At 43.4% G+C, this 104,213-nt stretch overlaps 1 long non-coding RNA gene and 1 other non-coding gene across 2 annotated transcripts; one reads left to right on the forward strand and one right to left on the reverse strand.

Moving 5' to 3' along the window:
• The first annotated feature begins 34,263 nt into the window (after positions 1–34,263).
• On the forward strand, positions 34,264–34,370 carry LOC148803130 (small nucleolar RNA R71). Its single transcript, XR_016081630.1, has one exon. It is a non-coding gene; the product is annotated as a small nucleolar RNA R71 (small nucleolar RNA).
• Positions 34,371–36,715: 2,345 nt separating this feature from the next.
• LOC148803131 (uncharacterized) lies at positions 36,716–101,612 on the reverse strand. The gene is made up of 2 exons (XR_016081417.1): positions 101,105–101,612; positions 36,716–37,219 (listed from the first exon to the last, which is right to left on the reverse strand). It is a non-coding gene; the product is annotated as an uncharacterized LOC148803131 (long non-coding RNA).
• Between the last annotated feature and the right edge of the window lie 2,601 nt (positions 101,613–104,213).

The raw sequence follows: 104,213 nt of genomic DNA on the forward strand, positions 1-104,213 counted from the left end.
TTCAGTTGACCATTTATACTCTGTAGACTTCTTGGTCAACTTTAGTAGGGGCATTCTTGCATGTGCAGGCCAGGGATAAACCTTCTAAGGTAGGAGACTTTCCCAAGGAAGGTTTTTAGTTGTGACTCAGTGTTTAGGGGAGATAGATCCAGGACTACTTTCACCTTTACCTCATCTGGGTGGATCCCAGTTTGGTCAACTTTGTATCCCATAAATTTTCTGGGCTGTACTCTGAATGCACACTTCAGTGGGTTAAGCCTTAGGTTAAAGGCTCTGCATCTGGTGAACACCCTTTTAAGTACATCAGAATGGTCTTCTCTTTTCCTTGCTTTCACCACTATGTCAAATACGTAGCACTCACTCTCCTTATGCATCATGTCATGAAACATACTCATCATTGCTCTCTGGTATGTGGCACTGGCATTCTTCAGTCCAAAGGGCATCATTTTGTAATTGAAATTCTCGATTGGCATTCTCATTGCGGTGTGTGGTGCATTTACAGGGTCCATATATATATAATTATACCTGTTGGAGGCGTCTAGGAAGGAGAACAACTGGTTCCCAGCTATTGAGTCGATGAGGATATCCATATTTGGAAACGGGAACTTGTCTTTGGGGCAAGCCCTGTCTAGGTCCTGAAGTTGATACAACACCTAGGGTAGGGGTGGGAAAAGTCAGTATATTGATTTCGTTCTAATGGTTGTGAACTAATGTACTAGGATCTAGATACTAACCTTAGTTGTCCATTCATCTTTTTGATTGGAACCACATTAGCTAACCACTGCGGGTGAGCGATGGGCTTGATGAAGCCTACTTTCAAAAGTCATTCGACCTCCTCTTTGATTTTTAGTGTTATTTCTGGCTTGAAGATCCTCTGTGGCTGTTTCACAGGTCTGAACTTAGGATCGATGCATAGTGAGTATTTGACAAGTGCCAAGTCCAATCCGTGTTAGACAGTTTTGTATGCCCTTATCTTCAATCAGAATGATGTATATTATGAGTTTATTGTAAATGAATAAAAGTACATATTTGATTCATGTTCCCTTGGTATGTTTCTGTGTAATACCCTTAAACTGGACACTTAATGAGACTCGTGTTAGTTTAGAATGTTCACAGCCAGTGGGTCGGTCAGGGCAGACCTATCAAGGCTGACACTGTTGTGCCACCAAGTCGGTTGGGATGGCCTGTCTCAGCTGTCAGGGTGAGACCCTAGGCGCATACAGTGTAGGATTAATTGAATCTTTGAACTGGACCAGATTTCCAGTATTGCCCTGGACCTTGGAGATTGATGGGCAAAACTGGAAAGTTACACCCGACCCCTAGAATCGATTATGATACTGCACTAGGTGTCGGATTGGGCTGTCTTTGATGTACAAATCAGTGAGATCCTTAGCGGGGGTCAAAACCTGGGTATGTTGGGACAGTTTGAGAATTCATCTGAGTGGGTGATCAGAGTGACAGGATCAGCCCCTTTGTCGGACAAAGGTAATGATCGGGGATGCACTCTCACTGATGGAAACCAAGACTGCCGGCAACCAATTTCAATCCTTGAGATTTGTTTTGCAAAGTATATTTTATATGAGATATAAATGCATATATATTAAGGTTTCTAAAAGGTTTGCAAAAGGGTTTTAATTCCCAGGATCCATATAAGTACAGAGTGCAACACTGTTCCTTGCCGAGGGAAAGGTCCTCTCTTGTCGGGCAGTGAATGATCATTATGGGCTGAGAGGTTAAGTGTAAGACCATTGAGGATGATACCTGATGGGCTAATCTTGCATCTGCCCATAGTCCCTGGGTGTTACAAGGTGGCTTGGCCCAGGGACCACTTAGGGTAAGTGTTGGGCCCATGGAGCGCATTTGATGGGTTTCAGGGGGTGCACTGTCCATAACAGTGTATTCGGCCAGGCCTTATAACAAAGGCTAGGCTGAACCCATGTGGCTGATGTGTAGATCAATGCTTGGGTCCCACGCCATACAAGGAAGCCCAACTGGGCAGCAGCTAGGAAGGTTAAGTGAGCACCTAAGCTTAATGGGCCTGAAGCCCATTTTGAACTGCGCTATTTAATTAGTTAAATATGGGGCGAATTCAGAGATGGATTAGCAGATAGGATAGGGTCTTAACCCTATCCACTTAGAGAGTCCAGATCTAAATGTGATTCAGATCTAGAAACCTCCTAATGAGATTAGGAGAAAGCTAATTTAATCTGCAGATAAGATAGGGGTTAATCCTTATCACCTAAAGAGATGTTTTGATCCAAATAAGATTTGGATCAGCAACTCCTAATTGGATTAGGAGCTGATCCTTTGGGGTTACAATTAAGGAGGGGGCGGCAGCCTTTAGTAGAGATAATTCACATCCTCTTTAGTGCTAAAAAACACAGAAACAAGATTTCTGCAATCCCTGCGAAAATATTTTCTTGCCGCCTCCTTCCTGTAGCCGCCAGACATCCAGTTTGATCTCCAACTCTGTGGGAGAAGTCAAGATTCGATCTTGACATCGGTTCTTTGTGAAAGAATTGTTTGGAAGTTGTGCTCACATGCCATCCTGTTGTTTCTTGCAAAGGACAAAATTCTTGGAGAAGAATACTGCTGATTCTGCTCCATCCTACACTGCGCCATCTTCAGTGGGAGCAGTCTTTGGATCATTCCTTGGGCGTGAACACCTTCGTTGGGACATATTACTTCTCTGTATCAGGTATAATCTTCTCGTATTACTTTTGGTTCAGATCTAGTTCAGTTCATGGTTCAAGATTGATCCTTGAAAATATGATTTTCTAAATAGGGAATGCGATTCCTAGTTGATAGGGAGAGAAAAATTTTTGAAATTCACCCCTTTATTCCGCAAGATTTGGGCATCCATACGATGGATCTCTCATCCCTTCAGTGGTATCAGAGCCATGGTTCAAATCTTGGACCAATTTGTTTCAGATCTGAACCTACGCAAATGGGCAGAAGGCGTTCTACCCAATTTGCGAGATATGGGTTTTGGGAAATTTGTTCCCAAAATTATGGGCAAATAATCTGAAATTATATTTTATATAAATCTGATTATTATTTAGAATTGTTCTTTATAATTTTCTTGATTTATGGGTTGTTCGTACAAGAGGAGATCGAATTCTTGATTTGCACAGGGAACCTGCGATTTTGTAGTTTTGGATTACTTTATTACATTTGGTCTATAAAATATATATATATTTTTTTTATTTTTAGACTGATTGTATAGGTTTTCAATCTGATGCAATTATTAATAGAAATTAGGATTTCTTTTTATTTTATTATTGGATCGAAGATGGTGGCGCAAAAAGGAGAACTCGTAGAGGAGGAGATTTCACAGATGGGAGAATCGCTATCTGCGATTTGCAGTTTGTGAAACTGCAACCTGTGATCTAACCTCTGTTTTGCAGGAAGGATTGTGCGAACAGCCCTGGTAGACTGATTCTTGCATGTTCTTTTATAAGAATTTAATTTCAGATTATTTTCTTGAATTAAAGATTTAATTGAAGATCAAACCCTAGACCCATTCGAACCAAGATTGGTTCAAATTGTTTGGACCGAATCTAGGGTTTAATCAAGGCAGAAAGTCATCCCTAATTTTCCCACTAATGGGCCTGAGGATTGATGTTTAATTAAATGGTTAATTCGGCCCAACCTATAAAGGCCCGGTTTTAAATAGTTAAAACTGCTAAAAGCCCACTTAACTCTTAAAGCTATATGGGCCGAACCATTCAACCCTAATTCGGCCCATATACCTAGATAATTTTAATGGTTAATATTGTGAATTTAAAATGGTCTTCAAATGGGCTTTACAGATAATTAATTGATTGGATCAATTTATTCCTGCATGAGATGTTTGGATGTGTGATGTGCTACGTACATGGGCCATAAGTGTTTGGCCCATGCTCGATCGACAGTGGCTCTTGCGCACACCATGGCTGAATGCACATCATTGCCATGGTGTCCCTTTTGGTCATTGGATGACCTCCGTCAGTGGTGGGCCCCACACCTCATGGAGAGGTTACGTGCGGGACCCTAGCCGATTTGGGCCCACCAAAATCTGACTTTATGAAAGTCAGTGGGAGCCACTTGGGTTTGACCTAGATCAAACTAGGGGGTAATTAATTGTTCCCTCCAGCTAATATGAGTGCATGTGATAGGGAGATTCATATGATGAACTCTCTAAAGGCCTTCCATCATTAGCATGAGGATGGGTCCTTCAGTAATGAGGAAACGCACCAGAAAATGGGCTATCCATTTGCTGTTGGGCTTGTCTAAGTGTTTCATAAGATGATAGGGGCGTCATAGACCGATGTGGGAAGGGCTTCACCAGAAAATGGGAACTCTCTCATGGTACCTTGGCGTTCACGAATATGATGGGTAAGCACTCACTGGACAGAAAGGTTTACCTGAAAACGGCTATGAACCTTGTCTGACAGAGGCCAAAGGGAAAACTCATATGATGAGTGGATATGATCCTTCACAGAAAGGTGATGGGGTTATGCAGCTGAAACAGTTGGCTCCATGCACCCTATGTGATTTCCCACATTTCCAGAGACAACTCGCAGTCTCCATCACTGAGAAAGGAGGAAAATCTCAGAGATGAATAAATGGAAATGGAATGTAGATTAAAATCCATATCTATGTAATGAACATGAATCAAATTATGTTGTGGACTGATGTTTGCTCTTTTATTAGAAAATGGCAAACGGACAATTTGCAAAGTTGCTTGACGACAACAAGCTGAAGGGCCCAAACTATGCCGACTGGTACAGGAACCTTATGCTGGTCCTAACTTCTGAAAAGTTAGACAAAGTGGCAAAGAATCCTATCCCGGAGCGTTCGGGTGATAGGGCTTCTGAGGCCCGAAGGAGAGACTATCAGGAATGAGAGGAGAAAAACTCGCTTGCCCGGTGTTACATCATTGCCTCCTTAGACAACCCGATACAGAGGCAGTTCGATCAGATCGAATTTGCCAAGGATATATGGACAGTCTCAGGACAATGTATGAAGAGCAGAATTGTTCTACTCGACAGAAGGTCTTGAAACAGTTCATGACCGCATAAATGTCCAAGGGCCAACAAGTTCACGACCACTGTCTTCGGATGATGGGATACATCAACAAACTAGAGGCTCTTGGATCCGGGCTGGACGTTGTGACCCAGATAGATGCTATCCTTAATTCTTTGCCTCCTTCCTTTAATCCATTCATCAAGAACTATAACATGAACAAGCTGAATGTCAGCTTACAAGAGCTCAACAATATGTTGCAAAGAGCTGAAGAACTGATTAAAAAGGATGAGCCTGTAGCTATGCTTGTTGAAACTAGCAAGACAGGCAAGAGAAAGAGGAAGGCAAAGAAGCCTCAGTAGAAAGCCACTAAGGGCAAGAAGCAGAAGAAAGACAAAGCATCGGATGCTTGTCACTTCTGCAAGAAGACTGACCATTGGAAAAGGAACTGTCCTGCCTACCTGAAATCCAAGAAAGGTAATTTCAAAACTTGTGTTATAGAAACCAATCTATTGGTAGCTTCTGCGTCCTGGTGTATTGACTCCGGGGCTTCAACTCATGCATGTAACTCACTGTAGGGGTTCAAGGTAAGCAGAAGGCTGAGTGAAGGAGAAGTCACGCTCTACTTGGGGACTACTGCAACTATTGCATTCTTTATGTACAAAATTTAAGGAGAAATTTGATTTCTGTCTCAAAACTGTGTGCAGATGATTATTCTGTCTTCTTTAGTAATACGATTACTATTAAAAGAAATAACAGATTCATCGCATACGGGGAACTGGAGAATGGTCTCTATGTTCTACACCCTTCTCTAGAAACTAACACAACCGAAACTACGTCGGCTGAAATCCCCAAGAAGAGAGCCCGTGATATAGTTAATCCCACATGTCTATGACATTACCGACTTGAACACATCGGTGTTGACCGAATAACAAGGCTAGTAAAGGATGGTCCTTTAGATTTTCTAACTGTAGAAGATGTTCCCACTTGTGAGCCTTGCCTGCAAGGCAAGATGACGAAACGACCATTTAACGGTAAGCCTGAAAGATGTACAGGCACAGTTGACCTTATACATACTGATGTATGTGGTCCCCTGAGTGTTAGGACATGGAATCAACACGTGTACTTCATCACCTTCACCGATGATTTTTCACGATGTGGTTACTTGTACCTAATGAAACACAAGTCTGAATCCTTTGAAAAGTTCAAAGGGTTTAGACAAGAGGTCGAGAAACAGTTAAGGAGAGAAATTAAAGCCCTTCGATCAGATCGAGGTGGCGAGTATCTCTCTGACGAATTCAGGGACTACTTGAAGGACAATGGGATATTATCACAGTTAGCTCCTCTTGCTACACCACAACTTAACGGTGTTTTAGAGAGGAGGAATAAGACCTTATTGGATATGGTCCGGTCACTTCTCATACAGTCAGAGTTACCCACATCCTTTTGGGGTTACGCATCAGAGATTGCGAGTTACGTGCTGAATCGGGTTCCAAACAAATCGGTTCCGAACACTCCATATGAACTTTGGACCGGAAAGAAACCAAGTGCCAGAAACTTGAAGATTTGGGGTTGTCCAGCACATGTTAAAAGAACAAGTGTAGACAAGTTGGAATCCAAAACCAGTCATTGCCTATTTGTAGGCTACCCAAGTCAGTAGAAGGTGTTCTGCAGCCGAAATGCACAATTCTTGGAAACCGATTATATCCTAGACACCCATCGTCAGGAAATAGTTCTTGATGAGGAGGAATTAGGAGCAGTGGGAGATGTCCCACAAGTTCTAGGTAGTGACCAACCTAGAAGATCCACTCGAGCATCCAAGCCACCAGTCCGTTATGGTTATGACCAGGATAGTTATCTGGTGGAAACCTTGACTAGTGAGGAGGATCCCGTGACTTACACGGAAGCTATGTTGGACATAGATTCCTAGAAGTGGGTGGAGGCCATGAGAGCAGAGATGGACTCAATGGAGACCAATGGAGTCTGGACTCTGGTAGATCCGCCCTCCGGGGTAAAAGCAATCGGTTGCAAATGGATTTACAAGAGGAAGAAGGGCCCCGATGGTAGGGTTGAGACCTTCAAAACTTGTCTAGTGGCGAAAGGGTACACTCAGAAAAAGAGCATCGACTATGAGGAAACCTTTTCGCCTGTGGCCATGCTTAAATCCATTAAGATCCTGCTAGCTGTAGCAGCATACTATGATTATGAGATTTGGTAGATGGATGTCAAAACTGCATTCCTGAATGGAGATCTTACTGAAGATATCTATATGCAGCAGCCGCAAGGCTTCATTGCTGCAGGTCAGGAAAACATGGTATGTAAACTTAACAGATCCATTTATGGACTTAAGCAAGCTTCTAGAAGTTGGAACATCCGTTTTGACTCTGTAGTCAAATCTTTTGACTTCGAGCAGAATGCAGATGAACCCTGTGTCTACAGGAAGTACAGTGGAGATAAGGTTACCTTCTTGGTTCTGTATGTAGATGACATTCTACTCATTGGGAATGACGTAGGAATGTTAACTATGGTGAAAGTATGGCTTTCACTGCAATTCTCCATGAAAGATCTTGGAGAAGCCTCCTATATACTGGGTCTTCAAAGCAGATAATAGGATTATCCCAATCTGCTTACATTGACAAAATAGTCAAAAGATACAGCATGGAAAACTCCAAGAAAGGAAATGTTCCTTTCAGGCACGGAGTCACTCTCTCCAAGAAGATGTCTCCCAAGACTTCTGAGGAGATTGATGGCATGAAAGATGTTCCCTATGCCTCTGCCGTAGAGTGCATCATGTGTGCCATGCTGTGCACTCGTCTTGACATTGCTCAGGCAGTGAGTGTAGTAAGCAAATTTCAGGCCAGCCTAGGGTAGGAGCACTGGACTGCTGTGAAAAACATACTTAAGTACCTTCGAAGGACAAAAGAGTTTTGTCTAGTATTCGACGGTAGCTCACTACAGATCCAAGGGTATACAGATGCCGATTTCCAGTCAGATCCAGATGATAGAAAGTCTACATCTGGATATGTTTTCACGATAGGATCGTGTGCTGTTTGCTGGAAAAGTAGAAAACAGGGGTCCACTGCAGACTCCACGACCGAGGCCGAGTACATTGCCGCAAGTGACATTACCAAAGAAGCCGTGTGGATGAAGAAGTTCATTCACGAGTTGGGAGTAGTTCCATCCAGCATATCACCCTTCCCGTTGTTGTGTGACAACAATGGAGCCATTGCTCAGGCTAAGGAGCCACGAGCCCACTCGAAGTTGAAGCACATTGAGAGGAAGTACCACGTACTGCGGGAGATTGTTGGTAGAGAGGACGTCCTGATTCAGAAGGTAGCGTCAGTGGAAAATGTAGCAGACCCATTGACGAAACCACTATCACAGAAAGTGTTTGAGAAACACGTGTAAAGCATGAGACTCCGGCTTGTACCTGATTGGACCTAAGTGCAAGTGGGAGCTGTTAGACAATTTTGTATGCCCTTAGCTTCAATCAGAATGATGTATATTATGAGTTTATTGTAAATGAATAAAAGTACATATTTGATTCATGTTCCCTTGGTATGTTTCTATGTAATACCCTTAAACTGGACACTTAATGAGACTCGTGTTAGTTTAGAATGTTCACAGCCAGTGGGTCGGTCTGGGGAGACCTATCTTGATAAGGCTGACACTGTTGTGCCACCAAGTCGGTTGGGGTGGCCCGTCTCAGCTGCCAGGGTGAGACCCTAGGCGCATACAGTGTAGGATTAATTGAATCTTTGAACTGGATCAGATTTCCAGTACTGCCTTGGACCTTGGAGTTTGATGGGCAAAACTAGAAAGTTACACCCGACCCCTAAACTCGATTATGATACTGCACTATGTGTCGGATTGGGCTGTCTTTGATGTACCAGTCAGTAAGATCCTTAGCGGGGGTCAAAGACTGGGTATGTTGGGACAGTCTAAGAATTCATCTGAATGGGTGATCATAGTGACAGGATCAGTCCCTTTGTCAGACATAGGTAATGATCGGGGATGCACTCTCACTGATGGAAACCAAGACTGCCGGCAGTCGATTTCAATCGTTGAAATTTGTTTTGCAAAGTATATTTTATATGCGATATAAATGTATATATATTAAGGTTTCTAAAAGGTTTGCAAAAGGGTTTTAATTCCCGGGATCCATATAAGTAGAGAGGCAACACTGTTTCTTGCAGCCGAGGGAATGGTCCTCTCTTGTCGAGCAGTTAATGATCATTATGGGCTGAGAGGTTAAGTGTAAGACCATTGAGGATAATACCTAATGGGCTAATCTTGCATCTGCCCACAGTCCCTTGGTGTTACAAGGTGGCTTGGCCTAGGGACCACTTAGGGTAAGTGTTGGGTGCATAGAGCCCATTTGATGGGTTTCAGAGGGTGCACTGTCCATAACAGTGTATTCGGCCAGGCCTTATAACAAAGGCTAGGCCGAACCCATGTGGCTGATGTGTAGATCAATGCTTGGGTCCCACGCCATACAAGGAAGCCCAACTGGGCAGCAGTTAGGAAGGTTAAGTGAGCACATAAGCTTAATGGGCCTGAAGCCCATTTCGAACTGGGCTATTTAATTAGTTAAATATGGGGCGAATTCAGAGATGAATTAGCAGATACCCTATCCACTCAGAGAGTCAAGATCTGAATGTGATTCAGATCTAGAAACCTCCTACTGAGATTAGGAGAAGGCTAATCTAATCTGCAGATAAGATAGGGGTTAATCCTTATCACCTAAAGAGATGTTTTGATCCAAATAAGATTTGGATCAGCAACTCCTAATTGGATTAGGAGCTGATCCTTTGGGGTTACAATTAAGGAGGGGGTGGTAGCCTTTAGGAGAGATAATTCACATCCTCTTTAGTGCTGAAAAACACAGAAGAATGATTTCTGCAATCCCTGCGAAAATATTTCTTGCCACCTCCTTCCTGTAGCCGCCAGACATCCAGTTTGATCTCCAACTCTGTGGGAGAAGTCAAGATTCGATCTTGACATCGGTTCTTTGTGAAAGAATTGATTAGAAGCTGTGCTCACGTGCCATCCTGTTGTTTCTTGCGAAGGACAGAATTCTTGGAGAAGAATACTGTTGATTCTACTCCATTCTACACTGCGCCATCTTCAGTGGGAGCAGTCTTTGGATCCTTCCATGGGCGTGAACACCTTCATTGGGAGATATTACTTCTCTGTATCAAGTATAATCTTCTCCTATTACTTTTGGTTCAGATCTGGTTCAGTTCATGGTTCAAGATTGATCATTGAAAATATGATTTTCTAAATAGGGAATGCAATTCCCAATTGAAAGAGAGAGAAAAATTTTTGAAATTCACCCCTTTATTTTTGAAATTCATCCCTTTATTTTTGAAATTCACCCCTTTATTTTTGAAATTCATCCCTTCAGTGGTATCAGAGCCATGGTTCAAATCTTGAACCAATTTGTTTCAGATCTGAACTTGCGCAAATGGGCAGAAGGCGTTCTACCCAATTTGTGCAGATATGGGTTTTGGGAAATTTGTTCCCAAAATTATGGGCGAATAATCTGAAATTAATTTTTATATAAATCTGATTATTATTTAGAATTGTTCTTTATAATTTTCTTGATTTATGGGTTGTTCCTACAAGAGGAGATCGAATTCTTGATTTGCGCAGGGAATTGGCGATTTTGCAGTTTTTGATTACTTTATTACATTTGGTCTGTAAAATAATTTTTTTTTTTATTTTTAGACTGAATGTATTGGTATTCGATCTGATGTAATTATTAATAGAAATTAGGATTTCTATTTATTTTATTATTGGATCAAAGATGGCGGTGCAGAAAAGGAGAACTCGTAGAGGAGGAGATTTCGCAGATGGGAGAATCACTACCTGTGATTTGCAGTTTGTGAAACTGCAACCTGTGACCTAACCTCTGTTTTGTAGGAAGGATTGTGCGAACAGCTATGGTAGACTGATTCTTGAATGTTCTTTTATCAGAATTTAATTTCAGATTATTTTCTTGAATTAAAGATTTAATTGAAGATCAAACCCTAGACCCATTCGAACCAAGATTGGATCAAATTGTTTCGACCGAATCTAGGGTTTAATCATGGCTAAAAGTCTGCCCTAATTTTCCCACTAATGGGCCTGAGGATTGATGTTTAATTAATTGGTTAATTCGGCCCAACCTGTAAAGGCCTAGTTTTAAATGGGACGCGGGTTATTGGGATCCTAACTACATGGCCTCTATATTTGGCCTTGATGCACTGATGATGTGTTGATGGGACCAAGGCCAAACCATGTATCAATGGGCACCCCAACAAAGCGTGATATGTTGTCTGTCCTGAGATCACCTGGACACCTGGTTGATGCTGAATGGCCCAATGGAGACTGATTGTTCGATGGATCCCTATGTAATAGATGCACTGCCGTTGAAGTCTATAACCTTCATAGGGAATCCTTTAACTGTCTCCTTTTGAATGTTCATCAATTTCAGAGTGTGGATAGAGATAAGGTTCACAAAACTTCCCTGATCGATCATGGATCGCCACATCTCATAGCCCCCTATTTTGGCTATGATGTATAGGGGTCGGTTGTGTTGGGGGTCACTAGCCAACATGTCATCCAGAGTGAACTCAACATGAGACTTGTCTAACCGATGGGGATCCAGTGGCCTTCTGAATGTTTCTTCCAATGCCCTGATGGCAATTCACCTCGTCGAGGCACTAGCTCCCTGCTTGCTAAAAAACTGTTGTAACTCCATGCTTTGCTCAATTTCAGAGTGTTGATAGAGATTAGGTTCACAAAACTTCCCTAATCGATCATGGATCGCCGCATCTCATAGCCCCCTATTTTGGCCGTGATGTATAGGGGCCAGTTATGGTGGGGGTCACTAGCCAACGTGTCATCCGGGGTGAACTCTACATGAGACTTGTTTAACCAATGAGGCTCCAATGGTCTTCTGAATGTTTCTGCCAATGTCCTGATGGAAAGTCGCCTCGTCGAGGCACTAGCTCCCTACTTGCTGAAAAGTTGTTGTAACTCTGCGCTTTGCTTAAATCGTTGAATCAGCATATCAGGGTGGTCCTGGCTCGGAGCTCCTACAACGTTGATGCTGCCTCCCTAGGTGTGTGTAGGCGGGGGTTAGTCTCCACTTAAGTAAGATTCCACTTAACGAAGCCATCCAGCTTCACCTTCTACACGAATAGTCGCCAGAGTCAGAAACAATCCATTATGTTATGATTTGGTGACTGGTGGAAGTTGTACCACCTCCCACCAAGAGTCATCCCAGAGAAGAGAGGGGGTGGTGGTAGCAGGTTGTTCCATCGGTTCTGCTTGCTACCGCGGTAATAGGGTCCCTGGCTAGGCCCCCTATTGTTCTAAGGTCTCCTATCAATGACATACGCTTTGTTCTTCCCATATTGTGATGATGCTGAGGCAGACTGGGGTGTGGTACTCTTGATAGTGTGCATCGTCCTCTCTGTGAACTTCCACAGTTCTACAAAACTCTTCTCGATGTTCTCAATGCCTATCTTGTAGGCTGGTTGCATACCTTCCAGGCACTGTTCTACAAAACTCTTCTCGGTGGCGTTCTCATTAAAAACCACATGAGTCAATTTCTGGAACCTCATGACATAAGCCAAGAGGTCCTTGCCTACGCGTTGCTCTATGTTGCGCAAGTCTACCATTGTCAATCTCTGCTCCAAAGTGAACCATTTGGATAAGAATCTCTTCACCAGTTCTGCCCATGAGTCTATGCTACCTGCGGTCAGATTGATGAGCCAAGTGTATGCAGGTCCGATCAATGATTTGGAAAACTCTCTGACCTTCAGGTCTCCATTCAAAGCAAACAACCCCAAGGCATCCTTGAACTTATTCACGTGCTCCTACGGGCTCCCTTTCTGCCCATCATACTACGGCCATTGCTCAGGTGGGATGTAACCAGTGGGGTAAGGTTTGTATAGGATCCGGTCAAGCCTTGGGCTCTGTTTTATCTCTCAACCATCAAGCCTTGGAAATACTCCTTCAGTTCATCTCGGCTGATGGGTGCTTCCATCACTGGGTTGGTTTGTGGGGTGACACGAGGTTGTTCAACAGTGGAAAAGCGGGTTCTTTGTGACGTATCTTGTGTAGGCACAGGGTTGGCTATGGTTGGGTGTTCTTTCATGCTGGGATTCATGTTAGTGGATTGGTGACTGGAAGGAATGGAGGCAGAAGGGTCGACGGTTGTGGTTGGTGATTGTTCAGTCGCGAACGACTTCTGGAGGAGTAGCTGTAGGGTGCTTCTCATCTCGTTCTGCATCTATTCCATGTAGTCAAAATGAGACTCGAACTCATACACCTTGCTATAAAGGATCTCAATGTCAACTTGATCGACTGACTCCTGTCCAGCCTAGTCTCTGGTTTCCAGGTTGATGTTTTCCTACTCATTGATCTACTCTTCAAGGATGGTAGAAAGGTTGATTCTACGGGCGGCTGTCCTTCGTGATCAAGGAAGAACCAAAGATTCTAATGTGAGTGTGGTGGTAAGGTTACGTATGAGGGTCTCCTTTAAGGACAAAGGAAAGCTGAGGGCAAAGGGTAGGCTGAAGGCTATAGAGAACAGAATGTCCTCCCTCATTATGACTTGGTCCTCCTTTTATAGTGAAGATCTCAAGGTCTCAAAAGAAAGGAGCTAAAAGTGTTTGATTCCCACTAGGGAAGGGAATCTTTGATTCGATGTCAGTTGTCAAGGAACACCACTAGGGTTTCATCACGTGTCTTATGAGATATCTCAAGGATGAGGTTTCCTTTTGTTTGAGGATTCTCACAATACACGTGTGCTACTTCCTTTTGCGAGTCTCTTAGACTGATGTGGCACGAATGACCATCAATACTTGTCTCACATGTCTTTTCTAATCTTACTAGCGTTTTGTCACGCACATTATTAGTGAAGCACGTGTTTCCCTACTCATTTCTGACTTGCAATGGACTTGAGCTCATCGCAGGTCTGTGAAGGCTCTGAGCTCATTGCAGATTTGCAGCGGCCTATGCTCATCGTGTGTATGCGATGAATCTAAGCTCATCGCCTCATGATGGCTTTATGTTCATTGTAGGTTCATTTTAGGTTCTGAGTTTATCACAAGCTTGTGCAGACTTAGAGCACATCGCGAGTTTATGTTGAGTCCTGGACTCATCATGGGTGCCTTTGTCGCATTGGTTAAGAACCTTCTGTGCTACTACAGTCATGGTGATCAACATGTACCTATGGATACCATCACATAGTAGCACAAATATGTTACAATATTTTGGGCCTTGTTCCTACATGCAATTTCTAAAGTAAGCAACTCCAAAACTATAGATGTTTAACTCCTAATTGGACTTTCCTGAAGGGATGAGAGATCCATCATATGGATGGTCGAACCCTGTAGGAAGGTTGGAAAAAAGTTCAAAAATTTCTCTCTCCCATCTGGGAACCGCATTCCCTATTTTAGAAAACTGCATTTTCAAGGACCGCTCTTAAATCCAAAACCGGACTAGATCTGAAACCAAAGGAGAGGAGAGGGATATACCTGATACGAAGTAGTAGTAACTCTCAATGAAGGTGTTCACGCCCAAGGAGAATACCAAAACCCGCTTTCACTGAAATGACACAGTGTGTAATGAAGCAGGATCAGTAGGATGGCTCTTCAACAAGAACCAGGATCCTTCAGCAAGAATTGAACAGGGGCTAGTGAGCATGAATTCAGATTGTTTCTTCAGCCAATAAATAGTATCAAGAACCTTTCTTGATCAATTCCTCAAGAGGAGATTGAACGAGGTAGGGATGGCAAGAATAGGAGAGAATTCTACAGGTTGCTGTGTTGTGTAACTGAGGAATTTGCCCCCTTTATTTATAGCCCTCTCAGGATCAGCCTCCTAATCTAATTAGGAGAGAGTTCCTTATTCCAAATCTGATATTTGGATCTGGATTCTTGAATGGATAAGACTTACCTTATCCTTTAGCTAATCCTAATCAAATTATAAATCCTAACTTACCTCCTTTTAATTAACTAAATTAAGCCCAGTTCGAATTGGGATTTAGGCCCATTAAGCTTATGTGCTCACTTACCCCTTAACCTGCTACCCAGTTGGATCTCTTTGTTTGACGTGGAACCCAAACATTGATCTACACATCAGCCACATGGGTTCAGCCCAGCCTTTGTAACAAGGCCTGGCCGAATTCACTGTAGGAGACAGTGAACCCCTGGGTCCATCACCATGGGCTCTTAATGGGCCCAACATTTACACTAAATGGTCCTTGGGTCCAGTCACCTTATAAAAACCCAAGGACTATGGGCAGATGCAAGATTAGCTCATCAGGTATTACCCTCAATGGTCTTACACTTAACCTCTCACCCCATAATGATCAAACACTGCCAGACAAGAGAAAACCTCTCCCTCGGCTACAAGGAACAGTGTTGCACTCTCTACTCACATGGATCCCACGAATTAAAACCATTTGCAAACATTTTGAAACCACAATATATATAAGTATATCTCTATATAAATATATTTTGCAAAAACAAATTTCAACGGTTGAAATCAACTGCCGGTAGTTTAGGTTTCCATCAGAGAGAGTGCATTCCCCGATTATTCACTTTGCCTGACAAAGGGGCTGATCCTGTCACTATGATCACCCACTCAGGTGAATTCTCAAACTGTCCCAACATACCCAGGTTTTGACCCCTCTAAGGATCTCACTAATTGGCATATCAAAGACAACCCAATCCGACACCTAGTGCAGTATCATAATCGAGTCTAGGGCTCAGGTGTAACATTCCAGTTTTGCCCATCTATATCCCGGGATCCATGTGAGAAGAGAGTGCAACACTGTACCTTGCAGCCGAGGGAGAGGTCCTCTCTTGTCGGGCAGTGTTTAATCATTATGGGCTGAGAGGTTAAGTGTAAGACCATTGAGGGTAATACCTGATGGGCTAATATTGCAGCTGCCCGTAGTCCTTGGGTTTTTATAAGATGGCTTGACCCAAGGACCATTTAGTGTAAATGTTGGGCCCATTAAGAGCCCATGGTGATGGACTCGGGGGTTCACTGCATCGTATAGTGAATTTGGCCAGGCCTTGTAACAAAGGCTGGACTGAACCCATGTGGCTGATGTGTAGATCAATGTTTGGGTCCCACGCCATACGAGGATAACCAACTGGGCAACAAATTGAGGGGCTAGTGAGCAGATAGACTTAATGAGCCTAAAGCTCAATTCGAACAGGCTTAATGAGATTGTTTAAAAGATGGCGGTTCTGGGATTTAGATCAATAGATAGGATAAGGGATTATCACTATCCACTCAAAGAGTCCAAATCCAAATAAAGATTTGGATCAGGAAACTCCTAATTAGATTAGGAAGGCTGATCTTTATCTATAGATAAGATAAGGGATTATCCTTATCTCTTAAAGAGAGTCCAGATCCAAATAAAAGATTTGGATTAGGAAACTCCTAATAGGATTACGAGAACCTCTCTTTAAGGCTATAAATAGAAGAGCAGGGCGAACCTCCAGATCATCTTATAGACTGCTGAATTCCAGAGAGAGACAACATAGTTTGACTACACTGTCTTCTTCTCTCTTGCTCTTGCCACTATACCAGTTCAATCTCTACCTGTGAGAGTGATCAAGAATGGTTCTTGATATTACCTTTTGGTAGAAAAGGTAATCTAAAGTCGTTCTCACCAGCTCTCCATCACATTCTTGCTGAGGAATTAAGTTCTTGCTAAAGAGTCATCATGTTGATTCTGCTTCATCCTACACCGTGTCATCTTCGGTGGAAGCAATCTTTGGATTTTTTCCTTGGGTGTGAACACCTTCATTGGGGTTATTTTTACTTCGTATCAAGTATATCCCTCCACTCCCTTTTGGTTTCAGATCTGGTCCGGTTTGGTTTCAAGATTGATCATTGAAAATGCAGTTTTCTAACACAGGGAATGTGATTCCCACATGGGAGAGAGAGAGAAATTTTTGAAATTTCGCTTAACCTTCCTACAGGGTTCAGCCATCCATATGATGGATCTCTCATCCCTTCTACTCTTTGGTCTTGCTACCCTTCTTCTAAGCCTTCCTTTTAGTCTTCCGCTTTTTCTTGCCCGATTTTCCACCTTGAAAAAGCATGGCTATCGGCTTATCCTTCTTGATCAGTTCTTCAGCCCTCTACAACATATTGCTGAATTTCTGAAGGCTAATGTTTAGCTTATTCATGTTGTAATTCATGATAAACTGATTGAAGGATGGAGGCAAGGAATTGAGGGTAGCATCAATTTTGATGTCATGATCTAGCCCTGACCTGAGAGCCTCTAGTTCATTGATATATCCCATCATCTTTAGACAATGGTCATGAACCTATTGGTTCTCGGTCATCTTTGCGGTCATAAACAGTTTTAAGACCTTTTGTCAAGTAGGATGGTTCTACTCTTCATACATAGTCTTCAGACTATCCAATATATCCTTGGACACTTCGATCTTATCAAATTGTCATTGTATCGGATTGTCTAAAGAGGCTATAATATAACACCGAACAAGAGAATTTTTCTCCTCCCATTCTTGACACTCTCTTCTTCGGGCCTCAGAAGCCCTATCATCCGGACAATCCGGAGCAGGGTTCTTAGCAATTTTGTCTAATTTCTTGAACGTCAAAACCGGCATAAGGTTGAAAGGAGGGAGAGATCCATCGTATGGATGCCAAGAATGCAGCGGAATGGGGTAGGCGAATTTCAAAAAATTTCTCTCCTACCTTCAATTTGGGAATCATATTCCCTGATTTAAGAATACAATATTCAAGGATCTAATCGAACCAAAATCAAACCAGATATGAACCAAACATAAAGGGAAGGGTTATACCTGATACGGAGAATTAGTATCTCCCAACGTCGGTGTTCACACCCAAAGAATACTCCCAAGATCTGCTTCCACTGAAGATGATGCAGTGATGCTGGAGCAGAACTAACAGTGTTCCTCCCACAAACCAAATTCTTCATAAGAATTCGATGGAAGCAAAGAGCATCGTACACAATCAGCCTTTCAGCAAAGACTGATATCAAGAACACCTTCTTGATCTTTTGATCTTTCCCTCTCAGAGAGATCGAACTAGGCAGTGAATGGCGGCGGTGGCTGAAGAAGAACTCTAGAGCTGAAGTTTGAATCTCTAGGGTTTCTGAGATTCAAACTCAAATTGCAAGAGGAGGTTCTCTTCTGAAACCTTGGTTCGAATTCTAGTAATTTGAGATTAGGGTTTCTCCTCTTTCTTAGTGATTAAGAAACCTCATAATCCTATTAGGAGTTATCTCAATCCAAATCTGTATTTGGATAGGGAATTATTTTAATCCTATCTATACATAAGGCCAGGCCACTCCTGATCTTATCAGGAAATTACTAGATTCAAATCTTTATTTGAATCTGAAATTCGCCCCTTTAAGTGGTTAATTAAATCAGCCAGTTCAAAATGGGCTTTAGGCCCAATAAGTATTAATTGCTCAACAGGCTTCCAAACTGCTGCCCAGTTGGGCTTCTTTGTATGGCGTGGGACCCAAGCATTGATCTACACATCAGCCACATGGGTTCGGCCCAGCCTTTGTTACAAGGCCTAGCCGAATTCACTAGAGAGCCCAGTGAACCCCTTGAGCCCATCACATGGACTCTATGGGCCCAACACTTACACTAAGTGGTCCCTGGGGCCAAGCCATCTTATAAAAACCCAGAGACTGTGGGCATATGCAAGATTAGCCCATCAGGTATAACCCTAAATGGACTTACACTTAACCTCTCAGCCCATAATGATCAAACACTACCCAACAAGAGAGGACCTCTCCCTCGGCTGCAAGGAACAGTGTTGCACTCTCTGCTCATCTGGATTCCAGGAATAACCATTTGCAAACATTTTGAAACCGTACATATCTATATATCTTATGTATAAATTTTGCAAAACAAAATTCCAAACGATTAAAATCAACTACCGGCAGTTTGGTTTCCATCAGAGAGAGTGCACCCTCGATCATTACCCTTGTCCGACAAAGGGGTTGATCCTATCACTATGATCACCCACTCAGATGAATTCTCAGACTGTCCCAACATACCCAGGTTTTGACCCCCACTAAGGATCTCACTGATTGGCATATCAAAGATAGCCCAATCTGACACCTAGTGCAGTATCATAATCGAGTCTAGGGGTCAGGTGTAACTTTCCAGTTTTGCCCATCAGTCTCCACGGTCCAGGGCAATACTGGAAATCTGGTCCGGTTCAAAGATTCAAGTAATCCTACACTGCATGTGCCTTGGGTCTCACCCTGGCGGCTGAGACAGGCCACCCTAACTCTTGGCAGCACACCAGTGTCAGCCTTGGCAGCACCCCAACACTTGCGATTGCTTAAGTCCATATATGGATCTATTTAATCTACTAGAGTCTAGACTCCATTGGCCTCCATTGAGTCCATCTCAACTCTCATAGCATCTACCCACTTCAAGGAATCTATGTCCAACATAGCTTCCGTATAAGTAACGGGATCCTCCACACTAGTCGTGGCTTCCACCAAGTAGCTATCCTGGTCATAGCCAAAACGGACTAGAGGCCTGGAAACCCAGGTAGATCTTCTAGGTTGGTCATTACCTAGAACTCGTGGGACACCTCTCACTACCCCTGAGCTCTCCTCATCAAGAACAACTTCCAGACGATGATTTTTCAGGATGTAATCATCTTCCAAGAAATGGGCATTTTGATTACAGAACACCTTCTGTTCTCCTGGGTCATAGAATAGGTAACCCACGGAGCCTTTGGGGTAGCCTAAGAATAGGCAACGGCTGGTCTTGGATTCTAATTTGTCCGCACTCGTTCTTTTAACATGTGTTGGACAATCCCAAATCTTCAAGTGTCTCACACTTGGTTTCTTTCCGGTCCAAAGCTCATAGGGAGTCTTCGGAACTGATTTGGTTGGAACCCGGTTCAACACGTATATCACAGTCTCTGATGTGTAACCCCAAAAGGATGTGGGCAACTCTGAGTGTACGAGTAGTGATCGGACCATATCCATGAAAGTTCGGTTCCTCCTCTCTGACACACCATTTAGTTGTGGTGTAGCAGGAGGAGCTAGCTGTGATACTATGCCATTGACCTTTAGGTAGTCCCTAAATTCGTCAAAGAGATACTCGCCACCTCAATCCGATCAAAGGGTCTTAATTTCTCTCCCTAACAGCTTCTCGACCTCTTGTCTGAACTCTTTGAACTTTTCAAAGGATTCAGACTTGTGTCTCATTAGGTACACGTAACCATATCGAGAGTAATCATCGGTGAATGGTATAAAATAAACATGTTGGTTACGTGTTTTAACACTCATGGAACCACATACATCAGTATGTGAAAGGTCAAGCGTGCCTGTACATCTTTCAGGCTTACCGTTAAATGGCCATTTCGTCATCTCCCCTAAAGGCAAGGTTCATAGGTTGAAAGATCTTCTACAGTTAGAAAATTCAAAAGACCATCCTTTACCAACCTTGTGATACGACCTATGTTAATATGGCCAAGTCAGTAATGCCATAGGCATGTGGAATTAACTGTATCACAAGTTCTTTTCTTGGGGATGTCATCCGATGTAGTTTCGGTTATGTTAGTTTCCAGAGAAGGATGGAGAACATAGAGACCATTCTCAAGTTCTCCGTATGCGAGGAATTTGTTATTTCTTTTGATAGTAATCGTATTACTAAAAAGAACAGAATATCCATCCACACACAGTTTTGAAACAAAAATCAAATTTCTTCTCAAATTCTGTACATAAAGACAATCTTTTAGTACAATAGTTCCATTTCTGAAAAATTAACTCTATAGTTCCTATAGTTGTACCTGCAACACTTGTAGAAGTCCCCAATTAAAGAGTTACTTCTCCGTCACTCAGTTTTCTGCTTATCCTGGACCCCTGAAGTGAGTTACACGCATGGGTCAAAGACTCGGAGTCAATACACCAGGAAGTAGAAGTTACTAACAAATTGGTTTCTATGACACAGGATTCGAAATTACCTTGTCTCTTGGATTCCAGGTATTGAGGACAGTTCCTTTTCTAGAGGCCAGCCTGCTTGCAGAAGTGACAAGCATCTGATGCTCTGTCTTTCTTCTGCCTTTTGGGCTTAGCAGCTTTTTTTTTAGGCTTTCTCTTTGCCTTCCTCTTCTTCTTACCTGATTTGCTGACTTCAATAAGCATAGCAATGGGCCCATCCTTCTTTATCAGTTCTTCAGCCCTCTACAACATATTGTTGAGTTCTTGAATGCTAACATTTAGCTTATTCATGTTATAGTTCATGATGAACTGATTGAAGGAAGGAGGCAAAGAATTTAGGATGGCATCTACCTTGGTCACATGGTCCAGCCCGGATCCAAGAGCCTCAAGTTCATTAATATAACCCATCATCTTTAGACAATGGTCATGAACCTGCTGGTTCTTGGACATCTGTGCGGTTATGAACTGTTTCAAGACCTTCTGTCGAGTAGAATGATTCTTCTCTTCATTCATCGTCCTCAGACTATCCAAGATATCCTTGGACAATTCGATCTGATCGAACTGTCATTGTATCGGATTGTCTAAGGATGATATGATGTAGCAGCGGGCTAGGGAATTTTTCTCTTCCCATTCCTGGTAGTCCCTCCTACGGGCTCAGAAGCCCTATCACCCAGATGCTCCAGGGTAGGATTCTTAGCTACTTTGTCCAAATTCTCTGAAGTGAGGACCAACATAAGGTTACGGTACTAGTCAGCATAGTTTGGGCCCCTAAGTTTGTTGTCGTCCATCAGTTTAGCGAATTGTCCGTTTGCCATTTCTGATAAAAAGCAAACATTAGTCTACAACCTAATTTGATTCATGTTATCTACATAGATATGGCTTTTAATCTATGTTCCATTCCCATTTGTTCATCTCTGAGATTTCCCTCCTATCTCAGTGACGGAGACTATGAATTGTCTCTTGAAATGTGGGAAATCACATAGGGTGCATGGAGCCAATTGTTTCAGCTACATAACCCCACCACCTTTCTGTGAAGGATCATATCCACTCATCATATGAGCTTTCCCTTTGGCCTCTGCCAGACAAGGTTCATTGCCGTTTTAGGTTAAACCTTTCTGTCCAGTGAGTGCTCACCCGTCATATTCATGAATGCCAAGGTACCGTGAGAGAGTCTTCCATTTTAGGATAGGCCCCTCCCACATCAGTCCATGATGCCCCTATTATCTTATGAAACATTCCAACAGCAAATGGATAACCCAATTTTATGGTGTGTTTCCTCATTACTGAAGGACCCATCTTCATGCTAATAATGGAAGGCCTTTAGAGAGTTCATCATATGAATCTCCCTATCACATGCACTTATATTTCAGGAGGGAACAAAAGTTATACCCTAGTTTAATTTAGGTCAAACCAAAGTGGCTCCCACTGACTTTCAAAAAGTCAGATTTCGGTGGGCCCTAAACGGCTAGGGTTCTACACGGTTCATCTTGAGGAAGTGTGGGGCCCACCATGAAAGGAGGATCATCCAATGATCTTTAGGGACACCATGGAAATGATGTGCATTCACCCATGGTGTGCGTAAGAGACACTATCGTATCAGCATGGGCCAAGTACTTATGGCCCATGAACGTTGCACATCACACATCCATACATCACGTGCAGGTATAAAATTGATCCAATCAATTAATATCTGTAAAACCCATTATTAAAGCCCATAATAATTCATAATATTACTGATTAATATTATCTAGGTATATGGGTTGAATAGCAAAGAACAGTTCGACCCATATAGCTTTTATGCAGTTTAATGGGCTTAAGCAGTTTTAACACATTAAAATTGGGCTTTACAGGTGTGGGCTGAATTAGATCTTGCAATTAACTATCAATCCCTTGACCCAAGAGTGAAAAATTAGGGCTGAGAACAGCCCCCATCGAACCACAGATTCGACCCAACCAGTTTGGTCCAATTTGGTTTGAATGGGTCTAGGGTTTGATTTTTAATTCAAGAATTGATCTGAAATTAAATTACTGATAAAAGACAATCAAGAATCAGTACTAGGGCTGTTCGCAGACCTGCTACCCTGCAAAATAGAGGTTAGTTCGCAGCTTGCAGTTTCTCAAACTACAAATTGCAGATGGGCGAACCCTAACCTGTGAAAATCCTTCCTTCTACACAATCAACTTTGATCTTGATTGAAATAAAATATAAAAACCTTAATTTCCTATTAATATTACATCAAATCGAATTCCTATACATTCAGTCTAGAAAATAAAAAAAAATTAATTACAGACCAGAATGTAAAAGAACTACAAAGCGTAGATTTATTGCGCCAATCAAGATTACGATCTCCACCATACGAACAACCCATAAATCAAGAAAAATATAAAGAACAGCCTAAAGATTTAATTTCAGATCAATAGCCCTTAATCTGGGAACCGATTCCCAGAAAATCTTTTATCTGCACAAATTGGGTAGAACGCCTTCTGCCCAGTTGTGCAGTTTCAGATCTGATCAATTTTGGTTCAAGATTTGAACCTGAATTTGATACCACTGAAGGGATGAGAGATCCATCATATGGATAGCCGAACCCTGTAGGTAGGTTGGGCAAATTTTCAAAAATTTCTCTCTCTCCCATGTGGGAATCACATTCCCTATTTTAGAAAACTGCATTTTCAATGATCAATCTTGAACCCTAAACCAGACCAGATCAGAAACCAAAAGGTTGGAGAGGTAAATACCTAATACAGAGTAGTAGTAATTCCCAATGAAGGTGTTCACACCCAAGGAGATTACCAAAGACTGCTCCCACTGAAGATGACACAACGTATGGTGGAGCAGAATTAGCAGGGTGGTTCTTCAGCAAGAACCTGATTCTTCACCAAGAATCCAATGGAGGGCGATTGAGCATGACTTCAAATCAGTTTTTCTCCAAAAATTGATATCAAGAACCTTTCTTGATCGCTCCTACAGGTGGAGATCCAACAGACTATGGCGGCAGCAACATGAGAAGGCAAGAGAAGAAGATAGCATCAGTCCAACTGCAGTTGTCTTCTCTCTTGTATCAGTAATCTGATTGGTGAATTGGGGTTCGCCCTCCTCCACTATTTATAGCCTTAAAGAGAGGTTCTTCTAATTCCATTAGGATTTTCCTAATCTAAATCTTGTATTTGGATCTGGACCCTCTTTAAGAGATAATGATAATCCCTTATCTTATCTGTAGATAAAGATCATCCCTCCTAATCTAATTAGGAGTTTCCTAATCCGAATCTTTATTTGGATCTGGACTCTCTGAGTGGATATAGATAACTCCCTATCCTATCTGCTAATCTAAATCCCAGAACCACCCCCTCTTTAATTAATCATATTAAACTAGTTCGAATTGGGTTTTAGGCCCCTTAAGTCCATGTGCTCACTTATCCTCCAAATTGCTGCCCAGTTGGGTATCCTTGCATGGCATGGGACCCAAACATTGATCTACACATCAGCCACATGGGTTCAGCCCAGCTTCTATTATAAGGCCTAGCCGAATTCACTGTAGCAGACAGTGAACCCCTGAGTCCATCACCAAGGGCTCTTAATGGGCCCAACATTTACACTAAATAGTCCCTGGGTCAAGCCACCTTATAAAAACCCAAGGACTGTGGGCAGATGCAAGATTACTCCATCAGGTATTACCCTCAATGGTCTTACATTTAACCTCTCAACCCATAATGATCAAACATTGCCCGACAAGAGAGGACCTCTCCCTCGGCTTCAAGGAAGAGTGCTGCACTCTCTACTCACAAGGATCTCAGGAATTAAAACCTTTTGCAAACATTTTGAAACCATAATAAATATATGTACATCTATATATAAATATATTTTGCAAAACAAATTTCAATGATTGAAATCGGCTGTCGGCACCTTTGGTTTCCATCAGAAAGAGTGCATCCCTGATCATTCACTTTGTCCGACAAAGGGGCTGATCCTGTCACTATGATCACCCACTCAGATGAATTCTCGGACTGTCCCAACATACCCACGTTTTGACCCCTCTAAGGATCTCACTGATTGGCATATCAAGGACAGCCCAATCTGACACCTAGTGCAGTATCATAATCGAGTCTAGGGGTCAGGTGTAACATTCCAGTTTTGCCCATCTATCTCCAAGGTCCAGGGCAATACTGGAATTCTGGTCCATTTTAGGGTTTCAAGAAAACCCACACTGCATGTTATTCAGATCTGAATGTGATTCAGATCTGGTTTGGTTTACATCAAGAAAAAAACCCAATCTGCCTATGTCATAACCATTTGCAAACATTTTGAAACCGTACAAATATATATATGTATATTAATTTTCAAAACAAAATTCCAACGATTGAAATCAACTGCCGGCAGTTTGGTTTACATCAGAGAGAGTGCATTCCCGATCATTACCTTTGTCCGACAAAGGGGCTGATCCTGTCACTATGATCACCCACTCAGATGAATTCTCAGACTGTCCCAACATACACAGGTTTTGATCCCCGCTAAGGATCTCGCTGATTGGCATATCAAAGACAGCCTGATTCGACACCTAGTGAAGTGTCATAATTGAGTCTAGGGGTCAGGTGTAACTTTCCAGTTTTGCCCATCTATCTCCAAGGTCCAGGGCAATACTGGAAATCTGGTTCAGTTCAAGGATTCGAGTAATCCCATACTGCATGTGCCTTGGGTCTCACCCTGGTGGCCGAGACAGGCCATCCCAACACTTGGTGGCGCACCAGTATCAGCCTTGGCAGGATAAATCTCCCCAGACTTATCCAATGGCTGTGAACATTTAAAACTAACACGAGTCTCTATAAGTGTCCAGTTTTAGGGTCTTACACTGAATCATACCAAACAACATGAATCAAACATGTACTTTATTTATTTACACTAAAAAACAAAAGTACATCAAATTGGATTGAATCTAAGGGCATACAAAACTGTCTAATAGCTCCCACTTGCACTTAGGTCCAATCTGGTACAAGCCGGAGTCCCATACTTTCCACGTGTTTCTCAAACACCTTCTATGTCAGTGGCTTAGTCAATGGGTCTGCCACATTATCCGCTGATGAAATACACGTGTTGATTTTGTGTCCTAACACTCAGGGGACCACATACATCAGTATGTATTAGGTCAAGTGTGCCTACAGATCTTTCAGGCTTACCATCAAATGGCCGCTTAGTCATCTTACCTTGAAGGCCAGGCTCACAAGTGGGAAGATTTTCTACAGTTAGAATATCTAAAGGACCATCCTTTACCAGCCTTGTGATTCGGTCAACACCGATATGGCCAAGTCGGTAATGCCAGAGGCACGTGGGATTTACTGTATCACGATTCCTTTTCTTGGGATTTTTGACCGACGTAGTTTTGGTTAAATTAATTTCCAAAGAAGGATGTAGAACATAGAGACCGTTCTCTAGTTCCCCGCATGCGATGAAATTGTTATTCCGTTTAACAGTAATCATATTACTAAAATAAATAGTATATCCATCTGCACACAGTTTAGAAACAGAAATTAAATTTCTTCTCAAGTTCTGTACATAAAGACAATCTTTAAGTACAAGCACTCCTCTAAAAACTACGGTTCCTATTGCCAAAGCTGCAACACTTGCAGTCGTTCCCAAGAATAGTGTCACTTCACCTTCACTCAATCTTCTGCCAACTTTGAACCCCTGCAGTGAGTTACACGCATGAGTTGAAGCCCCGGAGTGAACACACCAGGACATAGAAGTAACTAACATATTAGTTTCTATGACACAAGTTTCGATGTTACCTTTCTTAGATTCCAGGTAGGCAGGACAGTTCCTCTTCCAGTGGCCGGTCTGATTGCAGAAGTGACAGACATCAGATGCCTTGTTCTTCTTCTGCTTCTTGGATTTGGCAACTTTCTTCTGGGGCTTCTTTGCCTTTCTCTTTTTCTTGCCCAATTTGTTAGCTTCAGCAAGCATAACCACAGGCTCATCCTTCTTGAGTAGATCCTCGGCCCTCTACAACATATTGCTGAGTTCCTGGACGCTGACATTCAGCTTATTCATGTTGTAGTTCATTGTGAACGCATTGAAGGAAGAGGGCAAAGAATTCAGGATGGCATCCACTTGCATGCCAAAATCTAGCCTAGATCCAAGGGCTTCGAGTTCGTTAATGTAGCCCATCATCCGAAGACAATGGTCATGAACTTTCTGCCCTTTGGACATCTGCGCGGTCATGAACAGTTTCAAGACCTTCTATCGAGTAGAACGGTTATGCTCTTCATACATTGTCTTTAGACTGTCCAATATGTCCTTGAATAGTTCGATCTGATTGAACTGCCTCTGTATTGAGTTGTCCACTGAGGCAATGACAAAGCAGCAGGCTAGGGAGTTCTTATCCTCCCAATCTTGGTAGTCCCTCCTACGGGCCTCAGAAGCCCTATCACTCGGATGCCCCGGAGTAGGATTTTTCACCACCTTATCTAACTTTTCGGAAGTTAGGACCAGCATAAGATTTCTATATCAGTCAACATAGTTTGGGCCCTTAAGCTTGTTATCATCTAGAAGCTTTGCGAATTGACCATTTGCCATTTTCTGATAAAACAGCAAAGACGTTAGTCCACAACCTTAGTTTGATTCATGTTACCTACATAGATATGGTTTTTAATCTATGTTCCATTCCCATTTGTTCATCTTTGAGATTTTCCTCCTTTCTCAGTGACGGAGACGATGAAATGTCTCTGGAAATGTGGGAAATCACATGGGGTGCGTGAAGCCAACTGTTTCAGCTGCATAACCCCACCACCTTTCTGTGACGGATCATATCCACTCATCGAATGAGTTTCCCTTTTGGCCTCTGTCAGACAAGGTTCAGACCCGTTTTCAGGTAAACCTTTCTATCCAGAGAGTGCTCACCCATCATATTCAGGTTACGCCAAGGTACCATGAGAGAGTTCCCATTTTCTGGTGAAGCCCCTCCCACATCGGTCTATGACACCCCTATCATCTTATGAAACACTCTAACAGATCCAACAGCAAATGGATAGCCCAATTTTATGGTGTGTTTCCTCATTACTGAAGGTCCCATCATTGTGCTAATGACAGAAGGCCTTTAGAGAGTCCATCACATGGTTCTCCCTATCACATGCACTCATATTTGCTAGAGGGAACAAAATTACGCCCTAGTTCTAATTTTAGGTCAAACCAAAGTGGCTCCCACTGACTTTCATAAAGTCAGATTTCTGGTGGGCCTTAATCGGCTAGGGGTTCCGTACACATCCCTTTTCAGGGTTGTGGGGCCCACCAAGTAAGGAGGGGTCATCCAATGACCTTAAGGGACACTATGGCAATGATGTGCATTCAGCCAGGGTGTGCCCAAGAGCCACTAACGAGTCATCATGGGCCAAGTGCTTATGGCCCATGGTCGCAGCACATCAAACATCCAAACATCACATGTAAAGGAAGAATTGATCCAATCAATTAACTGCTATAAAGTCCATTGAACAGCCCATTTAAAATCCATAACATTAACAATTAATGTCGACTAGGTATATGGGCTGAATCACAGTAAGCAGTTCGGCCCATACAACTTTTCTCACTATAGTGGGCTTTTGCAGTTTTAACCATTTAAAACTGGGCTTTACAGGTGGGCCGAATTAAATCTTGTAATTGAACATCAGATTTGGAACAACAAGTGTAAGAAAAATGGACTGAAAAACAGTCCCTTTCGAACCCTAGATTCGGTCCAAACAGTTTTGGTCCAATCTAGTCCGAAATGGTCTGAAACTAATTTTCAATTCAATAATTAATTCATGAAAGATCTGAAATTAATAATTTTGATTTTCAACAATCATAAATCAAATATAGATTGTTCACACCTCCTGCAAAATAGAGGTTAATCACCAAGGTTGCAGTTTCACAAACTGCATATCACAGAAAGCGATTTCTCCATCTGCAAATCTCCAGCGCCGCCTTCTTCTTCCTTCTTCTTTAATCAAGAAAATAAAAGAAACAAAAATCCTATTTCTATTAATTAATTACATTCTTGATCAAATCCTATACATTCAGTCTAGAAAAAAAATTATTTATAGACCAAATTAAATAAAATAAAGAAAAAGGGTGCGCAGACCATCTGCACCAAATCTGCACTGCGATCTCCAGATTTGAACAGTCCATTAAATCAAAATAAATAAAGAATAGTTCTAAATAAATTTTGGATTTAACAAAAATTAATTTTAGATCAATCGCCCTTAACAAGAAACAAATTCTTGAAAAAAAAAGAAAACAATCTGCGCAAATCTTGGCAGAACATCTTCTGTCCATCTGTGCAAGTTCAGATCTGATTTTCTTTTGGTTCAAGATTCGAACCTGTGGCTCTGATACCACTGAAAGAATGGTAGGATCCATCTTATGGAGGCCAAAAAGATTGTGGAATGGGTGGGCGAATTTCAAAAATTTTCCTACCTTCTCCCAACTGGGAATCGTATTCCCTAAATTTAGAATACAATATTCAAGGATCCTACTTAAACCATAATCGAACCAGATCTGAACCAAAAAGAAAAAGGAGGATTATACCTGATCCGGAGAAGCAGTATCTCCCAAAGTTGGTGTTCACGCCCAAAGAGGACACCAAGATCCGCTCCTGCTGAAGATGACACAGCTGTAGGTGGAATGGAACCAGCAGAGTACGTCCTACACACTGGATTCTTCTCAAGAACCCTCTGGAAACTCTGAGCACCAAATCTTTTACAGTCTTTTCTGCAAGACTGATGTCAAGAATTGATTTCTTGATTTCTTTCTTCTGCAAAGATCAAATCTTGCAAGAAGGAATGGCGGCGGCTGGAGGAGAACTCCTGGGACGAAGATGGCTGAATTGCTTCTCTTCTCTCTAGAGTGTGTATGAGATCTAATCTCAGTTCGCAGGATGCTTTCTTGCTTGAACCCTTGGTTCAAAAATCTCTTTTTTCTCTTAGGGTTTCTCCTCTTTTCTTCTTGATTAAGAAACCTCCTAAATTGGGAGTTATCCCAATCCAAATCAGTATTTGGATAGGGGATTATCTTAATCCTATCTCCAGATTAAGTTAGCTTACTCCTGATCTTATCAGGAGGTTACCAGATTCAAATCTGATTTGAATTTGGTCTCCCATAGTGGATAAGGTTAAAGGCCCAATCCTTTTGCTAACATTAATCTCAGATCTGTCCCAACATACCCAGGTTTTGATCCCCGCTAAGGATCTCACTTATTGGCATATCAAAGACAGCCTGATCCGACACCTAGTGAAGTGTCATAATCGAGTCTAGGGGTCAAGTGTAACTTTCCAGTTTTGCCCATCTGTCTCCAAGGTCCAGAGCAATACTAGAAATCTGGTCCAGTTCAAGGATTCGAGTAATCCCATACTGCATGTGCCTTGGGTCTTACCCTGGTGGCCGAGATAGGCCATCCCAGCACTTGGTGGCACACCAGTATCAGCCTTGGCAGGATAAATCTCCCTAGACTTATCCAATAGCTGTGAACATTTAAAACTAACACGAGTCTCTATAAGTGTCCAGTTTTAGGGTCTTACACAGAATTATACCAAACAACATGAATCAAACATGCACTTTATTTATTTACACTAAATAACAAAAGTACATCAAATCGGATTGAAGCTAAGGTTATACAAAATTGTCTAACAAAGTGTCCTCCTTTTTTATCATAATTATGTAATTTTCTTTGAACTATTGAGTCATCGAGCTAGGTGACCGAGGTAGGGGTTTCTTAGCTGTTACCCCGAACTGCCACCCCTTACTTAGGAGTATTTTTCCGAAGTGAGAGACATTGTAGGGTATACGACTGACCTGTCTGCACACAGGCTACATTGTAGGGTCCCATGTAGCAGGTAGCTCGCGAGTGGATCAACCCTGCTCGGCTCTGCTTGTACGACAGGAGCGACCTCCTCTGCCCCCCCCCCCCCCCCCCCGAGAATGCTAGGCTGAGGCAGGTTCTCTATGTACACGGTTCTCATGGTGTTATTGCTTGTGCTGGCTAATCGGAACAAGGCATCGGCCTCAGCGTTCTTGGATCTTGGGATCTACTTGATGAAGTAGGCTTGGAAGTTGAGCAGAGCCTCTCGGACTTTGGCTAAGTAGGCGACCATGGCTGGCTCACGAGCTTCATATTCGCCGGTGACCTGGTTGACCACGAGTTGGGAGTCGCTGCAGATAACGATGTGCTTAGCTTTTACTTCACTCACGAGGGCCAGCCTGGCTATCAACGCCACGTACTCCGCTTCATTGTTGGACGCAACATACTTGAAACGTAGCGCATACTCCAATTTCACGATGCTTGGCTCGTAAAGAACGATTCTAGCCATGCTACCCTGCTGATTTGATGATCCATCCACATGGAGGATCCATGGCTCTTCATCCCAGGTCGGGTTCGGTCTGACTAGGAGAGAGGTCGTGCTGGTTAAAGCTTCCTTGTTGTGCTCGGTCTCGTCCGACTTGGGGACTTCAGTGCTGAAAGTGCATTCCGCGACAAAGTCGGCTAAGGCTTGGGCCTTGATAGCAGTTCGCGGCTTGCACTGGATGCCGTACACACTGAGTTCGATGGCCCACTTCTTCAACCTATCGGAGACCTCGGGCTTGAGCAAGACTTGCCTCAGAGGCTTATTGGTGAGGACGACGATCGTATGAGCTTGGAAGTACGGTCAAAGTCTCCGAACTGCAACAACTAGCGCGTACGCCAACTTTTCGATCTCTGGATACCTCGTCTATGCTTCCTGCAACACTTTGCTAACATAATAGATGGGTTGTTGGACCCGATCTACTTCTTTTATCAGTACCGAGCTGACTACCTCGTCACTCGTGGAGAGGTACAGCTCCAAAATATCTCCCTCCTCAGGTCGGGTTAACACCGGGATGCTAGTGAGGTACCTTTTGAGCTCGTCAAAAGCGAGTTGGCACTCTTCGGTCCATTCGAAGCCCTTCTTTTAATTGCCTTGAAGAAAGGCATGCAGTGATCTGCCAATTTAGACATGAAGCGGCTCAGAGCGGATATGTGGCCATTCAACCTCTGAACCTCCTTCAATTTCCGGGGTGGTCTCATATCTAAGATGGCCTTAATTTTATCAAGGTTGGCGTCAATGCCACGTTGGTTGATGATGTAACCTAAGAATTTACCCAAGGTGACACTGATCTGCCAATTTAGACATGAAGCGGCTCAGAGCGGATATGTGGCCATTCAACCTCTGAACCTCCTTCAATTTCCGGGGTGGTCTCATATCTAAGATGGCCTTAATTTTATCAAGGTTGGTGTCAATGCCACGTTGGTTGACGATGTAACCTAAGAATTTACCCAAGGTGACACCGAAAATGCACTTGCTCGGGTTTAATTTCATTTTAAACTTGTGCAAAATTTCAAATCTTCCAAGCTAAAGCTGTCTTGTATTCCTGTAGCACCTGTAACAGTTTTTCCTTCTGCAAAGGGGTCAAGGCTGATGATATGATCACTGGTAGGGCTGATGGTGCTTCTAAGAAGGCATACTCCAGATGCGGTGGAAGTTGTTTCAGCTCAAGGGTGGACAGCTCTTTGATTGAAGACTTGCTTTCTGGCATCGAGGGTCTATCCAAGCTCTCCAACTTGATGAACCCCTTTCCTTGAAACCGAGGATTGGCATTCAGGTATGCCAACATGCCTTGAATTTCTTTGTTTTCTCCCATTGTGGCTTCTCCTTCTTGTATGCATAGCTCAAGAGGATCGGCCGACCTGTTAACATGAAAACACCCACCAACCGCATAATCAATGACATCTATCATATAACATGAATCATCACTAGAAGGTGCATGTTTCATAGCATCAGACATTTTAAAAATTACTTCCTCATCTTGAATCCTAAGGCTGAGTTGCCCTTGTTGGACATCAATCATTGCCTTTCCTGTAGCTAGGAAGGGTCGCCCTAGGATAAGTGGGACGTCAACGTCCTCTTCCATGTCTAACACTATGAAATCCACTGGAAAAATTAATTTGTCAACCTTAACAAGTACATCTTCTATGATTCCCCTAGGATGCTTGATGGACCTATCAGCTAATTGCAATGCAACTCTAGTGGGTTGGGATTCACCCAACCCTAATTTCTTAAAAACCGAATAGGGCATCAAATTTATACTAGCTCCTAAATCACACAATGCCTTATTAATCTTTAAATTGCCTATAGTGCAAGGAATAGTAAAACTCCCTGGATCCTTCAGTTTTTGAGGCAGTTTGTTGAGGAGGATTGCTGAGCATTCTTCATTCAATGCAACTATGGCCATGTCTCCCAATTTTCTTTTGTTCGGAACTTTGCATAATGCGGCATTTGGGCTAAGGCATCTGCAAAAGGAATGTTAATATGTAAACTCTTGAAAATTTCAAGGAACTTACCGAATTCCTTTTCCATCTTGTGTCGCTTAAGCCTATTGGGAAATGGCACTTGTGGCTTTTGGCTTGTCTCTTTCCTTGAATCAGACTACTCTTCCTCCTTCTTTTCGGTTTCTAGGGTTGTGCCCATCTTACCTTCTTCCTTTGCTTTCTTCTCCCCCTCTTGCAGCTCCTTACCACTCTTCAAGTAATGGCTTGCACTTGTTCTCTTGGATTCGCTTCTGTGTTGATGGGTAAGGTACCTTGAACTCTAGAGGATAGCATTTGTTCCAACTGGCCCACTTGAGTCTCTAAATTCTTGAACTATGCCTCTTGATTCTGAAATCTCATTTCCGCACTTGATATGAACTTAGTCATCAGCTCCTCTAGATTAGATTTCTTTTCTGGCTGAGCGAAGTTTTGAGGGAGGGGTTTCAATGCATTTTGATTTGACCAAGACAGATTGGGGTGATTCCTCTATCCGGGGTTGAATGCACGAGGATAGTGATTGCCTTTCTGCCTTTGAAGATTTCCTATGAAATCTACTTGCTCAAGTGACTGCATGAACTGATTTCCAACTTGGCATTCGGTGCTGATATGACCTCCCCCACACCATTCACAGGCTATGGCTTGAATGTGCATAGCTGTGAACTGCATTTCATCGGTCTTCTTGCTGAGGGCGCCGATTTGTGCAGATAGTGTTGTATAGGTGTCTACATTGTGAAGGTTGGGCTATTTCCTAACTTGGGCTCTCTCGGAATGCCACTGATTATTATTTGCAGCCATTTCCTCAATAAGTGCATGGGCAACTTTAGGGGTCTTGTTGTTAATGGATCCCCTAGCTGCAGTGTCCATAATGGTCTTGTTTGCTTCAGTCAATCTGTTGTAGAATATCTAAACTTGTAGCCAGACGGGAAGTCTATGATGAGGGACCTTCCTCACTAATTCCTTGTAGCGCTCCCATGATTCATATAATGATTCCCTATCTTGCTGAGAGAAAGTGGTGATATCATTCTGCATCTTTGCAGTCTTAGACGGAGGGAAATACTTGGATAGGAAGCGGTTGGCCATTTCATCCCAAGTAGGGATCGATCCAGCTGGTAGAGAGTTCAGCCAAGTCTTAGCCTTGTCCTTCAACAAGAGCGGAAATAATCTGAGCCTCACAGCATCATCACTAACTCCGTTGTGCTTGAATGTGTCACATATCTCCAAGAAGTTGGCGACGTGAGTGTTCGGATCTTCATTAGCCAAGTCATAGAACTGAACTATTTTCTGGATCATCTGAATGAATGCCGGTTTGATTTCAAAGTTGTTAGCAGCTACTGCTGATCTCGCGATGCTCGAGGCTGCCCCGGTGAGGGTTGGCTTAGCATAGTCCATCATAGTTCTTTGATCAGCCATCTTCGTTATTTCAGGTTTCCCTTGCTTCGAAGCTCTAAGGCGGCGGTGGAGAGTTCGTTCAATCTCTGGGTCATAGATGATGCTCTCCTTTTCACTACTGCGTGTCATATATTGAACAAGTCAAAGTCGTAAAGATACTAATACACACATATCATGAACATATTATACAAAGTCAGATTAACAACAGTAGATGGTTCCTAATATTGTTATGATAATCCCCAGCAACAGCGCCAAAAACTTGATGCGTTTGGATTACACTAGCAAGTGCACTAGCTGATCAAGTAATATACTGATGAGTAGAGTATCGTTCCCATGGGGATTAATCCAACAACTACTAGTACTAAACCTGCCTTATGTTATCTGACAATCCAAAAATTTAAAAACTTATCTCCTAATTAGCAAACTATCCTAGATATTCTCGAATCAAACCGTCTTAAGTAATTAGAGAAAGTGCTTCACGAAAATACTAGAAGAACCGATTCAGCAATTATACCATTAAGCTATCCAACCGAAGTTGATTTCAGTCATGGGTTGGCTAGTTCCTAATTTTATGAGCAGCCTCTTTCGAGCACATACCAATCTATCTATGAGCAACAACTCTTATATTTCTATCAAGAATTTAATCGCTATAGATGCATTAAAGATAAGGAATTCAAAAGAAATCAAATCTTGCTGAATGAATGCTAAACGAATCATGCACATTATCTCTAAGATACATTCAATCCGTTTTCTTGATCAGTTGATCTGATTACCTAAACTCTTTCTCAAGCAATTTAGGTAATCCAAGAAACAAGAGCAATTCGGCCAAAATTACTCTTGTAGTCAAAAACCCTAATCAAGAAATCCCAATACTGAATCACTATCAATCAAATCAGCTTAAAAGATTAATTACAAATTTGAATTAACATCCATCATGGTTCACATAGTAGAAAGAAGGAAAATTTCAAACAAAGAAAAACCCTAATTGAATCTAGGTTACCGAATTCGCAGAATCAAAGAAGAAGACAACTTAAAATTTATGCATCAATCTTCGATCTCTTCTTCAATTCTCCTTCAACAGCCGTGTGATCCTTCTCCTAGCACTTTCCTCTTCGTTCTTGTGTCAAGGGGTCGAACCCTAATTTCTTCTTTTCCTTTTTCTTTTATACTCTTTCTTGCAGCTTTTGGTTGAGAGTCCTACTCCCCTTCGAACTCTACTAAAGCTAGCCGTCTTTTGGAGCTTCCCGTAAGGCTGCGGCTGGGCCTCTTTTCTTGAAGGGCCGAAGTGCTCCCCTTGCCGCCATATCAACATGTCTTTATGCTCTCTTAACCTTAAACTGTCCCAAATTCCTAGTTTCCTGAAATTCTACTCAATTAGGGTAAAAACCATTAAGAATCATCATCAAAACCATGTATACAGCAATAAAAACAATGTGTAGCATGCACACACATCAACCATCTGAGTCGATGGTTTGTTGACTTGATCAATGGTTTTTCATTAAAAGACGAGTTTTAGTGAAACCAGAATCGGAAATGTGGTCGGGTGATGGTTCAGACGGTTTGAGTGTCTGGGTCAATGGTGGGTTAAAAACATTGCTAATAACAGATAGGGAATCATCCCCACAAGGTCCATTGGATTTGCTGAATCTTTCACTTTGCATTTTATTTAGGTCAAATTTCTTAAAGTACCCCTAACGTTTATCTAATTGGCTAACTCTACCCTACTCTTTGACTATTGTCTTAAAGTACCCCTACTATTTCTTACAATTGACTAGCTCTACTCCTGTCGTTAACATTCGTTAATGTTCCATCAAAATCTGTACACATGTGACGTATAAATATTTTTAAAACCCAATACTACCATTTTTCTCACTCTTCCCACCTTTACCAAATCCCGGCTCAGTTTCTTTGAAGTCATAACCAAATATTCTCGCTCCTTAACAGCTTCATCTTCAAACACAAACAGAAAACAATCAACCAACGCATCTTCACAAAAAGTTCAATTCCAAAAAAAAGTATTTATTTATTACATTTTCTTCGAGAGAAACCCTCAACCATGCATCCGTTTCTGAAGTGCCTGCTCAAGCTGTTATGCCTTCTCCAACTCAAATATTAGCCGGTCCTTTTCCGGTATCTTCTGCCACAACCGCCCCGTCTCGGGTTCAAGCTTCAACACCCAAGACGCAATTGCCATGGACATGATCTTTCGCGCCAAGTCAAGCTGCTCATATGGATCCGTTGGAATAACAGACAATATCTCATCGGGCAAATGGAAATCCGTCCCATCCCCATTGTTGTAATTACCACTACCCTATGTCATCTCCCTTGTTTTCAAACCCTAAATCCCCACATCCCACAAATAGAAACCGAAAGAATTACACATAGAACTCACGACTTTAAACAAAACTATAACAGGCACTCTCTCCTCTCTCCTTCTGGGTTATGCTCTTTGAAAGTTGTTGCTGCCTCTACGAATCAGCTCTAATTCCCCCTGCAAACACAAATGAATGAGAGATGTATGAAAATATATTATACTTAACAATCACCAAGTGTCGAACAAAAGGATATGTATTGATTGATGTATAAAAAAGTTAAATAGACATTACAACAAAAATAAATAAAATAAGAGAAATAAAGACACATTGCAATCTTGCACGATAAAAATGCATTACCTAATTGTAAAAATAAAATGAAATGCTAGCAACCGATCTACAGAATCTGTCATGCTGATACAGAGAGTAGTTAATGAGACCACACAGTTAGCAAATCGTCAGATTAAGCAACACGATGATGAGATAGAAGTTATTTTGAGCATCAAAACTGTTAATCCCCAACCCACAGCAAATAATTGGCTAAAAACCGACCATCTATATTATTCGATCAAACTAAGGGCTGAAACTGACTACCATAGTGAACTGCTATGGTTTTTGGAACTTCAAAACAAATTAGGAAGTTCTGATTCAAGTTTGTCCCAGCACAACAAACCTGTCTTGAAGGAAACAGGAAGTCTCGGTGGTGATTCCGTTTAAAGGTTCCATGATCACCGGTGGTCGGAGGACTGATATGTCCAAAGGTATATGGCCGGTTCTTGTAAATTCAAGTTTTTTTCTCACAATTTCTTGCTAAAATCTTTGAACAAATTTTCATGCCATCAGAAATACTGGCATTGAAGAAGTTGGGTTTTATTTTGAAAATTTGAGAAACAATGGAGGGCAAATTGGACATTTTATTTTTTTTACAATTTATCGATGGCAATAATTGTCAGAAACAGTAGGGATACTTTAAGACAATGCTAAAACAGTATGGGTATAGTTAGTCAATTTCCTAAACCATAGGGGTAGTTTAAGATTTTTGCCCTTTTATTTATTAAGATCTTTATTTAGTTAATCTAGTCAATGTATTTTTAGTGGATTTGATGGATGGAACTATAGATTCTTGTTTTTAGGATTTCCCATGTGAGGCTACTCGATCCAGAGGGACAAGACATTATGGATGGAGTTGCCACCTAAATTTTTTAGAAATGGAAATTTAGGAAAAGAAAGTGGTAAATATAACACTAAATTAATCAAGAAAAAGAAAGTTAACTACTATCAATTAATAATAGAATAATGGTTAAAACACTAAGTAATAACTTATGATTTAACTAGAAAAGAAATAACTAGAATCCCCAAAATGAATGAACTAGAGGTTGGAGGATAAATGGGACTCCCTAGTGAAATTAATTCAACAAAAAAAGCCACGAATAGCGAAAAAAAAAGGAAAAAAAAAAAGATGAATAATATGTGCAGAGGTAGACCAAATATGACCGCTATAAATGCACACATAATCCAAACTTAGGACTAAAAAAAATAATTGACAAAGAGAAAAATTGATATTTTCTTTCAAAAAAAAAAGATGCTTAGTGAGGTAGAAATAAAAAAGGCTCACTACTAAAAAAAACAGAAAAAAAGGTGGAACCTTGATATGGATGATGTTTTTCTCCAACCTTCTTGGATATGAACTAACTACCACTTTCTTTTAAGAGTAATCACTGTTGTAACCTTCTTGGATCACTGCAGTTTCAGTAAACCGAAGTCCAATCTTCTTGGATCGATGCAACTGTGTGAGAACCTTGATTTGGATGATGTTTTTCTCCAAAAAAAACACAGCTAAGGACTAAAGAGAATCAGCCCCTACAATGGCTAGTTCAAACTAGGGTTTATAAGGTGCAAGGGAAGAGAAAAAGAGTACGAGAGAGTGGGAAGAATTGGAATGTTTGCCCCTCTCCCTCTCATCCCTTACATAGAGCACTCCCCTAATCGTATTAGGAGCTGATCCAAATCATATTTGAATTAGGATTTATCTTTAATTAGATAATCATTATCTTCTTAAGATAATGGATGCTCCACAATGAGATCCATACCCATTTTTATCCAAATTCTTAACCAATCATATTAGTTTCATGTTGCAAGGAATTTCATGGACACTTGAGGCTTGAATATTGTATGGTGTGAGACCCACAAAAGTCTCACATAAGTCCACAAGGGTTTGGCCCCACTCCTGGAATGGGGTAAGCTGAATTCACTGCCTAAGGGCAGTAAACAACTGACTCAATTGACTTGGGCTTAGTTTTGATTAAACCACCCTATGAAGACCCAAGGATAATGGACTTATGCAAGATAAAGCCAACCAGATAATCAGCCTTGTAATAATCTCTTACTCTTAACCTCTCGGCCCATAATCATTAAAACACTACTCAGGGGAAGACTTCTCCCCTATTTGCAAAATGTAGTGTTTACATTCTCTACTTAGATGAATCCTAAGATTAAAACATTTTGCAAATATTTTTCGTAAAATAATAATGTAACATATAAATACATTTTGCAAACCATATTTTAAATGTACTTGTAATCCACTATTGATAGTTTAGGTTTCCATCAAAGAGAGTAAACCCTGGTATTCACCTTGTTTGACAAAGGGGTAGATCCTATCACTATGACTACCCACTTAGTAAATTTCTCTACTCCAACATGCCTAGTTATTTGACCCTCAATGGATCTCATTGGTTGGAATATAAAAAATAGTTCAATCAAAGACCTATTACAGTATCATAATCAAATATAGGGTTAAGTGCAACTTTCCAGTTTTTCCCATCTATATCCAAGGCCTAGGGCATAACTAGAAATTGATCTAGGTTTAATGTTTCTTCCAAACACCCACTGACTATGTTTAGGGTCTAACCCTAGCAACTGAGATAGACCGCTCCACCAATTTGGCAACACATCAATGTTAGCCTTGTCAAGATAAACTCCCCAAGTCTATCCAATGGCTGAGAAAATTTTAAACTAATACAAGTTTCATAAGTGCCTAGTTTAAGGAGAGTAATTCACAAAAACATACCTATTGAATATAAAACAAAAATGTACTTTTATTGATCATGCTAAAATGTCTATGTACATCAATCTAATTAGAACTAAAGGTATACATTGTCTAACACAATTGATTTTAATATTTTAGTTCAGGATTAGTTGAAATACCTTTCAAGTCCTAGAAATGATCTTCTTTATGACCTAGATATCGGAGATAAATTTGTTGTTCTTTTATTGCACTTAGGGAAAAATTTTTAACAATAGAATTGTGCCTCCTCTCATCACTCTAGAGAGAGCACTAAACACCATTTTGGAAATAAAATCCTACTTCAATACTAGATTTTGCAAAGAGAAGAGTTGGATTGTAGTCAAATGGATAAACCCAGGTTTAGATGCCATTAAAATCAATTTTGATGCTTCTTGTGTTAATGGCAAGTGTTTGATTACTTGTGTAGCTAGAAATCACTTAGGTCAGATTGTTGATTTAAAGGCTTCTAATATTGTTCTACTACGATCAGTTTATTGGAAGCCTAGGCTACTTGGAAAGCCCACAATATTGCTATCAACTTCAATAACAAGTGGATTAATATTGAAGATGATTCCAAGCTTGTTATTAACTGCCTCAAAAATTGAGTGGAGCCCCTATAGAGATTGAAACTGATCAGTGAAGATTGCGGGCAATTACTTGCAAAGATAGATGGCAAGGTGGAATATCATTACGTCTTTAGAGAAGCATAGTTGCGAATTGGATAGATAATTGTGCTCATTCATCCTCTATAAATGTAGAAAACCTTTAGAGAGATTTAGTTATTATTAATTGTTTAGATTTTTGGGGACGTGCTACCCCCCCGTTCTATGTAGCCCCTCTTCTTGAGTTGTCAAGAAAAAAAAAGTCTTAAGATCCTTCCCTTGATTAAATGAAGGATCTCAGGGGTTCTAAATCTCCAAATAGTTAAGTTGTGGAGCCCAATGACAAAAGAAACACTGTTGGATGCCTTCTATTGTTCAGCCATGTCCTCTAGGCCTTAGGATTGGTTTCCGGGTAGCAGTTGGATTTTCTTAGCTTGTGAATGAAGTGGAAAGGCTGTTGTGGTCATGAAAAACAATTACTAGACACATAGGACATGTGGGAAGTATTATGAATACCTATAAATGCTCATGGGTTTGCTAAAAATTACAACAGTGTTGTGCATGGCTTAAGAGAAGACTTTGGACATGATGAAGGTTATCTCTTAAGCTAGGGCAGAAAGGAAAGTGGGGAGACGTAGTCTTGGACATGGGTAAAGGAAGGCTAAAGTTGTGTTGAATGGAAAAGGGGCATTCTATAGGCTAGAATCTCTCTCTAGGTCCCCCATGTGTGTCTAGGTGAATGGTGGTGGGGGTATGTTATGTATAGACTTTTGGAGAGAATTCTAGAAGTGAATCAATGATTGAGATTTACTGGTTGGAAAATAAAGGAATAGGGTTTAATATGATTCTTGAGGAAGTTTAATTGTGGGAGAGAGCTAACAATCCACCCATGTGAGAGATTGGTTCAATCATTCAAGAGAATATATGGAATGTCTTCATGATAAAGGCACGAATTTGCCTAAAATGAATATTCCAAGTTTAGGTGATTGGTTTGATTGATTGGAGACTAATTAGTTGGTTAATTTTGAATTTGAAGATTGTTATAGATATTGGGAAAAATATCTGATTGTGTGGGTTCCTTGGTTCAAAGTCTCAATGAAGAAGATTCCAAAGGGAAAGGATCATAGTTCAGAAGTTGTGGAACAAGACTACCATATCTCATAAAAAAACTGCCTCCATAACATGTTAAAGGGGACCATGGATAGAGGCTTAGTGGAAGGAGGCTTTGTGGAGAAAGTAAAATGGCAGAGAGCTTTGAGGGTAGAGGCCAAAGAGCTTATCTTTGAAGAAATTTGGATCAAAGGAAGAATGGGACTGAAAATAAGAGAACAAAAGAGGGCTACGGTTCTTGTGGAAGGCTCAGACATGATTATCTGGGTGAAGGAATATGACTCTGATGCAGCAACTAAAGGGAAACAGATAAAGTGGAAAGAAAAGTCCTCAAAATCAGGTAGGAGATATGTGATGGAGAACAAGGGGAATGCAAAGGGTGCATTCATATCCCTCACTGAATTTTTTTCTAAAGGAAGGAAGCAGATGGTTTGCTTCCCTCAAGGGAAGAATGGTGAAGGATGGATAAAGATAGCTAGGATACTTGCAAAATTCCTAAATAGAAAGGAACAAAAAGAACTATCGGAAATTGATGAAAGGGAACAAAGACCAGAAACTAGAAGACAGATCAGGTATAAGGAAGAGGTACCAGAAAATAAATTTTTAACCATGGCAAACAGTAGGAGGTATCCTTGCTGGATAGCAGATGGAACAGCAGGAAAATGGGAAAGAACACTAGTGGTTGGAGCTGGAGGATTGGTGACAGATTGGTGGAAAGTTGCAGAACTACTGAAGCTCAAACTATTGCTAAGAAGCACCTTCATTTTAACTCCATTTGATTCTGTTAAAGCAGTATTGGACCCTCTTGAAAACCAGGTAAATGTTAGAGAATGTTGTATCCAAGATGTTTTGGGGACCTTTTTAGTCTATAAATGGCCTGTCTCTTCAAATTCGGAAGTGTTCTCAGTGGAAGACAATGTTACTGTATGAGTGATTGGGTTGCCTTTCCATCTTTGGAATCAAGAAACTGCAAACTCAATCATTTTGCTGTGTGGAGCTCGCCTTGATGGTGTCTTCTGGGGAGATCTATGAAGTGCAGCCATTCTACTAGGTGGAGTTAAACCAGAAGATATACCAAGGAAGATGACTCTAATGGTGAATGAACTGTTTGTACCAGTTTGGTTAGTATTCTCCATTGAAGCTAACCTTTGGAGGGAGGCAAGGAAGGAGGAAGATGAGAAGGTGGAGGAAATGGAGCTACGTGGCGGCTTGAAGTTGGTTGGAAGAAAGAGACAAGGAAGTTTCACTGAAATTGGAAACTCTACCTTTAGGCAGTCCAAAAGATTTAGGCCAGGAGACTCTTAGGAGGCGTGTGACACAAGGCAAAGGTTTGACAACCAATAGAACCTATGCTCAGGTAGCCGCTTGTGGCGCCAACCAAAATATTTTGAGTGTTTCAAATGAAGGAAAGGATCTGGATACAGTACAGCTAGAGGGAGGTAAACCATCAGATCAGGTGGGGGTTTCGCCAGAAAGTGGCATGGTGGTTCACCCAACAAGCTCAAATCCTAATTTTAATCTTCTACCTGGGCCCAATAGGCCCAAAAAGTTAAGTGGGCCAAAAATAACTGGCCAAGGAATCAAGTTTGTGCGGGATGACAAAGGGGCACGTGATAGGGGGGAGGGACCTCGGGTAGACAATAAACAAGGTCTACCATCATCTTCCTTGAGCTCGCATAGGTCAGTGAACAGTTCAGTGAGAATTCCCAGTTCGTTACAGTGGATCCCTTCAAGAAAGAAGACAAGTACCTCCGCACAGGACCGCCGCGATCCGAGGTGTGTGAAGCGAAGTGAGTCACTTGACTCAGATTCAGACTGACTGACAGAAGATGAAGAGCTCTCTGATTCGGACTCAAAATATGGAGGAACGATGAGTCTGGGAAGTATCGACCTTCAAAAACCAAAAGATATTTTGGACGAAGGAAGTTTAAACACGGAAATCCTATTTACAGAAGAGGAAATGGACATGCAAGACACTGGCAACATTAGACGACAAAGAGTCCTAAATCTCAGTTGCGGCGAACAGATGTCTATCAGTCCAGGTATTCCGAACAAAAAACAGAGTTGGGAACTCTCGAAGAGGTCTGGCAGTTGACATTACCGCCAATAAATGACTCTACTCCGCTTGCTCAGCATAGTCAGGACATCGGACCAGAGAAACAAGAATCAGTTATGGCGCCTTATCAAAGGATTGCCTGAACCTAGTTCACTTCCACGGCTGAGTCAGGAAAAGGGGATGGGTCTGGCTCAGACTCCAAGAACTGATACCCAACAGCTGGTCCATTTGCAATCATCTATGCCACCTTCAGGTAAGCCTGTCCATTTGTTTTTAGATACTAATAAGGGTTCTCAGCTTGTGACAGATATCCTGGAATCTCAACCAGACCAACGAAGCGGCAGCAGGGGAATGGTGATTGATAAGGTGGGATTACGAACTGAGGAGGGAGTTAGGTTGGTAGTAAGGAAACAGGAGGAACTAGAATGGATATGGGAGCAGATCTGTACCTTGCTGGAGGAATACAAACAGAAAGAGGAAATATTAGAGGAGAGTCCAAAAAAATCTGAAGCAGATACTAACCCAAACAGTTTGGGGCAGGAAACAGGAAGTAAAGGGCAATCTAGGAAGTCAGTGGGTAATAAGGGCAGGAAAAAGAAGAAGTCTGAAGTAGAGAGATTAATTTTGGACACTGAAGGGGATATCGAATTCTATGGAAGAGGGGAAAGGAAAAAAGCAACCAAATGAAGGAAATATTGTTCTAGGGCTTATCATGAAGGTTAATGAAGATAATCAATTGGAATGTGAGGGGTTTGGGCAGTGCTAGAAAAAGGAGATTGATTAAGGAATTACTTAGGAAAGTATTAGCGTAGGGATAATTCTGTCTTTATACTTAGATTAAGGTTGCCGATCTGTAATATTGTGTTAGAACCAGTGCCCCTTACTTAAATAAGGGCACATATGTCTTTTCCATTAATTTTAATAACAAAAGCACATGTCTGGCCGAATGGGAGTTATGTTCTTTGACTTCCAGTTCGAACCAGATTTTCTTCTTTTCTCTCTCTCTCTTTCTTCCACCTTTCTATCTCTCTCTACATGACTGATCTCAGACAAATAAAACTCCAAGGCAGGCCGAATCATAACATGGTATCAGAGCCACTCGAATCTGCCTAGATTTCTATTCTCTGCACACCCTATCTAGGGTTTCTCTTGATTTTCTAGCATTCAATTGGAGATAAGGGAAAGGGTTGAAAAGGAGTGATCACCCTCTCCCCTTGGAGGTTTCTATGCCTACAGTCGTGTCTTGTGTGGTCAGTTGTTGTGGTTTCTAAGATTGCCCTCCCCTAAACGATGAAGAGAAGAGGGCCAATCTGTGTGGTACAGTGGTTGTCTTGTGTGGACTAATTTTCTGCTTGTGTGGTTGTTCCTTCAGTGATAAGGTAAGAGATTTTTGTGCATGATTTCTGTTGTGGATCAAATAGGAATATGTTTCAAATCATATGTTGGGGTTTCAGACAGTAGCATGCTAGGGTTTATGCTGTTTTTGTGTATTTCGAAGGAAGAGTTGTGATCATATAGTGGTGAGATTTCAGGTAGCCGTAGGAGTGGGGTTTGTGGTGTAAAGAGTACACTCTTCAGCAACAACAAGTGCTGAAATCAGTGTGAGGAGTGTGATCTAGTCGTGTGCAGTGTGCAGAATTTAGTGGTAATAGAATTCAGCAAGTGTGCAGAACCGGTGATAACAGAATAGGAGAAAACAGTGATTGTAAACCTAATGTGATGGTGCCTACAGACTGACGAGTGTGATCTAGTCGTGTGCAGTGTGCAGAATTCAGTGGTAATAGAATTCAGCAAGTGTGCAGAACCGGTGATAACAGAATGGGAGATAACAGTGATTGTAAACTTAATGTGATGGTGCCTACAGACTACCTGAATGTTCAGATGACCTCCATTAAACTAAATGGAGAGAATTATGTGCCTTGACCTAAATCCATCGAAGTGTTTCTGAAGGCATAGAAGAAGGTAATATAAGAGAGGATAAACCCTCCACTAACTCTCATGAGTATGAAGACTGGGAGCAAGAGGATGTTCAGATCATCACATGGTTATGGAATAGTATGGAACCCAGGATTAGTGTAAACTTCATGCTTCTTGACACTTCCAAAGATGTGTGGGACCATGCGAAGAAATTGTATTTGGGCCAGGACAATACAACCAGAGTGTATCAGCTGTATTAGGAGTACTTTAATCTGCAACAGGGCAATCAAAGTCTTGAGGAGTACTATGCCAATATGAGAAACATACGTAAAGATGTCAAGATTCAGCAACAATAGAGAGAACAACTTGATGTGACTAGATTTTTGGTGGGATTGAAATCTAAATATGAACCAGTACGAGGTCAGATACTAGGAGGATCAGCTCTCCCCTCTTTAGAAGAGGTATTTGCTCGACTCCAAAGGATTTCTATCGAATCTACTGAGAACTCTAATATCTCAAATAGATCTGCCTTTGCTGTGTCGAGAGGCCGTGGTGCTAGAGGTGGAGCTCAGGGAGCATAGTCTGGCCGTGGTGGTAGTAGTGGTCCGGTGTATGGTCGAAGTGGCAATGGTGGGCCTACTTATAATCGTGGTGGTGGTCGTATTGGGGGCAGAGATTCAGGGGGAGTCTGTGGTAGAAGACATGGCTCAGGCCCAAGGAGGTGCACTCATTGTGGTATGGATGGACATACCATTAACTATTGTTATGATCTACATGGTCAACCCTCAACCTGGGCCAATCATGCCATGACTAGTGACACCAGTTCCAACTTTAGACAGGAGAATCGTTCATTTGATCAGATAACTCCTAAATCCACAGATGGTCCCGTGAAGGAAATGGTGAGTGTTCCCCGTGATGAACTCCAGGTGTGTTTTCTTTCCCATCTCATTGCTCAATATCACAATCTGTCACCCTTGATAATGGTTCCACATCCTCAATTTGTGGTGCTGGTAATGTTGACCTAGACCCTGTATCCCTCTCCTCAGTTTTGTATGTTCCTAAATTGCCTTTTAATCTTATGTCTATTAGTAAGCTTACCAAATCACTTAACTGCTCCATTACCTTTTATCCCTCTATGTGTGTTTTTCAAGATCTCAAGATGGGGATGAAGATTGGTGGAGGGCATGAAGTTGGTGGACTGTATTATCTTGACGGTGGTGGAAGAACTTCAATAGCTCTCCAGTCATCTCTTTCTCCTCTCCAGTGGCACTGCAAATTTGGTCATCCGTCGCTAAAAGTCTTGAAGTCTTTAGTTCCATCTTTGAGTCAACTTTCTGTTTTGGATTGTGAGTTGTGTCAGTTTGGGAAACACCATCGTGTTCCCTTTAGTTCTAGGGTTGATAACCGTGTGTTGAGTCCTTTTTCTTTGATTCACTCTGATGTTTGGGGTCCTTATAAAGTGATGTCATATAATGGATTGTCATTTTTGTAGATGACTTTTCAAGGATGACGTGGCTCTACCTAATGAAAGAAAGAAGAGAATTGTTTACCGTTTTTGAGAAATTTTATGCTGAGATTCGTAATCAATTTGGTATTCACATTAAAGTTTTCCATTCTGATAAAGGCTGTGAATATTTATCCTCATCATTTCAAGAATACCTGGACTAACACGGCATTATACATCAGACCTCATGTACCTACACCCCACAACAAAACGGGGTGGCTGAGAGAAAGAATCGCCATCTCTTGGAAACAGCACGATCCCTCATGCATCACATGAATGTTCCCAAACCCTTTTGGAGTGATGCGGTGCTTACCTCTTGCTTTTTGATTAATCAGATGCCCACGTTCATCCTTGATGGTCATTCTTTGTTTACAATCTTGTTTCCCGCCTTGTCTCCGTTCCCTCTTACACCTAGGGTATTTGGGTGTGTCTGCCACGTCCATAATCTGGGTCTCGGGAACGACAAGTTTGATGTCTGTTCTCCCAAGTGCATCTTCCTTGGCTATTCTCGGACCCAGAAAGAGTATAAGTGTTACCATCCTAGTTCTCGACAGTCCTTTATGTGTTCTGATGTCACCTTCTTTGAGTCTACTCCGTTCTTTTTGGGGTCCGGTGATGCTTCTTCCTCCTCATCACCTCCTCCTCTTCCACTTTCCGTTGCCAACCCTCTTCCCCCTGTTCTAGTCGTGACCAAATCCTTGCCTCTGGTGCCACCACCTGTTGAACGCCCACCTATCCTTCATGTGTATACACATCGCCCACGCGTACCAGCTACTACTCCTCTGGCTACATCTCCATCGATAGATCCGGCTCCAGACCCGAACCCAGCATCTGAGCTTGATCTCCCCATTGCCTTGTGAAAAGGTAAATGCACTTGCACCCTTCATCCTATTTCTAATTATGTTTCACTTACTCACCTTTCCGCCACCCATCACCAATTTGTCACCTTGTTATCATCAGTTGTTGTCCCCAAGGATGTCCAGGAAGCCCTTGCCTCTCTAGGGTGGTGTCGTGCGATGGAAGAACATTCAGCCCTTCATCATAATCATACTTGGGACCTCACCGTTCTTCCTCCTGGGAAGCAAGCTGTTGGTTGTAAATGGGTTTATATAGTTAAGTATCTGCCTGATGGTAGTGTTGAACGCCTGAAAGCGCGATTGGTTGCAAAAGGGTACTCCCAAACCTATGGTATTGACTACATAGAAACCTTCTCACCAGTTGCTAAGATAGGGTCAGTTCATGTTGTGATCTCTCTTGTAGCTATGTATGATTAGCCACTATATCAGCTTGATATCAAGAATGCCTTTTTGCATGGTGACTTACTCGAGGAGGTCTACATGGAGCAACCTCCAGGGTTTGTTGCTCAGGGGGAGGATGGTAAGGTGTGCAGACTAAGGAAGGCTATATATGGGCTCAAACAGTCTCCTCGAGCATGGTTTGGTAGGTTCAGTGAGGTAGTAAAGAAGTTTGGTATGAAACAGTGCCAAGTTGATCATTCTGTATTCACTCATGACTCTTCGGGAGGAAAAATACTATTGGTGGTGTATGTAGATGATATTGTTATTACCGAGAATGATAACATGGGTATTGATAGGCTGAAGACTTATCTACATGATCATTTTCAGACAAAGGATCTTGGTAAACTGAAATATTTCTTGGGGATAGAGGTAGCAAGATCTAAGTATGGTATTAATCTGTGCTAGAGGAAATATGTGCTTGATTTGTTGGAAGAAATAGGCTTGTTGGGTGCTAAACCAACTGAAACACCTATGGACACAAATACTAGGCTAAGCAGTGATATGGGTGAAGTGTTTGAAGACCCTAGTAGATACCGATGACTTGTAAGTAAACTGAACTACCTAACCATTACTAGGCCAGACATCTCATTTGCAGTTAGTGTGGTGAGTCAGTTCATGCAGAAACCTCTGATTCCTCATTGGAATGCAGTTCTGAGAATTGTGAGGTATTTAAAAGGGGCTCCAGATCGCGGTTATACAAAAGTGGCGGAAAACTTGAAATAGAAGGGTATTCTGATGCTGACTAGGCCGGTTCTATGTCTGATAAGCGGTCTACCACAGGCTATTGCACTTTCTTGGGAGGTAACCTGGTGACATGGAAAAGAAAGAAGCAGATAGTCGTGGCAAGAAGTAGTGCAGAAGCAAAATATAGGGCTATGGCGCATATTACTTATGAACTACTGTGGCTAAGGAACCTTCTACAGGAAGTACGGTACAACATCAATACTCCAATGAAGCTCTATTGTGACAATCAGGCTGTAGTTCATATTTCTTCTAATCCGGTGTTTCATGAAAGAACCAAGCACATTGAGGTTGACTGTCACTTTGTGAGGGAGAAGGTGATAAATGGAGAGCTAGACACTGCATATGTTAATACAGGAAACCAGTGGGCAGACTTATTTACAAAAGGCTTGAGTCGGGGAAGAGTGGACTACATATGTAACAAGCTGGGAGTATATGATATATAATCACCAACTTGAGGGGGAGTGTTAGCGTAGGGGTATTTCTATCTTTATACTTAGATTAAGGTTGTTGATCTATAATATTGTGTTAGAACCAGTGCCCATTACTTAAATAAGGGCACATATGTCTTTTCCATTAATTTTAATAATAAAAGCACATGTCTGGCTGAATGGGAGTTATGTTCTTTGACTTCCAGTTCGAACCAGATTTTCTTCTTTTCTCTCTCTTTCTTCCACCTTTCTACCTCTCTCTACGTGACTGATCTCAGACAAACAGAACTCCAAGGCAGGATGAATCATAACGGAAAGAAAGACCTAATATTGTGATGCTACAGAAGACCAAAATAGTTGAACTGGATAGGAGGTGGGTTAGAGAGATTTGGAAAGTAAGAGGGGTTAGATGGTGTTCAACTCCTTCTGTTAGACAGTTTTGTATGCCCTTAGCTTCAATCAAGAATGATGTACTTTATGAATTTATTGTAAATGAATAAAAGTGCATATTTGATTCATGTTCCCTTGGTATGTTTCTGTGTAATACCCTTAAACTAGACACTTAATGAGACTCGTGTTAGTTTAGAATGTTCACAGCCAGTGGATCGGTCTGGGGAGACCTATCCTGACAAGGCTGACACTGTAGTGCCACCAAGTCGGTTGGGGTGGCCTGTCTCATCTACCAGGGTGAGACCCTAGGCCCATACAGTGTAGGATTAATAGAACTTTTGAACCGGACCAGATTTCCAGTATTGCCCTGGACCTTGGAGATAGATGGGCAAAACTGGAAAGTTACACCTAACCCCTAGACTCGATTATGATACTACACTAGATGTCGGATTGGGCTGTCTTTGATGTACCAATCAGTGAGATCCTTAGCAAGGGTCAAAACTTGGGTATGTTGGGACAATCCGAGAATTCATCTGAGTGGGTGATCATAGTGAAAGGATCAACCCCTTGTCGGACAAAGGTAAAGATCGGGGATGTACTCTCTCTAATGGAAACCAAGACTGCCGGCAGCCGATTTCAACCGTTGAGATTTGTTTTTGCAAAGTATATTTTATATGAGATATAAAAGTATATATTATGGTTTCTAAAATGTTTGCAAAAAGGTTTTAATTCCCGGGATCCATATAAGTAGAGAGTGCAACACTGTTCCTTGCAGCCGAGGGAGAGGTCCTCTCTTGTCGGGCAATGTATGATCATTATGGGCTGAGAGGTTAAGTGTAAGACCATTGAGGATAATACCTAATGAGCTAATCTTGCATCTGCCCACAGTCCCGGGGTGTTACAAGGTGGCTTGGCCCAGGGGCCACTTAGGGTAAGTGTTGGGCCCATAGAGCCCATAAGATGGGATTCAGGGGGTGCACTGTCCATAACAATGTATTTGGCCAGGCCTTGTAACAAAGGCTGGGCTGAACCCATGTGGCTGATGTGTAGATCAATGTTTGGGTCCCACGCCATACAAGGAAGCCCAACTGGGCAGAAGTTTGGTAGGCTAATTGAGTACATAACCTTAAATGGGCCTTAAGCCCATTTCGAGCTGGGCTGATTTGATCAGTCAATTAAAAGGGGGGTGAATTCTGAAGTGGATCAGCTGATGGGATTGGGCTTAGACCCTATCCACTTAGAGAGTCCAAGATCTAAATGTGATTTAGATCTGGAAACCTCCTAATTAGATTAGGAGATGGCTGATCTGATATAAATATAAGATAAGGATTATCCCTTATCACTTAAAGGGACTTCTAACCCAAATATGATTTGGATTAGCAACTCCTAATCTGATTAGGAGCTGATCCCTTTAAGATTATGAAAGAAGAAAGGGGCGAATATAGTTTTGTGTGATTGAGGTTCAATTCTCTTCAGAGCAAAGAAATCACAGAAAGAGAGAATTTTCCTGCATACAGCGAATTCTCTCCTGCCGCCTCCTTCCTGTCATTGCCATTCCCTTTAGTTCGATCTCCAGTTCTTGGGAGAAATCAATATTTGATCTTGATTCCAATCTTTTGGGAAAAGATTGGTTGGAGCTGTACCCACAAGCCATCCAGTTGATTCTTGCGAAGGGTCAAGTTCTTTTGGAAGAACGTTGTTGATTCTGCTCCATCCTTCACTGCACCATCTTCAGTGGGAACAGATTTTGGATCCTTCCTTGGGCGTGAACACCTCCATTGGAAGATATTGATTCTCTGTATCAAGTATATCCTTCCTCCTACTTCTTTTGGTTCAGATCTGATTTGGTTCTTGATTCAAGATTGATCCTTGAAAATATGTTTTCTGAAATAGGGAATTCGATTCCCTGCAAAGATGGGAGAAAATTTTTTTGAAATTCGCCCTATCTATTCCGCAAGATTTGGGTGTCCATGTGATGGATATCCCATCCCTTCACCTTCATGGGGAGCTTCGGGGGGAATAGTAACCCTATTGAGGGAGGACTTTGTAGAACCAATAGAGGAGCTGATAGGAAACTTTACTGTATCCTTAAAATTCAGGATGGTGGAACATGGCTTTATATGGGTGCAAACAAATGTGTATGGACCAAATAATTACAGAGAGAGGAATGAGTTATGGGAGGAGCTTCATGGCATTCAAGGTTTATGGGAAGGACCTTGGTGTTTGGGGGAGGGGGGATTTTAATGCAATTAGATTCACAACTGAATCAAATAATCCCACACAGGCCATCACGACTAGTATGAGGAAGTTTAATGATTTCATTAACTCTTGTGAGTTACAAGAACTTCCTCTACTACAAGCAATCTTTACCTAGTTCAACTTCCAAGAAAACCCAATTTGCTCGAATCTTGATAGATTTCTCTTTAATGAGGGTTGGGAGAGCCACTGGAGAGGATTGGTGGCTAAGGCACTACCTAGAATAACCTCTGATCACTGCCCCATAGAAGTAGGACAAGAACCTTTTGGAAATGGACCTAGACCATTCAGATTTGAGAATACATGGTTAACACATCCAAACTTTTTGGCTAAGATTAAGGAATGGTGGAATGAAGAGATGAGAGAAGTGAAATGGAACGGGGTTAGATTCCATAAAAAATTAAAAAGGTTGAGAGGCAAAATAAAAGAGTGGAATAGGGATCAATTTGGAAGAGTGGAGGAAGCAAAAGCTAGATTAATGGCTCAGATTGAGGACTTGGATGCAAAAGAAACTCAAGCGATAATGGATGTGTGTTAGACAGTTTTGTATGCCCTTAGCTTCAATCATTTTGATGTACTTTTGTTATTTAGTGGAAATAAATAAAGTGCATGTTTGATTCATGTTGTTTGGTTTAATTCTATGTAAAACCCTAAAACTGGACATTTGTAGAGACTCATGTTAGTTTTAAATGTTCACAGCCGTTGGATAAGTCTGGGGAGATTTATCCTGCCAAGGCTGATACTGGTGTGCCACCAAGTGTTGGGATGGCCTGTCTCAGCCATCAGGGTAAGACCCGAGGCACATACAGCATGGGATTACTTGAATCCTTGAACCGGACCAGATTTCCAGTCTTGCCCTGGACCTTGGAGATAGATGGGCAAAACTGGAAAGTTACACCTGACCCCTAGACTCGATTATGACACTTCACTAGGTGCTGGATCAGGCTGCCTTTGATATGCCAATCAGTGAGATCCTTAGTGGGGATCAAAACCTGGGTATGTTGGGGCAGTTTGAGAATTCATCTGAGTGGGTGGTCATAGTGACAGAATCAGCCACTTTGTCGGACAAAGGGTAATGATCGGGAATGCACTCTCTCTGATGGAAACCAAACTGCCGGCAGTTGATTTCAATCGTTGGAATTTTGTTTTTGCAAAATTAATATATTTACATATATATGTACGGTTTCAAAATGTTTGCAAATGGTTTTAATTCCCGGGATCCATGTGAGAGGAGAGTGCGGCACTGTTCCTTGCAGCCGAGGGAGAGGTCCTCTCTTATCGGGCAGTGCTTGATCATTAAGGGCTGAGAGGTTAAGTGTAAGACCATTTAGGATAATACCTGATGGGCTAATCTTGCACCTGCCCACAGTCCCTGGGTTTTTATAAGATGGCTTGGCCCAGGGACCACTTAATGTAAGTGTTGGGCCCATAGGGTTCATACGATGGACTCAAGGGGTTCATTGAGATTTTCAGTGAATTTGGCTAGGCCTTGTATTAAAGGCTGGGCCGAACCCATGTGGCTGGTGTGTTGATCAATGCTTGGGTCCCACGCCATACAAAGAAGCCCAACTGGGCAGCAGATTGGAAACTAATTAAACACTGAATACTTAATGGGCCAAAAGCCCATTTCGAAGTGGGCTGATATGATCACCCATCAATGGGGCGAATTTGAGATTGCAGTTAGCAAAAAGGATTGGGCTCTTAGCCTTATCCACTCTTAGAGACCAAATTCAAATCAGATTTGAATCTGGTAACCTCCTGATAAGATCAGGAGTAAGCTAACTCTATCTGGGAAAGGGATTAAGATTATCCCCTATCCAAATACTGATTTGGATTGGGATAACTCCTAATTAGGAGATTTCTTAATCAAGAAGAAAAGAGAGGAGATTTCGAATGAACCAAGAGAGAGAAATAAGATTTCGATCCAAGAGGTTCTGGTGAGCAAGAAAAGTTCCTGCGAATTGAGATTAGATCTCATTCTCTCCAGAAAAGAAAACAGTTCAGACTTTTCGTTTCTGGAAATCTCCTCCTGCCGCCGCCATCTGCATTGTTGCAAGATTCGATCTTTGCAGAAAAGAAAGTCAAGAAACCAGTTCTTGACATCAGTCTTGCAAGAAAGACTGAAAGAATTCAGTGTTTAGTACATCCAGGGGATTCTTGTGAAGGATCCAGTGTGTAGGATGCACCCTGCTGGTTCTGTTCCATCCACAGCTGTGTCATCTTCAGCAGGGACAGATCTTGGAGCATTCTTTGGGCGTGAACACCAACTTTGGGAGATACTGCTTCTCCGGATCAGGTATAATCCTCCCATTTATCTTTTGGTACAGATCTGGTTTGATTAGGGTTCAAGTAGATCCTTGAATATTGTATTCTAAATTCAGGGAATATGATTCCCAGTTGGGAAAAGGTAGGAAATTTTTGAAATTCGCCCCACCCATTCCGCAACCTTTATGGCGTCCATTAGATGGATCCTACCATTCTTTCAGTGGTATCAGAGCCACAGGTTCGAATCTTGAACCAAAAGAAAATCAGATCAGACCCTGCGCTGATGGATAGAAGGTGTTCTTTCAAGATTTGCGCAGATTGTTTTCTTTTTTTTTTTCAAGAAACTGTTTCTTGTTAAGGGCGATTGATCTGAAATTAATTTCTATTAAATCCAAAATTTATTTGGAATTGTTCTTTATTTATTTTGATTTAATGGACTGTTCAAACCTGGAGATCGCAGTGCAGTTTTAGCGCAGATGGTCTGCGCACCCTTTTTCTTTTCTATTTATTTATTTCATTCAATTCGGTCTGTAAATAATTTTTTTTATTTTTTAGACTGAATGTATAGGATTTGATCAAGAATGTAATTAATAGAAATAGGATTTCTGTTATTTTTCTTGATTAAAGAAGATGGAAGAAGATGGCGGCGCTGGAGATTTGCAGATGGAGAAATCGTTTTCTGCGATTTGCAGTTTATGAAACTGCAACCCTTGTGATTAACCTCTGTTTTGTAGGTGGTGCGAACAGTCCATAATTGTTTTGTGTTTTCTAGAAATCAAAACTATTAATTTCAGATCATTCAATAATTAATTCTTGAATTGAAAATCAGTTTTGGACCATTTCGGACTAGATTGGACCAAAACTGTTTGGACCGAATCTGGGTTTCGAAAGGGGCTGTTCTCAGTCCAATTGTCTCACACTTTTGTTCCAAATCTGATGTTCAATTACAGGGATTAATTCGGCCCACCTGTAAAGCCCAGTTTTAAAGGGTTAAAACTGCAAAAGCCCATTATTGTGAGATAAGCTGTATGGGCCGAACTGCTATCTGCGATTCAGCCCATACACCTAGTGGGCATTAATCGTTAATGACTTGGTTTTTAAATGGGCTTTTGAATGGGCTTTACAGCAATTAATTGATTGGATCAATTCCTCCTTTACATGTGATGTTTGGATGTTTGATGTGCTGCGACCATGGGCCATAAGTACTTGGCCCGTGATGACTCGTTAGTGGCTCTTGCGCACACCATGGCTGAATGCACATCATTGCCATGGTGTCCCTGAAGGTCATTGGATGACCCCCTCTTTGCCTGGTGGGCCCCACAACCCTGAAAAGGGATGCGTACGAAACCCCTAGCCGATTAAGGCCCACCAGAAATCTGACTTTATGAAAGTCAGTGGGAGCCACTTTGGTTTGACCTAAATTAGAACTAGGCCGTAATTTTGTTCCCTCCAGCAAATATGAATGCAAGTGATAGGGAGATCCATATGATGGACTCTCTAAAGGCCTTCCGTCATTAGCACAATGATGGGTCCATCAGTAATGAGGAAACGCACCATAAAATTGGGCTATCCATTTGCTGTTGGATCTGTTAGAGTGTTTCATAAGATGATAGGGGCGTCATAGACCGATGTGGGAGGGGCTTCACCAGAAAATGGGAACTCTCTCACGGTACCTTGGCGTAACCTGAATATGATGGGTGTGCACTCACTGACAGAAGGGTTTACCTGAAAACGGCTCTGAACCTTGTCTGACAGAGGCCAAAGGGAAACTCATTTGATGAGTGGATATGATCCGTCACAGAAAGGTGGTGGGGTTATGCAGCTGAAACAGTTGGCTTCACGCACCCCATGTGATTTCCCACATTTCCAGAGACATTTCGTCGTCTCCGTCACTGAGATAGGAGGGAAATCTCAGAGATGAACAAATGGGAATGGAACATAGATTAAAAGCCATATCTATGTAGGTAAACATGAATCAAACTAAGGTTGTGGACTAACGATTTTGCTGTTTTATCAGAAAATGGCAAACGGTCAATTTGCAAAGCTTCTAGACGATAACAAGCTTAAGGGCCCAAACTATGCCGACTGGTACAGAAATCTTATGTTGGTCCTAACTTCTGAAAAGTTAGACAAGGTAGTGAAAAATCCTGCCCCGGAACATCCGGGTGATAGGGCTTCTGAGGCCCGTAGGAGGGACTACCAAGATTGGGAGGATAAGAACTCCCTAGCCCGCTGCTTTGTCATTGCCTCATTAGACAACTCAATACAGAGGCCGTTCGATCAGATCGAACTTGCCAAGGACATATTGGACAGTCTAAGGACAATGTATGAGGAGCAGAACCGTTCTACTCGACAGAAGGTCCTGAAATTGTTCATGACCGCGCAGATGACCAAAGGGCAGAAAGTTCATGACCATTGTCTTCGGATGATGGGATACATCAACGAACTTGAAGCTCTTGGATCCGGGCTAGATCTTGGCACGCAAGTGGATGCCATCCTAAATTCTTTGCCCTCTTCCTTCAATGCGTTCACTATGAACTACAATATGAATAAGCTGAATGTCAGCGTCCAGGAACTCAGCAATATGTTGCAGAGGGCCGAGGATTTACTCAAGAAGGATGAGCCTGTGGTTATGCTTGCTGAAGCTAACAAATCGGGCAAGAGAAAGAGAAAGGCAAAGAAGCCCCAGAAGAAGACTACCAAACCCAAGAAGCAGAAGAAGAACAAGGCATCTGATGTCTGTCACTTCTGCAAGCAGACCGGCCACTGGAAGAGGAACTGTCCTACCTACCTGGAATCTAAGAAAGGTAATATCGAAACTTGTGTCATAGAAACTAATATGTTAGTTACTTCTGTGTCCTGGTGTGTTGACTCCGGGGCTTCAACTCATGCGTGTAACTCACTGCAGGGGTTCAAAGTTAGCAGAAGGCTGAGTGAAGGTGAAGTGACACTGTTCTTGGGAACAACTGCAAGTGTTGCAGCTGCGGCAATAGGAACCGTAGAATTAGTTTTTAAAGAAGGAGTCCTTGTACTTAAAGATTGTCTTTATGTACAGAACTTGAGAAGGAATTTAATTTCTGTTTCAAAATTGTGTGCTGATGGATATACTGTTTACTTTAGTAATATGATTACTGTTAAACGGAATAATAAATTCATCGCATGCGGGGAGCTAGAGAACGGTCTCTATGTTCTGCATCCTTCTTTGGAAACTAACTTGACCGAAACTACGTCGGTCGAAAATCCCAAGAAAAGGACTCGTGATACAGTAAATCTCACGTGCCTCTGGCATTACCGACTTGGCCACATCGGTGTCGACCGAATCACAAGACTGGTAAAGGATGGTCCTTTGGATTTTCTAACCGTAGAAAATCTTCCCACTTGTGAACCTTGCCTCCAAGGTAAGATGACTAAGCGGCCATTTGACGGTAAGCCTGAAAGATGTGCAGGTACACTTGACCTAATACATACTGATGTATGTAGTCCCCTGAGTGTTAGGACACGGAATCAACACGTGTACTTCATCACCTTTACAGATGATTTTTCACGATATGGTTACGTGTACCTAATGAGACATAAGTCTGAATCATTTGAAAAGTTCAAAGAGTTCAGACAGGAAGTCGAGAAACAGTTAGGGAGAGAAATTAAGGCCCTTCGATCAGATCGAGGTGGCGAGTATCTCTCTGATGAATTCAGGGACTACTTAAAGGCCAATGGGATAGTGTCACAACTAGCTCCTCCTGCTACACCTCAACTCAATGGTGTTTCAGAGAGGAGAAATAGGACCTTATTAGACATGGTCCGGTCACTTCTCGTACGCTCAGAATTACCACATCCTTTTGGGGATACGCATTAGAGACTGCTATCTACGTGCTGAATAGGGTTCCAACCAAATCAGTTCCGAAAACTCCATATGAGCTTTGGACCGGAAGGAAGCCAAGTGTGAGACACTTGAAGATTTGGGGTTGTCCTGCACACGTTAAAAGAACAAGTGCGGACAAGTTGGAATCTAAAACCAGCCGTTGCCTGTTTATAGGCTACCCAAAGGATTCGGTGGGTTATCTATTCTATGACCCAAGTGAGCAGAAAGTGTTCTGCAGTCGAAACGTCCGATTCTTAGAATCCGATTACATCCTGGACACCCATCGTCAGGAAATAGTTCTTGATGAGGAGAGCTCAGGAGCAGTGGGAGATGACCCACAAGTTCCAGGTAATGACCAACCTAGAAGGTCCACCCGGGTATCCAGACCACCAGTCCGATATGGTGATGACCAGGATAGTTACCTGGTGGAAGCCTTGACTAGTGAAGAGGATCCCGTGTCTTACGCGGAAGCTATGTTAGACATAGACTCCCAGAAGTGGGTGGAGGCCATGAGAGCCGAGATGGAGTCAATGGAGACCAATGGAGTCTGGACTCTAGTGGATCCGCCCTCCGGGGTAAAAGCAATTGGTTGCAAATGGATCTACAAGAGGAAGAAGGGCCCCGATGGCAGGATTGAGACCTTTAAAGCTCGATTGGTGGCGAAAGGGTATACTCAGAAAGAAGGCATCGACTATGAGGAAACCTTTTCACCGGTGGCCATGCTTAAATCCATTAGGATCCTGCTAGCTGTAGAAGCGTACCATGATTACGAGATTTGGCAAATGGATGTCAAAACAGCGTTCCTGAATGGAGATCTTAGTGAAGATATCTACATGCAGCAGCCGCAAGGCTTCATTGCTGCTGGTCAGGAACACATGGTATGTAAACTTAATAGATCCATATATGGACTTAAGCAGGCTTCTAGGAGTTGGAACATCCGTTTTGATTCTGCAGTCAAAACATTTGACTTTGAGCAGAATCCGGATGAGCCCTGTGTTTACAGGAAATCCAGTGGGGATAAGATCACCTTTTTGGTCTTGTACGTGGACGATATCCTACTCATTGGGAATGATGTAGGAATGTTGACTTCGGTCAAGGTATGGCTATCACAGCAGTTCTCCATGAAAGATCTTGGAGAAGCTTCATACATACTGGGTCTTCGACTCTATAGAGATAGATCGAAGCGGATAATTGGATTGTCCCAGGCTGCTTACATTGACAAAATTGTCAAAAGATACAGCATGGAAAACTCCAAGAAAGGAAACGTTCCTTTCAGGCACGGAGTCACTCTCTCCAAGAAGATGTCTCCCAAGACTTCTGAGGAGATTGAGAGCATGAGAGACGTTCCCTATGCCTCAGCTGTGGGGAGCATCATGTATGCCATGTTGTGCACTCGCCCGGACATAGCTCAGGCGGTGAGTGTGGTAAGCAGATTCCAGGCAAACCCAGGACAGGAGCATTGGACTGCTGTGAAGAACATACTCAAATACCTTCGAAGGACGAAAGAGTTTTGTCTGGTATTCGATGGTAGTTCACTGCAAGTTCTAGGGTATACCGATGCCGATTTCCAGTCGGATCCAGATGATAGAAAGTCTACATCTGGGTATGTTTTCACGATAGGATCGTGTGCTGTTTGCTGGAAAAGCAGCAAACAGGGGTCCACTGCAGACTCCACAACCGAGGCCGAGTACATTGCCGCAAGTGAAGCTGCCAAGGAAGCCGTGTGGATGAAGAAATTCATACACGAATTGGGAGCGATTCCATCCAGCACATCACCCATCCCGTTGTTGTGTGACAACAATGGAGCGATCGCCCAGGCTAAAGAGCCTCGGGCCCACTCGAAGTCAAAGCACATCGAGAGGAAGTACCATGTACTGCGGGAGATCGTTGGTAGAGGGGACGTCCTAATTCAAAAGGTAGCATCAGCGGATAATGTGGCAGACCCATTGACTAAGCCACTGACACAGAAGGTGTTTGAGAAACACGTGGAAAGTATGGGACTCCGGCTTGTACCAGATTGGACCTAAGTGCAAGTGGGAGCTGTTAGACAGTTTTGTATGCCCTTAGCTTCAATCATTTTGAAGTACTTTTGTTATTTAGTGGAAATAAATAAAGTGCATGTTTGATTCATGTTGTTTGGTTTAATTCTGTGTAAAACCCTAAAACTGGACATTTGTAGAGACTCATGTTAGTTTTAAATGTTCACAGCCGTTGGATAAGTCTGGGGAGATTTATCCTGCCAAGGCTAATACTGGTGTGCCACCAAGTGTTGGGATGGCCTGTCTCAGCCATCAGGGTAAGACCCGAGGCACATACAGCATGGGATTACTTGAATCCTTGAACCGGACCAGATTTCCAGTCTTGCCCTGGACCTTGGAGATAGATGGGCAAAACTGGAAAGTTACACCTGACCCCTAGACTCGATTATGACACTTCACTAGGTGCTGATCAGGCTGCCTTTGATATGCCAATCAGTGAGATCCTTAGTGGGGATCAAAACCTGGGTATGTTGGGGCAGTTTGAGAATTCATCTGAGTGGGTGGTCATAGTGACAGAATCAGCCACTTTGTCGGACAAAGGGTAATGATCGGGAATGCACTCTCTCTGATGGAAACCAAACTGCCGGCAGTTGATTTCAATCGTTGGAATTTTGTTTTTGCAAAATTAATATATTTACATATATATGTACGGTTTCAAAATGTTTGCAAATGGTTTTAATTCCCGGGATCCATGTGAGAGGAGAGTGCGGCACTGTTCCTTGCAGCCGAGGGAGAGGTCCTCTCTTGTCGGGCAGTGCTTGATCATTAAGGGCTGAGAGGTTAAGTGTAAGACCATTTAGGATAATACCTGATGGGCTAATCTTGCACCTGCCCACAGTCCCTGGGTTTTTATAAGATGGCTTGGCCCAGGGACCACTTAATGTAAGTGTTGGGCCCATAGGGTTCATATGATGGACTCAAGGGGTTCATTGAGATTTTCAGTGAATTTGGCTGGGCCTTGTATTAAAGGCTGGTCCGAACCCATGTGGCTGGTGTGTAGATCAATGCTTGGGTCCCACGCCATACAAAGAAGCCCAACTGGGCAGCAGATTGGAAACTAATTAAACACTGAATACTTAATGGGCCAAAAGCCCATTTCGAAGTGGGCTGATATGATCACCCATCAATGGGGCGAATTTGAGATTGCAGTTAGCAAAAAGGATTGGGCTCTTAGCCTTATCCACTCTTAGAGACCAAATTCAAATCAGATTTGAATCTGGTAACCTCCTGATAAGATCAGGAGTAAGCTAACTCTATCTGGGAAAGGGATTAAGATTATCCCCTATCCAAATACTGATTTGGATTGGGATAACTCCTAATTAGGAGATTTCTTAATCAAGAAGAAAAGAGAGGAGATTTCGAATGAACCAAGAGAGAGAAATAAGATTTCGATCCAAGAGGTTCTGGTGAGCAAGAAAAGTTCCTGCGAATTGAGATTAGATCTCATTCTCTCCAGAAAAGAAAACAGTTCAGACTTTTCGTTTCTGGAAATCTCCTCCTGCCGCCGCCATCTGCATTGTTGCAAGATTCGATCTTTGCAGAAAAGAAAGTCAAGAAACCAGTTCTTGACATTAGTCTTGCAAGAAAGACTGAAAGAATTCAGTGTTTAGTACATCCAGGGGATTCTTGTGAAGGATCCAGTGTGTAGGACGCACCCTGCTGGTTCTATTCCATCCACAGCTGTGTCATCTTCAGCAGGGACAGATCTTGGAGCATTCTTTGGGCGTGAACACCAACTTTGGGAGATACTGCTTCTCCGGATCAGGTATAATCCTCCCATTTATCTTTTGGTACAGATCTGGTTTGATTAGGGTTCAAGTAGATCCTTGAATATTGTATTCTAAATTCAGGGAATATGATTCCCAGTTGGGAAAAGGTAGGAAATTTTTGAAATTCGCCCCACCCATTCCGCAACCTTTATGGCGTCCATTAGATGGATCCTACCATTCTTTCAATGTGCAAGATAGAGAACAGAGATGGAGATTGAAAAAAGAATTAGAGGAGGTTTTGCTAAGGGAGGAGATATCGTGGAGACAAAAATCTAGACATAAGTGGATCAAGGAAGGGGATGGGAATACCAAATTCTTTCATGCTATGGCTAATGGGAGAAGAAGGAGAAACCTGATACTAAAGCTTGAGATTGATGGAGTAGAGATTACTTCTCAAGAGGAGATTGGTAGTAGGATTGTGGACCATTTCAAATCAATATTCCAAAGACCCCTAGAGAATCAGTTGTTAGTGGGGGAGGAGGAATGGCCAATCTTGAACCAGACAGAAAGGGAATGGCTAGAAAGAATGATCGAGGAAGAGAAAATCAAACAAGCTATCTTTTCTATGGACAGAGCCCAGATGGATTTACAATGGCATTTTATCAGGACTGCGGGGATATAGTCAAAGAAGGCCTAATTGGATCCATTAGAGAATTTGAGGATAAACATATTGTAAGTCCTGGAATCAATGCCACTTTTCTAGCATTAGTTCCTAAAAAGACTAAAGCCAAACACCCCAAAGATTTTCGGCCAATAAGCATGGTGACAAGTGTCTACAAGATTTTGGCCGAAGTGCTTTCAAGGAGGATCAAAGCAGTTCTCCCTTCTCTCATTAGCCAAGCACAAGGAGCCTTTGTATAGGATAGACAAATCATAGCTCAAATCTTCATTGCAAATGAGAGTGTGGAAGAGATGAGGAGATCTTGCAAAAAAGGTTTTGTTTGCAAATTGTATTTGGAAAAGGCTTATGATTTAGTGGACTGGAATTTCTTGTTGGAGGTGTTAAGAAGACGTGGGTTTGGGGACAAATGGTGTAATTGCACAAGTGGATGTTTAAGTTCTTGTCATTATTCAGTCTTGGTGAATGGAGTGGTTAAGGACTTCTTTCCAGCCAACAGAGGTTTAAGACAAGGTGATCCACTTTCTCCGTTCCTTTTACACTTGTTGCTGATGTCCTTAGTAGAATGATCTCCAAAGCATGTGAGGAGGGCCACATAAAGGGCTGGAGAATAGGGAGGAGAGGTTGCCCAGTAACTCACCTTCAGTTTGCGGATGATATAGTTATTTTCTGCGAAGGGAGTGATCTGAGAAAGGTGGACAACCTTAAGAAGTTAATAAGAGCCTTCGAGCTTGCCTCCAATCTAAGGATAAACTTTGACAAAAGTTGTGTGGCTTGAGTAAATATGGAGGAGTGGGAGATTGATTCCACTGTTGAGTGCTTAGGCTGCATTACCTATCCTTGGCCTTTGACCTAGGGCTACCCTTAGGAGCTAACCCTAAAGAAAATAGTTTTTGGGCCCTTATTGTGGAAAAAAATTGATAAAAGATTGGCAGCTTGGAAAAAGAATTACATCTCAATAGGGGGTAGGGTGACCTTGATTAGGGCTACACTTTTCAACCTTCCAACCTACTACCTATTAGTGTTCAAGATTCCACCAAGGGAGGCTAAGAAACTGGAGAAGATAATGAGGAACTTTTTGTGGGAACTAGGGGAGGTGAAGAAGGATCATCTGGTTAGATGGGAGATAGTTAATAAACCTAAGGAAGAAGGAGGTCTAGGGATAGGGAATATAGTGTTGAAGAATATAGCCCTCCTAGGGAAGTGGTTATGGAGATTGCCCCGAGAGAGAGAGATTATGGCATGAGGTGGTGTTGAGTATTCATGGCTGCTCAGGAAATGGTTGGGATGCTAGGATATCTCATTGAGCTACCCTCACAACACCTTGGAAGGCTATAGCATTCTTCCTCACTTCCTCAGTTTTATCAGGTATGATGCTTGCTCTGGTGATGTTATCAGGTTCTGGGAGGATGTTTGGGTGGGTACTCAACCCCTCAAAGATCGATTCCCATTGCTTTATTCCCTATCCCTTCACAAAAATGAGCCGATTGCAAATTTTCTTCCGAACCCATTGAGTCCCCTGTCTTTAAACTGGGATTTCAGTTTTCATAGGGGTTTGAGGGATGGTGAGTCGATTTGTATCACTGAGCTTCTTCATTTACTAGAGTCTGATTGTTTGGACCCCACTTCTTCTGATCAAAGAGTCTGGACTCCCCTTCCTAAAGGTGTTTTCACTTGCTCTTCTTTTCAAAAAATCCCTTAGTTCTAACTCCATCTCCCAAGGGTACCCCTTCAAAGAGATTTGGGCCCGACCTATCCCTGCAAAAATTGTTGTATTCTGTTGGGAAGTCTACTACGGGAAAATCAATACCTTGGAAAACTTGCAAAAAAAGAGACCCTCTCTATGTCTCTCCCCGAATTGGTGTTTCTTGTGCAAGGCCCAGAATGAGGATTGTTTCCATTTGCTGATTTCCTGCTCCCTTGCTACAGACTTATGGAGTTGGAGCCTAAGTTTATTTGGTGGGAGGTGGTCTCCACCAACTGATTTGAGTATGTTATTTAACCCTTCTTTTTTCGTTTGGCACACTAGAAGAGGCAAGTTCATGTGGAAATGTGTTAGGGCAGCAACCTTATGGACACTATGGGAGGAAAGGAATGCAAGAGTTTTCTTAGAGAAGGAAAGAAGATTAGAAGAAGTGAAGGACTGCATTCTAACAAGAGCAATACATTGGCTGAAAACCTTAGAGATATTCGATGATTTCTCTTTTGATGGTTTGTGGAGGAATTGGTTAGCAATAGCTAATACAGTTGCAAAGAAGAACAAACGCCTATCAGAATGGGATCCGCCGTCAGAAGGTATCATCAAGTTAAATTTTGATGGAAGCAGCCAAGGTAACCCTGGGCCATCAAGTATTGGGGGTGTCCTAAGGAACAAGGACAGCAACATTATCTCCTAATTCTCAGGACCGGTGGGAGTGGGGGACTCTACGAAGGCAGAAATACTAGCTGCAGTACAAGGAATTCAGATTGCTAACCAGCTTGGGGTGGAGGATCTCCTAGTTGAAGGGGACTCATGTGGTAACAAGGTGGCTGCTTAACCCGGATGCTACCATTTGGGGCTACAAAGAACTCATCGAAAAAGTAAAGTGGTTAACTAGGAACATGAGGTTTGAGGTAAAATGGGTAAGTAGGTCAACTAATACTATGGCTGATTCTCTAGCTAAACAAGGGGTATCCAGGGAGGTCCTTTTTTGTGCTACTTTGTAAGTTGTTATAATACAATGGAAGTTGTACTTAACTAACCAGAGGAGGTTGCATCTCGTGCCTCTCCTTAGGACATTGTACTATTCTCCTTTGCTGATTAATAAATCTCATTCATTTATCAAAAAAAAAAAAGATTCCAAAGGGAGGGTTCAGATGTCTCAAGATGGAGGGGTCAATGGTGTCAAAGTTGGACGATCTTGATATTGTTGGACTTGGAATTTTGAGCTCTATAAGATTGGATTTCAGATTTTATGTGAGATATGGTTTAGGATTGAAAATGATTCCAATTAGATGTTTAACATTGATTTCAACTTCAGGTCTTAAGATGAAAGGGGTAAACAATGTTAGAATTGGGTGGTTTTGGTATTGTCAAATTTATACTTTCAGGCTCTACATACCTACAGTGTTGGATTTCTATCTTGATGTGGGATAAAAATCTAATCGAATGATTAGAATCATTTCTAATTCCAAGAATTAAGATGAAGGGGTAAATGGTGTCAGATTTAGGTGATCTTGGTATCATTGGATTAGGAATTTTCAGTTCTATGTACCTAAGGTGTTGGATTTATGATTCATTGTGAAATTATGTTCATGATAAAAATGATTCCAATCAGATTATCAAAATCAATTTTGGCTTTGGGTTTTAGAACGGAGGGGTAAACAATGTCGAATTTGGGTGATCTTAGTATCGCCATACTTGAAATTTTGGGCTCTATGTACCTATGGTGTTGGGTTTGTTAACCTAGAGGTACAAACTTTTATGAAATTTTAAAAATGCCCCTAGGTTGATTGATAGCTTAGTTGAAGCATTCTTGAAGCTCAAAGTGTTGTAGAAGATTAACCCCATTTGTTGGATGGTGATAATTTGAATAACAAAGATTTAGGAGACAGCCGATTTTTTACTAAAATGTAATGGAATGACTATCCCGCTTTCAAAAGAATATTGGTTGAAAAACCTTTGCATGACAAAAGTCCTAGTTGATTAAAAGATTATAATTGTTTTTATTGAAAAGGATTTTCCTAGAATCTCCTCCTATGTTATGCTACCTAACTATCTACCTAGAATCTCTTCCTAATGGGTTTTCTATTTTTAAAATAAAATCTCTCACCTACAATGTTTGTATGGTTTTCTAGGACTATGATCATCTCTGCAACAGAGGAATTATAGAATCCCTTACTGATCAATAAAGTGCTCATAAGAAATTGAAAAATCAAAAAAAAATGATTAGAACAGAAGAAACCGATCTAAAAAATCTGGATAAATGAATTGACCAGTATATACAGTGTATTAATTTATAATTTTAAATTTTTCTAATTTTATTTCTTTTCTTAGGCTTCTCAATCAATATTTCTTTTTTACCCTCCCCCATTAACCTTTTCACTTTTCTTTTCTTTTTGAAAGAAATCCAAACCTAGAAGAAACCCTATCTCTATTTCTCGACTACTTGAGTTCCTTCCCCCCAAATCTCTAAAACTCTCACATCTCCCTCACTATCCCAGTCTTACTTGACAATCGTTGGTTCATTGTTTATTTCCCCTCTCAAATCTCTCATTTTCTCAGTCATTTCTCCCCTCATCTCCCCATCTCTCTATCTCTAATGATCCTCCCCCCGATCTCTCTCGTCTTTCATTTATTCCTTACTTTCCCAATTTCTCCCATCTCTACCAGTTTCAACTCTCTTCTCTCAAACTAATAAAGAATGAATGATACAAAGGCCAAAGAGGCAAGACCCAAAAATGAAAGGAAGAAGGACTAGCAACTGAGTAAGGATACAAATACAAGTTTTTGGATTTACTGCTGCTTGTTGGGTTTGGCTTTCTAAGTCACTAGTCACCACCGCCTTTGCTCTAGCAACTTAGGAGGGTCTCATTATAGCAATCAATCAAATTTATATGGAAAATTAATAGGATATTGATTTTTAACAGATCCTCTAGTGATTCGTTAGTTTATCATTATATTTTTTTCCATATTTAAGAGGTACTGTGTGTGAACCAGAGGCAGATCTTATTATAGACTAACACGAGTCTCATATGTGTCCTGTTTAAGGGTATTACACAGAAACACACCATAATAACATGAATCAAATATGTACTTTATTCATTTACAATAAATGTCATAATGTACATCATTCTGATTGAAGCTAAGGGCATACACTATCTAACAGCTCCCACTTACAGTTAGGTCCAATATGGTATAAGCCGGAGTCCCATACTTTCCACGTGTTTCTTAAACACTTTCTATGTCAGTGGCTTAGTCAATGGGCCTACTACATTCTTCGCTGATGCTACCTTCTAACATCAATCTCCCGTAGATCCAGTGTTGTCCCACAATAGTATAATGGGTGATGTGCGGAATTCCAAATTTCAGAATGAACACCTTCATTCATTAGGCAGTCTCACTTACGGCAATGTGTTCGGCTTGGGTTGTGGACTCTTATTCTTATTACTTAGGACCCCTATTTGTTGACTTTCAGCAAACAGCACACGATCCTATCGTGAAGACATGCCAAGATGTAGACTTTCTATCATTTGGATATGACTGGAAGTCAACATCAGTATACCCCTAGATCTGTAGTGAATTCCATCAAATACCAAACAAAACTCTTTTGTCCTTCGAAGCTACTTGAGTATGTTTTTCACAGTAGTCCAATGCTCCTACCTTGGGTTGGCCTGAAATTTTCTTACCACACTCACTGCCTGAGCAATGTCAGGACGAGTGCACAACATGGCAAACATGATGCTCCCTACGGCTGAGGCATAGGGAACGTCTTTCATGCCCTCAATCTCCTTAGGAGTCTTGGGAGACATGCCCTTGGAAAGAGTGACTCCATGCCTGAAAGGAACATTTCCTTTCTTGGAGTTCTCCATGCTGTATCTTTTGAGTATCTTGTCAATGTAAGCAGATTGGGATAATCCTGTTATCCTCTTCGACCTATCTCTATAGAGTCGAAGACCCAGTATATAGGAGGCTTCTCCAAGTCTTTCATGGAGAATTGTTGTAAAAGCCATACTTTCACCGTAGTCAACATTCCTACATCATTCCCAATGAGTAGAATGTCATCTACATACAAAATCAAGAATGTAATCTTATCACCACTAGCTTTCCTATAAACGCAGGGCTCATCTAGGTTTTGCTTAAAGTCAAACTTTTTGACAGTAGAGTCAAACCGGATGTTCCAACTCGTAGAAGCTTGCTTAAGTCCATATATGGATCTATTTAATTTACATACCATGTGTTCCTGACCCGCAGCTATGAAACCTTGTGGTTGCTGCATGTAGATATGTTCACTAAGATCTCCATTCAGGAATGCAGTTTTGACATCCATTTGCCAAATCTCGTAATCATGGTATGCTGCTATAGCTAGCAGGATCCTAATGGATTTTAGCCTAGCCACCGGCGAAAAGGTTTCCTCATAATCGATTCCCTCTTTCTAATTGCACCCTTTTGCCATAAGACAAGCCTTGTAGGTCTCAACCTTACCATCGGGGCCCTTCTTCCTCTTATAAATCCATTTTCAACCAATTACTTTTACCCCAGGGGGCGGATCTAATAGAGTCCAGACTCCATTGGTCTCCATTGAGTCCATCTCATCTCTCATGGCATCTACCCACTTCAACGAATCTATGTCCAACATAGCTTTCGTATAAGTCACGGGATCCTCCTCACTGATCGTAGCTTCCACCAGGTAACTATCCTGGCCATAGCCAAAATGAACTGGAGGCCTGAAAACCCAGGTAGATCTTCTAGGTTGGTCATTACCTAGAACTTGTGGGACATCTCCCACTAACCCTGAGCTCTCCTCATCAAGAACAACTTCTTGATGATGATTGTTCAGGATGTAATCATCCTCCAAGAAATGGGCATTTTGGCTACAGAACACCTTCTGTTCTCCCGGGTCATAGAATAGGTAACCTACAGAGACCTTGAGGTAGCCTACGAAGAGGCAACGGCTGGTCTTGGATTCCAATTTGTCCGCACTCGTTCTTTTAACATGTGCCGGACAACCCCAAATCTTCAAGTGTCTCACACTTGGTTTCTTTCCGGTCTAAAGCTCATAGGGAGTTTTCAGAACTGATTTGGTTGGAACCCGGTTTAGCACGTATGTCGCATCAATAGAAGTAATGCTCCTGGCTTGGGCCTCTTTCATCCTTAGCTTTGTGTGACATGTACCAATTTTCCTTTGGTGAACATATCTTAAAAGGATCATGACTTTCTTCCTTCATTGCTCATGCCATTTATTTTTTATGCCCTATCTTTTGCCTGGATGCCCTTTCAGGTTTTCATCCAATAGGCTTATTTCTCTCTTTTTGGCCTCTTCTTTTTGCCTTTTTTCTTGTTTCTTGTGTCATATCTTTTACCTGAGTCAACCTTTTTAGGTTTTTGTCTTAGTGGGCTAGGGAGATGCCTTTCCTTTAGAATGGTTTCATTTAGAATAAGGGCCCAGACTACCAACGTATCCAATGTGAGATCAAGCCAGTGTAGTTCTCAGAGAAGTAGATTTTGATCATAAGTGGCCGGTAACTTCTCAAGATTTAGAAATGTGGTTTGGAATTTGGGTTAGGAAATTGATATAAAAGCTCAAATAGAGGGGACACAATGTTGCTTTGAAGGGTCGTAGGTTTGTAATAAAGGACAATGGGGTTTAAGTACTCGGGTCACATTCTTGCTGAGAATTGTATGCCTTTTTTTTTTCTTTTTAGCAAAGGAGAGTATCATAGAGTGGTACCATCTATCTCCTTTGACTTGAGGCTTGAAGGGATGAGAGATCCATCGAGTGGATGCCCAAATCTTGCGAAATAAAGAGGGCGAATTTCAAAAAAAAATTCTCTCCCTTCAACTAGGAATCGCATTCCCTATTTAGAAAATCATATTCTCAAGGATCATTCTTGAACCATAAACTGAACCAGATCTAAACCAAAAGGAGTAGGAGAGGATTATACCTGATACGGAGAAATAGTATCCCCCAATGAAGGTGTTCACGCCCAAGAAAGGATCCAAAAACTACTCCCACTGAAGATGGCGCAGTGCAAGATGGAGCAGAATCAGCAGTATTCTTCTTCAAGAATTCTGTCCTTCACAAGAAACAGCAGGATGGCACGTGAGCACAGCTTCCTATCAATTCTTTCTCAAAAAACTGATGTCAAGATTGAATCTTGACTTCTCCCACAACTGGAGATTGAACTGGCAAACAGGGCGGCAAGAACAAGGAGGCGGCAAGAAAGAATTCTGCAAGGTTGCTAAATTCTTTCTTTTGTGATTTTAGCTCTGAAGAGGATCTGATTATGTCTCTTCCAAAGGCTGCCGCCTCCTCCTACTTTTGTTAACCTAAAAGAATAGCTCCTAATCCAATTAGGAGCTACTTATCCAAATCATATTTAGATCAGCCCTCTCTTTAGGTGATAAGGATAAACCCTTATCTTATCTGTAGATTAGATTAGCTTTCTCCTAATCACATTAGGAGGTTTCTAGATCTGAATCACATTCAGATCTAGACTCTCTGAGTGGATAGGCTCAAGACCCTATCCTATCTGCTAATCCATCTCAGAATTCACCCCATAATTAACTAATTAAATAGCCCAGTTCGAAATGGGCTTTAGGCCCATTAAGCATATGTGCTCACTTAACCTTCCTAACTGTTGCCCAGTTGGGCTTCCTTGTATGGCGTGGGACCCAAGCATTGATCTACACATCAGTCACATGGGTTCAGCCCAGCCTTTGTTATAAGGCCTGGCCGAATACACTGTTATGGACAGTGCACCCCCTGAAACCCATCAAATGGGCTCTATGGGCCCAACACTTACCATAAGTGGTCCCTGGGCCAAGACACCTTGTAACACCCAGGGACTGTAGGCAGATGCAAGATTAGCCCATCAGATATTACCCTCAATGGTCTTACACATAACCTCTCAGCCCATAATGATCATACACTGCCCGACATGAGAGGACCTCTCCCTCGGCTGCAAGGAACAGTGTTGCACTCTCTACTTATATGGATCCCGGGAATTAAAACCTTCTTGCAAACATTTTAGAAACCATAATATATATACTTTTATATCTCATATAAAATATACTTTGCAAAACAAATCTCAACGATTGAAATCGGCTGCCGGCAGTCTTGGTTTCCATTAGTGAGAGTGCATCCCCGATCATTACCTTTGTCCGACAAAGGGGCTGATCCTGTCACTATGATCACCCACTCAGATGAATTCTCAAACTGTCCCAACATACCTAGGTTTTGACCCCCGCTAAGGATCTCACTTATTGGTACATCAAAGACAGCCCAATCCGACACCTAGTGCAGTATCATAATCGAGTCTAGGGGTCGGGTGTAACTTTCCAGTTTTGCCCATCAATCTCCAAGGTCCAGGGCAATACTGGAAATCTGGCCTAGTTCAAATATTCAATTAATCCTACACTATATGTGCCTAGGGTCTCACCCTGGTAGCTAAGACAGGCTACCCCAACCGACTTGGTGGCACCATAGTGTCAACCTTATCAGGATAGGTCTCCCTAGACCGACCCACTGGCTGTGAACATTCTAATCTAACACAAGTCTCATTAAGTGTCCAGTTTAAGGGTATTACGCAAAAACATACCAAGGGAACATGAATCAAATATGCACTTTTATTCATTTACAATAAACTCATAAAGTACATCATTATGATTGAAGCTAAGGGCATACAAAACTGTCTAACAGCTTCCACTTGCACTTAGGTCCAATCAGGTACAAGCCGGAGTCCCATGCTTTCCACGTGTTTCTCAAACACTTTCTGTGATAGTGGCTTTGTCAATGGGTCTGCTACATTTTCCGCTGATGCTACCTTCTGAATCAGGACGCCCCCTCTACCAACAATCTCCCGCAGTACGTAGTACTTTCTCTCGATGTGCTTCGACTTCGAGTGGGCTCGTGGCTCCTTAGCCTGAGCAATGGCTCCATTGTTCACACAACAATGGGATGGGTGATGTGCTGGATGAAACTACTCCCAACTCGTGAATGAAGTTCTTCATCCACACGACTTCTTTGGCAGCCTCACTTGCGACAATGTACTCAGCCTCGGTCGTGGAGTCTGCAATGGACCCCTGTTTGCTGTTTTTCTAGCAAACAGCACACGATCCTATCGTGAAAACATATCCAAATGTTGAATTTCTATCATCTGGATCCGACTGGAAATCGGCATCTTTATACCCTTGGATCTGTAGTAAGCTACCGTCGAATACTAGACAAAACTCTTTTGTCCTTTGAAAGTACTTAAGTATGTTTTTTCACAGCAGTCCAGTACTCCTGCCCTGGGTTGGCCTGAAATCTGCTTAGTACATTCACTACCTGAGCAATGTCAAGACGAGTGCATAGCATGGCATACATGATGCTCCCTACAGCAGAGGCATAGGGAATGTCTTTCATGCCATCAATCTCCTCAGAAGTCTTGGGAGACATTTTCTTGGAGAGAGTGACTCTGTGCCTGAAAGGAACATTTCCTTTCTTGGAGTTTTCCATGTTGTATCTTTTGACTATTTTGTCAATGTAAGTAGAGTGGGATAATCCTATTATCCACTTCGATCTATCTCTATAGAGTCGAATTCCCAGTATATAGGAGGCTTCTCCAAGATCTTTCATGGAGAATTGCTGTGAAAGCCATACTTTCACCGTAGTTAACATTCATACATCATTCCCAATGAGTAGAATGTCATCTACATACAGAACCAAGAAGGTAACATTATCTCCACTCTACTTCCTGTAGACACAGGGTTCATCCGGATTCTGCTCAAAGTCAAACGATTTGACAGCAGAGTCAAAACGGATGTTCCAACTTCTAGAAGCTTGCTTAAGTCCATAAATGAATCTATTAAGTTTACATACCATGTTTTCCTGACCTGCACCAATGAAGCCTTGCGGTTGCTGCATATAGATATATTCAGTAAGATCTCCATTCAGGAATGCAGTTTTGACATCCATCTGCCAAATTTCATAATCATGGTATGCTACTACAGCTAGCAGGATCCTAATGTATTTAAGCATGGCCACAGGCAAAAAGGTTTCCTCATAATCGATGCCCTCTTTCTGAGTGTACCCTTTCGCCACTAGACGAGCTTTGAAGGTCTCAACCCTACCATCGAGGCCCTTCTTCCTCTTGTAAATCCATTTGCAACCGATTGCTTTTACCCCGGAGGGCGGATCTACCAGAGTCCAGACTCCATTGGTCTCTATTGAGTCCATCTCTGCTCTCATGGCCTCCACCCACTTCTGGGAATCTATGTCCAACATAGCTTCCGCGTAAGTTACGGGATCCTCCTCACTAGTCAAGGTTTCCACCCGGTAACTATCCTAGTCATAACCATAACGGACTGGTGGCCTGGATACCCGAGTGGATCTTCTAGGTTGGTCACTACCTAGAACTTGTGGGACATCTCCCACTGCTCCTGAGCTCTCCTCATCAAGAACAACTTCCTGACGATGGGTGTCCAGGATGTAATCGGTTTCCAAGAATTGTGCATTTCGACTGCAGAACACTTTCTGCTCACTTGGGTCATAGAATAGGTAACCTACAGAGCCTTTTGGGTAGCCTACAAATAGGCAACGGCTGGTCTTGGATTCCAACTTGTCTGCACTCATTCTTTTAATGTGTGCTGGACAACCCCAAATCTTCAAGTGTTTGACACTTGGTTTCTATCCGGTCCAAAGTTCATATGGAGTATTCGGAACCGATTTGGTTGGAACCCGATTCAGCACTTTATCGCAGTCTCTAATGCATAACCCCAAAAGGATGTGGGTAACTCTGAATGAATGAGAAGCGACCGGACCATATCCAATAAGGTCCTATTCCTCCTCTCTGAAACACCGTTAAGTTGTGATGTCGTAGGAGGAGCTAATTGTGATACTATCCCATTTTCTTTTAAATAGTCCATGAATTCGTCAGAGAGATACTCGCCACCTTGATCTGATCGAAGGGCTTTAATTTCTCTCCCCAACTGTTTCTCGACCTCTTGTCTAAACTCTTTGAACTTTTCAAAGGATTCAGACTTGTGTCTCATTAGGTACACGTAACCATATCGTGAAAAATCATCTGTGAAGGTGATGAAATACATGTGTTGATTCCATGTCCTAACACTCAGGGGACCACATACATCAGTATGTATTAGGTCAAGTGTGCCTGTACATCTTTCAGGCTTACCGTTAAATGGTCATTTTGTCATCTTGCCTTGTAGGCAAGGCTCACAGGTGGGGTTATGATGGATTGCAACTTTGACTTGACTTCTACTTGGATTTCTCCTCTTTCTTTAAATTCTTTCTTTTCCTTTTTGGAGCTTTTTTCAAGAATTTTTTTTTTAAGACTAAACTTCTTTTTTGATGACCATGTCACCCCTAGTTTGGATGGAGGTGGATGAGTATTCCTTAGAGGGACCCTATGGAATGGTTAAAAGGTGTAAAAAGAAGATTTTTTTTTTTTTGGATTTTTTTGGGGTTTAAGCAGGTAAAAATAACCAAGTACAAAGTGGCTTACAATGGATTACAATGTGATAATGGGTAGCTCAGGGTAAGTGTACGACCAAGGATGACCTCCCCTTTTACAAATCGATCCCTTAAGGCATTCGTTGCCCCTTGTCTAAGGCACAAGTGGTAAACTCCATGAATCCCTACCTTGCTTAATTTTTTAATTGATTTTAGGATTTTTCTTGTTTATTTTTCTATATTACTTGATGATATGGGGAAGGTGAGCTATTCACTTTAGGAAAAGGTTTGGGGGTTAATTTTCTAGATTTTAGGAAGAAAGGGCTAAGGTACAATCAGGGGTTACAAGGGGTGAGTGTGTAGAATGGGTGGCTCAATAGGGTAGAAATCAACCAAGAGTGGCCTTTATTTTGGTGAACCTTAATCAACTACTTTGCCCCTAGTCTCAAATGAGTTGGGAAGGGATGGAAAGGACATCTTCCATTTTTTGTTTTTTTGTTTTTTTGCTCTTTTTTTAATTTTTTTATTAGGTTTTTAGGCATCTTGAGCTTAGAAAGTCCATTCATACCTAAATTGATGACATGCTTGGCACTTGTTGCATATGGCTTTGTTGAGATGTCATGTTGAAGAATTACACAGAGTTGTTAATATGACTTGTCATGTTGGGAATTTTATGATGCTATGATCAAGATGATAATTTGTTATGCTGACCAAATGTCGTGTCATGATGAAAACCAAGGTGTTTTGCCATGTTAGGAAGTAATCTAATGACTTTCTATGATGTGGATTAGGAAGTAATCTGATGACTTGCTATGATGTGGATTAGGAAGTAATCTGATGACTTGCTTTAACTTTTTTTCAACGGATGCATGGATGAATTTCTTTTTGGTTTTAAGTTTTTTGCCTTTTTTTTTCTTTTGTAGTTTTTCTTTTTTTTTTCATTTTCGGGTTTTTAAAATTTTTTAGAAATCATTTTTTTTTTGAAAAACAAATAAAACTATCCATTTCGAAAGATGGTAACACCTAGGTTAAAGACTTAGATGAAGAACTCTAATAGGGAATGCTTAAGGAACTTTATGCATTTACAAAAAAAAATGAATCTCTAGGATTGGAGTGAAATTTGCTCAAAGGAGCTATTATTTCACAATCCACATTATGGAGTTCATGTTGACATGATAACAAAAGGGATAGACAAAAAACATGAAGAAACAAAAAAAAAATATTGTAAGAAGGAAAAATATTAACTAGGTCATATAAGGGGATGAAGGAGAATATGAGAAACAACCACTAGAAAAAAGGGATCATGTATGATTTTGAAGCTAATATGATTGGATTATGATCTTCTCTCTAACTGATAGTGTTTTAATTCTACAAAAAGTGTGAAGGCTCTAAATTTGTGGGTTGGGTTAACTGAATAATTGTGAAATTTTTGTTAGGAACTTCCTAACTCAGGGACTCTTTCGAGGGAGCCTGCCTCCTGAATGAGAGAGAAAAGGATAGAGAGAGAGAGAGAAAGAAAGATTGTATTCCCAAATCATAATCCCCTCCTAACTTCCTTTCCTTATTTATATTTGCTTTTACAATTCTGTTATACCAGCCTCTCCACTTGTCTAGTCCACTTGTCTAGTTTGTTATTTAGTTTGTTCTAGTGGTTGGTTGTTAGTTACATTCTTTAAAGGCTGGCGTGGCCTTTTCTTGTACACCTGTATCCCCTTTATTTGTGTCCCAACAGTCCCACCTCCCTTGAAAGCGACTTTGCCCTCAAGGTCAAGATGTGGGAATCTATTCTGTAAATCCAAGTAAGGTTTCCAAGTTGCATCCTCAACTGGGAGACCTGACCATACCACCAATGCCTTTGGTTCGATGTGATTCCCTTTGCATATCCACCTGAAATCTGTTATCTGAGTGGGCTCAGTTTGAACTTGGCCATCTTTCGAGATGATGGGAGGGTGGTTGTTGTTATTGCCCCTGTTTTTGGCCATTTCTTTAGTAGGGATACATGGAATATAGGGTGTAATTTTGATGTTGCTGGGAGGTCAAGCCTGTATGCCACCGACCCATGCGTTCCACAATCCGAAATGGGCCGAAGTACCTAGGGTTCAGCTTGTTCCACCGGTGGCCTACTACTGAAACTTGCTTGTAAGGTTGTAATTTAAGGAAGACTTGCTCCCCAATCTGGTGCTGGACAAGCCTATGCCTTCTGTTGTAGGAGTCTGCCATCCATTGTTGGGCTCGATGGAGGTGGGATTTGAGATCTTGTAACACCCTATCTCGCTGGAGGAGTTGGTCTTCTACTGTTGCTACTGTTGTAGACCCTTTCTCATATGGGAGTAGGGGAGGTGGGTCTCGTCCATATAGAGCCTGGAAGGGAGTCATTCTTGCTGCACTATGATACGTGGTATTGTACCACCATTCTGCCCAATGAAGCCACTTGAGCCACTGACGTGGCCTATCCCCTGCATAGCACCTTAGATAGGTTTCCAAACTCCAGTTGACCACCTCAGTCTGCCCATCTGTTTGAGGGTGGTAGCTGGTAGATTTGAAGAGTTTCACTCATTGTAGTCAAAAAAGTTCTGCCCAGAAACGACTCATAAAAATAGGGTCATGGTCTGAGACAATAGAGTTAGGGGTACCATGCAGTCGTGCCACCTCCATAGTAAAAATCTCAGCCACCATGGAGGCTGTAATGGGGTGGAACAGAGGGAGAAAATGGCAGTATTTGATGAATCTATCAACCACTACGAGAATGATGGACTTGCCATAGGAAAGGGGAAGCCCCGTTATAAAGTCCATGGATATATTTGCCCACACTTGTGTAGGAATTGGGAGTGGTTGTAGCAGCCCTGCTGGAGACTGGGTATCCGCCTTATTTTTCTGGCAAATGGCGCATTCGGCTATGAACTTTTGGACCGAATTTCGCATGCCTTTCTCTGAGTGTCTTCCTGCTGGGGATGAGTGGAACACTTCCAGAAGCTGTTGAATATGGGCTAAATCCTATGGTATCACCATTCGGCGTTTATACAGCAGCAAGTTATTCTCCACTATGTACCCTGGGTGGCTAGTAGGGTCCTCTTGAACCCATGAACGCAGCTTGCTCAGTTGTGGGTGCCTTTCAGCTTCTTCCCTTAGCTGACCCATGAAGGAACATGCTGGGCCAGTGAGAAGTAATGGAAATAGTTGTGGCTGGCGTGATAGTGCATCCGCCACCTTGTTAGTGTGCCCTGCCTTGTATTTAATGACATAATCGTAGCCAAGTAATTTGGCTATCCATCGCTGCTGTTCCGAGGATAGTATGGACTACTCCAACAGAAATGTTAGGCTCTGGTGGTCAATTCGTATGATGAACCTCCTTCCTAGAAGGTAGGGCCGCCACCTCTGAACTACGAGAACAATTGCTATCAGTTCACGTTCGTATACTGATTTGGCCCATTTTCGTGCTATCATTACTTTGCTGAAAAATGCTAGTGGCCTTTCTTCTTGCATGAGAACTTCTCCAATTCCTTGGCTTGACACATCACATTCAATGATGAAGTCCTTTGAGAAGTCTGGAAGTGCAAGCGTCGGTGGGGATGAGACAGTTGTTTTGAGTGTCTCGAAGGCCTGTTGGGCCTCCCTAGTCCAGCAGAACCCATTCTTCTTAAGTAGACTTGTCAAGGGGGCAGAAATCAGTCCATACCCTCTAATGAATTGCTGGTAGTACCCTGTTAAACCCAAGAAGCCTCGTAACTCCTTAACATTTTGAGGTCGGGGCCAATTTATCATGCTTGAGATCTTTTCTGGGTCTGCTGCTACAATGCCGTTTTCGACCACGTGCCCTAAATAGTGTACTTGTGTCTGTCCAAATGCGCATTTTGACTCCTTTGCAAGGAGTTTATGAGTCCTTAGCAGTTCCAAGGTGATTTGTAGTTGTACTAGGTGTCCGTCCCATGTAGCGCTATATACAAGTATATCATCAAAAAAAAAAAACGAGTATAAATTTGTGCAAATGGGGTCAAAATATGTCATTCATAAGGGCTTGGAACGTAGCTGGCTTATTGGTCAACCCAAACGGCATAACCAGAAATTCATAATGCCCTTCGTGTGTACGAAAGGCAGTCTTGTGGATGTCTCCCTTAAGGACCCGAATTTGATGATATCCCGATCTCAGGTCTAGTTTAGAGAATATGGTGGCCCTGCCGAGTTCATCTAGTAGTTCATCGATTACCGGTATGGGAAATCGATCCTTCACAGTAATGTTGTTTAGAGAGTCTATACAAAACCGCCATGTCCCATCCTTCTTTTTCACAAGTAATACTGGCGAGGAGAATGGGCTTTGGCTGGGTTGTATAATTTTTCTGTCAAGCATATCTTGCACTTGCCTCTCAATCTCTAGTTTCTGAAAATAGGGGTAACGATAGGGCCTTACATTTGTGGGTGCAGTTCCAGGCAGCAATGGAATGCAATGATCATGGGCATGTTTCAGTGGTAGTTCCTTAGGTTCTTGGAAGATCACTGAGAACTTCTGAAGTAGTTGTTGTAGTTGTGTGCGGCCTTCTTCGGATCTGCTTGCTTGGGCTAGAATGGGACTGTTCCCGTGGGAGTCTATCTGCATTAAAACGATGTGGGTTGAGTCTGCTGCCTTCCTTAGAGACGCAAGACTAATAGGTCCTGGACCCTTGGACAACTGCCCTTGAATATGCACCTGTGAGCTGCCCACTTGAAAATCCATGGTGAGACGGGCCCAATCACATATCACCGGCCCTAGTTGCCTTAACCAATGGACTCCGAGAACTACATATGCTCCACTAATTTCCAAGGAGTGCATATCTACCTCGAACTCATGTCCTTGTATCTTCATCTTTAATTTTGTGCACGTACTATCGCACACCAGGTTGCTCCCATTAGCTACGTGCATCCGGAAGGTTGTACATGGTTGGACCGGAATCCCTAGTTGTCTGACCAATGTTTTGGTAATGAAATTGAGGGTGCTGCCACTGTCTATCAGAACCGACACATGGCGCCCTTGTACCAATCTGGTTACTCTCATAGTTTGAGAAGAAGCAAGACTGGTCAAGGCTTGCAGGGATACTTCTGGGTATTCCTTTGTCCATTGCCCCCATTCTTGGTTGTCCATTGGCTCTTCAATGTTTGTTGATTGCTCGACATATTCGGTTTCAGGTTGAAGGAAGAAAACTTTAGGGATCTTACAGCGATGGCCTGGCCCGAATTTGTCTCAACATGCATAACAAAGGCCCTTTTCCCGTCGGGCTTGCATCTCAGCCCAGGTTAACCTCTTGGCTGAGCCGGGGCCTGAATCAGAGTTGGCATCCTTGCCTGTGATTCCTACTCCTGATCTGGGCTCCGGTTTGCCCAAGATACCTGGTTCTGGGTTCGTATACCTGGTTTGATCGCAGCTCCCAAAGGTCGATTAATCCTTCTTGCCCGATTCAGTTTGTCTCTATGTAGTCGAGCTAATGCTGCTGCTTCAAGAACGGTGGTGGGTTGCATGGCTTTTACCTCCAGCCGCAATTCTTCCTTGAGTCCACCAGCAAAACTGCCAACAAACGAGTTTTCTGGCTAGCCTTGCACGCGCACAGCTAATCTTTTGAACGCCACCTGATAATCTTGGATGGAGCCAGTCTGTCGTAGCTTAGCGAGGCTTTCATCATAGTTCTCAAAAGTCGAGACTCCAAATCGCATGGTTAAGGCATCGGTGAAGTCTGCCCATGTGGCTCTTGGGTGTCGTTGCCGGTACCACTAGTACCAGACGATCGCCTCTCCTTCCAGGTGTGCAGAAGCTAATGGGACACGACCAGGTCCCTGTGTGTCGTGGTAATCGAAGTGCCTTTCTGTTCACAGAAGACAGGATGTGGGATCTCCCCCTGCGAAGATGGGAAACTCGATTCTTGTTGTTCTTGATCCGCTTCGATGACTAGTGTCACTACACTCTTCCTGAATTGGCGTAGGTGGTGCCTGTGCCAGTCATTCAAGCAAGGATGCAAAGCTTTCTTTGATTTCTTTGACATTAGCCGATATTCTTTGCATTTCTCCTTTCATGTTGTCGACTCTGTTCTCCATTGCAGATGACCTTGTGCTTGGCATCTTGGCTCTAATACCAACTTGTTAGGAACTGCCTAACTCAGGGACTCTTTCAAGAGAGCCTGCCTCCTGAATGAGAGAGAGAGAGAGAGAAAGATTGTATTCCCAAATCATAATCCCCTCCTAACTTGCTTTCCTTATTTATATTTTGTTGTTACAATTCTGTTATACCAGCCTCTCCACTTGTCCAGTCCACTTGTCTAGTTTGTTCTAGTGGTTGGCTGTTAGTTACATTCTTTAAAGGCTGGTGTGGCCTTTTCTTGTACACCTGTATCCCCTTTATTTGTATCCCAACAAAATTATAAGGCCCTTGGCTCGAGCAAAAGCCAAACACGGACTTAAGACAAGGCCATGATAGATCAATGTTTAGATTACCTAGAGATGGGTCAAGAAGCAAACAACCTTGCTTAGGTAGTTATAATGAGTTTTGAGGCCTTATACTTGGCCCTTGACCAAAAATGGACTTAGGGGTCACCCATGGCAGGTCAGGAGGTTTGAGGGGAATATCTTGTTGGGGATCCAAGAGTTTTTACCTTGGTGTTTGAGTTAATGACAAGCTTTGAGTCAATTCAACCTAGGAGAAGTTTAATTTTCTTAATTTTTTGTAAGAGATTGACAGTCATTTCACTAAGGTTTGAGTCATAGATGGACTTGAGGTTGGACCAATTTAAGTCATGACTAGCCTGTTCTACATCCTGATGAGTCCCAAGCTGTATCTCTAGACCTAGGTCAAAGGTGGACTGCTAGGCAAGATGGATGCCGTGTTTGACTTGTTCTACCCTATATTGGGTTTCATGTTGGATTTTTAGATCTAAGTTGAAAGTGGGCACTAGGTTTGGGTTATGCTTGTCTTGCTTTTAATCTTGCCAACCTTTTGGTTCTATGACAACGTTGGAGTCTTTATCAACCCAGTTTATATCTTGTTTGCCCTTCCTTGTGCCATTCTAGACTTCTGTGTCTATGTTTGAGATGGGCTTTGGGCCAGCTTGTCGAGGCTGTAGCTTTTCTTGGCAACTGCTATGCTAATGTTCTTATTCAGTAACGGGGTCTTGATCGACCCGATTTGAGTCTTGCTCTAGTTTTTTTGTAGTACCTGATGTGCCACAGTTTTATGGCTCATGTGACCATACTTAGAAAAATTGTGATTTTGTTATTCATCAACAAACACATATACCAAGTTTGCGATATAGAAAAACAATACTTAGAATGAAAATAAAACAAAAGCACATCAAATAAAAAAAAGTTCTTCATCCATCGCATGAATTACATTAGTACAAAAAGTATGACAACTATTACAAAATGAACATAAGAAAGTAAAACTAGCTATCTCGCCACTCAACGTGCAAGGAAGTGATCTTTTCAAGGATGCCTCGACGATTGTGCAATTTATCTAACTGAGAAATATACTCGTCTCAGGTCTCAGTACACTCTGCAACTCTCTCTTCCAGCTCCACTAGTTGGCACTTTAAAGACATGATATTACCCTTCAACTTGGAAATCTCATCGTCGATACCAGTAGCACCCATTTCTAGCACTGATTCATTAATGTCTTGAAGATTTGAACTCTTGTACAAACCGTACTTCCATAGACAATGAGCGATGGAAACCAATCTCTCATTGGTAATCCCAACATCAAAACCCATCTTCTAGAAAACATCTCATATCTTCATCCATCGTTCATGTCCAATCCAACTAATTTGTTCAATGGACATGACTTTACTGAATCCCAATAGTTGAGCCACTATATTTGGTGTGGATGCCATCACATTGGCCAAAAGCTCAATCTTCGGTGTCCACCCACGTTATAGAATAATGATACTTCTCCTAAGGGTGAAAAGCATGGTTTTTAAAACCGACTTGGAGACCGAACCGGTCAGGGTCCAGTTACTGGGCCGAATGGTCCGACCGTTCGAGCCAAATAGTTGGCCTGTTCTGACAAAAAAATAAAAAATGGTCAAAATCGTTCGAATGGTTAACCGCCTAGGTCAGCAGTTTACTTACCAAAATCAACGATTTTTTGAGAAATCCCGGTTTTGGGGAAAAACGGAACCAGTCATCTGACCGGTCAGTTTTTCCGGTCCGACTGTCCAGTCCGGTCCGGTTTTGAAAACCATAGTGGAAAGTATCCCTTATGTCTTACATCGATTCATTATGCATCTTGGATGAGCACTCTCTTTGCATATTACCGGTTATGAATTCCACTAGGATCCATGGGAAGTATGTCTTAGAATTGCAACTTTACCACCATGAAGCCAACTTTGAAGACAACAGTAAAGGTGCAATGGAGAAGAACCACCCCCCCCCCCCCCCCCCCACTCACACTACCACAAGCACCAATCCAATGCCAGTCCAAGAAGATGACAAGGGTTCACCACACTATAACTTCAACACATGATAGATGTGCACCAAGAAGTAGACATGAAAACCAGCCCTATAAGAGCAACTACAACACCAAGGAATAACTGAGACATCATGAAGAAGAAGTCACCTCCATCACCGCCATATCAGAAATGGAAGCCTTGCCCACCACTGACCAAGGAACTGAAAAGAAGACCCATGGACTTATCTGATAAAAACCAAATATACTGCCATGCTCATCGAAAGAGGGACTGCCACCTACACTTGTTAGGGACCACACCCCTACATGGCCTCAACCCAACACTCATAGTAGCCCTATGGGGAGTCACCCTTTGGGACCATTAAACAAGCATCGAAATCTTCAAAATCCAAACTTAGCTTTTATTCCTAAAATAACCCTAGCTAGCACCTACTAGCCAAGGACTTAACCAAAAATATAGCCATAAAATACCCCAACTTATAAAGGTTTTTCCAACCTACCACCCAAGCATCTACCTTAGCCTTGAAAAAGACCATAAAGCAGTTGAAGAATTCTCCTCTATCACCAACAACACCAATGACCAAGTTGAATCAGATCTCTGAGGACATATATCGAGTTGATGAGTGGGGGAGACCGTTACAGTCGATTTCATCAACCGCACCATCAATATGCCATTAGAGATCCGTATATTTTTTGTGCACGGGCAAATGCTAATGGTATTATTGTAATTATTATTATGATTTTATGATTTTTCAACATTTGAGGTATTCTTCTGTCAGATCCCCAAAAGCATTTAGGAACCATTAAGAAAATTCATTTTCTCATGTTTTTTGGGAAAATTCATTTTCCCATGTTTCTTTCTCTAACCAAATTATGACCAACCACCTCTACTGCTTATTTGATGGTTTAACCTCCATTGACCAATTGGTGTGTCCTTCGCCCAATCTTTAACTATAACAAAATTCCAATTACACCTGATAAAGGATGATTTGACCCGACCTATGAAATGGCGACACGTGGACACTGACTCGGCGTAAGCAACAGCTCAGCATTGTGGCCCAGTACAACTAGGTAATCGGCCCATAAAGCAGCTCGCTACATCGTAGCGCGCTAAAGGAGGAGCTCGCCACAACGCGAGCTCCAGGTTCCCCGAGCTACCTCTAAAGGGATATTCCGAGGCAACTCTAACTTGCGAGCTAAGAAAACCAGCTCGCCCGAGCTCCCAAACAGACAAGTCATCCCGAGGACCAATTCTACCAAGGGTACTCCTAAAGTATTCCAAGCTCGCTGCAAAGTAGCTCGCGAATGGGTTGCACGAGCATTCCTCGGGAAGCTTCTGTTTAACAGTCGTACAGTCAGACTACGCCACGTCCCTAACTGACGGCGCAGCCCCTGTCCTTTCGACAGTCTGCGACCACGTCTCTCAATAGGCGGAGGCGTGCCTGTCACTTTGGGGACGTGTCACTCGCCCAGGCAGGGGTACATCCCAAAGGCCACCTGCGCAGCCTTGGCAGGTAACGGCTGTGGCAGGGGCCCAGTGGCGGTTATGCCCGATCTCACAAGAGCGCCCCTATAAAAGCCCTCAGGGCAGAGGAGAAACTTCTTCTGAGAAAAACAAACCTCTAATCTCTCAGATATAGTGATAAAGCGCGACCTCCACTCTTAGCCTTCGTTTTTCTCTTTACTTCCTATACACAGTACTAACTTAAGCATCGGAGTATTCCCACTGGGTAAATCCCCGGCAATCCTTCCTTTCGTCGTCTCAGGTGTCGTTCATTGCCAACAAGGAGCCAGTCAGCAGTCAGCTAGGAGTGCCCGGATCGCGCTACATCATTTGGCGCCGTCTGTGGGATGCGCTTCAAAAAGCCTTTCTCTCTAAACTCTTTCAGTTCCTTCTTCTTCCTTGAAACAATCCAACCCTCATGGCTTCCTCTAGCAACGTCGGACGAAGCACGGAAATGGATAACTCCAGGGAACAACCCCAGCTTCCTACTATCTGTATCGGACAGTTCACCGTCCCCCTCTCAGTGGACGGAATCCCCAGCTTGAACGTGCCTCTCACAATGGCACCTGTCATCGCCCCACTCCCAGCTACAGTCAGAACGACGTTCACCGAACCTTCGGTCGTGCCCCCGGCAGCCAGCTCGAACCAGCTGGAGGACCTGGTGCAGTGCATGAGGGCCATGCAGGCTCAAATGCAACAGTTCCAACAACTCCAACTCTATCAACAGCACGTACTGCACCAGGTCTCCTAATATCAGTATTAGCAGCAGTTCCCCCAGCTGCCCCAACCTCAGCTTCAGCAGCCTCAGCTCCCGCCTCAGCGTCTAGCCTCGCAACAAGCCAAGTCTCACCGCCAGAGCGAGCACCCCTCCGGACGAGGAGAGGCCCCCCAAAATCTCCCAAAAAATCAGGTCTCCCCCCACGGTAGACGAGAGAGAACGCCTACCCCGATCTCGCCGCGGGCGGACAGGTCAGGAGGACCCCGGATCGGCAGGTCCACGTCACCTCGACAGTCGAAGTTCGGAACCCCAATCCTTGAAAACCGGTTCGAGATCCTGGCAACCAATTCCAAGCAGGATCATTTTGTCCGTAGCCATCACCAGCAGACCGGGATACTCCCGGCGCAAACCATTCTGGACAGCGCGGAGGTGAGCAGCACGAACGCCAAGCCCATCAAGAAGCAGAGATGCCGCCGCCGAGCTCGCCGATCTGTCACCCACGATTTGCCCGAGCTCATGGGCAAAGAAGAGGTAGGCTCGGCCGAAACCAAAGCTCCCCTCCTCTCGGTTCCGTCCCCCTGTCTTCCAAACTCTTGGCAGTCCCGATGCCCAAGGATTTCAAGCTCCCCCCTCTTGATAAGTATGACGGGTCGTTCGACCCGAATGATCATGTAGATGCCTTTCAGTCACAGATGCACCTGGCGCGAGCCAGTGAGTCGTGTATGTGCGTGGCCTTCTCCACTACTTTCAGGGGAGCAGTCCGCACGTGGTACCGGAACATGACACCCGGGTCAATAAGAAGTTGGGCGCAGTTCGCACAAGCTTTCACGTCCCACTTTGTCACTAGCAAACGGTGCCCACAAACCGAAGAAAGCATCTTCAACGTAGCACAAAGAGAGGGAGATTCCATCCGGAGCTATATCAAGCGGTTCAACGACGCTTATATGCAGATACCGCGCCTGGACCCCGCCATACGCCTTGCAACAGCCAAGAAGGGCATGAAGCACAAAGAGTTCAAGTGGCACATGGTTGTCAACCAACCCGCGACCATAACCGAGTTTCTGAAACTTGCGGATAAGTTTATAGCCACCGAAGAGGAGATCAACCAGAAGGGCGAGGGTGCACCCGAAAAAAGAAAGAGAAAATGAGAGCCTTCTAGTCAAGGGGACACCCGAAGGAAAAAAGAGACAGTTTGGGGGGCAATGCCGGGCTAATTGTCCCGAGCTCCTACACCGGACCGAGCTGATTACACCCCACTGAACGCGAAGCGGGCCGAAATCCCGATGGCGATCAAGGACGCCCCATACATGAAGTGGCCACCCCGTCTGAGGGGGAATCCCAATGAAAGAAATAAGAGTTTGTATTGTAGTTTTCACAAAGACCACGGTCATAGTACCGAGAATTGTAAAAACCTCCGCAACGCGATAGAGGAGCTCATCCGTCACGGATATTTGAGAAACTTTGTACAAAATAATAATAATAACAATAGTAATAGAACAGGTCGGCAGGGGGAGCACGGCAGAGATGCTCCCGAGTCCAGCAGCAGGCCGGCCGAACAACCGCAGAGGCAGCCTCCAGAGGAGAGGCCAGTCTGGGGAACCATCCACATGAGAGTGGGAGGTTCTATCGTCGCGGGTTGCACTTCACCAGCAGCTCGGACTTCGGTTCGTGAAGCCACCCGGGAGGAGCAGAACCCCCCGAAGCGGTCGAGGACAGAAGAGCCAATTTTCTTCACTGAGGATGATCCACGAGGAGTCCACTACCCCCACAACGATGCGCTCATAATAAAGCTAAGAATCAACGACTTTGAGGTCAGGCGTGTGCTCGTCGACTCAAACAGCTCAGCCGACATTCTGTTCAAAGCTGCATTTGACCAGCTCCAGATGTAGAGAAGCGTCCTAAAGCCCGCAGACACTCCTTTGGTAGGCTTCAGCGGAGAAGAAGTCCGGCCCCTTGGGAAAATAACAGTACCTGTGGAAGTCGGCACGTAGCCTTGTGTGGTTAGGTTCAAGCACGACTTCTTGGTGGTCGCGACCCCCTCCCCCTACAACGCCATAGTAGGTCGACCGATCACCCATGTCCTACGGGCGGTGGTCTCCACTTACCACTTGGCTATGAAGTTCCCAACAGACTTCGGCGTGGGAGCAGCGCGGGGCGACCAGCTCGAGTCCCGCAAATGCTACGTTGCCGCCCTAAAGGGGAAAACCAAGGTGGCCGATGACCTCAAACTGGAACGACCCACGGAGCAAGGTGAAGAGCGAGCCACGCCCACAGAAGAAACAGTCGCGGTCCCGACCTCAACAGTAGACCCAGGGCATGAGTTGCTAAGTTTCTTGGACGCCTATTCAGGCTATAACCAAATCAAGATGGACCCGACGGATGAAGAAAAGACTGCCTTCACCACTGAATTCGGCCTGTACTGTTACAAGGTTATGCCCTTTGGTTTGAAAAACGTAGGGGCAACCTTTCAAAGGCTCGTAAATAAATTGTTTGCGCCATTAATTGGCAGAAAAGTAGAATGTTATGTAGATGACATGGTCGTTAAAACCCAATTCTCACATGAATTAATACAAGACTTGCATTCTGTTTTTGAAATTTTGCGTAAGTTTAATATGAGATTGAATCCGAACAAGTGTGTGTTCGGCGTGACCTCGGGTAAATTCCTAGGATACATCGTTCACCGGTGCGGCATTGAAGCCAACCCGAATAAGGTTAAGGCCATCTTAGACATGAGACCACCCCGTAAGTTGAAGCAGGTTCAGAGGTTGAATGGCCGCATAGCCGCCCTGAGCCGCTTCATGTCCAAATCGGCGGACCGCAGTCTGCCGTTCTTTAAGGCAATCAAGAGCAAAGGGTTCGAGTGGACCCATAACTGTCAGCTCGCGTTTGACGAGCTCAAGAAATACCTCGCTAGTGTGCCGATCTTAACCCAGCCCGAAGAGGGCAACGTTTTAGAACTGTACCTCTCGGCGAGCGACGAAGTGGTCAGTTCGGTACTAATAAAGGAAGTAGATCAGGTCCAACGACCCATCTATTATGTTAGTAAAGTTTTGTAGGGAGTAGAGACGAGATACCCAGAGATAGAAAAGCTAGCGTACGCACTGGTAATTGCAGCTCGGAAGCTCCGCCCGTACTTCCAAGCTCACACTGTTATCATTCTCACTAACAAACCTCTGAGGCAAAGTCTTACTTAAGCCCGAGGTCTCTGGTCGGTTGATGAAGTGGGCCGTTGAGCTCAGTGAGTACGATCTCCAGTACAAGCCGCGAACTGCCATTAAGGCCCAAGCCTTAGCAGATTTCATCGCCGAGTGCACATTCAGCTCTGAAGCCCCCAGGCCGGTTGAGCACGAGGCTCCCAATTCAGGTGAACCCGAAGCTCCCAGGCCGGTCGAGTCCGAGCCCCGTGAAGTAGTAATCAGTGTGGCATCTCTCCTAGTTCGGCCAAGCCCGAGCTAGGATGAGGAGCCCTAGATCCTTCACGTAGATGGCTCCTCAAACCAGCAGGGCAGCGGAGCCGAAATAGTTTTGCACGGCCCAACTGGCACGAAACTGGAGTACGCGCTATGCTTCGAGTTCGCGGCATCTAACAATGAAGCGGAGTACCAGGCGTTGATAGTTGGACTAGCTCTAGCCAGAGAAGTAAAAGCCAACCACATTATTATCTACAGTGACTCCCAGCTTGTGGTCAACCAGGTCACCGGCGAGTACGAAGCTCGCGAGCCAACCATGATCGCCTACTTAGCCAAAGTCAGAGAGGCCCTGCTCAACTTCCAGTCACACTTTACCAGACAAATCCCTAGGTCAGAGAACGCCGAGGCCGACGCCCTGTCCAGGTTAGCCAGCACCAGTGACATCACCATGAGAACCGTATACATAGAGGACCTGTCTCGGCCTAGCATTCTCAGGGGGGCAAAGGAGGTCACTCCCGTCGTTCAAGCAGAGCTGAGCTGGATTGACCCGCTTGCGAGCTTCTTACAACACGGGACCCTCCTTACAGACCACAATGCAGCCAGAATGGTGCATCACCATGCAGCCAAATATGTCATGATTGACGAACAACTATATCGGAGATCTTACACACTCCCCTACTTGCGCTACTTGCGACCTACCGAAGCCAAGCTCGTACTCCGTGACACCCATGAGGGTCTGTGCGGAGGGCACTTGGGAGGCAGGGCCCTCGCCCAAAAGGCACTTCGACAAGGGTACTATTGGCCAACAATGAAAGCAGACGCTATTGAGCTCGTCAGAAAATGTGACAAATGCCAGAGACATGCCAATATTCACCACCAACCCGCTGCCGACCTCAAGTATCTTACCAGCCCGTGGCCCTTTGCGCAATGGGGCATCGATCTACTCGGGTCATTCCCGCCAGCAACGGGTGGAAGGAAGTTCTTAGTAGTAGCAGTGGACTATTTTACCAAGTGGGTGGAAGCCGAACCCCTCGTGACGATCACAGCCCGAAATGTTCAAAACTTCTTTTGGAAGAACATCGTGTGCCGCTTCGGATTACTTCGGGTATTGATCTCCGACAACGGCAAGCAGTTCGAGGACATCAAATTTCAAGACTGGTGCCGAGACATGGGAATCCAACAGAATTTTCCTTCAGTCGCGCACCCTCAAGCAAACGGTCAGGCAGAAGTCACGAACAGAGCCATCTTCCGCGGATTAAAGGCACGGCTGAACCGAGCTAAAGGATTGTGGGCAGATGAACTACCCAGTGTCCTGTGGGCCTACCGGACCACGGAGAAGACCGCCACGGGAGATACACCCTTCAACCTCTCCTACGGCACCGAAGCAGTGATCCCCGCAAAAATCGAAGTACCTACGCTACGACTAGAAGCATACAGTGATCAGACAAACGAAGATGAGCTACGTACCAACCTCGATCTACTCGATGAAGTAAGGGACCTCGCGCATATTAGGACCGCGGCCTACTAGTAGAGAGTAGCTCGGTACTATAACGCCATGGTCAAGAAGCGGAACCTCAGCGTTGGCAACCTGGCCCTTCATAAAGTTATGGTACCTGAGCTAGGCGCTGGCAAGCTCGGGTCCAACTGGGAAGGTCCTTACCGAGTGAAACGAGTGCTCGGGGAAGGAACATACGAGCTCGAGACCCTCGAAGGGAAACAAATACCTCAAGCATGGAATATTGTCAACCTAAGACAATATTATCTGTAAGAATCGAGTAGGCCACGAGCCACTCCCCAAGCCTAAGAGCCAGAATACCGAGCTAACATGACCTCGGCACAAGAAGACCCCAATTGCCGCTTTGGCCTGGGAGAAAACCAGGAGCGGACTACGGGTCCCTCCCTAAGCCTGAGGGCCACAACAGGACCCAGCCGCCTCTATGGCATGGGCAAACTCCGCGAGTGGGCCACGAGCCACTCCTTCAGCCCAAGGGCCAAAACACCGAGCTAACAAAGACTTCGGCGTGAAGAAAGACAGCCACTTCAATGGCGAAGGCAAGGTATGAAATATCAAAGGCGTAAGCAGCTCAGGTTCAAACCCTACAAAGCATAGCTCGTCTCGATACGTTGGTCGAACTGAGGAATAACCAACCAATGTTTAGTTCGGACATACGTAGTAATCACTTCGCAGTATACCACAGAGGCCTTAAACGTGACAAATCGGGATAACGCCTACCGAAGAGCCCTACTTCGGGTATGTAACTTTAATAGCTCAGAAGAAGGAAGAAACTTTCATTGTCAAAAAAAAAGAGAGCAGAAAAAGAAAATAACAAGTGTAGTAACCGAGTTAAACAGCTCGGGAAAGGTTTGAACATCACAAGGCACAACCGCCCAGCCGAAAACTTGTGAATGACCGGGTTTACGGCACCCGGAAGCCACAGAAGCCCAAAGAAACGCCACCTCAAGGATCCGCCTCCTCATCCTTTGGAGAGTCAGGCTCCTCTTCATCCGCTTGGTCTGCTGTCTCAAGGGACAGACCTTTCATAGTAATGCCGTCGAGGATGAGCCCGGAGAACTTCTTTCGAACTAGCCACCGGCAGAGCTTAAACCCTGAGCAGTACGAACCCGAACTATACTCCGCCTGGAGGTCATGAAATTCCTAGGAGTCTTTAAAATCCTAGACCGCTTTCTCTCGCTCAGCCTCCACCATCTGATCAAAGTTTTGGGTCCGATTCAGAAGAGTGGACTCCAAGTCTCGCACCTACTGCCTGAGGAGCTCCCTCTCCCCCGCCATCCTCGACGATTCCTCCCTATAACGCGCGCTCTCTTCAGTAAGCCGAACGATTTGGGCCTCCTGGTCGTGGACGAGCAGCTCCTGAGACTTGCTCCCCTTGCGGGTGTGATGGAGCTCGCCCCGGATCCCGTCGAGCTCGATGGATGGCAGAGGTGAACGACGTGATGGATGCGCGTTTGGAGAGCCATGGCATGGATGGCGAAATTTACCTATCGACGAAAAAGAAGATCAGAAGACAGCGGAAAAGGGCAAAATAAGAGAGAAAAAGGGAAAAAGGCCACTTACCACCATGCAATGGGCAGAGGCGAACGCGGAGAGATCCCCAAGCTCCATGTTTTCCCACTGAGCGATCTCGTCATTATTGATTGCCTTCCGACTCCTCCGGCAAGCTACCAGATAATCATTTACCCCTTCCCAGTTTCCCACTGGGAACCGGGGGTAAGGGCGGGAATGAAGGGGGTTAAAGGGGGTCTCCCCCGGCTGAGGGAGCTCGCCTCCCCCAGGGTTAATCCCACTAGTCCCCTCAGGAGGGGGCATCGGAACCTTAGGCGGAGGAGAGGGTAGGACCGGCTCGGCAAACTCGAACTCAGTGCTTCCCGAAGGAGGGGTCCGGTCGGGGCGCGAAACCCCAAAAGGATGTGGGTAACTCTGAGCGTACGAGAAGTGATAGGGGCGTCATAGACCGATGTGGGAGGGGCTTCACCAGAAAATGGGAACTCTCTCACGGTACCTTGGCGTAACCTGAATATGATGGGTGTGCACTCACTGACAGAAGGGTTTACCTGAAAACGGCTCTGAACCTTGTCTGACAGAGGCCAAAGGGAAACTCATTTGATGAGTGGATATGATCCGTCACAGAAAGGTGGTGGGGTTATGCAGCTGAAACAGTTGGCTTCACGCACCCCATGTGATTTCCCACATTTCCAGAGACATTTCGTCGTCTCCGTCACTGAGATAGGAGGGAAATCTCAGAGATGAACAAATGGGAATGGAACATAGATTAAAAGCCATATCTATGTAGGTAAACATGAATCAAACTAAGGTTGTGGACTAATGATTTTGCTGTTTTATCAGAAAATGGCAAACGGTCAATTTGCAAAGCTTCTAGACGATAACAAGCTTAAGGGCCCAAACTATGCCGACTGGTACAGAAATCTTATGCTGGTCCTAACTTCTGAAAAGTTAGACAAGGTAGTGAAAAATCCTGCCCCGGAACGTCCGGGTGATAGGGCTTCGGAGGCCCGTAGGAGGGACTACCAAGATTGGGAGGATAAGAACTCCCTAGCCCGCTGCTTTGTCATTGCCTCATTAGACAACTCAATACAGAGGCAGTTCGATCAGATCGAACTTTCCAAGGACATATTGGACAGTCTAAGGACAATGTATGAGGAGCAGAACCGTTCTACTCGACAGAAGGTCCTGAAATTGTTCATGACCGCGCAGATGACCAAAGGGCAGAAAGTTCATGACCATTGTCTTCGGATGATGGGATACATCAACGAACTTGAAGCTCTTGGATCCGGGCTAGATCTTGGCACGCAAGTGGATGCCATCCTAAATTCTTTGCCCTCTTCCTTCAATGCGTTCACTATGAACTACAATATGAATAAGCTGAATGTCAGCGTCCAGGAACTCAGCAATATGTTGCAGAGGGCCGAGGATTTACTCAAGAAGGATGAGCCTGTGGTTATGCTTGCTGAAGCTAACAAATCGGGCAAGAGAAAGAGAAAGGCAAAGAAGCCCCAGAAAAAGACTACCAAACCCAAGAAGCAGAAGAAGAACAAGGCATCTGATGTCTATCACTTCTGCAAGCAGACCGGCCACTGGAAGAGGAACTGTCCTACCTACCTGGAATTTAAGAAAGGTAATATCGAAACTTGTGTCATAGAAACTAATATGTTAGTTACTTCTGTGTCCTGGTGTGTTGACTCCGGGGCTTCAACTCATGCGTGTAACTCACTGCAGGGGTTCAAAGTTAGCAGAAGGCTGAGTGAAGGTGAAGTGACACTGTTCTTGGGAACAACTGCAAGTGTTGCAGCTGCGGCAATAGGAACCGTAGAATTAGTTTTTAAAGAAGGAGTCCTTGTACGTAAAGATTGTCTTTATGTACAGAACTTGAGAAGGAATTTATTTTCTGTTTCAAAATTGTGTGCTGATGGATATACTGTTTACTTTAGTAATATGATTACTGTTAAACGGAATAATAAATTCATCGCATGCGGGGAGCTAGAGAACGGTCTCTATGTTCTGCATCCTTCTTTGGAAACTAACTTAACCGAAACTACGTCGGTCGAAAATCCCAAGAAAAGGACTCGTGATACAGTAAATCTCACGTGCCTCTGGCATTACCGACTTGGCCACATCGGTATCGACCGAATCACAAGACTGGTAAAGGATGGTCCTTTGGATTTTCTAACCGTAGAAAATCTTCCCACTTGTGAACCTTGCCTCCAAGGTAAGATGACTAAGCGGCCATTTGACGGTAAGCCTGAAAGATGTGCAGGCACACTTGACCTAATACATACTGATGTATGTGGTCCCCTGAGTGTTAGGACACGGAATCAACACGTGTACTTCATCACCTTTACAGATGATTTTTCACGATATGGTTACGTGTACCTAATGAGACATAAGTCTGAATCATTTGAAAAGTTCAAAGAGTTCAGACAGGAAGTCGAGAAACAGTTAGGGAGAGAAATTAAGGCCCTTCGATCAGATCGAGGTGGCGAGTATCTCTCTGACGAATTCAGGGACTACTTAAAGGCCAATGGGATAGTGTCACAACTAGCTCCTCCTGCTACACCTCAACTCAACGGTGTTTCAGAGAGGAGAAATAGGACCTTATTAGACATGGTCCGGTCACTTCTCGTATGCTCAGAATTACCCACATCCTTTTGGGGATACGCATTAGAGACTGCTATCTACGTGCTGAATAGGGTTCCAACCAAATCAGTTCCGAAAACTCCATATGAGCTTTGGACCGGAAGGAAGCCAAGTGTGAGACACTTGAACATTTGGGGTTGTCCTGCACACGTTAAAAGAACAAGTGCGGACAAGTTGGAATCTAAAACCAGCCGTGAGCAGAAAGTGTTCTGCAGTCGAAACGCCCGATTCTTAGAATCCGATTACATCCTGGACACCCATCGTCAGGAAATAGTTCTTGATGAGGAGAGCTCAGGAGCAGTGGGAGATGACCCACAAGTTCCAGGTAATGACCAACCTAGAAGGTCCACCCGGGTATCCAGACCACCAGTCCGATATGGTTATGACCAGGATAGTTACCTGGTGGAAGCCTTGACTAGTGAAGAGGATCCCGTGTCTTACGCGGAAGCTATGTTAGACATAGACTCCCAGAAGTGGGTGGAGGCCATGAGAGCCGAGATGGACTCAATGGAGACCAATGGAGTCTGGACTCTAGTGGATCCGCCCTCCGGGGTAAAAGCAATTGGTTGCAAATGGATCTACAAGAGGAAGAAGGGCCCCGATGGCAGGATTGAGACCTTTAAAGCTCGTTTGGTGGCGAAAGGGTATACTCAGAAAGAAGGCATCGACTATGAGGAAACCTTTTAACCGGTGGCCATGCTTAAATCCATTAGGATCCTGCTAGCTGTAGCAGCGTACCATGATTACGAGATTTGGCAAATGGATGTCAAAACAGCGTTCCTGAATGGAGATCTTAGTGAAGATATCTACATGCAGCAGCCGCAAGGCTTCATTGCTGCTGGTCAGGAACACATGGTATGTAAACTTAATAGATCCATATATGGACTTAAGCAGGCTTCTAGGAGTTGGAACATCCGTTTTGATTCTGCAGTCAAAACGTTTGACTTTGAGCAGAATCCGGATGAGCCCTGTGTTTACAGGAAATCCAGTGGGGATAAGATCACCTTTTTAGTCTTGTATGTGGACGATATCCTACTCATTGGGAATGATGTAGGAATGTTGACTTCGGTCAAGGTATGGCTATCATAGCAGTTCTCCATAAAAGATCATGGAGAAGCTTCATACATACTGGGTCTTCGACTCTATAGAGATAGATCGAAGCGGATAATTGGATTATCCCAGGCTGCTTACATTGACAAAATTGTCAAAAGATACAGCATGGAAAACTCCAAGAAAGGAAACGTTCCTTTCAGGCACGGAGTCACTCTCTCCAAGAAGATGTTTCCCAAGACTTCTGAGGAGATTGAGAGCATGAGAGACGTTCCCTATGCCTCAGCTGTGGGGAGCATCATGTATGCCATGTTGTGCACTCGCCCGGACATAGCTCAGGCGGTGAGTGTGGTAAGCAGATTCCAGGCAAACCCAGGACAGGAGCATTGGACTGCTGTGAAGAACATACTCAAATACCTTCGAAGGACGAAAGAGTTTTGTCTGGTATTCGATGGTAGTTCACTGCAAGTTCTAGGGTATACCGATGCCGATTTCCAGTCGGATCCAGATGATAGAAAGTCTACATCTGGGTATGTTTTCACGATAGGATCGTGTGCTGTTTGCTGGAAAAGCAGCAAACAGGGGTCCACTGCAGACTCCACAACCGAGGCCGAGTACATTGCCGCAAGTGAAGCTGCCAAGGAAGCCGTGTGGATGAAGAAATTCATACACGAATTGGGAGCGATTCCATCCAGCACATCACCCATCCCGTTGTTGTGTGACAACAATGGAGCGATCGCCCAGGCTAAAGAGCCTCGGGCCCACTCGAAGTCAAAGCACATCGAGAGAAAGTACCATGTACTGCGGGAGATCGTTGGTAGAGGGGACGTCCTAATTCAAAAGGTAGCATCAGCGGATAATGTGGCAGACCCATTGACTAAGCCACTGACACAGAAGGTGTTTGAGAAACACGTGGAAAGTATGGGACTCCGGCTTGTACCAGATTGGACCTAAGTGCAAGTGGGAGCTGTTAGACAGTTTTGTATGCCCTTAGCTTCAATCATTTTGATGTACTTTTGTTATTTAGTGGAAATAAATAAAGTGCATGTTTGATTCATGTTGTTTGGTTTAATTTTGTGTAAAACCCTAAAACTGGACATTTGTAGAGACTCGTGTTAGTTTTAAATGTTCACAGCCGTTGGATAAGTCTGGGGAGATTTATCCTGCCAAGGCTGATACTGGTGTGCCACCAAGTGTTGGGATGGCCTGTCTCAGCCATCAGGGTAAGACCCGAGGCACATACAGCATGGGATTACTTGAATCCTTGAACCGGACCAGATTTCCAGTCTTGCCCTGGACCTTGGAGATAGATGGGCAAAACTGGAAAGTTACACCTGACCCCTAGACTCGATTATGACACTTCACTAGGTGCTGGATCAGGCTGCCTTTGATATGCCAATCAGTGAGATCCTTAGTGGGGATCAAAACCTGGGTATGTTGGGGCAGTTTGAGAATTCATCTGAGTGGGTGGTCATAGTGACAGAATCAGCCACTTTGTCGGACAAAGGGTAATGTTCGGGAATGCACTCTCTCTGATGGAAACCAAACTGCCGGCAGTTGATTTCAATCGTTGGAATTTTGTTTTTGCAAAATTAATATATTTACATATATATGTACGGTTTCAAAATGTTTGCAAATGGTTTTAATTCCCGGGATCCATGTGAGAGGAGAGTGCGGCACTGTTCCTTGCAGCCGAGGGAGAGGTCCTCTCTTGTCGGGCAGTGCTTGATCATTAAGGGCTGAGAGGTTAAGTGTAAGACCATTTAGGATAATACCTGATGGGCTAATCTTGCACCTGCCCACAGTCCCTGGGTTTTTATAAGATGGCTTGGCCCAGGGACCACTTAATGTAAGTGTTGGGCCCATAGGGTTCATACGATGGACTCAAGGGGTTCATTGAGATTTTCAGTGAATTCGGCTGGGCCTTGTATTAAAGGCTGGGCCGAACCCATGTGGCTGGTGTGTAGATCAATGCTTGGGTCCCACGCCATACAAAGAAGCCCAACTGGGCAGCAGATTGGAAACTAATTAAACACTGAATACTTAATGGGCCAAAAGCCCATTTCGAAGTGGGCTGATATGATCACCCATCAATGGGGCGAATTTGAGATTGAAGTTAGCAAAAAGGATTGGGCTCTTACCCTTATCCACTCTTAGAGACCAAATTCAAATCAGATTTGAATCTGGTAACCTCCTGATAAGATCAGGAGTAAGCTAACTCTATCTGGGAAAGGGATTAAGATTATCCCCTATCCAAATACTGATTTGGATTGGGATAACTCCTAATTAGGAGATTTCTTAATCAAGAAGAAAAGAGAGGAGATTTTCGAATGAACCAAGACAGGGAAATCAGATTTCGATCCAAGAGGTTCTGGTAAGCAAGAAAGGTTCCTGCGAATTGAGATTAGATCTCATTCTCTCCAGAAAAGAAAACAGTTCAGCCTTTTTGTTTCTGGAAATCTCCTCCTGCCGCCGCCATCTGCATTGTTGCAAGATTTGATCTTTGCAGAAAAGAAAGTCAAGAAACCAGTTCTTGACATCAGTCTTGCAAGAAAGACTGAAAGAATTCAGTGTTTAGTACATCCAGGGGATTCTTGTGAAGGATCCAGTGTGTAGGACGCACCCTGCTGGTTCTGTTCCATCCACAGCTGTGTCATCTTCAGCAGGGACAGATCTTGGAGCATTCTTTGGGCGTGAACACCAACTTTGGGAGATACTGCTTCTCCGGATCAGGTATAATCCTCCCATTTATCTTTTGGTACAGATCTGGTTTGATTAGGGTTCAAGTAGATCATTGAATATTGTATTCTAAATTCAGGGAATATGATTCCCAGTTGGGAGAAGGTAGGAAATTTTTGAAATTCGCCCCACCCATTCCGCAACCTTTATGGCGTCCATTAGATGGATCCTACCATTCTTTCAAGGGGGAGACGCAAGCCAGCCTCGAGCTGTTCCTGAAATATTACTATGTCATTGGGACCATGCTCCCAGGGGAAGTTGCCAGTAGGGAGACTGTAAACCAGGTCCCCAGGGAGGCGAAAGTAGCGGATCAGAGACCTGAGTCTCTCCGCTGTCATTAAGGAAGGGCCAAAGGTATCAGGCTCCCTCCCCCTAGAAGTAGACGCCATGTCGCCAGAGGCCTCCCGAGCCTCCGGGATTTGCTCCCAGGCTCCTCCCTAGCTCGAGGGAGCATCATCGTCCTAGCTATCGCCCCTGCAATAGGTATGGCGTGGGTACCCAGACATGGCTGACGGCGAATGGGACTCACCAGAGTAGACGGAACGGAGCAGACTGAGGAACTCGAGTAGACTAGGCGAAGTACGCGACCTCAAAATTCAAAGACTGCAAGATGGCGTGGAAGAAGATAGGGCCTGAGGGGGCCCCTATTTATAGTCCCCATCCTTTCAAACTGACGGCCCGGATCAAAGCAGATCCAACGGTCCGCGGGCGCCCTGACCGCACGCCTTCTGAAAACCGAAGGCGATTGGCGGCACATCTTCCACGATTAAGGTAGTCGTAGCCGCACGACGTTCGGAATTAAAGGCCACCTCAGCACGTTTTCAGAATCCGAAAAGTCAGAGAAGTCAGAAGATCTCTCGATTCCCGCAAATGCATTTAATGGGGATAGTCAATCAAGTTTGAATTTCAGTCAAATCAGTCCATCGCGCTTCATAAACTCCCCGCGCTAAGGCGATACTCTTAGCCCGAGGAGTGGGGGGCAATTGATGAAGGATGATTTAACCCGACCTATGAAATGGCGACATGTGGACACTGACTCAACGTAAGCAACAGCTCTACATTGTGGCCCAATACAACTAGGTAATGGGCCCATAAAGCAGCTCGCTACATCGTAGCGCGTTAAAGGAGGAGCTCGCCACAACGCGAGCTCCAGGTTCCCCGAGCTACCTCTAAAGGGATAATCCGAGGCAACTCTAACTTGCAAGCTAAGAAAACCAGCTCGCCCAAGCTCCCAAACAGACAAGTCATCCCGAGGACCAATTCTACCAAGGGTACTTCTGAAGTATTCCAAGCTCGCTGCAAAGTAGCTCGCGAATGGGTCACACGAGCATTCCTCAGGAAGCTTCTGTTTAACAGCCGTACAGTCAGACTACGCCACGTCCCTAACTGACAGCGCAGTCCCTGTCCTTTCGATAGTCCATGTCTCTCAGTAGACGGAGGCGTGCCTGTCACTTTGGGGACGTGTCACTCGCCCGGGCAAGTGGTACGTCCCAAAGGCCACTTGCGCAGCCCTGGCAGGTAACGGTTGTGGCAGGGGCCTAGTGGCCGTTATGCCCGATCTCACAAGAGCGCCCCTATAAAAGCCCTCAAGGCAGAGGAGAAACTTCTTCTAAAAAAAACAAACCTCTAATTTCTCGGATATAGTGATAAAGCGCGACCTCCACTCTTAGCCTTCATTTTTCTCTTTACTTCCTATACACGGTACTAACTTAAGTATCGGAGTATTCCCACCGGATAAATCCCCGGCAATCCTTCCTTTCGTCTTCTCAGGTGTCGTTCGTTGCCAACAATGAGCCAGTCAGCAGTCAGTTAGGAGTGCTTGGATCGCGCTACATCAACACCCACAAAAACTACTAATCTGACCCCGGGAGAACTGATAACATCTCGGGTCTCACTGAATCTCTGTCCAATATAGTAGAATGAATGTTCCCATTATTGTTGCTGAAAGGTTTGCCAATTCCTGAAGCATTAATATTATCCATAATGCATTTGCCAAAAAAAAAAAAAGCAAACACAGAATTGGGGCTTAATTTCTGAATTAGATAATAAATAATTAATGTTGATGGTAACCAATAAGTTGGGATTAGATGCTTATCTTTAACGGAAAATTGATAAGGGCCAATCTCCCAATTCTGTTTGTAATGAAAATCAGGCTCTTAGAGGTTGAGAGATTGGTCCTGACCTTGGAGAGCTTAGTCCAAGTTTCTATTTGAAAGAAAGATTAGTCCTTATTTTTAACGAGAAATTGATAAGGACCGTCGTTTTCATTTCCAAGTTGATTGATTTATGGTTACCCTAATTCTGAAGATAGATTTCATAGACAATAAAAAAAGTAATGGAGTGAGTTTAGTTTGGGTGCCTTTTATCGTTCAACAAGTGTGCAGAAGCATAAAACACTGACCCAACAAAATAGCATGGTTCAACTCCAACAAAATAGCAAGGATTAACATTAAAGTAACAAAAGAAAGAAAGAATGGATACCTGTCACGATGGGAGTGTCAATAGAGCAGAAGAGCAACAGATGGAAGGTCTTCTTCGATTTGGTCTATATGGAAGCCTAGAAGGGCAACCATCTCGACTCCAATAAATTACTCGAAAAGCTAAGTATAAAATGCATAAAAAGGAAAAAAAAAACTAAAAGTAAAAGCTAGAGAAGAAGAAGAGTTTCGAAAAAATGCAGTTCGATTTGGAGGAATTTAGATAACTAGCAAAAACCAGGTAGAGTAGAGGATGAGAGCTTGAAGTGAGAAATGGAGAGAGTGCATAGGGTTCTTACATACGGATAGGGAATATCTTTCTTGAAAAAAAAAAGCTAGAGATAGAATCCTTAATACGAGTAGATCTTAAATGTAGTCTTAACGTCGTTCGAAGACACCGAAAAAGTGGCCAGAGATATGACCGTTGGAATGTCTAGAGGTAGACGGGAGAAGACGAAGGAGCTTCCTTTTTGACAAGGCCTGATAATTTTTCCCAGATACGTCTTTGATTTTTCCAGTCCAGAAACTGTCCAGAACGTGCCCAGTCCAGAAACTGTCTCAACAGCCTATGCTATTGGGACTCCGGTTTCCTATCCACGAGAAACTCTGCCCACGCTACCCCCGTGAATTAGGAACATTTCCCCTGCAAAATGCAGAAGATGAGATGTTCTCCATGTGTGGCTGCGAGAAACGTGGGAAGATTCTCGTGGGCAGGAGGTCCGGACTCTACTGCTGACCCAAAGTTAACCCCATCTTCACAGCTTTTTACAACGGTACATCGGGGAACATCTTCATCGCTGTATGTTTTTTGATGGGAAGATATTCCCATGCACAACTAGGAGGGATTGTGCGGACGGTCTTGTGAAGACCAAATCCGATTTCGTCTCCAATCGTCGTCAAGCTTACGCCTCACTTCTTCATCACCCAACTGGTCTCCACCCCTAATCTTGATTAGCCTTGTAACATGTACCATGTGGTATGATGAAGAGTGATTTGGCCCGACCTACCAATAGGGGGACACATGAACACGACCTAACTAATAGATGACAGTTCAGCCTGACATACCAAGACCGCAACAGGTCGAACTCGGATAATCAAACCACCTCGGCATGGGTCACCTCGGTACAAGGTCACATCAGGACCACCTCGGTCTCAAGGCACTTTGGGGTTCACTCCAGTTCGGGACTGAAGAGCATCAGTTTGAGCATACCGACTCAGACCACTGCTTGACAACCCCAAAAACCCGCCATCAGATTCCAAACCTTACGGGATCACGCCTCGTAACGGCAAGCCTTATCTTCCTCCCCGCCCGGTTCGGGTGGAACAAATAAGCCTTATCAGTTGGCAACGTTATCCCCCAATTAACGCGGAAATGGATCTCGTCGTAATGAGGATCCCAGAATTGCTCTGCAGAACCCGCGAGGACTTCACTATTTAAAGGCTCCAACCCCGAGGGCACAAGGTACGCGTGATTTCTCTGCTCTCTAGCTCTCTATATTCTCAAACTATTTCAGCTCGCAAACAAGTATACTAACTTAAGCATCGGAGTGACATCTCTGGGTTAGCCACCCCGGGTTCTCTGATCATCTCCTTGTCCGTCATCTGACTGGAAGTCAGGTCACCTCCAGCGGGGAGCAGTTAGATCATGCTACATCATTTGGCATCATTTGTGGGAAACGTTACAGGAAAGCCTTTTCCACCAACAACAATAGCAATGGCATCTTCCAGCAACGCCGGACAAAACAATGAGGCGAACATCTCCGGGGGACAGTCTCAGATCCCGTCTGTTTGCATAGGTCAGTTTACCATACCGCTTACTGCAGCTGGGGTCCCAACGCTGACCATGCCCCAAGCGATTGCACAAGTGAACGCGCCACTCCCTCATGTAGTCGGTGCGACATTCGCTGAACCATCAGTGGTTCCCCTTGGAGTCGAGCAATCCCAACTTGACAACCTGATACATTGCGTTTGGGCCATCCAGGTCCAAATGCAATAGGTCTAGCAGTTTCAGCACTATCAACAACGAGCCCTCCATCATTTCTACCAGCAATAGTTCCCTCCGCTGTAGCAGAGTCAGCAGCCGATTCTGCCTCAACACCCGGCAATGTAGCAGAATCAACCCCGTTAGCAGGGCACCCGCCCTCCCCACCGAGGCGAGACCTCCCAGGTCCCACTTCCTCTTGGGAGCCAGGTCTCATCCCGCGGTAGGAGGGATGGGCAGATCACTCCGCCCGCTTCGTAGAACTTGAACAGATCAAGAGATACCTAGCCCACCAGGGCCATGTTACCTCGACCTTCTTATCAAGAGGACTCACTCGTAGGCAACCGGTTCGGGCCCCTGGCCGCGGACTCAAAGCAAGGCCCTTCTATTCATGGTAGAGAGCCTCAACACCCATAGCCACTCCGCACTAGGATGATACCCGATCATATAGAAGTCAACAACACTAATGCGGAGCTGATCAAGAAGCAGCAACGAAGGCGTTGCAAGGCACACCGAACTACAACTCATAGTCAACTCGTCGGGCCCAACCAGCTAGAGCAAGCAAAAGGTAAAGAAGAGGTGAGCTCGGCAGCCGCTAAGACTGCTCCTCTCCTGTCCGGGTCGTCTCCTCTATCCTCTGAGCTCTTGGCGGCCTCAATGCCAAAAGATTTTAAAATGCCTCCTCTAGACAAGTACAACGGATCCTTCGATCCAAATGATCATGTAAACTCCTTCCGGTCCCAAATGCACCTAGCTGGGGCTGACGAGTCCTACATGTCTGTAGCCTTCTCCACAACATTTAACGGAGTAGTTCGCACGTGGTACAGGAACCTCGCGCCAAGGACGATCAGAAGTTGGGCGCAGTTCGTAAACTTGTTCACCTCGCACTTCATCACCAGTAAGAAGTGTCCGAGGTTCCAAGAAAGCCTCATAAACATAGTTCAAAGAGAAGGGGAGTCAATTATAAGATATATCAAACGCTTCAACGACACCTGCTTGCAGATCCCCAATCTAGATCCAGCAGTGAGGCTCACGTCGGCGAAGAAAGGTATAACACACAGAGAATTTAAGTGGCATGTGGTGGCCAATAAGCCGAAGGACATCACGGAATTCCTCACTCTCTCCGATCAAT

The sequence above is a fragment of the Nelumbo nucifera genome, chromosome 1 (assembly GCF_055504915.1).
Source record: "Nelumbo nucifera cultivar China Antique chromosome 1, China Antique-T2T, whole genome shotgun sequence".
Lineage (NCBI taxonomy): Eukaryota > Viridiplantae > Streptophyta > Magnoliopsida > Proteales > Nelumbonaceae > Nelumbo > Nelumbo nucifera.